Here is a 142,667-nt window from a genome sequence, read left to right as displayed (position 1 = left end):
CTTTCGATCGCTGCTGCATTAATGAACCGAGCCACACATTTAATTCACGCGAATACTACAAAATCCTTTTGACCCCTCTGACTTCGTTCAATCTTGATGAATTCTCCGCATATTACAAAGCTTAAGTAGGTAAACATGCTGCTCCACACAAGGCTATGCCAAGAAATGCTGTGTGGGACAATACAAGGGCACACTTTTGACAAAGCTAATCATTTTCGTTAGGTAAAACGAGCCCCACAAACCGCTCATATTTTGTCACATAACCTATTAGCCGGCATCGCAGACAAGTTCTCGTGTTTAACAGCTGCGGCCAATTTCTTGCGACGGTCCTCGTTAAAAAAAAATAAAGTGGACAGAAGGTTATCCGCCTCTGTTGTGCATTCCTGCGTAACTAGCCGCAACGCAGCTCATCGGCACACAGTTTTTTCTTCGTTACACTACGGCAAGCAGCGCACGCACTAGCGAAAACACGGCAGCAACTGCGGCAGGCACAGCGGCTTTTGCCTACCGCGCGAAACTAAACGCCCGACGACAGCGCCACCGCATTTTCGTGACGTATGTCCGGTGGAATTCGTCTATACAGGCTTCATGTCGGGAAGGAACCACATCAGCATATGCATTATAGCGTGGTAGAAGAATAAAATAAGCACCAAGCGTCGCACAACACGAATTCTGTAACGAGGCGTCACACAATGCGAATTGCGCAACGAGTATGTTGTGAAATGCTTCCAACCCATTACAAAGATCTCTGCCATAATTCTTCGTCGTCATTAGGCACAGCATCGACAAAGTGCGCATAATGCCTTACATGCGTTTAGCAGGTACCACGGATCTCCGTAAAATGAAGAAAAATGGCACAGTGCCTGCTGCCCTACTTCTCAAAAATTAGAATGATTTAGAGCGTAGTGGGTTCCTCGCAAGTGCACTTGTATTGGTTGCCAAGGAAGCCTATAAGCGCAGATCCATTTCCTCGGGGTCTCAGTAAAATTACAATGCTTTATAGCGTAGTGGGTTCCTCGCAAGTGCACTTGGATTGGTTTCCAAGGAAGCCCATGAGCGCATGATCCATTTCCTCGGGGTCTCAGTAAGTTCTTCCTCCCCCCCCCCCCCCCCGTCTCTCTCCCACGTCAACGTATGTTATACAGCATGACGGGAGAGGGAAATGGCGAGCGGGCGTCACCCAATGCAAATTACATAACTGGTGGGCCGTTTAAAGCTTCCAACCCATTACAAAGGGCTGAGCCATAATTCTTCATCGTCATCAGTCGTCGCGTCAACAAAGTGCACATAATGCCCTACAGACGTGTAGCTGGTGCCTCGCTTCTCCGCAGAATGACGAATAATGGCTTAGTATGTGCTTCCCAACTTCACAAAAATTGTGATTTATGGCGTAGTGGGTACCTTTCTAGTCTACTTGTATTGTAGCCCCAAGAGAGCTTACAACGGGCTCTAGAAACGCCGCTCTTCCAGCTTTCGCTGTGACTATGCTGCGGTTTCATCGCAGGCCTGGCGTTTTTTTGTGCCGTGTTGCTCAGATTGAGGAAATTGCGATGCTGAAGAAAGGTTTGCAGGAAACTAACCTTCATATTATTAGATTTCCTCACGGCCGACGAGAATCAGCAGATCGTTTCGTTGCTCCGGCTACTGCTTATGACAACGCCATGTTTACGTTCGCCGTTCTTAATATATGCGGTATGGGACAACATCGGCACTCATTAGAGAACACTCCTTCATGTCATGCCGGAACGAGACAGTTTTAGCGCCGTGTGCTTACAGGCACAGACAAACCCGCTTCGTGTACGAGCTTCAAAGCTGCATCGCGGCTACTCGCGCATGCCTGCGCTGCTGTTGACATTACCTCATTTACTGCATTGCGATAACAATTACATGCTAGACAGGTAGCTCGTGCGCGTCATTGATTCTCAGCGAACGGACCGATTGTGCTGCAGCGTGTTGTTTGTAGTTTGTTTTCGATTGTGGGGTTTAACAAGGTAGCGTTTGGTGGGATGCCTCGCGCGTATTGCTTCACTATGCGTATTTTTCAAGCATTTCATGTGGTATCACTGCCAGATTCAGACGGGTGGCCCGGATATCCTGACAGCCTCCCACCTCTTACTTTTTTTTTGTTTATTTATACCCCCAGAAGAGGAATCAGTTGCTCCCAAAAGCTGATCACCCTTCGGAAAGGTATGGTATCCACCCCTGTGGGCTAGGAAATGTTAACAGGTGCTTCAAGTGCGTGGCACTTTTCTTATGAAACTAAAAAAAAATGCTATTCCGGGAAATGTGCTGCATTCGACAGTGGGTGCGCTACCGCTCGTGGTTTCGCAGGCGTTCAGTCGGCGACGCAAAACTGCCTTGCCACTACGGCTTGACATTGTAAGGCACCAGTAGGCCCCGAAAGCGACGATGTGCACGTGAATATTCTTGGCGTATCGTGTTATATAGGAACACATGTCGGAAGGATATTCAATAAAACACCAGCTGCTGCTGCTGCTGCTACTGCTCTACTGCTCTACTGCTTGGAGACAACACTTTTCATGTTCACTTTTCACGTGCGTGAGATGCGCAAATATCTTACATCTTAATCGTGCAGTAATTCTATACATAACATACGTCGGTGAGTAAAGCTGCGAAATATTTTCCATTAAAAAAATAAAAACGAGGACAACACCTTTAATTTAAAATCAGATGCACAATACATCAGCTCGACATAGGCTGTCCCTTATGAAATACGCTTTGAAGTGGGTCTACAGCCCTTTCTTTTCGTCATCCCTGTGCCTAGCCGTGTCGCGCGTTAACGCTTCTTCCCATCCATCCTATACTACACGCATTATATTCAGATAGCTAACAACGCTTTATTCGCTACATTGAAAACAGACAGACCAAATTTGTAACCTAGCGCAAAGTTTCATTCTCGACGACGGCAGGTCTACATGTGACTCGCGGTGTCAAACTTGAATTCCCGCTATGAGGCAGTTCTTTACACGTAATAACCGTCAACGTAATAACTAGGAAATGCCGGTAACGTGTACAGGCACACTCGTCTGACGTTTTTATGCCCTGCATGCCCACTATCAAAGCAGATACGAGCAAGAAGTTATAGCAGCGACAGCAATACGATTCGGCCACAAGCCTCCAACATGGCGCCGAATGGGTAGCTTCGTCAAACCTCCGAGAGATGGCAGCAATTTTGCATAAGGTCTATAGACAATGGACGGGACAGGTCGGACTTAGTAAAGATATTGGCGTCCTCCATAAATACCTAGGGGGGGGGGGGGCATACCTGTATGTGTAAAAATTGAGCGTTGGTACTCTGCCGTAGCGTTTACCGAATGAAACGTCAAGTTTCCTTGTGCAGCACCATGTGCTTTGCCAACGAAACATATATTGCTCTGCAAATATATACTCTTCAGAATGCAAGATATCGCATGTTCCCTGTGAGTACCAAATTTTCGAAATGATGTATAGCATTTTATGAAGAAGGTCATCGAACAATTCAGGAACGGGCCTATAATTGACGCTGCAGCCAGTGTGCCCGCCACGTCGTTCAAAGCTAACATAACACTGGCCTTGCATCCAAGCCAAAGGCTACCAAGCATAATCTACCTCTACTCGCCTTCAACTTAGCCATTCTGTTCATATATATATATATATATATATATATATATATATATGTAATGAGATAATGAGTATCTCCCCGAGCTACACAGACGTCACTGGTCTCAAACATTTTTTCTTTTCTTCAGGCACCCCATGAGGTCACCAACTGTTGAAGCATTACTGTGGGACAAAAACTCTGTATTTCAGTATTGGCGTCTTGAATTCGGCAATTCTGGACCTCAGTATCAATGTTTCTCGAAACACGACATCAAATACCCTTCGTTCAAACTCCCCTCACCCACTCCAATCCCCACCTCCTTCGCAGCCCCGACCCATGCGGGGGACAATTCCGTGGCTGCGCCCCGCTAGCTCAGGTGAGTTTCCCCTGCTCTAGAACATTTCACGCCACTGTTTTTTATGCAAACAAATATTTTTAGAACTGCTATTGGCCGCGAGATCGAGCGGAGTCGCCGCCTAGCGGCTTCTGACTGAACCGCGCCTGGTGTGGATTGCTCCAAGCGTCGTCTGCTAGCCCCGTTGTGTTTGCGTGTGCGCGTACGTCATGCAGATCCTCAAAAGGCAGTTTGTTCCGTTGCGTTAGTGCAACTTTAACCGCTCGTACGAATGCCTAACACGATGTAAAGAAGCATTTGGCCTTGATCGGCTGTATATGTATTGTAATAAGATCATGAGAGTGCACTTGTCGAGAGTGCTGTGTGTGATCGTCGTACCCTCCGTTCACGAGAGCCATATCAGTGGAGGTGCCGCTCTGTGGTTCAAGCGCATTGTAAAGTGCACTTGGCGTTGCCCTAAAGATGAGAAGTACGTATTAAATCTCATGTGAATATAGCCTTTTCTCGGTGGTAAAAAAAGGCTCTCATGCACTTGCGCGTTGTGGTTAGGTGTATAACTTCGGGACTGTCGTTTATAGGTTACGCTACGAGCTTTAGTTGTGTACGGTCCTGGGCCCACTACAGAGAAATATTTCTGTCAATTCACGTCTCACGCTTCGGTACTTAAATTGTCCCCTAAAAAGAACAGAAAATGAAATGACACGGCAATCGCAAAACTGAGTTGCCTTGCGCAATTTTAACTTGTGGCGAAGTAATTTCACGCGAAACCACACCTTTTTTTCTTTACATTATCTTGCGCGTTTGTGTTGCGTTGTTTAGATTGACGGAAGGCAGCGGACATTATTCGTAGGAAAAAACGTACTTTGGTCCCGTAAAATAACCAGACCTTTGTTCCATTACTGTCGTGCAAGTAATCAATACAAGAAATTTCCGTGCTGTACAGTTACCTTTGTGTACTGTTACTGGAATAAAAACAAGCGTGTGCGTGTTAAACGTCTCCATAGCGCTAAAGCGCTATCAGCCACGTAGCTTTCCTCAGTAAATCTATCAACTGTCATACATTTCATTTCATGGAGAACTGAATAAGAAATGCGAATGAATATTTGAGCACGCAGTGCACAAAGTGCTATTTCAACTCAGCGTGCAGGAATACGGGCTTTCTTTTTGTTGAGGCGCATCCAAAGGAACAGAAAGTAAATAGTTAATTCAGTCGCGCTATACAGCAGTGCGTAGTAGGTGGAACACAAGCTAAACGTGTACAAATACAACAACAAGAAAACGTCACCCATTGCGAAAACGCCGACTTTCGCCAAAGGCGAGCAACTCGTTCGTTGGCATAATGCGCTTCTCTCACAAGTAATTGTAACGTTCGGCGGGCTTCGTGCATTAATTCGGGAATGAAGAGCACACATATTACCACAAAGCTGCAGTCAACGCATTTTGTTTGCCGGAAATCGGGTCACATCGCTCACAACGAAGCGCTGTTGCGCACGTTTGTATACGCGCCGACAACCGCCTATCCACACTAGCGCGGCGACGGTCCTGCCACCTGTAGCCCGATCTCGCGGCGAATACCCTCTCGAAACCTCTTCCTGCGATACTCACCATTATTGCTGCAAACGTGGGTTTGAGTCGTGAAAGCTGCCCTTTTTTTGCGTGCGAGACAAAATGAATTGCCTTTTCCCTTCCGGCTTCATCACTATTTATAGTTTTTGCTGTAACTTGTAATACTACCTAATGCTAGTTATCTTCATGGTTTTATTTCCTTCATATACTGTATGTACCAGATAAAACTGTCACGCTCACTATACTTAGCCTCTGACGTGGCTTCAGTGATTTCTTTTCTCAAAATTTCTTGTTTTGAACCCTCCTGCCACCCGACCGTGTGGCCTTTCCAGCAGCATCTGGAGTACTATTTCACTGGACAACCAATCAAACTCCACCGCCAAACCAAAAAAAAAAAAAATATCTCACTTCCTCGAGTGCTGTTCTGTCAATCGGGGCTTCAAATTGACGATCGGCATGAAGACATTCCCAATGACGTTATTAAGTACACCACTTAGTCAATTCGATTACCAAAAAATTGGGCACATTCCACGTAGCGTGGGAATCGATGTTACGCGAGGCATGCGCGGGGTGGTGACTCAGGCGTAATTTTTCGCATTGAGCGAAACGTTACGGAATGACGCTAGAGAAATGTGGAAGTGGCATACGCACACTCATATGTTGAAGAGTCGCGTATGTATTACATAACCAGTTGTTTGCACGCAGTTGCGTAACGATGCCAACAGCAACATGGGTGTTACCAACACCAGACGCGATAAGCTGATATGTAGTGCTTATATTCTTCAATACTGGATAGCGCGAATCCGAACGAGGCAGAGAAGGAACACAGATGCACAGGACAGGCGTTACTCGCAACTAAGCTTCATTCAGAAAAGTTTCCCTAGATACACAGCCGAGTGGCGCGTGCAGGCACACTGCACGTACGTTACAGTCGCAGTTGCAGTTGTTACAGTTGTTATGCTGGTACTTGTCCGTTATGACGGAGAACGCGCGCATGTTTCATGAACTCATGTGCATGTGTAAAAGGGGTTCTTGACAGTTCTTGAACAAGGTCATCATCGACGTGATCAGTGAGCCCCAGCAGCTGGACCGGGCTTGTTAATCGGATGCGTTCGTGATCGCGGCTACGACGGGTCTAAGTGCAGTGAAGTGCGATGTATAGTACAGCTGGTGGAAATCCTGGATGCCTCTTACGATGAAATGATCTATGATGTCTCCTGTTCTGGATGTGGCAGCGTGGTCTTTTGATACCCTGTCCACATCCAAGCCGTCTTTCACGCAGTATAAGGACCAGGCTTTGCTGGGTCATGATAAATCGATGTTGAAGTCACTGGTAATGACGAAAGGCCTGGTTCTCTCGGCAGATTTATTATAGGAAGCATTGATCCCGGTTTTTATGTAAACCACGTGGTCCACTTTGTGGACCACGTGGATGAGTGGATGGTAGTTGAGTGTCTTCCAGGGGTGTTCCGTCTTCAGCTTCCTCGCTTTCCTTGCGTCCGCCGCGGTGGTGTAGCGGTTACGGTGCGCGGCTGCTGACCCGAAGGTCGCGGGTTCGATCCCGGCCGTGGCGGTCGAATTTCGATGGAGGCAAAATGCTAGATGTCCCTGTACTGTGCGATCTCGGTACACGTTAAAGAATACGAGATGGTCAAAATTTCAGGAGCCCTTCGCTACGGCGTCTCTCGTACTCATATCGTAGTTTTGGGACATAAAGCCCAACAATTATTATTATTATCACTTTCCTTGCGTGTCAATGTGTGTGTCTTCGTGGTTACTGTGTTGTTTGAGACTCTGTATCACCTGTGGCACATACCCGCATACCAGGTGACTGAGAGAAAGGGTTTCATGATGTACGCGACAGCTATTTGGCGTTATTCATGTCATGACCACTGAATCGTGTTCGTCATACGCTGATCTCCTGCTATGCCAGTTTTGGTATATTACAAGTTACGGACACGACCAGGAGAGCGCCCAGACGTAGGCGGCTAGATAGAAAGATACGTAGATAGAAACGGCTAATGTGCCTGAGGTTCGCTAAGAAATGCTTCGCATTTAATAACGATTTCCTCTTTAAGCACGTGTCACGTAGAATCTTTTTCTTTGCATACTCTGTATTTTACGTATATCCTCGGTCGATCCACCATTGCATGCTCGTTCCCTTAAACGAAGAAGAAGATCCTCACGATCCAGCAAGGCTCGATCATCGCATCGACTTCGCAACTTGGCGGTGGGTTGAGCCAAAGTTGGGTTGAACCAACCAACCAACCAACCGACCGACCGACCGACCGACCGACCGACCGACCGACCGACCGACCGACCTGACGAATCTCTTTGTAGAAGGCCATTCCTTCGACGAAAGCACAACACTCATGGACAAGGAGGTAATTACTCAACCAAAACGGGCCAAGCAGCCTCAAGAAGAATCTCCCGTAGGACAGAGCCCGGAAATGTCCACGACAGACGCGCTTCCAAGTTCCCGACGCCACCACGGCGGCCGACCAGACGTCCTAGTCTCTTCCACAAAGGGAAAACTCAGTGGACGGCATAAGTGGCTAGGACTACTAGACGCGGAACACTCGCAGTCAAGCCCCGAAGCATCGGCCGAAGCCGCCGAGGTCGCACCTCGCGAGCCGCTTGGTCGTGCCAAGGTCACATCAGGCAACTACGGTGACACTTCGACAACCCTGTCATCCCGCAAGGACCGGCGTTTGACGAGACAAGCCTCGACCTCTCCTGCCGCGCCCGTTCCCAGTCCGCCACGCAGTGGCGTACAAAGCCCGTCGAATAGCCCGGCTTACGGTTCGGGCAGGATCACCGCCGTAGCAACACCTCCAGGAGTACAGTCGCCCCAGTGGTTCACGTCACAGGACAGCAGGCCACTGAGCCCGGAGCTAACCGGAAGCCCTCCGAAAATCACAGTCCTGGTCGCTTCAACCGCTAGGTCGCCTAAGGCGCAGCCGTACGATGGCTTTCCGGGGGTGCCGTTGTACATCGGTGCTCCGGAAGTTATCGTCTTCACGCCTAGGGGCTCGCTCTCTGGCGCTGCGACACCGATGTCCAGACAGGACGATGTGACGGATGATGCTCGTCAACACACTTCGGCTGAGCGGTCGAGCCCGATAGAAGGTAGAGGGGTCGACGAAGCCACTCTGATCAACAGACGGGGCCCCTTACTTTACTTCAAATGTGGGCGCTCTGTGTGGTGGCCACTTCGACCCTGAGCCTTCCGCTCGGACTATTCATACTCACCTACTTTTCCACTGGCAGCGGTTTTAGGCCCTCAACCTCTCCTACAGCAGGAAGGCCGACAGCAGGAAGGCCGACAGCTGGTAGGTCGACAGCGTCGTTTTCCGGATTTCCATCGTCTTCTGTCATCACCCCGGACCCTTTCTCGGTACTCCCAGCAAGGTGCATTAGACCAGTAAGCTTGAACGACCCAAACGTTTCACTGTCCACCAGCTACAGCCCCACGGGATTACGACGCACTCAGCACAATATCTTCTGCGTCTTCAACGTCTCTCGCCTGGGACGCAGCAACTCCATGACGCCCATGGACATGCCACTCGACTACTGCACCTCGACTGTGTACTGGTCGCTCGCAGTCCTCGCCTCAGATGCCGTGGAGAGCCGCGTCGATAATTTCGACAAGGAATGACGTCGGTCTATACAAATAGAGGGTCATGCTGGACCATCTTGGTCTTCACGACACCAAGATCATGTTGGCCGTCGGCGGATACCCTCACGAAAGCGTGTTCTTCTCAAGGCTGGGTCGAGACTCCGGTGCCATGGCGCGCTTCGTCACCAGCCTCATGAAGATGGTCATGAAGACTTCCGCGAACGGCGTTCTCATCGACTGGGCCGAGCCGGAGCCCGGATGTGGACGTCCCGAGGACAGGACCACACTGTCTCTCTTGGTCGACGCCATTCGGCGCGCGTATCGCGTCTCCGGCGCTGTCGTGGGCTCCGGTGATATTGCCGTTGTAATTTCGGAAAACGTCACTGTTGCAAAGGAAGTGATGGATGTGGTTGTCGACCGTGTGGAGTGGCTGTTCGTGCAGACGCACCTCGTAGCACCTAATTTAGGATACGGTTCTGACTATTGCGATGGTTGGGGACGAGAGTACGATGATTTGATTCGGCGATTGCGCGGCAGTGGCACTTATGTCGACAAGATGTGCGCCAGCTTCAGCATGGCCCCGTTTCTTGCCTATGGATGGACTGACAATTACAGAGTTTTTCACATCAGTGCGCTTTCCACAGCCACTAGTAACGTTACTGGACGAGCCTCAACGAGGTCCATGGTGTACGTTTGCGGAAAATCGACGGATCAGCTTTGCAAGGTGCATCGAGATGGGAAGTGCCTCTCTTTCCGCAATATCCGTTATGCCGGCAACGCGTCGGTGCTGGCGCCGCTCGTCATATTCCAAGATCAAGACTTGATGTATTCCTTGCTGTCCAAAGGCAGCGCCACTAGGAGTCTTTGCGCTGTCGTCTACGATTTGGATGCTGACAACTTCAAGACGCCGTGCCCGAGCCTACACGCTGATATATTCACCGGCCTGACGCACCTCGCCAACGTCACGGAGAACCCACACAATGACAGTGATCTTGGGCAGCGACCATTTTGTCCGTAGACGACGTTCTCGCGTGATTTTTTATTATGTCCAGGGCGATGATACACATATCTTTATGTAGTATTTATGCAAAGTGAGTATTAACTTCCGTTTGCACGTCGCATTAGATGACATGCGATTGTTTTATAACATTATTGCTATTTCAACAATCCCGTGCTTATATACGTATGACTGCTTTGTTAATCTACATGAACAGCCAAATGCTCCTTGCTTTGTTTAGGATGTGTTGAAACAAGACATGAGTAAGAACTCAGTCAAAGCGTCTACTGAAAGAGGAACAGTACTCGCGACGTTTGGTAACCGTCGTTCTTATTGGGATCCGATCGTTGTATGGAAATCCGAGATTGGCGCGTGTGAGATCTTATTCTGGGCCCTTCATGTGGTGTCCGATTAATTGCTCGTGTAGAGGTATGTCTAGCTAAATGCCAACCATGTAGCGCACTTCTCTGGCTGTTCACCGCGCAGATCAGGTTAAAGACTGCATTGCCACAGAGCTCTTCTAGTGGTATTTGTGCAACGTGTGTCTTTTTCCTCCTTTCCTTTAAATGCATGTCGCACTTCTTGCCCTGTTGAAAACGCCGCCGTGTAGACGCTGGGGAAAGCATGCTATGTACCTTGCGAGTCCTCCAATCGGAATAGTCCGTGTTACGTTTATGGCTCTTCAAAACGAACCAGTCTAAGTTGACTGACTGGTCCTTCCTATATTGGAGAACATACGAGCGTCGTTGACTCGACTCCGTCTTGTGTTGCACGTACGTACAGGCCGTTGAAATTGTTCAGCGTTTGTTGTTGGGGAAGACACTCGGATCCGACTTCCCGTAGAGCAGCAGGTTCGTCGTTAGCGTGGCTATTTTTTTTTAAGGAACGTGGGTGAAAGGCGGAACTTGACAAACTTCGTAGTAAGATGGTCAAGTGCGGTGTCAGTTGTGCAGGAATTAAAATAAAGGTTCGATAAGGTGAGGGGCGGATATACACAATTTTTCTGACCGAAGGAGGGGGGGGGGGTTAGTGAGTGTACGGGAAAGGGGTTCAGGACATCTGGACCCACCCTCTTTCTACGCCCGTAGATGGCTATAGGGTCATGACGCTTACAGTTATGGTTCCCACGGCACCATGGTTCGTAGTCACCTAACCGGGTCCAGATAAGTTCGGCTTGTGTGCCAACAAGTCTACGAACTCCCACCACCTCCTGGCCTCATCAAGGACACAAAGTTTGACACCTCTGCCGATGACACAATGCTATATGAGAGGTGACAATGAACATAAGTGTAGTAGGGTATTCGTACCACGTGAAGCTATACATTTCAATGGAAAATTCATCAGCCATTCCTATTTGTGAAGGCGGGTGACCAGCGAAGCTGTGTAGTAGAACGGTTTCATTAGTTTTTCTATAGATTTCGACTGCTGACCCGAAGGTCGCGGGATCGAATCCCGGCCGCGGCGGCCGCACTTCCGATGGAGGAGAAAATGCTTCAGGCCCGTCAACTTCGGTTTAGGTGCACGTTGAAGAAACCGGGGTGGTCTAAATTTGCGGAGTCCTCCACTGTGTACGGCGTCCCTCATAACCATATCGTGGTTTCGGGACGTTAAACCCCAACAATTATTTATTTATATATTTATAATTCCTTGAATATAGCGTATATATGCTCCATTAAAGCGAATCCACTTCGATTTGCTTGTGCCTGAAGTGCAGCGCTCGGGTTATTCATGTGTTTATTTGTTTGCGCTTATTTTTATTTATTTATTTATTTATCTATTTATTTATTATTTTTCAGTTTACTTTTAGTGGATTGGTGGCGAGTAGCACGTGGTCAGGGGCGTAGCCAGGGGGGGGGTTGGGGGCGGTTCAAACCACCCCCCCCCCCGAAATGTTTCAGTTTTGCTTGCGTATATATACACTCGCACATACAAACGCACGCACGAACATACCTAAGGTATGGTTGAACCCCCCCCCCCCCGAAAAAATTTCTGGCTACGCCCCTGCACGTGATGCTTGCCCCCGCCCCCCTCCCCCTCACATGATTCTTTCATGAATCAATAAAATTGTTTACCTACCTACCCAATTTCTGTGGCACTTACCTGCTAGGGGTTTTCTGGTATCCGTAACTTAGAGCCTCGATACGTTCTGTTTATTGGTGTTTTGCTTCCGTTTTGCGTCATATTTTCCCATTTTATCTGTGGTGTTTGTGCTTTCATCCTGACTCTTGTACTCGTCCTGCTTACACCGATTCTTGGTCTGCAGTATGCAATAAATAAAGTATGAAAAATTCGGCAGATCCCACGTACCGTGGGAAACAATGTTACGCGAAGCATGCGCGCGGTGGTGACTGTGGCGTAATTTTTCACATTGAGCGAAACGTTACGGAATGACGCTAGAGAAACATGGAAGTGGCATACGCACACGCATATGTTGAAGAGTCGCATATGTATTATATAACCAGTTGTTTGCACTCAGTTACGTAACGATGCCAACAACAACATGGGTGTTACCAACACCAGACGCAATAAGCTGATATGTAGTGCTTACATTCTTGAATACTGGATAGCGCGAATCCGAACAAGACAAAGAAGGAACACAGAGGCACAGGACAGGCGTTACTCGCAACTAAGCTTCATTCAGGAAAGTTTCCCTAGATATATACACAGCCGAGTGGCGTGCGCAGGCGCACTGCACGTTACAGTCACAGTTGCAGTTGTTACAGTTGTTATGCTTGTATACTTGTCCGTTATGACGGAGTATAATAATAATAATATCTGGGGTTTAACGTCCCAAAACCACGATATGATTATGAGCGACGCCGTAGTGGAGGGCTCCGGAAATTTCGACCACCTTGGGTTCTTTAACGTGCACCTAGTACACGGGCCTCAAACATTTTCGCCTCCATAGAAAATGCAGCCGCCGCGGCCGGGATTGTTATGACGGAGAACGCGCGTATGTTTCGCGAACCCATGTGCATGTGTAAAAGGGGTTCTTGACAGTTCTTGAACAAGGTCATCATCACCGTGATCAGTGAGCCCCAGCACCTGGACCGGACTTGTGAATCGGATGCGTTCGTGATCGCGGCTACGACGGGTCTAAGTGCAGTGAAGTGCGAGGTATAGTACAGCTGGTGGAAATCCTGGATGCCTCTTACGATGAAATGATCTATGATGTCTCCTGTCCAGGATGTGGCAGCGTGGTCTTTTGATACCCTGTCCACACCCAAGCCGTCTTTCACGCAGTATAAGGACCAGGCGTTGCTGGGTCATGATAAATCAATGTTGAAGTCACTGGTAATGATGAGAGACGTGGTTCTCTCGTTTGCGTAATCCACGTGGTCCACGTTGCGTTCCCCGTGGATGAGTGGATGGTAGTTGAGCGTCTTCCAGGGGTGTTCTGTCTTCAGCTTCCTCGCTTTCCTTGCGTCCGCCCCGCGGTGGTGTAGCTGTTACGGTGCGCGGTTGCTGACCCGAAGGTCGATGGTTCGATCCCGGCCGTGGCGGTCGAATTTCGATGGAGGGAAAATGCTAGATGCCCGTGTACTGCGCGATGTCTCTCGTAATGATATCGTAGTTTTGGGACATAAACCCCAACAATTATTATTATTATCACTTTCTTTGCGTGTCAATTGTGTGTCTTCGTGGTTACTGTGTTGGTTGAGACTCTGTATCACCTGTGGCACATACCCGCATAACATGAACTCTGTGGTATGCGGGTATGTGCCCTCATGTGACTGAGAGAAAGGGTTTCATCACGTACGCGACAGGTATTAAATGCGAAGCATTTCTCAGCGAACCTCAGGCACTTTGGCCGTTTCTATCTACGTATCTATCTATCTATCTATCTATCTAGCCGCCTATGTCTGGGCGCTCTCCTGGTCGTCTCCATAATTTTTGATATACCAAAATTGGCATAGCAGGGGATCAGAGTATGACGAACACGATTCAGTGGTCATGACATGAATAACGCCAAATAGCTGTCGCGTACGTCATTAAATCCTTTCTCTCAGTCACGTGTGGCACATACCCACATACCAGAGTTCATGCTATGCGGGTATGTGCCACAGGTGATACACAGTCTCAACCAACACAGTAACCGGAAACACACGCACATTGACAGGCAAGGAAAGTGATAATAATAATTGTAGGGGTTTTATGTCCCAACATCACGATATGATTATGAGAGACGCCGTAGCGAAGGGCTCCAGAAATTTTGACCACCTGGTAGTCTTTAACATGTACCGAGGTCGCACAGTACACGGGCATCTAGCATTTTGCCTCTATCGAAATTCGACCGCCGCGGCCGGGATCGAACCCGCGACCTCCTGGTCAGCAGCCGGGCACCGTAGCCGCTACACCACCGCGGCGGACGCAAGAAAAGTGACGAAGCTAAACACAGAACACCCCTGGAAGACGCTCAACTACCATCCACTCGTCCACGTGGTCCGCAATGTGGACCACGTTGTTTACGCAAAAGCCGGGGTCAATGTTCGCTGCAATAAATCTGCCGAGAAAACCAGGCCTCTCATCATTACCGGTGACTTCAACATTCATTTACCAAGACCCAAGAATGCCTGGTCCTTATACCGTGTGAAAGACGGCTGGGATGTGGACAGGGTATCAATAGACCTCGCTGTCACGTCCAGGACAGCAGGCATCATGCATCATTTGATCGTAAGAGGCATCCAGGATTTCCACCAGCTGTACCATACCTCGCACTTCACTACACTTAGACCCCTCGTAACGGCGATCACGAACGGATCCGATTAACAAGTCCGGTGCAGCTGCTGGTGCTCACTGATCACGGTGATGATGGCCTTGTTCAAGAACTGTCAAGAACCACTTCCACATAAGCACATGGGTTCGTGAAATGTCCGTGCGTTCAGCGCCATAACAGAGATGTGCAAGCATAACAACTTTAACTGCAACTGTGACTGTAACGTATGTGCAGTGCGCCTGTGCGTGACACTCGGCTGTGTAATGTTTAGGAAAACTTTTCTGAATGAAGGTTAGTTGCAAGTAACGCCTGTCCTGTGCATCTGTGTTCTTTCTTTGTCCTGTTCGGATTCGCGGTATCCAGTATTCAAGAATATAAGCACTATATCAGCTTACCGCGTCTCGTGTTAGTAACACCCATGTTGCTATTAGCATCGTTACGCAACTGTAAACAACTCGTTACATAATACATATGCGACTCTTCAACATATGAGTGTGCGTCTACCACTTCCACATTTCTCTAGCGTCATTCCGTAACGTTTCGCTCAATGTGAAAAATTACGCCACAGTCACCATCCCGCGCATGCTTCGCATAACATCGATTCCCACGGTAAGTGGGATCTGCAGAATTTTTTTGCGTTATTCATGTCATGACCAGTGAATCGTGATCGTCATACGCTGATTCCCTGCTATGCCAATTTTGATATATTACAAGTTATGGACACGACCAGGAGAGCGCCCAGACGTAGGCGGCTAGATAGATAGATAGATAGATAGATAGATAGATAGATAGATAGATAGATAGATAGATAGATAGATAGATAGATAGATAGATAGATAGATAGATAGATAGATAGATAGATAGATAGATAGATAGATAGATAGAAACGGCCAATGTGCCTGAGGTTCGATAAGAAATGCTTCGCATTTAATAATTGTTGACTAGCTGACTACGATAGTAGTGGCAATAGGCTTTTATTTCAGCCAAATTCGGAGAGCGAGCATTTCGACCACCTGCGCGACCGGTCGACGCTGCTCTTCCTCCCCTTCGGCGCCGATCCAGTCGAGCCAGGTGGTGAGGGAGAGGGTTGGTGGAGCTCGATAAGAGCCGGATTGCTGAGCAGTTGGGCAGCAGGAAAGGCAGTGTGACAGGTCTGCTTGTGCAAGGGTTAGATCTATATCTATAAACAGGCGAGGGGGGGGGGGGGTCAGGCAATTGATTTGGATGTGCCGCATGGTGAGGGATGATTAAGAAGGTGGAGATGCTTGTCGAGTCGGACCTGGAGATATACCCATTGTTCTTCACGGAGCTCCCACTGTCTTCCTAAGCAACGTTACTAGAACAAACTCAGTTTAAAAGCTCCGCCGGAGAGGCGGTCCGCGTGGCGGTCGTGAGAACTAGTGGCTAGCTTAGCTCCCGCGGCTTGCTGTGATCGGCGCTGCCGATGTACGAGCGCACGTGGGTTACAGCGATGTCTGCGCTTTGTTAGCTCGTCATTTTTGCGACTGTTCTTGACCAGGCTTAGCGTCTTGTACGAAGACACGTGCATGACGTACGAAGCGTAACGAGGGCGAACAGATTCACAGTGCGGTATGCGGACTTGCTTTGCGCCGGGCTGCAAGAGCGGCTACCGCAACGGCGACTCCGCTACACGACACTTCCGCTTCACGACACTTCTTCGGACCTCCAAAAAACCCTACGCCATTCAAGCATTGCATCGCAAAGATAGAAAGCATACTGCGAAATGCAAGGTCTGTGACTTTACTTTTGAGAGTGACGACATTGTAAAGCACTATCCTCGTGTCGTTAGGGACAAGAAGTTTTGATCTCACGTGGAAAGTGGGAACTGGCGCCCGCTGCCGTGCCGCGCTTGTTCCCAGCACTTCCACCCCACATTTCAAAGCCAAAATGTTCGGGACCAAGACGCAAATCACCTCCCCCCCCCAAAAAAAAGTACAGCATATCCACGGGGTGAATGATGATGAGTGGGGCGACGCTCCGGTGGGCATCATCGGTAAACCGTGAATACGAGTAATTCGCCCCACTAAAGTAAACACGTGAGAAATGTTAAACATCAAACTTTTATTGTTGGTTTCCGTGGTCCCTTCATTATCACCGCTTTGTGATCGGTGAAATGCAGGGAAAGCGGTTCTTGTATGGGTGTGACATCATTCATATTTTCATAACATCGCATCTTTTCATCATATTTCATCATACTACAAGTATAGTTTTATAACATCTCGCATCGGCTGCTCAACAGTCAGTGAAGCGCCGGCGGTGGCCATTTCTCCTGATGTAGGGCTTGGCTGGAGAAGTTCCAGAGGGATGGCCTCGGGACTAAGGCCTCGCGCAGGGGCGGCGCCAGGATTTTTTTACTGGGGGGGCACCCACGACAAGTGGGTTCCTTCAGGGGGGGCAGAGAGGCTGGGAACATATGCATTGTATTTTGACTATGCTTGTTCTTGGGGGGGCAAAGGGGGGGCAGGCGGAAATTTGGGGGGGGGGGGGCTGGAGCCCCCCCAAACCCCCCACTGGCGCCGCCCCTGGCCTCGCGGTCGGCGACTGTTGCACTGCAGGAACGGGTTGCGGGATCGGACTGGCAGAATCGCTTTGTGAAGGGGTGGTGAGCATCAGGCGTTGAAGTCCGAAGAACCGAGGACCCGAACGTCGTATTCCTCACAGAAATCGTGGTTGCTGCTCGAGCTTCCCACTTCGTCGTCCTCAGTTATCTAGCCGGCCTTGAACACGTCCGAAGAACCGAAGACCCGAGCGTCGTCTTCCTCAGAGAAATCGTGGTTGCTGCTCGGAACTTCCCACTTCTTCGTCCTCAGTTATCTAGCCGGCCTTGAGCCGTGCTTTCATCATTAGAGTCATTGTATATGCTACCTTTAGGTAGCAGAGTTGCGCATAGGTCCGGCTAGCAACCACAGCTATGCGGTGAAGTCGCACTTCGTTTTTGCCGGCGGCATGCCTACCGTGTCGCCGATTAACCTGTCTGGCGTGTCGAAGACCGGCGATAAACATTGGCTGTTGATGGCTAGTGTTAATTCAGTTCGCTGCAGCGGCGCCCAATGGACCACAAACAATCCCCAGTACATCCGATGGATGTTCAGTGCCGGATGTTCGTGAGTCCAGTGGACATCCGTACACATCCCGATGACGTACGGCGGATATCTGACGGACCGTCCCGCGCAAACAAAAAGGCGTTAAACTGGACGTCCTGGACACGTCTTTCACGGATATTCAGACGTCCGCCGGACTCAATAATTTGGATATGAACGTCCACGGGACACCTGTCGGATTTTAAATGCGGACATCCGTGATAAATCCGGAATTTTCGAAGCCTTAATTAACCCATATATGCCCAGTGTCCTACATATAGGACGCTTCTTTGATGCACTCTAACATCGCTATTTATTTAGCTGATGACTAGCGCCGCCTACCGCACATCAAGCAGGCCTCATTGAGGCCTCCTTGATGTGCTGTAGGTGGCGCTACTCATCAGCTAAAGAAATAGCGATGTACTGGGGAGTGCATCAAAGAAGCGTCCTATATGTAGGACACTGGGCACATACGGGTTAATAAGACTTACATGCATCATTCAGTTCCACATTAACAAGCCTAATATCTAAATTAACAGTTATGACTATTCAAGTTAATATACAGTGCCTTTATCATGCATATTTTGGCTAATTTGGTGAACATGGAAGCAGTTCTCATACATTTATGATGACTGCACACCAATGTAACATTAAATATGTTGAATGGGCTCTTGCTGAGGATGTTGTTTCTTGAGGTAATATGTTGTCACCCATGGAAACTTTACCAGTAAGAAGGTCTTTTAGTTGCTTTGAGGGCACATATTTGTGAACGCAACAGCACAGTAAAGAAAGTAAAGCATGGTGCATAGGTTGTTAGGAGTACAGCTTCTGAAGCATTGAAAATGGAGAAGTATAAGTTGGTTTTTGTTGGTGTATCGCTTGTCATACTTCAACTTTTTCCATGTTTTAGAGGTTGTGCTCTATTCAAGAATCAGAGCACCAATTATATGCACCATTCTTCACTTGCTTTACTGTGCTGTTGCGTTCACTAATAAGTACCCCAAGGCAAATATAGGAGCTCTCACTGGTAACAGTTGGATGAGTGACAACATATTAGCACAGGGCACAAGATCCACAGCAGCAGCCCATTCAACAACACTCATAGCATCCCCAGCAAGTTCAACATCTTTAATGTTGACTGCATTGGTACACAGTCATCAGAAATAATGCATACAAGCCTTTTAATAAGACTTGTGCAGCTTTTCGTGACGATCTGACTGAGGAATAGACTTGCACATAAAGCAGATCAACAGAATTTTTATTAAAAAACATGCTGCAAACACATCACTTGTATGTATAACAACACCTGGCACAGCAGACCCTAGCATATGAACACATTAACTAAAAGCCGATAAGGACCCACAAGAATTGAAAATAACAAGATAAAGTGTACATGTTAATTTCAGCATCAGTAAAGTAGCACAGAAGAGATATAATAAATGCACGTTGAAGTCACTTAACACAAGATAAAGTCTACTGTTCCTTTACTAAGCAATTACTAGAATAAATTGACTATGCTTACACCTGAACTACAATACTGCAACCTAAAGGAACAGAATGGAAGTGAACAAATATCGGGCACAAGGAATACACACGCATTTTGTACAGACATGAAATGGCATGTTTCCAACTATAAACAGTAATCCATATTATGCAAAGAACAGATGGGCTCTTTCATTGGATGTCATGAATATAAACTGATAAAACGGGAAACAGCGCGGTAAACGACGACAAAGAAGGAACACACACACCACACCACACGAAGCGCGGTGTGTGTGTTCCTTCTTTGTCGTCGTTTACCGCGCTGTTTCCCGTTTCATCATGCTTTACCAACTAGCCAACAAGTTGACCTTAATAAACTGATAGCAATGACACATTATCTGTAGGCATATCCAGAGCAAGGACTGCACAGAAAAGTTAATCTATATAAAGTAGAACAACGGCATGCAACATACAGCAATGTATACACTATGTAGAAAACTGATTGGGATACTTCGCTAAGGCACACCTTTCCTGTAGCAGGAAAATGTTCTTGGTGCAGCAAATATACCGGGTGTCCCAGCTATCTTTAGCCAAGGGTTGAAAAATACAATATCAGAGGCAGGCGAGTGAAATCAGTTGCGAATTGCCGACAGCCGCCTTGCGCGCCACAGACAATTTTCTGTTCCGTAATTGATTAATTTGTTAATTAGGATTAATGAATTAAATTGCTAAATATTGACTAGGTAAGAAATGCGACTTGCAAAGTTCGAGAGTGTCTTCAGAAACCCCCATTGCATAATTTGCGATAAAGAAAGTCTCACATATACGATTTTTCCAAGCTGCAAAAAGAACCACGTGATGCTGCTCTCAGCTGTGGCTTAACCACGTGGTTCTTTTTGCAGCTTGGAAAAAATTGTACATGTGAGACTTTCTTTATCGCAAATTATGCAATCGGGGTTTCTGAAGACGCTCTCGAACTTTGCAAGTTGCATTTCTTGCCTAAAGCCAATATTAGCAACTTAATTAAATAATCCTAATTAATAAATTAATCAATTACGTAACAGAAAATTGTCTGGTGCGCAAGGTGGCTGTCAGCAATTTGCAACTGATTTCACTCACCTGCCTCTAATATTGTATTTTACAGTGAAAGCTGTTATGAGATCATTCCACCGGCCGTTTCTGGCGCCGTAGTTGTCCGCCGCCGCCGGTGTCCGTAACCAGTATCGATCGAAATAAGAAAAAAAAAAAACGAAATGCCATGCCAGTGCTTGAAACTGCTTTGCAAAAAGGTCCTATACAGGCTTCATGTCGGGAAGAAACCACATTAGCATATGCAATATAGCGTGGTAGAAGAGTAAAATAAGCACCAAGCGTCGCACAACGCGAATTCTGTAACCAGGCGTCACACAATGCGAATTGCGCAACGAGTAGGTTGTGAAATGCTTCCAACCCATTACAAAGATCTCTGCCATAATTCTTCGTCGTCATCAGGCACAGCATCAACAAAGTGCGCATAATGCCTTACATGCGTTTAGCAGGTACCACGGATCTCCGTAAAATGACGAAAAATGGCACAGTGCCTGCTGCCCTACTTCTCAAAAATTAGAATGATTTAGAGCGTAGTGGGTTCCTCGCAACTGCACTTGTATTGGTTGCCAAGGAAGCCTATAAGCGCAGATCCATTTCTTCGGGGTCTCAGTAAAATTACAATGCTTTATAGCGTAGTGGGTTCCTCGCAAGTGCACTTGTATTGGTTGCGAAGGAAGCCCATAAGCGCATGCTCCATTATCCTCGGGGTCTCAGTAAAGTTCTTCGCCCCCCCCCCCCCTCGTCTCTCTCCCACGTCAACGTATGTTATACAGCATGACGGGAGAGGGAAATAGCGAGCGGGCGTCACCCAATGCAAATTACATAACTGGTGGGCCGTTTAAAGCTTCCAACCCATTACAAAGGGCTGAGCCATAATTCTTCATCGTCATCAGTCGTCGCGTCAACAAAGTGCACATAATGCCTTACAGACGTGTAGCTGGTGCCTCGCTTCTCCGCAAAATGACAAATAATGGCTGAGTAGGTGCTTCCCAACTACACAAAAGTTGTGATTTATGGCGTAGTGGGTACCTTTATAGTCTACTTGTATTGTAGCCCCAAGAAAGCTTACAACGGGCTCTAGAAACGCCGCTCTTCCAGCTTTCGCTGTGACTGTGCTGCGGTTTCAGCGCAGGCCTGGCGTTTTCTTTAACCCTTGGCTAAAGATAGCTGGCACACCCGGTATATGTGACAAACACAAACACGAAAAAAATAAGACGTGGTGAAGGTATCTCGCACTAAATTATACGCATAACACTGTGGTCTCACAGAAGTATGGCTATGCAATAACAGCAACGTATATTATGTAGAAGATAACAGAATCCTTCGTGACGTAAAATTATGTATATTAACAGGCTCTTGCAGCTTATTTTACAAGAGGGCTGAATGCTGGTCTCACAAAATTGCGGCTTCGCAGTGACGTCAAGATAGTGCTACGTGATGCAATGCAGATGACAAATGAAAGTTAAAAAAACTGCTTGCACTCTACACAGTGTATGAACCATGCACTGGCATCTTCAATGCTAACAGGGGGTCAACAAATAGATACACATATAGGACAAACAGAAATTTAGGAAAAATATATCTCGTACTTAATGTTGTGGTTTTCATGCACATATTTTGTACAGAGGCACAATAAAAAGAAGCAACGCATGGCTTGCAGTGACCTCACTGTAATTGCCATGTCACGTTAATGTTATCAGTACACCGCATCAGGTTCTTTCTTATGCATGCACAGAGCCCAGAACAATCCAGTGGCATTGTGATCACATCAAAGCCGGTTAACTGTGACCTAATTATGCTACCTAGATGTCATCAAAGCGATCGTGTTGGAATACAGCATGTTAAGAACCTGAATCCATGAAACCACATGCAAGCTATCAATAGGAATGTGAAAATATCTCCGAAAATAAAAAAAAAATACCATGGGGTAGCTGCCTTCAGTCTACAGAACATGCCTTGTTGTTGCACAGTCCACAGAAGATTCCCAAAGTTGCACAAGGTTCAGTCACACAGGCACACACAACCAAGCAGGAACTTTTCTCAGATGCACCTACAGTCCCTTGATCATGGCTTCAATCATTTGCAACCCAATGGTAATGACAATGGCCTCCACTTGTTCTGCAGAAACATAAAGGTGCACAGTGATTATAAACGTGTGAGGTACGGGAAAACAAAACAGTGCAAGCTTACTTTGTAGATAATCATCAAGACATCGCACTATAGCCTATTTGAATGACCACCTCAAGGGACGAGTCGTGATCTAGACAGCAAATTTTAATAGTCGAAGGACACTTGTGCAGTAAAATCGGATGCACGCATGAAGGTTGGGCGAGTTGGTAAGGATCCATTACGAAGGTATTAACAGTGCATAGACATTAAAAGGTCGGGATAGGCACCAGCAAATCAGCGCTCTTTGCCTCCACTTATCCTATTGTTCGTTATCTGTGCCTTGTTACTACCTTGTTAATGCACCACACTGGTATGGCTATTCTTCCTTACTCATTTTATGCGCCTACCTTTGTTCTACTGGTTTATGACAATGCTGTTGCGCGGAAGTGACACCCATGTCTATGGAAGGAACACCTCGGCGACTGCATGCGTTTGCACTTACTATGGGAGTTCGCTTTCGCGCTCTTCATCACTGTCACTACTGTACGCACAAACGTGAGCAGTTCTCAAGCGACATCTCTACATTGTTCTCCGTCATCGGTGTCTACGGGTGCTAGGTATTCGCGGCAGTCCTCTTATTCAGAGCTCACGTATGAGATTTAAGCTTTCTGAGCTGTCCTGACCGCTTGACCATGATGCTTCGGTACGCTTAACAAGGAATCCTCGGAACAAAGACAGTTGTGTTTACAACAATTCGCAAAAACTTCAATCAATTTCTTAGTCTCCTTGCTTGTCTTCTCGCAAGCACGCCCGTCAGGTGGTCGCGACGTGCGTAGGAAGCCAGAACAAAAGTTTGACCTGCAGTACGCGAGTTGTGACGGTAGGCCTAACCGCAGTTTTGTTAACGGCGTCAGCACTCCCCGTGCAATTAATGGCCCTCTAACCACATGCACAGAATAAAAATTCGCTCACCGTGTTCCCAATGCGCACAGTTGATGTGGTGCGACACTTGTAGCGTCTCGAAAGGCGCGCGAGAAAGCCCAGCTGCTGTTCCGTCGACTCGACGATTGTTCCGTCGGTTCTCACTGTTGATGGCCATGACGATTGGAGGTGAACGGGCAACGCGAAACCGAAACGCCACACTAACGTACGGCGACAAGACTGACCAAAACACCGGTTCAGCGAGTAGAGGTTTTCTTTAGCCGTTTTGTTTCGGTTTTCGAAAAACAATTAAAAATAAGTGGTTAGAAGATTTTATCTTTTCTTGAGCACTACGCCAGGAGGTGGTTTTGCAGTATGACTTACAGTGGCAGTCACTTTCAATGTAAAAATCAAACGACTTTTGCTGATGTTTTACATATTACTGAAATCATCGTGATCATAGCATTTAGCTCCACGTACGAGCGTAAACCAATTATTGTCCGTGGGAGGACATCCGCGGGACGCTCGCTGCTGGCAAATCCGCAATCAAACATCCACTGGACTTCCACCGTATTTTAGGGTGCGGACGTTTCTTTACATCCGAAAATGTACGTCCTCCGTTTGTACGACGGATGTTATTTCCCGGACGTGGACGTTCGGCTCTAAACCGGACATCCAGTGGATAAGTGTGGTCCATTGGGCGGCGTCGAGAAATAAAAAAATTGGCCCAAGCGGCAGCTTCTCCGCAATCACGGTGCTCCGCAATGCATGGTTGCTAGCGGTGTTGGAAGACAGATGCGCAACTCTGCTACCTAAAGTACAGTTAGAGTGTACTAGAACTGTCGAGTGGCGCGAACGCGCCTCGCCGCCTGATGCCTTCCGCGTCGACCGTAGCGGCGGCGCTGCAGTCGCTCGGTACTGAAGGCGCGCGGCGCCGCGCGCAAGAACTGCTGGGCGCGTCGGCGGCACCCGGCTAATCGGCACTATTACTGATGCGGCTTTCGTTGCGTGTCTATCATTATTAAGTGTAGGACTTGTCGTCGTAAGCCATGATGGACGAAACTTCAAAGGTTTTAATGAATGCTTGCTTCATAAATGCCTTTGAGAGATACTGCAAATCAGTTCTTGTAGCCGAAGTGACTGCTGGAAGGTACGAAAAATATAAAAATGAAAATGGGCTGATACCGACTGTGAAGATTTACGATCTCGGTGTAATAGAGCCGAACTCATTGCTGGGCTAGTTACGTTACTGTCAATTAACTAGATGCCGAACGACCGCCAGAAGAAAGAGACAGAGGAAACAGAAAGGGCGTGCCTTATTCCGATTTCTTTGTTTTAATGCTTTCTTCTGGTGGTGATTCGGCGTCTAGTTTATTCAGAGTAACTGAGCTGCTCTATTGGAATTTAACTGTGCTCAGAAAGGTCTGTGCTGATATTCTGCCGAAAGCACGCCGAACATTTACCGCGCGTTGGCGGAGCTGTGTGTACGGTGCGTATCTTTACAAATGCCCTGTGTAAATGTGACTTTTTCGACATTACGAGGGCGCAAAGTTATGGGAAGTCAATGGTAACTCGACCGGTAGAAATAACGGTCGTCCTCAGGGGCGTTGCATGGATGTTGTTATTGGCGCCGGGTGGGGAGGTGAGACTTTACTGCCCGTATTTGTGCGTGTAAATATATATATGCACATATATATATAAAACATAATATCGCAAAGGGTAGAGCACCACCGCCCCTCCTGGCTTGACTTTTGACACTTTACAGATAAAGCAACGAAATTATAATATAATACAAAACATTCATTGTGAAAAACAAGTTTTTGCAATGGCATCGATAGGTCAGGAAAAGTGCAATATAAGCTGTCCATTGAAAAGGAGAACTGGTTGTAGTGAATTTAGGCAGCATAACCGACGGGCTATATTTACATCTGCGCATTTTAAGATGCTTGAGATAGGCCCTGATGCATGAAGTTTGCGCCTCGGAGCGCGCCTTCGGCTCGGCTCCTGCAGCTGGCTCGGCTTCCTAACCGATGCGTAGTAACCGCGGAAGCGTAGGCGTGCGCAAGGAAGGGGGGGGGGGGGCGCCCCCCCCCTATTCACCTAAGAGGGGGGGCGCAACGTCTGCTCCATACATTGACTTAGTAGGGATGGGGGGGGGGGGGGCGCTGCGACGAACATTCGCCCGACTTCGACCCCTTCCCCTGAAGGCGGACCCTGCGCACGCCTATTCGCGGAAGCACGCTGTTAAAACAAGATAGCCTTTCGGCATTAAAGAAACAGAGCAAAACTGGCAGAACTCAGCCGTCACTAATATAAATATTGTGATAGAGTTATTTGTACTCAGGTTACTCGTGAAACAGTCGAGCGCATTGGAGCTCATATAAGGATCAATGCTCTGGACAGGGGCGTAGCTAGGGAGGTGTTGGGGGGGTCCACCCTCCCCCCCCCCCCCCGAAATTTTTCAATTTTGCTTGCGTATATATACACTCACACATACAAACGCACACACGAACATACATAAAGCATGTTTGAACCCCCCCCCCCCCCCCCCCGAAAAAATTTCTGGCTACGTCTCTGGCTCTGGATATCGTAGAGACTGCCGGCAGAAGAATGGTAGGCTTTCGTCGCTGGTTTTTTATTTCTTCGTAGTCACTTATAGTGTAGCGCGGCTCGAAGTGTTGCTTGCAAACCGCACAGCAATCAGTGAGCAGCTAGGTGCAAAATCCGATTGTCGCCTTCTTTGGGGGGCGGCAGGCTCCAAAAACAGGGAATATCTCGGCGCAATTTCGGCACGCCTGCATATTCGCTCGTGCACCATGGCGCGTGCAGGCGTTGACACCGATTAAAGCTCAGTAATGTATTAAACGCGCTCAAAACGCGCAAATACACGCTTTCGTAGGCTGCGACGCGCGCGCGCCAAATGCAGACGCTCTCCACAGCTTCAGTACAAAGTGACTACAGCGCCGCCGCTACGATCGCCCGTCGGAGCATCACCCGAGATGCGGCGCGGCCGCTTCGTTCGTTCCACTGCCCCCTTCTAGTACACTGTAGTACAGTGGTTAGAATACTAGAAGTGTGATCACCGCCAAGCGGCTGCAATGGGAGGCAGTGAAGCCGCCTTACGATGTTTCCGCTAGGTGGCGCGCGCTGTCGTATACACGTCAGGCTCTCAGGCTGAACACGTTGTTCAACGCTGCAACTCGCCGGTCAAACGTGATTCTTTTGCATATTTACGCTGTTCTTTCGTGCTGCATTTGCTGGTCGGACAGCCTTGTCATGTTTACGTTGTCTTTTGCGGGGTGTGTGCCACGAGCAGACGTCAGAGCCACTGTTTTGTGCCCGGATGCTCAACTGGGTAGAAATCGTGCAAGCAAAAGCATTCATTGCTTGGAGTCCCGAAAGACGACCATTTGTTCCAGCAGTGACAGCATAATATACCAAGAGCAGACAAGCCTTTGGAAAAGAATGCTGTCGTTCCAATCGCCAAGATCCAATCGAAAAGCTATTCGGCATAATTCGTCAGTTATCCGGGTGCAATGATCATCCCACATCGACCCAGTTCCTTACTGCCGTGAATTCCCTTAGCTTTTACAATTTGGTAAAAGCAGCAGGCACGGGCAACTGTGCAAGTGGCATACCTATGTCATTAGTTGGAACTGATGAAGTGGCCATCCATGTCTACAATTTACTGGACACTGGAAACCTGGACGAATGTTCAAGTCTACTACAGGCATCGACTCTCCTTTCTGACCATGTGTATCCTGTGCAAGTCAGTGACGGAAGACTGGTGTACTATTTGGCCGGCTATGTGGCACGGAGGAAAGTTATGGCAACGAAATGCCGGGACTGTTTTGAGCAGCTGCTCACATACCTTGAGAACGCAGATAATTCATTCTTGCGTCATTCACAGCATTCTGTGATGTTGGAGGGCTTTTGTACCTGTCACCGGAACTATTTTCATTTGTGGAGGCACTGGAGCACACATTCACATTGTGGTTCAGTTATAATAAGCTCCAAAGGGACACTATAGTTGACCTTCCTAACTCAATGCAGACCGTACCATCCGTAGGGTGCGACGTGCACAAGCAAGATCTGACGAGCAACATATAATCAAGTTTTTTGTTCTCACGCGGCTTCACTTCTTCACGAAACCTCTAAACAAACAGAAAAGTTCTGCAAGAGGAAGATAAAAGCACCTCGAGCTTCGAAGAGCGATGTTATGTGCATCACCCTGTAGTGCGCTAGCTTTCTTCCCTACTTTGATGCGTCCCGCTTTAAATAAAATGTGTGAGAAGAGTGAAATGCTCTCCGATTTTCTGTGCAGTTGTTAATTGAAATATATTTCCAGTGTGAATACGCAAGAATAATTAAATCCTTAAGAACTATCTCATGCAAAATAAGTATACTGTATAACAACATGAAGAAAATGAATATCAATGAGCATTTTTTCGTGCTTCTTGAGGTAGCGTATAACCTTGTGAAATGGCAATCCCCTCAAAATGTTAATCGGTTACATTTCTCAGCATCAAGGAATGATCACAAGCAGTGGCAAGCTTAGCTGGCCGCGATGTTTGCGAATGTAAAGCTTCACTTATCATACTGTGCGTACGGTCATACCATACGGTGATAATGTTTGATAATATGTGCCACGAATTTCATTTATTTATGAGACACTTACGCCCAGCAATATAGTATAGTAAATTTACGGCGCAAACAAAACCATATCCGCCACAAATCAGCCTTGACATGGCAGCTTCGCTGCAGCGAGCCGAGCGAGCGACGTGTAAGCTACAACCAGCGCCACCTAGACAGCGCCGGTCGATGCATCGGTGGAGAGCGTCAGCGCAGGCGGCGCGGTCTTCACACTTCCCCATTCTAGCCACTGTACCTAAAGCTAGCATATACAGTAACTCTATTCATAATATACAAGTACCGCCATCTAGCGGACACTCCACGAACTAAACGAGAGGTGGCTACTACATACATCGGGGACGCACGACCCCCGGCTTAAGGAGCTTCGCCCCTAAAACACACGGCGTCCCGCGAAAGCCCAGTGCCCAGGTTGGAGGAGCCGCCAGAAATAGAACAGCAAAACGAAAGGCAGGCGATATACGCTACCGAGACTGAGAGTTGCATCACACTGATATTCGCATAGGCGTGCGCAGGGTTCCCCATCAGGGGGGGGGGGGGGCGAAGGTTCATCGCGGCGCCCCCCCCACCCTACTAAGTCAAAGTACGGGGCAGATTCTGCGCCTCCCCTCTTAGGTGATTAGGGGGGGGGCGCCCCCCCCTGCCCCCCCCCCCCCCCTGTGCGCACGCCTATGGACATTCGATCAGTTGTCAACTGTCGCTATGCCTTCAAAGCAGTGGATTTTCTACAGATTTTACGACAAGGTATCGAACAAGATGTGCGGAATATTTTACACTCGCCGGCTCGAGAACGGACTGCTCAGCGCAAAAATTTGAGCGCTGGTCCTCGTCTTTTCCATGTGTACCGTGTCAATTTTTTCGCGCTGAGTAGTTTAATAATGGAATACTAACTAGCCCAATCCCACACTTTGCTTCGAGAACGGAGACTTACTTGTGCAAAAGATCACTGTAGTTGACGAGTAGTTTAACTGCGCAGTGAACGGCTACAGCACGAAACGCAAACGGCTGTCGTAGAGTGTAAGAAGTGCTGCGGGCGTGGAACATCCGCTCGGTAAAGTTGAAAAACTGAAGTTGTGCGAAGGATCGAGTCAATAATGACGACTCTTCTAGCGACAGAGTACGCGCGAATAACTGCTCGGTGCTCACATCACGGCCGATCTGTTCGAATTGTTTAAGGCACCATAGAAGGATGCGACGCAGAAAGATGAAACATTAAAAATACAACTATCCGCTGAAAAAATTGCTCAGAGACGGCATCTATTCGATGTAATCGCACACTGAGATTTCAGTTACAGAGTTCTCGTAAAATTTTCCGATTTTGGGTCATTATTCCTTTAACCGTCGCGAAAACGTGTCTTGTAAACATTGCAAAGCATTGGTGATGTTCTTCGAAAAAGTTTTTGTCAATAAATTGTAGACAAGATGAGTACTGTTCTTCTAGAACGTTTTTGTATCTCGAGTAAGTACGCTTCTTTGTACACGATAAAGGCTTTTACAAACGTGCTGGGTTGTTCATGGTCTAGATAAAACCGCAGCGGCTAAAATTGCGGTGGTAGTTATAAACATTACGCTGAAAACCCTCATTCGCTTAGAAACTCCTATGCTTGGAAGTTAAGCGCAATGTAGGCAGCTCAAATATAGACCGAACATCGATTCTTAGCCAATCAATGAAGAACGCACGCGGGCCAATGCATACATACGACCTTATGCATATCCACCTAAGTAGTCCGCAAATGAGATGCGCGAGCGTCGAATGAAAGAATGATAATTATTTGAGTTTGCCACTAGTACAATAAGAAGTAAGAGTGGTAGGGTAGGGATGAGGATTGAGGAGAGAGGTAGAGGGCGGGGACAAGATTCTCCTTCCCGTTTTGTAGCCGTACAGTAGCCGAAGCAACTTGATAAAGGAGGTGGGCGACAGGCATTGCAGGCAGGGGGGGGGGGGGGGGGAGTGACACAGGCTTAGGGGGGGGGGGCGATCGCTCCTACCGCCCCCCGCCCCCCTCTGGATCCGCCACTGTTAGGGCATGGACAGTGGAAAGGACCTCGAGCGACAGTACTTCTAGCGGGTGCAGGTAAAGGGGTATTCAGACGGGGGAGGAATGCTCGGGGGAGACGGGCGGATTGCGTATCACGTGACCGCGACGTCACGGATTAGCGAGTGGGCGTGACCCCCCCGCGCCTCCTCGGAGGAGACGGGGACGTTTTCCCCGAAAGGACAAACGATCCCCCTGCGGTGGGGGATGTGGCGGAATTTCGGGCTCTTGTTTGGCCACATTGTTGCACTTGCTCCTGCAGAGAGCGGCAGTGGGTGTCCAGTCTGCAGCTGGATGGTCGTCTGCAGCTCGTCGTCAGCAGCTCGTCAAACGGGTGGTGCAAGTCACCAGAGTAGTCTAGTAACACTGGTCTCTCCCTCCGTTTGCCTCGCCCGTGTGAGTGGAGGGCATCTGTGGAGACTTCTCATCGCGAGCTGACGTCACTAGGCTCCGCCTTTACCCCCCGAGCATTTCTCCTCCGTCTGAATACCCCTTAAGACCCGACGGTGTGGGTTTCAGATGCCGAAAGGTGCGGATGGTAGATAGCGTAACCGCAGTAACCCTGAGGAGCCATGAATGAAGCATCCGTGGGCGACCCCAGTAGGAAAAAGAGGGGAATGGTTCTGCGTCGCCGCGTGACGACGGTCGGCGTGCAGAACGGGAGGTACGGGACGGAAAGGACACGAAGGTTGGGAGCAGGGGTGCATGTGTGAGAAGGCAAGGTGGCAACGGGAATGTGAGGGATGCCCGCTTGGGCCAATAGCCATTGACTTCGACGGGTAAGAGAAAGACGGGCAATATGAGAGTCATGGTGGAGAGAAAGAAGAGAACGTAGTGGATGGAAAATGCCTGCGGCAAAGAGCTTAGTGGTCGTGGTAGTGATAGGGAGGTTGAGAGCTGCCTTGTCGAGGCCTAACATTGCTGTTTCGAGAGTGTTAAGTGTGGTTGGGGTGAATTGACCGTAAAGGAACTTGTTGAGAGCGAGAGCATGGGCAACTCGGCACGCATGAACCTCGTGGAGACCCGACTGCCCGAGTGACAATGCGTCGCCGGAGGTGAGTTACCGAGGGGCAGGTCCTGACAGCGTGGTGGAGGGCTTGCGCTGCTCCGCACGTGGCGGGGCACCTGCCGCCCGCAAACGGAGGAGGAAAAACCGGTCCCCATGTGCGACGATTGGCGTCGTTCCGGTTTTTCCTCCTCCGTTTGCGGGCGGCAGGTGTCCCGCCACGTGCGGAGCGGGTGTGCGGATAGCGCGTGTATAGTCCCTAAGCCAATGACTTTGCATTGTTGAGCGGTAGGAATGGGAGAGCCAGAAAGATGTAGGGAGGTGAGGGCATTGTAGAAGCGTTTGTAAGCGAAACGATTTAGCAAATGCAGCTTGGATTGCTCCGGACCAGGAGACAGGCCGTCAGTGGCATGAAATGAAGCGATATGATTTAGGCTACGTTGTAAAGTATCCTGCACATGATCGGGAGCTCCAGACGATATTTTCATATTTCGTATTATTCTCAGGGCTGCAGTCACGCCAAACGAGAAAATTATTTACTAGATTTAGAACCCAGAAACATCATTGAGGTACCACGTACAATAAAATATTTTCATGCATACCCATTACATGATCTAAATATAATATTGACTTGTTCGCTTATTTGTTCTATTATAGGAACAGTAAACAGTTTTTTTTAGTTGTGTAACTGGCAGCCCAAATGACTGAAATAAGAACTGGTATATGCATCTTCTGGTGGCCTTCTACTTCATTTAAAAACCCTGCACAACATTACTCAAGACCTGTGAAAATGTGACCGCCTTACCTTTACACACTATGCCTGTGCTCTTCTGGTCTATAATTAGGATACAAAATTTAATTTGTATAGTTGAATTAAGATCCAAGTGGCTGCTGCTGTTTCGGGCTTAATTACGTGCAACTCTAGAGGCCACAGTGGAGCCTTTTGCTGTCACTTCTGCAGCTCCCAGTCATGCTGTGGTGTGGGTAGACCCATCGCGACATGCGCAAGCCAAGCAACTCTTCAACTCAAAGGATTCGTTGTGTGAATAGCCTCTCACCACAAAGACAAAGAACGGCGAGAGACAGTACATGTGTACAAATAGTTTGTTACCTGTACCGATACACGATAAGCTACTTTCTTTTGAGTAATATATTTTATGTGAAAAGTTTTGCATTTTATTTATCTGTAAATATATATAACTTACTTGCCTGAGTGCACTTGGGTATCAATTGCGTTCCTTGGTGAGTGGCTCTGGGCCCACACCCTTATGCTTTCCATCCCACTTAGGCATTGTCCAGCGCTCACAGGTTGAAACTCTGCAATTTAAAGCTAAGTTATGAATGCGTCGTATTGGTGTAAATTCAACTTTAACCCTCATATCAGAGGCAATATTACTTTTGGCAGCTGCATTTGTAGCAACATAACGCACTTAACTCGAGCAATTGGGCATACCAGTCGTTACTCTGACCAACGCCTCCTCTATAGTCGGGTACAACTTTAGAAAAAAGGAGAGGCCCCGCCCATATGACCGAAGCGCGGCAGCCGATTGCCTCCGCGGCAAAGAAATAGTCCCGCTTCTTCTCCTTGAGCGGAGTCACCGGCCGTCCGGCTCGTGACGTCAGTCTAGAGCGCGCGCCCATTGGTGGAAGCGCGTGTGCATCCGCCTTTGAGGTGCAAATGCCGCTTTTTTCTAAAGTTGTACGCGACTATAGAAACATGCCTGCGGCGTCGCTGGCTATACCATTGTAGCCGTCCTGCCTTGAGTTGTAGTCGCTTGTCGAGAGATGGCGCCACGTTCTCCCCTATTGTTTTCAATGGGGCTGACGTTGTGTGACGTCGAGGGGTGTAATGTGGGCATGCGCAAATGTGTGTTGCAAGCGGCCACCGCCAGGATCGCCAGCTACTGCCCTCATTAGAAACGGTGAAGGAGGGAAAGGGTAGGGCAGGAGGTTTTTGGCAGGGTTGCCACTGACTTTCGAGTAAATGTCGCCAAACGACGAGCAAAAAGTCGCCAAAAGTCGCCATTTATTTACAACTTTCGCCAAAAAAGTCGCCATTCTAGATATGTGTGGCAAACCTAGTAATAAAAATTTCCACTCACGTATAGCCTCGTAGAATACAGTACCATCCAAGACCCTGAAATTATATTGACTTTTCTCGATGCCAGTCGTATCGTCCGCTTCACCACGTGAGTGCATAGTGCTACTTTTCCGACTAGCCGCAAGATGTGCGTGGTGGCGCGAGGGTGAATGAATGAAACGCTCATGATATCATGCCATCCCTGTCCGCTCGTTTCAAAGGTAAAAGTGTGGTAAACCCTGGGCGAAAACCATGAAAGCGTTCTTTGTAGATACCTTTACGTACCCTTATATAAATAAAAGGATTAAAAGGTTTATCGAAGGTAACACGAAAAAATTCTTACAGCAGTCTTACACCTTTTCATTGTGAACTAATATGATACGGGACGCCACCGACCCTTTCTTATAGTCGCCTGTATCTGCACGCGTCAATCCGACGCGTTATTAATGATCAGGTTGACAATGTAAAATGTTATATAGCAATTGTTTTCATTGCACACGCTCACCGAGAACAGTGGAAAATGCCTCAATAAATATTCTTTATTGCACAAATAGCCGTGTATCCGCCTGTCTTCGCTATTCCAAAGCAGTCTTTGCGAGCTGAATTGGGGGTACCGCAACAGTGAATAAGTCGCCAAGCGATTCAGAACATTTGGAGCTTTGGCGGAACAATTGGTCGGAACACGTGGCCAACCCATCGTCTAGCCCCTTCAGAAGCGAAACTTTAGAGAAGCTTAAAACACCTAAAGCCATAAACTTATATATACACTGCCGCCTCGCGGTTTTCAAGGCAGTCCGCTGACTTACATTTTGCTGAAATGTCGCCGGGGGACATTCCAGTACCTCCTGCATCTAGACGAATTGAGGGGATGCACAGGAGTTACAGGACGGACAAACCGAATGACGCGTAATGTGCACATTCTACTCGTGGGTTTAAAACCAAGAAAAATACAGAGAATGTTGCCGCTCATTCATTGCGAAGACACTAATCTTTGGATGCATAACTCAGTGGAGACCTAAGCCGAAAATCGCCAAAATTCGCCAAGTCGCCATTCATAATTTTAGGTCGCCACGGGTCTCTCAAATTCGCCAATTTGGCGAAAAGTAGCCACCATTCCCAGGTGAAAATGTGTAACTGGGAATCCAACTGGTTTCAACTGGTTCCACTTCAACTGGTTTAAGGAACACATTTCCAGTTGGTAACTGGGACCAGCTGGGAATGCATTCCCAGTTGGCGACTGGGACCAGTTGGGAATACATTCCCAGTTGGCGACTGGTACCAACTGGGAATGCATTCCCAGTTGGAAATGCTTTCCCAGTTGTGAACAGGTCCCATTCCCCGTTGGTGCCCAAATGGGCATGCTTGTACTCCAGCTAGCTCAAACAATCTTCAATGTGCAAATAATGTTCATTCTGAGCACATCAAACACTCCAATGGAACACTTGACACTCCATGTTAAGTGTAGAAGATGATCATGATTTATTGCTATTACACAAAAAATTACACAGCTCTAGGCATTCCCTGCTGTGGCTGGTTTGGACCAGCACTGTGGTTGCACATTCAGTGCAAAGATATCCTCCGCTCGGCTTTCATGCAGTGCTGTATTTTCTCAACCAATATACTGGTGAAGTTTCGGGCTGCGCAGCTGATGAATCTGTGCCATTCACCCGTGACCAATGAAACAGCGTTGCTGCAAAATAAGAGGTAACATGTTTCATGCATGTCTCAGAACAGTCATATAAATTTATAGATATACACAGCAGACCTGCCTTCTAACAATTCACACGACAAACAGTGTCTACAGAGATCATGCGCTGCATCTATTCCGAATTTTTAGAAGTCGAGTTTATATATCAGCAGCAAAAAATAATAAAAAACACCATTATTTTCACTCGAATTCATACGCCTACACATGCAACAGGTTCAGGAATATTCATTTAGAGTGCAAATACGGGCCCTTAGCGCTTTCTTTGAAAGTCGCGGACAGAGTTACGAGTACATAGTTATTTAGCACGCCGTTCAAAGCACAAGTATTGCACGGCACTCGTTTTCTGTGATGCTCCCAAACATATGGCAGCAAGTTTGCGAGCACTCCGCACAAACCCATAAACAAACTTAGCTAGAGCAGTATAGAAAGCATTTGTTTACAATGCAACGTTCCATCGTCTCAACACTCAAAGCACTCTGCCTGCATTATACCTACATCTTCTCTAGGATACTGAACAACTAGCACTCGAAGCATAAATGGTATAATTACCTTCAAACGGCTGCATCGCTGACAATTGGCAGGCAGCATTCCGCACACAATGGGTCCATATGTCCGTCTTGTCACAGGCGTAAACACTTGTCCGGCGTTCGCCTGAAGTCAAGTCTTCCAGAGATGAAGCTGCCGAACACTAATTCGACAAAGTCTAATTTACGCACGCCATGACTGCACGTTCCTTTTGAAAAACAGCACAACTAAGCAGCGCGACCACGGACCACCGAGCGCTCGGTAGCTAGCCCTCGTCCCATGTGGTGTACGAAACTAGCATCGCTGTTTTTCTAAATTTTATGTCTTTGTTATCCAGTTTCTTTCTTCCATTAAATATTGCCGAATTGGCACGAAATAATTCATTTCAGTTTATTTTATATGTAATCTTTATGCTTGATTACTTTACTGCTTCGTTCAATGTTTGAGCCTATGAGATACGGCACTAATGTGACGGCAGTCGATGTAGAGAGGCTGCGTTTGTGCAACGGTTTGTGGGTTTGTGTCGGCAGGATGTCAGCAGTCTGTGGCAGTCTCAGCTGTGGTAGCTCTCGGCACTGGCACTACTCCATTTTTCGTTCTCGTACGGAAGTAACCGCTGTGCTGCACACAAGACTATTAAGCATGGCATGCTCCCAGCGAGACGACGGCAATATTAACACCCCAACGTCAATTGGGCCCGCCTCGGTTGCGCGTATTGTCACCGTGATGGACGTAAAAAGATTGACAACAGCTTTTTAATGTTAGTTGAATGTACTGATGCTAAAACAAGCGTACGCTTGTGTGCACTGTGTTGCACATTTGCGCAACGGAATAATCCACGATAATATGATTTTGAAAAATATATATCAGGTGAGGTAAGACTGTATATATTAATGTAATGGGGTCTAAACAACACGAAGAGGATGACGTCTAAACAAGAAAAGATAATTCATTCGCAAACCATGAGATGCTATTTTCTTACTCTCTCATTGTCCTAGGAATATTACTAGGCCAGTGATGGTACCCTTCTGCGAATAGGACACAAAAAGCTCTTAGATAAAACCCATTCGCTCAAGTGCAGTAATGCTGCGTATGCGTTAGAGTTCAATTATCTTTCTTCTTTCACTTTGAAGAACCGTACAACCAGGACAACTGGTCGCACTTCCAGTTAGGGCGCAACTGGGACCACTTGCTTCCAATTTAACTGGTTATGGTTTCCAACTGGGATCAGCTTCCAGTTCAACTGGTCATGGTTCCCGTTGGTGGCCAGTTGAGCTGTAACTGGAACCAGCTGCTAACTGGGACCAGTTCCAACTGGAATCAACTGGGACCAGTTGAGTTGTAACTGGGACCAGCTGCTAACTGGGACCAGTTGCAACTGGAATCGACTGGGACCAGTTGTTTCCCAACTGGAACCATTTGATCCCAGTTGATACCAGTTGAAACCAGTTGGATTCCCAGTTACTCATTTTCACCTGGGTTGGCAGCCCTGGTTTTTGGCTCACGCGGCAGGCATCTTTCTAGAGGAGGCGTTGCTCTGACGCATACACTTGGTCTAGTTGGTGATAACTTGGACATCTGAACAAATGTAATGCTCGAGTAAGGAACAGACACGTAGACGCCCTTCCTGTGTACGAGTCTCTTCCTTATTTGAGTGTTGCCTTGTGCTTGTTGTTTCAATCTGTGAGCACTGTACATCCAGACACAACATACGTATAAGGTCCACAATATATGTCCACGACAGGATCCCGTACTGTATATCCGGTGAATCTGCAAAAATGTTTTTTTCAACATCTGTTGGACCTCCGATTGAACTCCAGCGGATATTTACGGATCTCCAATTGATACCCATTACAGCCGAAGCGGATATATATAGGATGCCTGAGGGATATCTGTGGTTGCTTGGGTATTCTTTCATCCATGCATTGTCCTGTACGTCACTGCCGGTGAGTGTTCCGTTACTTTCTGTACAGTTGCGGTGGAACACAAGCCGAGGAAACCTCAGCTGTGATCGACTTGCGCTCAACTATTTGAAATGAGGGTACAATACACAATTTATAATTCCAGTGAGTGAACTATATATTGAGACGTGCGCCTTATGGCCGATGAACAATGAATCGGTTTAGATAGATAAATAATGCTCTGAGCACTCTAATGTCGTTAATCTCACCATCATATAGGTTTATTAATACAAGAAACAAATAAAGGTCCAAGTTTTGTTTTCGAATTTCGCACTGAAATCCGCGCGGGTTACGTCACGGATTTTAAGCGTATTTTTCGTATTTTGGCGACATTGGCTCAACTAAATTTCCTGAAACTTGGTATGTTAAGTCTATGGCGCTCTCAAAGGACAATGCACTTCATTTTTACCGATTACAAACTACGTAGGCCCCAGTAGACGCTGTCAAAACTTATGACGTTACCGCGTTTGGCGCGGAAATTTCAAGGTGATGTCGCCACCCGCATTTTCTTTTTGCGCATTTTCTCGCTTGTGAAGCGTCTTCTCGCGGCAAGCGTGGCGATTCGAGAATGGCGAAAGAGTTCATTTGCTCATATAAAAAAAAATCGTTTTTCTCTTTAGTGTCCCTACGTCCCTACTATCCTTGGCATCCAAACTAACCATTCTTCGAACAGTTTAAAGCGAAACCAGAACATGAAACGACCGTTTACACTGCGCACGTGACAGGGTCATGTGGCGTAAAATATGTCCCGCCGTTTCGTCGTTTCGTTGGTTTCGTGGTTTCGTCTTGGGACCGTTCGGACGGCGCGTTTGAGTCGTTATTGCCGTGTGTTTCTACTGTTCTTGTATTTTCGTGAATTTCGCGCAGTGTTCGACCAGTTGACTTGCTTCATCCGAACGTGCTGTGCTTTATTACGCAATCGTGAAGATTTGCCTCCACTGCTGACGTAGTGAGGGACAATCGGCTGGGAGCCTCGGTGAGGAAACATTCACCTATTTTGCACCATAATAATGCGCGTTCACCATTGCGCAGGCCTTTCTTCAGCTTATGCCTTGGGCTATATTCGCGTGTTAATAATTCCTCTCAAGGGCGTCCGCAGAAATTTTTCCAGGGGGGGTGCATCCATGGGGGGGGGGGGGGGTGGAGGGGGAGGAGGGGGGGTTCACTACCGTGACTTGACCGGCATGGTTAGTCAGATGCCGGTTAGTCAGTAATATGTAATAACGTGCAAAGTTGGCTGGCAATCCTGAATGCCGTTTCACACGGATTGCGGACCTTTTGTGTGCTAACGAACGTGTGCAGCTTATTGCTACTGCATAGAAAGATATCCGAAATTCCAGGGGGGGGGGGGGGGGGGGGCAGCCGCCCTCCCTTGCACCCCCCTCCGGACGCCCATGAATTCCTGTCAACCGTGGCCTCAAGGTACATATATTAATGTCATCTGAGAGTGCGTGAGAGTGGAGTTGTTGCACACCGCTGAACAATCTACAAAGCGCGTTTTCGGAGCTGCAATCGTATATGAACATTTCAGAAAACATGCACATGAAGAAAAAAAAAAAAAAAAAAGTAAAAAAAAAATGGGCTCGTCCGGGATTTGAACCCGGGACCTCTCGCACCCGAAGCGAGAATCATACCCCTAGACCAACGAGCCAGCTCGGGAAGGGCGGGCTGAGAATCGTATTTTGCAGCTAGAGAGGCCGCGCGACGTGAAAAAGATTGGGGGAAATGGCGCCAAAAATCGGGACAAAAGAGGGGTGTTTTCCCCAGCAGGTACGAACCAACCGGCCCATTGGGCAGTGAGAAAAAAAAAAAAAAAAATGGTACAAGTTTGCTTTATGCAAAGAGATGTGCTTATTGCAGTTACTGCACTTTATTCAGGATGTCGAAAAAAGAGAAAAATTCAATAAAATTAGAAGTTAAAAAAAAAAAAAAAACATTGGGCTCGTCCGGGATTTGAACCCGGGACCTCTCGCACCCTAAGCGAGAATCATACCCCTAGACCAACGAGCCGACGTATGTTTGGGGCAAATATGCAAAACTTTGGCGTATTGTGCCAGTATTTTCAGTTACGAGAGTAAGTTTGCTGGTTTGCTTGTTCGTCAGCAGGCGCAGTCCTGAACCGCGGCAGCTTTTAACCGGAATTTTTTTCTTGGCGTGCAACTGTTGAAGCATTTGATGTTCACACCATCTGCGGCGACTACACCGGGGATTCGGTGTTAGGATCGAGAAGCCCTGCAGGCGCGGCCGAGTGAAGGGCGCGTTTTTAAGCGCAGTACGAGTCAAAACTTGCGTGAGTGCCGAATCCATTGTTCTTGCGCTACTTTGACGAATGGAGAGATTACATCAGTATGCTAGCATCTGCAGCTGTTCAGACTTTGAAGAGGAGTATGTCTGTCACGATATGCACCGTTCATCATTCGTTGGGCATGTAAATAGGTATTGTGGACAATATGTCAGGAAACTTCCCCGAACATCTGCCGATAATGTCAGTGGCTGTCTTTTTGTTCAACTGAAACGCTGAGATGGTCATGATTAGATATGGCATTCTTCACCTATCAGTCGATAGACGCTTTGAAAATTTCATGTCATTAGTTGCTAGTGTGGTTAGGCGAAGTGTGCCACCGCAATTGCACTTCACGCGGTCCCAATCGTATATTTTAATTAATGTATGAGAAGTCTAACGTAGGAATGTTTCATTTATATCTTTTTTGTGTGTGGCACGATGGTTGTGAAAATAGCAATATTTTTCTGTATTAACCCATTCGACTCTTAGAACTTGATTTATTTGGATCACCACTGTGAACTGATTGTGAACTTCACTCATGCTTGCTGCTCTCCAGTCATCTCGTTGATAATTAGGTATTTGGTAACACTGACATTTGCATCAGGCACTAATTAACGAGCTCTGGTATCCAATGTCTTCATTTAATAATAATAATAATTTTTATTTGCACAACAATGTGAGCCCTCCGGTGGCGTGCGAGGCTAGACAGAAAGGAAAGACCCTTACGCGCGTGCGTCTGCCAGCTTAATCATGACTTTGAGACACTCACAAAATTTGATGAGGCAGATTGGTGTGGCACGGATGAGGGTGCAATTGCTTGGTTTAAGCGAGGCCTGCATCCCTCCCCCAACACATGTGTAACACATTCAATCATAAATTTTATGTTGTCGGTACAAGTACACGTTTGCAAAAATTTTTGTTATGAGACGTATGATTGGTCCACGTATCACCTTGAAACCTTCAATGTAGATTTAGGTGCACTTGTTTAACCCCAGCTGACTGAAATTTTCGGAACCCTCGGATCCACAGTGTGCCACATAATCATGTCGTGGTTTTGGCACAGAGAACCCCAGCAATTATTATATGAAACCTCGAACATAGAGAACTCGGGGGTCAGGGAGAGTTTCAGTGCAGACTGGTGCCAATCACAAAGCACATTTCCTTCAACATTATGTCTACTATATTGTGATTCGTTGAATGTTGTGCAAATTGGTGCCAATCATGAAGGAAATTTCGTTCAAACATTAAACCTACTATTTCTTCATTTACCAAATGTTGTGCAAATTGGTGCCACCCCCTTGTGAAGAACATTTCCTTCAACATTACACCCAGCTACTATATCTTGATCTGTAATACATTGTGCAAATTGGTGCCAATCACAAAGAACATTTCTTTCAACATTACACTTACTATTTCTTGATCTGTTGATTGTTGTGTAGTCCTTGGCATTGTCTCGAGTTTCTTGGTTAACCTCCCAGCTTCATTGCCTTCCCCCAAAATATGTCTTCAAGACTTGAAAGTGCTTGCCGAGCGTGCTCCTATATACACCCTTTATATCTGTATGCAAATTTTGTTCACACATTCTTCTATGACATGGAGCTGAAGTGCAAACGGTGATCTACGTGAGCAGGCTGACGATGCGAGATGACGGGGATCATTCAAACTGCCATACCCCGGTTGAAATCCATTAGACTGTGTTAGCTTTACCCATATACAGTAAGGCACCAGACTACAGTATAATATAATCTTGATAAACAGAAATTGCTGAAACAGAACTGCCATTGATGTGGTTGTTCTTGTACTTGACTGCTGCACCACTGTACGCCTTTCTCATTAGATGAAACTGCTGTTACAGGGAGCATATTTTCCCGCCACCTCCAGGTTCCGTGTATTGGGATTCTACAGTGTACTGCACTTGACGACTACGACTCAGCACATGTGTTAGGGAATGCACAAGATTCCGCTACAGTTCAACAGCTAGCTGCACCAGGAAGTTATTAGTAAAGGTGGCAGTTTATAATTGAGGCACGTGGAAAAGCTCAAGACGGGAGGAAGCTTTATGCGCTGCCGACTTTGTTACGAACAATTACCAACCCGCCTACTCAAATGACCTTTCAGGCTCTAACTGATGTTCTTATACCTGGTGCTAACTGTACAAATTAAAAGGTGCATGAGGTCTATACCTTAATTTACAGCTGGTGCTTAGTTGTGCGTTTCAAGAAACGCACCAGGGTGTAATGACTGGTTCAGAATTATTGTATTTGGAAATGAACCAGACTCTACACTTGATGTTGGCATAATTGATAACGTCCAGTCGTTTTACGGTCTTTCTGAGGTGAAAACGCTCGCATGACAATACGTATGAAATTTTTGTAACTTGGCATTCTGCCACCAACTGTCGCAGCTGGCGTCAATACTGCCGCCCACGTCTCCGGTAAGCCGGTGGTATGTAAGCTGTAAAAATATTAATGAACAAGCATGCAACTTTCATTAACATGTTCACAACAGCCAAAGACAGAGGTGCATTCAGGCAATTTATTTTCAGCAGGACAGCAGTTTAGTAATGCAGGTGTTGCTCAGTACAGAGAGTCTACAGCTTGCATCATTTCTTGCAAACAGCATAACCGTCGAAGTTGCTAAACGCAGAGCAACTAAAGAACCTCGGATGTTGCACAACGAAACCATGACCTGCTGAGAATTCACGTAAACAGTTCAAAGCAGTGCTGGCGTAATGTGTTCATCGGGAACAATAAGCCATAATAAATGCAGTTGCGTAAAAAAAAAATCAACAGGTGAAACTGAGAACCGCCCAGGTGTCACTGTATTCTACAATACGCTTTCACAGAAAGCTCCACATCTGCGTCTTAGTCGTTCCACTAATCGGCGAGCCGGATGTAAAAGATCCGTAGCGAACAGTGAAAAGATCACATTTAAACAGGAACTCGAGAAGAAGAAAAAAGGAAACGTTGGAAAGAAAAAAAACAGATCGTCAATGTGACGATCCTATCTGTCTAGTGATGCAACTTCGTTGGGCGAAAGGTTTACGTTTACCAATGCGGCGAGCAGCTTGTCAAACACGCAAGGGAGAAAGTTTACCTACTGCGGATGTCTACTTGAGCACCCTCAGGAGACTTTCACGGAAGTGAAGCACTCCGTCAGGTCAACTGTTCTTGTCGCATAATGTTGGATCGGATTGCTGGGAGCATGTCGTCCTTTTAGCATGAAATGGCACGAAGAGCCGTCTTTCTTTGCTTTTTCTTATAGACATACAATTTGGCCATTAGTTTCTTGTCTATCTTCATGCTTCTATCTTCTATCTTCATGGCCTTACTGATATAGAATGCAGTTACCCGTCCATTCAGGAAAATACAATTACACTTACAAGTTCATTGTTAAGTATATCCAATTGTTGTGCCACGAATGTTGCAGACATTTCACGTCATTCGTGTACCAACATGTTTCCTTTGCATTGTTATTGAACTTTCTACGTCCCCTGCAGCCTTTGCGACAATTCATGCTTACAGGACTTGGTCATTCCTAAACACAAGCCTACTTGATGTCAAATAAATTCGTTAAAAACATTGGATTAGGCAAAGGACGGTGTTGTTGTGACATCTTTCGACGTTGCAGGAATGAAACATTCCTTTACGCTAGCAATGTTTTGGCCAGCGGTTAAACTATTACAACAATTTATTTAAAACAGGTGCTGCTAGAAATCGCAAAGCCCCTGTTGTTTCACCGTGAAGTTTCCATGAAGCTGTGGAAGAAATGCGGCAATCATTTCCACGCAAACCAAAACAAATAATTGACCCATTCAAATCACTTATAGACTAACGCGGGCACGGAAACCAAGACAATGTTAGCAGCCCGTGTCATCAAATGAACAGCCGCATCATTCGTGCGCAATCTTGGGCATGTCGTCGGAAACCGGTAACACTGAAAAACGTGCAGTTTCATACATTTTAAACATACCACTACGGAAAACACTGAAACAATGACAGTGACGAAAGGGTGACATATAAGAGGTAAATAAATAAGGAGCTCAGCACGCGTGATGCTGCGTGCATGTTCACATCAAAAACTGCATATCATCATTGGTCGAAGAACAAACGAGACTCCCTTTCCTTTCAATCAGCTTGTAGAGAACAGAGATGTGCTCATGAGGAGGTGCACACACCTGTCATTTGTTCATGTCGCATGAACAGCTGTACGTAGAGCGACATGTACTGTCGCAGGCATCATCCCTACTGTCTGCAACAAAACTTCCATGAGGAAGAAGATCGGCACGCTTGGAAGTCTCGTCTAATTTGCCGAATATACACTACTACCTAATCTTTCTGCCAGATCGTACACTGTGCATTGGCAGCCGCTTGGGATATGTCGAGTCACGCAGGACGATAGTGCATCCCCACATCTCACAAGAGCTGCATCAGTCCATCGTCCCACACACGTGAGGCCTCGCAGCTTCGGGCATACTCCGCAGCACTGAAGCTGCCAGCCTAGTTGGCGCCATGTTTCTTCTCGGCCACTGGCCGCAGCGACATGGGTAGCGAATCGAGCCAGAGAAGTGCACCCGAGACCCTGTAAATGGGGGCAAAAGTGCCGACACTCGCTCCAGAATAAACTAACATCCTTCGACATCGCAACCGCCAAGTGTGGGTTGCCAACCGCGAGAAGTTTTCAGCATCCGGAACCTAGCAAGTTACGATAGGAGCTACTGTTCAGCACAGACAGCTTCACCACTCCTGACAGTGGGAGCATCACTGTCCTGTATTCTACATGATAACTGCCTTGTTGCAATGGTTCCTCTGACTACCTCTTTGCCTTAAAGGGGTGGTGCCACCATGTTTGTGGCTTGCGCGTTCTTTGCTGTAAGCGTTTCCTATAGCTCCAGGAAGAACGATGCACGCACCAAGATTCATGTATTCTGCTAAATAATTTAACATCGCCTTTTGATGTAGACAACTTTCGGTTTCGGTTTCTGGGCGCCGAGGTTGGGCAGTGACGTAGAAGTGTAGGAGGCGTGGTCACGTGACCACACAAGGCTGTGACGCACTTAGCCAGAAAACGATCGAAACTCGGCGAGTGATGTAGCAACCGATGCTTTGCCGGTACTATAGTGAACTAGAATATTCTAGTTCACTACAGCCGGTACGTACGTTGCGGAGGTGGCGGAGGTCCGCAGGCCGCTCACGTCACTACAGCAGATCTGGTGTGACGTCACTACAACTTTCGTTGTCCATCCTACAGATCTACGTCAGTGTTGACGCGCTAGCGATGGGTTTTGATCGGGAGAATGGGCATTTAAGTACACTTTGGAAGTGAATTAAAATATATTCTAAACGTTTGCTGTGTCCGACCCTTCGTGTGGAGTGTCCTTGCATACAGAGGAAACCCACAACAGGCTTGTTATAGCCTCGAAATTTGATGGCACCACCCCTTTAAGGAGACCAAAGATGTGCTGTTGACCTGCAGAGGCTTTGATTACCGGATGCTTCGAGTCAATGCAGGTCTGTTTAAGCTAAAACTCGCTCTGACAACTGAATCACCATCACACCTGCATGCAAACAAGCAGTCTCGCAGCACTCTCTTGCAGGTTCTCAGGTCAACGCCAATTATTACACATCTTTCAAGAGCATTTTGATGGCAAAGCTGACGCAAATGGTCACTTGCTTCTTCGTGCTTACCATATCAGGTCAATTTCACTGGTCATTTCACCGGTTGCAGGAGTGGCACAGCGGTTGAATTATAGTACATTTTTCTTGAAAAAATAGTGCGACAAAATGTTTGGGTTGTTTGCGAGAGTCCACAGTTGGTTTACGAAACTGCATCACAGTTCACCGGAACCCTTGTGTAAGCATGGATCAGGTGCACACAACATCAGTTCGGCATGAGACGTGTCCCCACAGGCATTACAACAACCGAGACATTTCTCGGCACATTCAGTGGAAATGAAATGTGCCACTGAGGGAGAACGAAAGAAAAAGAAAAAAATTTTCACTGTTTCTGAGAACTGAGTCATGAGTGCACATCACAACACGTCCATTACAGTCGCCACGCAGTTTAAATAATCACAAACAGCTGCACACACACTTTCACATGCACAAAAATATCACTGGTGAGCATCTCGCGTCAGAGATCTGTTCCTCGAAGTCGACAAACAATTAGCACATTGTCTATATCCACTGATCAGGTTTGCCTGTGGCAACGTGCCCATGGCTGATTGCCATTTCGGTGGGATAAGTCTTTAAGTGCGGCCCTTAAATGTGACCCTTCATGAAGGAGTGGCGTAACAGTTTTCATGTAAATTGCCTCCTTTTTCCTTGCTTACTGAGAATGCTTGCGATTGAGTCGATACGCAAAAGCACTTGCAGATTACTGCTGAGGATGCCTTCAAATGAGTTGTTTCGACTTGTAACATGTTTGCTGTGCTTCATTTTCAGACTTGTAGGCGTACAATAACACCATGTCTCTCTTAATGTGCAAGCTTTTCTTCGTTGCTAGCGATTCAGTGTGCATAAGATAAGCCTTTCTGAGCAGGCTTTGCTCAACTTGCCACGCTGAAAGCCTCCACCATATGGACAGCGTGAAAGTTGCGTGCAGTATAATGTTGCTTGCCGCCCTTGCTTTGTTCCGTACCATTGCGAAGGGCTGTAGGCACGAGTGGAACAGCATTTGCCTTTATGGTTGCTCTGTTCTCGACAGTTTGTCTGCATATAACTATACATAAGATGACACATGGCTGACAGTGCTGTTCCCTTTCTGCACTCAGCCTGGACTCCTCTGAGGGTGGATGACATCGATTTTTTCACATCACAACGATTCAGTGCCTGGCTTTGAACATCGCAAATGTGACCTCTCTTGACCACAGTTGCAGCCGAAGAGTCAAGACGAAAATGCAGCTGCAGTACGTTGTGCACATTATGAGACGGTGTCTTGAAATCTTATGTCGGGTGTTTAATGTCTGGCCAGTGCAGAAATCGTTCGAATTGGCAGGCCATGTGCAGGCTTGTGTCATAATGGTTGTCAGCTTTGGAAAGCAGTGACTTGGGCCACTGTGTTGGTGAAGAACTTGCAGCACTCAATTCATTTGAGTGCTGCCCGTTTGGCACTTGCGTTGTTGTGCTTCTCTCAAAGCTGACCACCAGTCGAAAGGCCTGCCAGCCAGATAAGCTGACTAATTTCACTGCCGCTGCATTATGGTGGCAGCAACTGAGTGTAGCTGTCGGTGCTGCACTGACTGTTTTCGACTAGGCTCTCGGTTGAGCTATTTGGCTCGTACGGCGACGGCTCTGGCTGCTCTTCCATTCTCTTGTCATGTTGTGATTCGTCGGTCTGCTTAGCTTGCTCAATGGTCGTCGGAGGTGCGGCCAAGTCGACAATTACCGACGTCGGCACCGACTCCTTGATGGTCGGCCGGTCATCTCCGCGCAGCAGAGACCGGCGTTCCTCGACCGTGAATTCGTGGCTGCGATGGTCAAGGCCCTCGCAGAGAGACACGGTCCGCGCGGTGCGACGGCTTAATTGCGGCCGCGACACAAAGTGTGGCACGAGCGGGTGATCCTTGATCTTGGGTGACTGCGGCAGGTTGTCGTTGCTGCTGCCGATGATGAGGTTGAGGAGCCGACTGCCCGTACTCAAGATCCGCAGTCCCGTTTGGGTGGTGTTGTCAGAGGTGTTCCGAGTCCTGCAAGCCGCCGAAGTAGAACAGGTCAAAATTAAAATGGTGCACCACACATTAATAGAAGAAAAAGAGATATGATGTGGGCCTAGTATATATCAGCTTTCTGATGTTTGTAAAAATATATGAATCATTACAAGATGTGGACATCTCAGAGAAGCACACAAATTGCTGTTGTCATATGCTGTAATAGCTGGAACATTTTATTATGGACCACGAACCCATGTGAGTTGTAACATACGTGAGAATGAGCGTAAGCATGGAAGTGTACAGTTTAGAAGTACCTCAGAAATCTGTTCTACAGATTGACTCCTTCCCCCATTATGCGTTATGCTGTAAAGTTTGGAGTGCCACATTCGTTTAATGTGATCAAATCTAAGGAATACCTAAAAGCTTTCTTCCAACAACCAAAACTTGACACATTATTGATTGTAGCCATCTCCCACAGCTGGAAATTCCTGTGGCTTTGGTTCTCAACGGCTCTCGCTTTCTATTAGTGCACAGGGTAATAGAATAGGGAAGCATCTAGAATTTGGAAACAGTGTAGCTTCAAATGTGTCAACACCACTGGCATGTTCCGATATAATCACAGGGGCCACCACCATACTGCTTGTGCATATTGTTGGAAATAACAAGCTGCATGGCTGCCGCACAGAAACGTGTCAGCAGTCGATTAGGTAAGCAGACAATATTTAGCAGTGAACTGGGTGTTCAGAAAATGCTGATGCATTGCTGTGCATGAACCCATGTCTTCTCCATGCCATCTGCTGCACATTGCAGGTAATTGCACCTCTCCTTTTTGTCATGTACACTATGTACATTGCTAATTGTCTGCATTGGCAAGGGCAGTACGATTCTTCAAAGTGTAATGTGCCAGAGTGGACAAAGAGCGGACACTACTCACGTGATGAGTGGGCTGTCAAGGAGGTGATTTGAGATAGTGGACGGCGGTGCGCACTCTGATGGCTGAAGGTGCAGTGGCACGTGGTAGAAATGGGAGCCCAGTGGCCCGGGCACCTGCGGCACGTCTGCTGCATTGGGCGGTGACGTCGGTGGGCTCGAGTACTTGTGCTCGTCATGGTCCTCCTCCAGGATGGTCTCCATGGGAACGAACTCGGATTCCTCTGGGTCCACACTGTGACAGGAAAAAGGGAATTCCGAATGCTTCATCATGTCCTTGCTTTCTATGTATCTATGCTGTGTAGGAAGATCGACATCATCACACGAATCTAATATTTATCTAGCTTGCTCTGATGATTGCATGCTTATAGTGATTTGATACAAGTAACATATTTTCGTGTCTGACATGACTTCACCTAGCACACAAATAATACATGCATGTTGTTCAGCGCAATATATGAGACAATGGTCTTTGCAACAAGTGTGGATGACATTACAGTGAAAATGAAACGTCAGGTATCAATGCAACATTTCACTTAGTGTAAGGGAAGCCATAGAAGCACCTAGCATGAAGAGATGGGCATTAATATGGTCTTATATGAGTAGCAAAGAACACCAAATGTCACATGATGCGCCGTGAGCATGTGGTTTCTTTCTGTCTATGTTTTTATACTGGTGTATCGCTACTCAAGCAATAGCATAGTATTTACTTGATATTTCTAATACCAGTCAAGTCCTAGAAACTGTGGTGAAGTCCAATGTCCAGTGTGAAATTCAGTGTACAGACACTGGAGAAGCCCATTTCGTTCTCTGTGGCCGTGAAGTAGCCTTCATCAAAGTCGTCAATTGCACGTTTCATAAGGTAAGAGAGCAGCTAAGCTGTTCCCGGAGTCTGTTATGCTGTCCGTGGAGTCATGCAAATGTAACTTAAGAACCCACGAAAGCCAGAAAGCTTTCAATGAGGACAGTGCAAAGCTTGGCTGTGGACATAGCAACTCACTCGAGAGTCATTGCTGAACCCAGGTGTGGCTGAGTGCGGAGGTTCACCGAGGACTTGGTGTAAGGAAGCTGTGGTTCTGCCTCATCCCAGTAGATGTCGCGTACCAACCGGGGGTGTCGCTGGTGCATGTCGTCCACAATTTGGAATGATACCTGCGGGCATCCAAAGAAAACGATGCCACTTACAATTACAAGGGGAAAGCACTATTGACGTTTGTATAGCATATACAAATGGTTGTTGTATAGCAGCATACGTAATATACTGTTTTCAAGGAAGTGAACTGTATTACGTAATATGTAATACTGCTCACTTCCTTACGTGACATTATAACTGTGGCATCACCTGTCGCTGAGGTCAGTTGCTGTTCACTTTGATGAGGAATTACTCGTTAGCAATCAACCTCTTGAAGCACTTTGAAATGAAAGCCTGCAGGATAATCATTCGTTGACAGATACTAGTTCCCTCTTGGATATCTATATCGGAAATTATGTTGCACTGTCTTCCCAAAGCAGAAGGAAATTTCACTTACACCATGTGCTTCAAGTGGGAATAGGCAAAAGTTTTGTACGCAATGCTTCAGAGACGCTAACAACTGCTTTTTGGAAATGCATTACTGTCAACAATGGATGTCAGTAAACATTCGATAATCACTGATAACTAAGTCATAACTAGGAGCTGCTCATCACCTTTTAGAATAAACTACCTCTAGGACACATGTTGAAATTGAAGAGTTGGAAGCTGGTCAGCGTTAAACCATGTCCAATTAGTCGGGGTCCTGAAACTTCAGTAGTTCAGAGGTACCCTTCCCCGAAGTTCCATATGTTACATCAGGCCCGTAACTAGGGGGGGGTTGAGGGGGTTCTGACCCCCCCCGAAATTTTTTTGATGCTTTAACTTTTCGGGTGATACTAAAATATTTACACGCCTTCACAGCGACCACCAGCTGCCAAAGTTACACTGCAACTTTCCTGGCATTGCTTCCCTCTTCTTCCTTTCTTCAAACCTACCCTTTTACCAGAACACCTCAGCGCTCCCTCCCCCGCACGCGCACCTGCCCTATTTGTACAGCTTTGCACTTCGCCCTCGCGTTCCTTCGAGTCTTTTTTTTTTTTTTTCGTCTTTCACCCCGTAGCAGCTCCTTTATTGATTCCAGATGCTTTCCTTGTGCATTGCCGCTGGAGAAGTTATCCGTCTGTGTGGACCGCACGTGTCGGCTTTGGGTTCCTACGAAAAGCGCGTCTCCTTCTGTGAAGGTAAACAGTTCGACAGCAACGGCAACACCAACACGACGTGCGCAAATTTGCCAGGGAACGAAACCCCTAAGCGGAAAAACTCAGCGGCGCATTCCGAGGACGCAGGCTGCAGGGTAAACTTTTCTCAAACTGTAGTCCTCGCCACCGAACGAATCATCGAAGATGACATCTACTAAAAGACTGGCATATCCGAGCAACTTCGAACAACCTTAACCACACGCAAGGACATCTACCTCTTCTGTACACAGAAGGTATATGCGCCTCCCTACAAAGCGCACAAAGCGAGGATACAGCCGGCACACAATCCGGCACCAGCGGTCAACTTTCACAGGAGAGAAAAAACGCCGCCAAGCTGGGCTGCGCGCGGGAGTACAGAGGCTGACGTCACAGCCTACAAGGTGCATTTTTGGGGGGTCACGGCTATTTAATTAGCGCAGCCCAGAGAGAATTATGCAGGCGCCCAGGGAGCCGTCTGTGAAAAGGTGACTTTTTCACAGGAACGGAGCAACACCTCCTTTCTGGACTGTACCAGGGGAGTGCAAATGTTTCGGCAGTGCATTCTTGGGGGTTCACGTATATTAAGGGGAGTATGCAGTGCCCGTGGAGTCTTCTGTGAAAGGTCTTTAAGTAGCGTTAACCCAGCTTGCTGCAGCTGGAGTACAATAATGGGCCTGCATGCACACCAGCTGTAGCGGCGTTCAGAAAACACATGCGCCACGCGGGAGCCGGCGCGTTCATCACACTTCTACATTCTAGCCACTGTAAAGTGGATAAGAGAGGAAGAAAACATCGCCCGCCGTTCACGCCAGGCAGTCGAAGCAGTCGCAAACGTCTTTTTGGAGCCACTGGCCACTTCTGTGTGCGTGCACAGGAAAATGAAAAGACACTCTGCAACAACGAAGCAAAGGAGTCTTGCGTCTTACTTCAAGAAAGTTCGAACCGATGAAGCGGACGGAGAAGAACCGCCTCCTTCGAAGGATAAAACTTCGCCCTCCTCAGCACTGGTGGAAAGCCAAGCGCGTCCGAACTTCTGTAGCGACTCAGGAGAATGCACCGGTTTATATGAATCACCTGAGAACGAACACAAGCAGGACACCCATGCGCCGCCGGGAAATGATGGTGGCCGCAGTGCAACTCCAAGTGACCTTTGTTCTACGTTCAACGCTGGGCAAAGTGACGCCTTTACCACTGGGCAATGCCCAAGGAAGGTGAGTGGCATGGCACCTACACATTCTGGTTCGCCTCCCCTCACACGTCTCTGATCTCTTTACTGTCTCTGCTTACGTACGGAACGACCTAACCTGCTGCCATTCCCGCCGCCGACTTTGCGCTGGCGACGCTAGAGTGGCAGCTTGTAACACATACATACCGTTTTTGTACCGCGGTTACATTGTGTTACTTCATCAGGAGCCGTTGGTCGCGGTGTCCCCAGCTTTGGTGGTGCTATTGTCCAAACTTATTTCTTGCTTTAACCAGAATTTGAGGTTGACATACCAATTTCTTTATTTGGGTACAAATAATTGAAAAGTACCATCGAATTATTACAAGTAAGCGATGTACTTGTTTTATTCACGAAAATAAGCCAGTATAAATCTTAAAAAATGGCAGCCGTTCTACACGCAAACCCCCCCCGAAAAAAATTCCTGGGTACGGCCCTGTGTTACATCGATGTCGCAGTTAACATTTCCAACAAAAGCTTACCTCACACTGCACAAGACAAGCTGATGTAGAGTGCCAATATATATCGTCACAAAATGACAGAAAAGCCTCGCTAATGCCATATGCCACAAAGGAGAAGGAGCCACCACACCTGCAGGTTTCTGTCTAGGCACCAGTTCAGTTCGAAATCGTCATCGTCTTCACCAAAGGGGTTTATAAGTTGTTCAGCCACCTGCGATACATAAAGGGTTGTGCTGTTGATGTGAAATGGCATCGATAGAACAACACCCATATGAGACATAGGGCTAAAATACACGAAGGTATGGTTATGGGACTATACTGTGGCGGTGCACTGGGATGATATTGTTATACATATTTGGTACGTTTCATTCATTATGTTACTTTCTATTAAGGCCTTACATGGCCTATAAGTTATTACAGTACGCTTTTCGGTGATTCTAGAGCCAGTTGGTACAGCAATGATGCTGATACAACAAGGAACTGTTCATACAAGTCATAGGCGTACTTACAAATGAGTCCAGTGCCATTTTATACGTTTGCGTCAACAGGTATGACCACACAGTGTGCTATTTCGACCGTGACTCCTCTGTTGTAGAAAAGTCTATTAATGGTGTCATCACCTACTGGGGTTAAGTGCTCTTATCATCAACTAGTCTGATCAAACATGAAGATTCAGCATTTTAGGATAATTATACGAATGAAAGAATAATGGTACAATAAAAATGCCTTGAAGTTGTGACACCACCACATCTGACGAAACAAGCAATGATGAACATTAACACGGACAAAAACACTTTGTGCAATACGTTGTCTCAACCTTTTTTTGCACTCTACCAACACTTACTGGTCCTAGTAACAGCTATGTAAACCAGTGGAGCACGAAATAAGAGGACGATTAAAAGGCGGCTGCTAGTCAAACTTCCTTCTTAGGAATGAAGAGATAAGGTTGAGTCTTGTTAGTAATTGCTCATATATTGCTGACTGAAACACAATGCTGAGTAGCAAAAATCAGTGAAAGGACACAGACGACACGTCAAGACAAGAACAAACTGAGAAGTTTGCTTGCACTTCTTCGTTATATTTGTGTTGCCTAGTAGCACATTGTCATTGACAAATCCCAAGGTGTGACGTGCGAGCGCACTCACTTTTAACCAGCCCATGTAGAAGAAGAATTGCAGGATGGTGAAGACGGGGATGTACAGGTCAATCTCATCGCCCGAGGACGAACTGAGATACTGCCGGCCCATGACTGTGGCCAGGAAGTAGGTGTAGATGGCCAGCGTCACCACTTGCGTATAAACCAGGGGGATGCTGATCCAGTCGTAGCTGTACAGCATGCCGCAGCAGCCACGAAACTCGTGCATCTCCTATGGGGGCGGGAGAGAGAAGAGGAAAGGGGCGGTCAGCGACTGGCGCGCCACTGGGAAGGTGGACGGTCACTTCAGAGGGCAAAGAGACCGCCCGCCACCGAGAGCGGCGTGGCCGGGACAGTGCGGTCCGGGCAGCTGGAGGAAGCTCCCTGGAAAGAACACTGCTGGCTATTTTGTCTATCGATTGATGGATGCTATTCACAGCGTAATGACCCTGCGTGAGTCCCTGCCTGCATTACCCTGCCTTAGAATGCAGAAAACTCGGCCCATTCTCTATGCATAGCAAGAATTGAGATGGCGCAGAGCGGTAATGTCTGCAAATCAAATGTGCAAATTTCCAGTAAGCGTGTGCAGATCACATAATGAATGTACTTCATACCTATGAACCATTTTTTGGACAACAATGGTTTCAAGCTTGACATCAAAGTCATGCTGTATTGTTCCCCTTCATTTGAGAAAGTAACAGAACTTTGTGATAAGGCGTCTGGGTATTTCATTCCTAACTTTATAAATAAGGACTTACTATAGAGAATAGTGACGAAATGTGAAATTACCATTCCAAATAAAATGCTCATTCTTCTAGTGATGTGGAGAACTATACGTTGGACATACTTACTGATCTGCTTGAAGCACTGCTTTAGGCTAACTGCACTTGTCGAAGGCCAGGTGATCAACCAAGCCCGCGGTGCCATAATTAACATTAGGAAAGAAATTGAGGCATAGTGCACACTAGAATCAGTAGTGCATGATATATGAATGGGTAAATGCTATGGCTTGTCGGCCCTTAGTGTTTACTTCCATCTACATTTAAACACAGCATTCATATTTAGACTGTAGCAACCACGTGCCCCAAAGAGCCTGACGTTCTGTGATGTAGCGCAATGCTGACTAAAGCTTGTGGTGGCTATGCCTCTCTTGCTTGTCCTTTTCGTCACTCCTCACACTGATCCTAGCACCAGTCCGTTCTCCCCTTTGTCTTTGATCCCATCTTTCCTCTCTTTTGTCTTTGATCCCCTTTGTCCTTGACCCCTTCTCCTTTTCCTTGATCCCCTTTGTCTTTCCTCCCCTTTGTCTTTGATCCCCTTTGTCCTTTGTTCCCTTTGTCTCTCAGAGTACCAGGCCAGAGAAGTTTTACTTGAGTCAAATAATTCCCGTAAGTAAATTTTCTTTCTACCTGTCTTATAGCCTCCACGTCAACGATAACAACAGCCAGCAGAGTTCCTGCCAGGAAGCCCAGCAGTGCCGCGGACCCATCACCAGCCACCATCTTCCCATCGGCATGATGCCCTGTTGGGAAGCAGCCGGCCCAGAACCACAGAGTTCCATTTACCAGGGACATCACCGCTCAAGAGATCCCTGGTAACCGGCTGAGCAGTTGTTGCTTACACCACTCTCTCTCTTTCTCTCGCCCTCTTGCTTTCACAGCCTCTGCAGAGCAACATCTTCAGTCAGATGATCATCGGGAGGGGAGGCATCATGATGGCAAGCTGTGGTGGACAAAGAGGCAGGTAGGACACGTGAAACCAACGCTGACCCTGGGTTGGGGGAAGAGGATGAGGGGTGCCCCCTGCCACGGCTGGGGGGGAAGTGGTGTTCGGAGGGGGGAGATGAGTGGCCCCCCCCAAGAAGGCAGCGTTAGGGGTTTGGCACGGCAAAAAGTTTCTCTCGCTCGACCATTCACAGCCAGTCTCTGTTTATCTTTCTTAAGTCATTGTCCACACCTGGAGCAGATGCTTGAGCAGGATGTCGTCCTTGATGCGTCCTTCCTTGCGGGCGCGGACGGCCAGCGCGACGAACCACTGTGCCGGCACCCACCACTTGCCGTGGGACACCGGGATTGAGTCGTACACGCGCCGCTCCTCCTTGGTCATCAGGCCTGCCGGAAAGCAAAATTCAGCCATTGTGAGTCATCTGTCACATGATTTGGTAAGGATCTGTAACCTCAACCCACCAACAAGCATGTGCCTTTACCAGTAAGAGACATATACCCTAGACATATGCCTGCTATTGCTTTACTTTAGCTGTGTCTGTGGTACTCGCTCGTTATGCAAAGAAGTGCAATCAACATTTGTGCGTTGTGTGCAAGCACATTCAACGACTCACCTGTTCATAGAGAAAACTGAGCGTGCAGTTTGCAACAGTCATGGCATCATTAAGCTTAAGGCCTGACAATAGGTATTAATAAGACAAATTTTTACCTGTTGTAATTCACTAGAATCTTTTAACATCCTTCTGTAATTCTTGAAAGGGACAAACCTGGTGTGAAAGTTGCGTGAGCTTCACTGCCCTGACTTTGATTAGTTGTGCGAGGCACAGGCATCGATGTGCGTGCTTGTGAAGGTACACCTAGCTGGTGGTACCCTTGTTGCATAAAAGTGGATGTCACCTGAGCTCAACACAACTATATGTGATCCACTACCAGTCATAGGATGCACATCAAAAAAGAAGTTTTAACCCGAGCTCACTTGCAGTTTTCCCAATGCAGTAGCATGGGAAATGAAATGCAGTTGTTAGGAGATGTGTAATCATAGCGAACGAAATGTACTTGTGCGTAGGTGATGTCACAGAGCAGTCAAACTGCAATCACAAACGTCTGTATGCCTTGGTGTAATGTTTTTGCGAGTAAAGTTATTGAGTTGGTTAGATTGATTGAGATTGATATCTAGAAGATTGAGATTATGTTATTTTTGCACCAATGACCATGCCATTGATGTTGGAATGTGCATATGGCAACATTGAGGATAACACGCATTTGCTACCTATCATGGGTGAGTTAAGCGTTATCTTGAAAATAAATTTGCACACTCGTAGATACACTGTGTCTATTTTAACTTGTTAAAACTGTCAAGTTTTGTTTCGTAGAAGTGCAATATCTGCCTGCATTGCAACAAGAGAAGTCATAAACTTCATGCTTCAGTCTCCTTTAAAAGGGTGATGGGCTTATCTTTTGTGTAAAGTTCTTAGATGCCATTACCCACTGGAAATTGACAGGATTCCTGAAATACCAGCTTGAGTTAAACTGTCTTGCTTGATAACAGTTTCTCGTTTCTGCTCATTGTGTGCAGTTGGGTAGGAGAGTTAAATGTGCATACATAACGCTACAGAGCCTGCTGTTAATGATTTTGATGCCAGATTGACCACTCATTGTGAGTGCGCATCATTGTGCATTGAAAGATTCAGATAAACCAAGGAAATGGATGTACAAATTCCTGCTTAGGATGCTGACAGCATGTGCAAGATAGCATACAGCAGAGGATGGAGCTACTCTGTATTGGTGTACATCTTATCTGTTTACACATAGGAATAACCATGTTCTGCCTACATAAATTTTCGCAACTAGCAATTGTTAAGTGCTCCTGCTAATGCCACCACCTGAAAATTGCACGACTAAATGGGCTTGCATACCTATCATTAGATAAATACAAATGCAGGTAGACTCTCGTAGACAAACAAGCCTCATGATAGGTATGCTATAGTGAAAGTGAGACAATGTATTTTCCGGTTGGGTGGCTCGTATAAGACAATGCTTCGCATAAATTTCATGCATCAAATGGCACGTCACGAGGCACGGCAAGAGTACTCATGTGTCACGTCACAAACACGAGCTCATTAGCCAATGCTAACATTTAGAGATTCTAAGCTAATAAGGAAAATTGTAGTGTGCCAACTGTCACATAAGGTATGTACCTATTCCTGCAATTTCTTTGAGGCACTGGCACCTAAAAACAGCTAACTGCCAAAGTAAAACAGCATTCCATGACTTGATGCTACATCGAGTGCTGACTGCATGACATCAGTCCCAGTAGGGTGCGCTTCAGCCGTCAGCGTGACTTGTGCCTTGGGTTCGTTTTCTTAATGTGTCTTCAAGGAAAAAGAGCATTCATCTGGATTACTCCTCTGCATCTCTACATGTAGTAGACCAAAAGTGTTCAAGTAAAATAAAATAACATTGTAGCAAATTCCTTGGACTGCTATAGCATGCATGGCATTCAATCATGTAAAGAACACACATGGTAGTACACATTTTATTTTGTTGCATCGTTACAAGAACAGATAGCCAACATAATCCAGATGCTGGTGTTATGTGAATGAATACAGTAGGTGTTGTTACACAACCTGTACATGTTTTTCAAAATTAGCTAATGTTCTAGTGTATATGTTATCTTCGTTAAAGGTTTACATAGCCTTCTCTTACTACTCTAGCTTGGAAAATGTTTATGTTAATGCTGACCAAGAAACTGCATCTGATACTCCAGTTTACTTCCACATTAGAAGATTGGGCAAGTCGGTACATGTTGACTGTTTTGAAACATTAGCCCTTTGCGACAGGCATTATGATTGACTGTCTATAAATGCGTGAAATACGCATAATTTCATGCCAAGGTTCTGTAGATCAAATTTAAAGCAAGTGGAAGCGTTAAAATAAATTGCAAGGCTGAGTGTGCACGCGTTGTACAGCAACTGTGGACAACGTAAATAATGATCTAATTACTGTACAGTCAGTCATGCTATGTTTCTTCATAAACCAAATTTGACGACCCACTCATATTACATGCAATAGTTATCTTCCGGCCGCAAGCATTCCTAAAAAGGTAAAAAAAAAAAAGATACTTTGAAATTCCTACCGAAATAGCCCACGTCCATCGTATCGTTAAAACACGGTACTGCCTTCACCAAAGTGATCGTGTGTAGCAAAATATTCCAACCAGAAGTGTTATAAAGGAACTTCAGGCGCCAGGAATGCTCAGTGTTTGCGATCACTTCTTTGCCAATAGTGCACAGAAATGGCAAAACTAAGTCGCGTCTCCCAATGAGAATGCTCTGTCGCGAAGGGTTAGAATAAGAAAGACGTATGTTGTGCAAGAAAATACCAGGAGTGCTCACCGGCTTCCTCCATGTGGTCGAGTGTTGGGAAGCGTTTCTTGACCGCCGTGCTGATGGCTTGGAAAGTGAGCGCCGACAGGAGAGACAGGTAGCGGGCCATCGTGCGCCGGATTACGCGGCCACGCTCGTCAGTGCCGTTCACGTACGCTGCTATGGCCATCACCGCTCTGTAACACAAAGGGATTAATGTCGTGTGAAAACTAGTACACATTTGATAACATCATTCCAGTGAAGACAGAGCAAGCACAACCTGTTGTTGGGCTAGTTGGTACATGCTTACTGAAATACAAAAAAGACGCGTACCATCGAGGAAGAATTTAAGACATAATTTAGACACCCTTTTCTATTTCGTCTTTAATTCTTCCTCGATGGTAGCCGTCTTTTTTGCATTTTAGTAATAGTACAGAGCAAGGAGGTTGTCAACTAAGGTGTCAGTTTCATATAGCTAAAGTGTTCTTTTAGCCAGGCACGTTCTAGGGGGCACCTTTCTGAATAAGCTTTGTATGCTTGTATGTATTTGTTCACGAATAACCAAAGATTGATTGACTGATTTAAACATTTCTGTTGCGGCTGCCCTGGTATCGACAGTGCAAAGGTTATGGTGCACGTACAAGTACAAGAAACTTGCAAAAGTTTGGCATGGCAGCGTAGATGCATCAAAACAGTAGAGGGCAGCACACAACATTTGTAAGCCACTGGCTGACAAATGTTGTTGCGCTAGTGTGCTAACATTAGCACTGCTTTTATGCCTGGAACACATCCGCAGTCATCCATCACTGATCTGCTATGGACAATGTGATGATAACGATGTTGATATGGTACGTTAATGTGGTGTTGGTGGTGTCATGCCTTCACAGAATAGTTCTAAAATGTCAACAGTCTACAGCAAATATCCTGTAGTAACAGATATGATCTGCATAAAAGCTGTGAATGCCTGCTTCAAAACATGTTTTAATTATGGAGTCATGATTCGTTCATCTTTGCTGTAATCTTACTTGGACCTCTTAAAGTCATTGTACTAACAAGTAAAGTTGTGATTTTATTTTGGTGTTTGCAACTTGACGTCAGGTCTTCAAGTTTAAAAAAAATGTTGTGGACATCCAATTACATTGATTGAGGTAGTATTGGTTTGAGGATAAGAAGTTTTTAATCTGCACGGAATGACTGGGACACAAGTAAGAAAACACAGAGAACATCACGAGCGCAGCAGCCAACTAGCCTGCCAGAACGCATTACTGAGGATAAGATAGACACTGATTTCTGCAACCCATAACGGGGCTTGGCTCAGCATCGTTGAGGGAGGGGAAAGTGGAGTGAAAGAACACAAAGGAAAGGAGAGGCCACCTTCTTGAGAAATGAGTACTCACAGCACCGAGCACCAGACTAGGGTACCTCTGTCTCCATTACAAAAACTAGTGGGGGCCCAATGGCACTGGGAATCCAACTTAGTACCTCTCACATTGTAGGTGGGCTTTGTAACCACTCGGCCACCACTGCTGTCAGTTTGAGGTACTCAATTCGCCACTAGCATTTTACATGAGCATATACAACTAGGATGTGTTAACTCATTACTTGGTTAATAATTACTCGTGGTTCAAAGCCATTTTGAATACGAGTTAGTGGCGCAAGAGTTTTCTCATTGAAAAGGAGCGTTAACAGCTGCTTACAAACACACCTGCCCATTCACATCAGAAATGGCCCAGTGATAGGCAGACAGAATTAGATGCTGCTCTCAGCTGCCTCCTGGCATTTTTAGCATGTCTCCCCCACTGTTTGATTTCTTGGAACAGGGCACTAGACTCCTCCGTGACCTGTCTCAGTTGGCACGATAACTGCGCGTAGAAGTTCCTCAGAATCACTGACTTTGCTGTTTACTTCGCAGGGCACGTGAGCTGAGAAACAGCTGTTGATCACGCCACTGGACCCTGTATGCATGGCACGCAGTGTTGGCAGTGTTCCCATGATTTAAGAGTTGTTTCTCAACCAGAAAGTACTGATTCGCAAACTAGTAAGCTTGGCAGGCACATTGTCACTTGTAATGCTAACAAAAGGTCAGTGATGAGCTGTACTTCTATTTCTTGCGCCAACTAGACATGTCTTTGATGGTACATGGACAAGGGCAGTGTGGAGATCTGTTATTGATTGTTATGGTAATGGGTGCTCAAATGAAGTTTAGTTGTAGATTAGTTTAGTTTGTGCACAGTCGTTCAGATGATGCACAGATGATTATTAATGTCTTCTATACTGCATGTATTTCTATATATAAAACATGGTGGAAAGAATAAAGCAAGCGTATAAGAAAATAAGCAAGCTAATAAAGCAGGCTTATAGTACATAAACAAAGCACACATTATGTAATCTGTGTGTAACTCATTTGCACCATACCTGTGAACAATCTAGACTCATGTCCTTTCTTTCTCCCTCCCCCATCCACCTCTCCAAATGTAGGGTAGCGAACTGGACAAGCCCTAGTTAACCTCGCTGCGTTTCCTTCCATCTTTCTGGCTCTCTTCAGATGAGTGCACGTCATGGTTTGTAGCAGACGCATTGTGGTCCATGGCAAACCCATCAATATTACTAACGCAAAGAGCGCAAAAATGGGATTGAGACTGAAGGAATGCCTGACATATGTGCACAGTCCTGTTTTTATGCTACAGCAGACTTCTTAAATGGAACCTGGAGGGATCAGGAAACCATGTTCCGTTTAACAGGAGTTCTATTTATTGAGAGATGAACAGTGGTGCATAATTCAAGTTTGAAACCAATCACATTTGAGGCGGTTGTTCAATTTAAGCAGCAATTCCACTTAAGAGGTTTCCATGCTCCGAAAGTTTACTGTATTTACTCTGGTGTGTCTTTTGTATCGACGAGACTGACTAACCACCATTTTGAAGTCCATGGGTATCAATGACTGTGGTTCAGGGCACCATAGAATATTTATAATTAGCCTGCCATAGCAAGTGTTGCACTCACTTGTCGGGCCAGGGCACATTCATGTACTGCTGCCACCAGCGGCCAACAACGATGGATACGTAGAAGCCGAGCACGAATGAGAGCGGGATCAGGTCCGTGAACTTTTCGCAGTACTTGGCCAGGCTTTCAAAGACACTGTCAGAAAAAAACAAAAGGAAGATGCCAAATTTTGTTAAAGCTGGTAATCGCCTCTTTACATCTTCAGCACAGTCGATGTATCTGTTTCTGTGTCGGTGCTTATCCGAGTACACTTTTACCATTGGCAGTCGAAATAACAAGCATGCTTTATAATGCATCTAAGAATGGACATTTAGGGTGGCCTAATCTGCCAGCAACTGGCATTGGTTCTGAAATTAGAAAAGCTACAAGACAAGCTACACAGTATCTTCTGAGAAAGTAATGTCGACATTTGGACAAAAGGAAAGAAAATGAGTGAAATTTCAGCCATGAGGTTTTGTTTATAGCTAACAAACGTGGGTTTTGCAGCATGGCTTTGGACAACGTACCAACTCCATTATTGGTGTGTGCTAATTATTGGCATGCTTATAATGAATACATAATTGAAGCAGCTGGCGGACCTTACTTGTAAGCCTTCTTACAGTGCAATAAATCTTCAGTAATATTACTAATAGCAAATCTGCATGTAGATTTGCCCAATGGATTTGCCATAATCGAACATTTCAAGGAATTCAATGGAAAATAAATTTAATACTATTTGGATTTTTAACAAGAGTAAAGGTACTTATTCATATATTCAAGACGTAAGATTTTTGCACCCCCTTCTTGCAATTTTCCTAAGAAAAGTTTGAATGGTAAAAGCTACTGCTACAGAAACCTCGTGTGCCTACAGAATCACTAAGACCACTCACGCTTTTTGGTGATCGTTGAGTATGTGCCGGTAGAGGGCGCTCAGGCCAAAGTACAGGGTGCAGAAGATGATCATCTCCCGGTAGAGGAGCTTGTAGATGCTGCCACGCCATCGCAGCAGCAGCTTGGCGAAGCCGCACAGCCTGGCCTCCGAGACGTTCAGCGAGTACGTGATCGTCATGGTGGAGGGCTAGAGCTACTCTTAGGAGTCTTGAAGGAGTCTTCCAAGAGTTCTACACCGACACAGCCTGGGTCAGTTTAAGCTCGGGAAAGGAGGCCGTGGCACGACACGTAGTTTAAGAGGAGTGAGTGCCTCAGATGCACTTCCCCGAGACTGTTTCTGTGGGGTCCACCGTATTCCCGACGAATTAGGAGGAGCCGGGAATCCCCAACAGAAGGGCAGCACTGGTTGCCGACGGCTCTTGCTCCGAGCCGGCCGGCACTCGCTGCAGCACAAACAGGAGTCGGGCAACCTTGGTGCCTCTAACGTTGCACGGCAGCTGTGGGTCTGCCGCTTCTGTTTGTGAAGGCTGGATGAGGAGGCGAAGCGTCGCTTCTAAATGGCCTAGCTGCTCTTATCAACTAGGTGCCGCACGGCCCTAGCTCACCCTGCAACCAGGACAAAAATAAAACGACAACCACGAATAAGTGCGAGCACATGGCAGCTGAGGGTGGCTACAATGTAGTTATGCGGATGATATACTGATAGACTTATGGCTAGAAAAACACGAACACTACGATGTGAGAATGCGTTGTTAGACAGCCACATGTGCCGAGTGTCACATTTTGTTGCTGCAGTCACACTACACAGGTGTAACACTGGTGTAACAGAATGGGTATTAGGTAACACTGGTGTAACAGAGTAGGTAGTAGGTAACACTGGTGTAACAGGCACATGTGCCGAGCGTCACATTTTGTTGCTGCAGTCACACCTACACAGGTGTAACACTGGTGTGACAGAGTCAGTATCATGTGCAACAAGGAGCATAGCATGTGTAAATGTTGCATGAGACGAAGATAAGATACTCATTCATTTACCTTCGTCAGTTACAAACTCTTCAAAGGCAGCACCATGCTTCAAAGAAATCTCCAGAGACAGGCTTGTTAATGACTAGAACTAGAAAGGCTCATGTTGTCGTTCCTTGTCTAATAGAATGCAAATAGATGGAGCTGCACCTGAAGCCACGTTAATAGTCGCTTTATAAATAAAGCAGCTTCCTTGTGGCTTTTTAATGAATTTATAATGCAGGAAAGCTGAGAGAGTACGAAACTAACACACGAGTGCACATGCTTGTTAATCTCTTCGTGTGTCATATTTTTCGCACTCAATTTCTTACAATATATGCAGTACCAACTAGCTCACCTAAGTATCCATGCTATCGCGATGCAATTCTTCATAGTGGCGGCCAGCTCTAGTGATATTCTCAGCCCTCAAAAATGAAGCAGTGTGGTGCCTAATGCAGTTGCTCCTCCCATTTTAAAGAAAGCCAAATTGTATATCCTGAAGCAAGGTGTCGGAGTGGGCTAGTTGGTATTCCATAATGCCTATAGTCATATAGGCATTACGTATAGTCATGAACAGACACGGTTCCATGGTGACCTTCAAAGGAAAAAAAAAAGCTCTGCTGTTCACTCCAACACCAGCTACTTCCTAAGAGAAATGTAGTGATCAATAAATATCTCGAGCAGTGAGAATACACTTCTATAATTTATCTTAGAGCCACTTGGTGTTCTTTTTATTTTCTTTGAAGAGCCACTTAGTGTTGTTTTTATTTTCTTTGAAACTGCACAATATGATAACACACAAACACAGCAGCAGTGTTTGTGTGGTGCAGATGTATGCGCTGCCTCCCTCTTCCCTCTCCTTGCCGTCTAAAAGCTTTTAATATCCCCATTTACTGGCTGAACTCTTTCTGGACATGGGACCTGGATAGTCCCCTCCCCCCCCCCCTCTCAATCTGCCTTTCAAGCTGCGTTTCTGCGCACGCTGGTCATGGTGCGATGCAGCACGCAAGCCAATTCGTGCTGTGTAGAGGAGATGTAGCTTGCCATGGCGTCTCGGAACGCTGGCAACATGAATCCCACCAGCTTGACGCTGGTGGGATTCATGGTGCCTCTAGCTTGACGCTTACGTAATACTCAGATCAGGGCATATACATACACACAGAAGCTGCCCTTTCATCCGGCCCACCGAAGCGACTGGGCGCGAAGTCGGCGGTGCGTCCACTTCGTTATCTGATCTCTAATCCACCGCACTCATTCTACGCAGGCGACAACGCCGGTGGCAACAACGAAGGCGCGAACGCAGCAGGCAGGACTAGAACAGGGTACGCAAATATGGCGTCCGTTGGGTACGATGCGCTATTTCCCTAACCTAACGTGGGTATACCCAAGAGGATAGCATACGGCGCATGCGCAGGGGCAGCGAACGCTAACGCTTTGCGCACCCTATTCTAAACCTGCCTGTTGTGAGCACTTGTACGTACAGTGGGCCTTTCCCAAAGACAGTCGTGTGGTTGGGGGGGGGGGGGATGTTCCGCATCTTGAGACCTCGATACAGGCACGTGTACTGGCCATAATGATCGGTTGTAGAGAGCAATCAACGAACCGCTTCACGATAGATTGCTTCGTGTAGATGCTAATCTGTGCGCCGTCGTATCTCTCTGCTGGAGCGTGCCCAGAGCCGAGTTGACGTTTTGCGTGTGTAATAACGGGGTAACCCTGCGCACGTGCCACACTCGACTGCTTCGCGGAAGATGTTGCGATCGCATTTACGTCTCGGTGTCGACGCATGCTTCCAAGGACTCTGAATGCACAATTTTAAGGCGTCAAGCGTTAAAATAATTACTGCAAATCTTTCGGGCATGCTATTCCCCGAAAGAGTTGCAGTTGTTATGATACGTACACTCATAGGCGTGCGCAGGGTTCCCCGTCACGGGGGGCGAAGGTTCGTCTCAGCGCCCCCCCTCCCAATTACGTCAATGTATGGCGCTGACATTGCGTCCCCCCTCCCCGAGTTGCAGCGCCCCCCTCCCTATTATGTCAATGTGTGGGGCTGACTTTGCGCCTCCCCCCTCTTAGGTGAATAGGAGGGGCGCCCCCCCCCTGCCCCCCCAGTGCGCACGCCTATGCGTACACTGACTAAATAGTGTAAAAAATGTTTCATCTAGTGAGTTTCGAATCCTGTGCAAAAAATGCATAGAAGGAGAAAGTAAAAAGCAAACAGAAGCACGGAGTTACAAAAAAATAATGACTTTGTACCACAGCACAGATGCCAGACTTTTATACACCGCATCTGTCGCAGCCAGGGGCGTAGCCAAGGGGGGGTTGGGGGGGGTTCAAACCCCCCCCCGAAATTTTTCAGTTTTGCTTGCGTATATAGGCATGCACACATACAAACGCACGCACGAACATACATAAGGTATCGTTGAACCCCCCCCCCCCCCCCCGAAAAAGATTTCTGGCTACGCCCCTCGTCGCAGCATCTATAGCGCTCGAGCCAATCAGATAACGCTCAGTTCATACATATTCGAGGGCTTTGCAGAAGGCACGAATTACCGTCGTAAACAAACTAGCTTTGTTATATATGCACAAACTAGAGTTAATTTACATTTCCGGACGGCGTGTAAGGTGCATCAAAGTTTACATAAGTGCGGCATCATTTTCACTTGGAATGTAGAAAGATGTGAACTTGCTTCTTAAAAGATTTGCCATTTTCATAAATTTTATCGACAGCTGATAGCCTTCAAATACATGGTTTTCACGTGACGTCACAGACAGGTTCTCTGCGCTTGGTACCTCAACATGGCGGCCACTGTGACTTTTTATCTCATTAGAGAGTGTCAGTGCGGGGTAGGAAACAAACAGTCATTCGGTCCTCGCGTTCTTTTGTGCTCTCCTCGCTTTCTTCCGTTCCCCAGCCGCGCCAAGGGGGAACACAAAGGAACGCGAGGGGGCACCGACACTAACCTGATGTCACCGTTTCTTTCTCCGCGCGTTCGAGTAAGAGTTTACGCAGCACCTCAACCAGCTAGTACTCCAAGATGGCGACCACGGTGACGTCAATGACATTTGAAAACTATGTATAAGAAACTGTTCCCTTCAGTTCGTTGACAATATTTTTTTACATTTAGATGCAGCAGTCCTGATCGAAACCACTGCAGTGGTTGCCGGGAACAACGATTTCTCCGCGCCGATGTAATTTCTTATTCGCCAAAGCTCATTGTTATCTAATAGCAGCAGTTACAAAACACGGAAAGCTCTGCCACTACCCGTCACACACCGTACGAGTACTGCGATTGGCCCAACGCGCCACGGGAACCAGCCAATCGGGAACGCCGCTCCCCGCGCAGGCTCGCGATTAGCCACCCTATCGCGATCGCAGATATCGGCCGCCGATTGGCTGAGACACAACTGTGTTATCGGCGCGACTCTGCACGGTAGCTCTCGCGAAATCTCGCCGCGTATGCTCAGTTATTCAGCACACGCAACGTGAACGCAATCTAGCGGAGCAATTTTGTTTTCTGGGCACCACGCTAGCAACTCGGTTTGCCCGGCGCCACACGTTAAGCAGCACAAATTTAAAAACGAAGTCACCGCCTATGCGCGGCTCCGGTGTTTTTCACGAGCTGGGATCTATCGAAGTGTCTTCTGATATGGTTTTTGATTTCTTTATTACCACATTTAAGAGAAGCGTGCTTCAAACTTTGCGTTTGGTGACGTTCGCTTAAAGAATATTAAGAACACCTAAAGGATTTCATGGGTAGCGATTCATGCTGCGGCGGGTATCATCCCGAAGTATATATGCCGTGAAAACCTGAATAGAAACCGATGCAAGCGCGTAGACTCTTCGAGGCTAGTATTGCTTCCTCATTAGAGTTTTTTTAGCATAAAATGCATTTTTTCCCACCTTTCTCGCTTGTTGTGCTTTTGCCGCTCTTCATTCCAAGGAAGGCACCCCAACACCACGAATGCTTTTTTTTTTATTTTTCAAAAATCACTATGGGGTTGTCACGCCTTATTATTGTCTCTCAGATTGTTAACGAGGAACCTGTCGTTCGGGGGACGATGTCACTGGAACTGGGAGCGGATAATTCACAACGAGCGAGAAAGGAGAAGCGGTGCGGTAATTCCGTGCCGTGTTTCCGTAACTTGCTGAAATATACTGTTATAGTTTCCGCGCACTCACGGACCTCCACGTTTTCACACCTCCTAGCAGGGGCTCCGGAACCGGGGTGCTTGAGGCTCCTTGTGCTCCCTTCCTTCAACAGACGAAACACAATTTTCTGGAAGCCTGTGACTTTTCTGACACTCTATTTGTCGGTGCTTTGTCTGCGTAAACAGCACTGCCTGCTTTCGTCTGGCTCAACGTATCTTCGGTCCTGAAGTGGTTCTCCAGTAGGTAAAGGCTGACGCTCTATTAGCCCTTGCAGGAGCACGTCTCAGCGCCACGAATTTAGGATGCCTCTCGGTCTCTGCATTTTCCTTGCTCCTATTCAAGCCGATGAAAAGCAATCAGATAAAAAAAGTCGGTGTCAGCCAAGGAGGTTGTAACCTCCTTGGTGTAGGCCTAATCCCACATAAGCAAGATTTTAACCATGAACCTACCCAGAGGCGTAGCCAGAAACTTATTTATGAGGGTTCCTTTATCTATCTTCTTGCGCGTGTTTGTATGGGTCCACGTATATATAAACATATAAACTGTAATAAATTCAGGGCGGTGGGGGATAAACCCCCAAACCTCCTACTGGCTTCGCCACTGAACTTGTCCCTTAAAATGTTCGTTTTCTTCCGGTTCTGCCCAGACCATCTTGGTTCTTCCACACGTAATGACCGTAGTGAAAATCGGACAGGAAAAACGTGGCCCACAGTCTTGCTGCTCAAGGGTTGCGATCGAGAACTTTACCATCTTGAACTCATCAGGCATGTCAGCCTCCAAGTATACGGCGAGCTTACGTGGGCAGACGCCGGGACGAATTGGCGATTTAAAAAAAAAAGAACTAATTATAGGTTTTCCTGCAAGCTTTCTTTCTCATTTCTTTTTCAAGCCAGAAACTCGTTCACAGACTACTTTTTTCTATCAAAGTGCGTTCCCTCTCCTCATTTTTTCTCTATGTATCGGTACTTTCCCAACGACATGTTCCCCGATCAGCGCGCGTAGGATGGGGGTTGACTATATGGAGTAATTTTTAAAAAGACTTCAAGGTGTGGACGTCTGCACTGAAAGGGTTAAGTCTGACGTGTGAACCCATTGTTGCTTACCAAATCAACATTCGCGCTCCTAGTAGGCAGAGAAAGTCGCCTTCGCAGTAGTGCTTGCTGCAAACATGTGCGCCGGACTTCGGTTCATTGCCTTTTCTAAGCTTTTTGAGCCATGTATAGTGATGGCCGTTATTATTGAGATAAAACTGTATGAAATTACACCCTGCTCATTTGCGTGCGTGGTGCATTCATTGTGAACACAGCACCAGAGCACCATGTCGCCGAAAACATTGGCCATGCTTTCCAAGCTCTTGTTTCTAGATGTCAGTGCACATGACCTGGTTGTGAAATGAGGCTGATTGAAGGGGGAAACTCAAAGAAAATAAAAACGCCCTCGGGCCGTTGGCTTCCCATCGTCTGAGCAAGGTTCCGTGAAGCAGAAGAGCCAGGATGGGGGCAGTTGGTGGTATATCGTGTAAACTTTGCGCGCTACAAGGATAAGAGTGGACGAGGAAAGAACGAATAATAAGCGATAATAATGTTTGTGCTGCCCGTATCGTTCTTCCCTCGTCTACTCTTATCCTTGTAGCGCGCAATGAAAGTTTATTCCGTGACGGTGAAGCAAGGTGGCATCATGTGGTCCAACGTAACACGTCACAACGACTGCAGCGCCCGTGGCCCCAGTGGTGGGCCTTGGGCACAATAATTCTAAACAGATACACGAAGTAGAAGTGTAACGGCAAATTATCTTATTACGATCCCATTCATGTCATTCTTACTGTGAACTGAGATTTAGCAAGAGAGAAAATAGCGAAATTTAACTGAAGGATATAACGCGCCTTCAACTTTCTCGTAGTGTTCACAATCGCAGTCCGCCCGCGATTCATCGAACAAGAACTATTCATCGTGGTATCCTCCTCACTCATTTTGATTTTGCTTCTGCCGCTGAGCGCGGAGATAATGGCGGCAGCCAGGTGTAGTTTGACCCCAGCGATGTCGACGTCGTTTATACGAGCGAGCTTCGCAGTGATTCTGCGTCAGATTTCACACGGGGCTTCGATGGTTTTGATCACATGGTACATTTCTCTTCACTGGCACCCTTCTGCCTGCTCTTCGGATGCGTGCCGCATTCCATGGGCGGATTGAGCGGCCCTGCATGGCCAGTGCTCTGCCTCGCATCTCCTCACTGCCACTTCTCCCAAAGGAAATCGCCATTCATAAAAACAAAAAAAAAATGAAATACGTGTGTACACAGACAGTATTCGGCAACTGGACGCCTCGCTTGCCGGCGACGAAAACGAGGCTTCGCCTTCCGTCGGTTGCTGCCAGAAGGAGCTGCCGCGAGAGCACGGGGATCATTTCAGACTCGCTGAAATGCAATCCTGCTTCCATGGCGAGATCTTCGCTGCGAGGTTCAAAGTCTGCAAGCACATCCATCGCGGCAATCACGAAAGCCACGGCTATGCAGCAGTCATCCGCACACGTGGTGACGTATCATCGCACCTTCTAATTCGCTGAGAGCAATGAGATTCGTGACGACATCGCTTCAGCACAGAATATGGGGCGAGAGAAATTGAGTAAGAGATATTCGGATTTGCTTACAAATATTTCCACTAATAAGTCATCTTTTCACACCCAACCAAACTGCACGCATTCTTCAATGCCCCTGTTCGTTTACGGGAAAGTTACACAAGAAAACATCTATATGCACATGTTCACTACCTCGGGAGAGAAGGCGGACAAAGAACATTGACTTCACTGTCGGCTTCAATGAAGCGGTAAGCTACAACGATACTTCTTTTTCTGCTAATACAGCTCAAGATTTCGTGTTTGATGTTTCACGTAAACATGTTATGGTGGCTTCATAAGATGGCATATCAGCGTCATCGATCTGGCCGTTACAGGCTCCGGGTGAGGCACAAAACACAACAAAAAATGACCGAGGGTACTGTGAGCGAACTAGATAGGGAGTGTCTACTCTCCCGGCAGCCGAGAAATACTTCAGAAAGTAATTTCACTTGGCAGTCTCGTCATATTGGTAATCGTAAACCTCGTCCTCATTCGTGATAAATACAACTCCACTATCACACACACGCGCGCGCACACACATACACACACACACATTATATATATATATATATATATATATATATATATATATATATATATATATATATATATATATATATATATCAGCCCACAGACGTCGTCGCCCCCACACATCAGATATACTTCCGGAGCCCCTGCCTCCTAGCCAAAACTTCGGTGTAAAAAAAAAAATGTGTCGGCTTCGCCGCTGCGCCTTGAGATGCAAGGAGAAGCGCAGCTCCCAGGTATGAAACGAAGGTGACATTCTGCCATGGCGCTCTTCCTCTTACGAATAACCGGCCAATAAAAAACAAGAACGTACTAAGTAATGCGTAGCGATCTGGATTTGAACCCGGCACAACAGATACAAGCAACGTGACGTACGACGCACAACGTGGCTCCGTCTGCGTCATGCTTCCGCCCTGCCACCTCAGAGTCCGCCTGACATTTCTTTTTTTTTTTTTTTTTTTCCATTCTTGTCCCCAGCAAACGTCGACTGCGCGAAAACGAAACTGTCACTGCGAGCCTCGCGCACAGCACTGCTGTGCGGCGGCGGAAACTGGTTCCGACCGGATAGGCGCGACTGCGAGAGTGAGTGGTGATGGTGGTCGAATAAAACAAAACAGAACAAAAAAAATGGGAGGGAGAAATCTGACGATCCCGTTTTGACTCTGCTGCACGCTGCTTTTGTACGGCCGCTCGCAGTCGTAGTACAACTGCATAGCCCGGAGAGCCGGCTTAGGCTTAGAACTGGGTTACTGCAGTTCTTGACGCAGTGGCAACACCCCTGCATGCAGAGAGGCAGCCGTCACCGAAGACGCTTGTAACGCTTACGCGGAGACAACGTTATTTAAGCCGCGATTTTCAGCGTGACATTTCGAAGCACATCAACACCTGCGAAAATGTCAAGCGCGGCAGAACAGTAGCAGGCGTGTCGCGCTATAAAATATCGATTTGGGAGAGGGGCCGCCACTGATGTCACGCAGCGATCGACGTATCAGAACGCGCCGGTCGGGCACTACGTCAGCGCCCTTACGGTATTTGTACGTGTGTACTTTGTAACAGAAGCGCACGCTGAAAAAATCGAAATTCAACGCTCGGTACGGAGGCGATGTCGCAATGTATATCCGCAGATATCCACCGCTACGTTTTCCGGAAAAAGAAAAAAAATATATACATATATCGTCCCGTAGTGTGAGACAACAGTATCGCGATGCACTGCCGCGCACTGCTAGCATGGCGGTACATATGCGATGCTGATGATCGAGCTGCCATTGCTGTGCTGTGTACTGTATCACGAAGCGCTGCGGTACAGTTGGCTAGTATGGTGGTTAACCACAAGAAAGTCTGCCACAGAAGCCTCTGCTGTTTCTGGCAGCTGAGTCAATTTCTTGTGCACGTCCCCGTCAATAATCTTCGGCCGCGATTGGACCAAGTAACGGGTCGATTTCCGTTTCAAATCGGATGCGGCGTCTCTCTTATGCAACGTTGTAAGCGCACCTAAGATGTAAAAGTTGATAGAGATTTGCCCATCTCGCGGCGTCGATGCAAACGAGGATCTCTGGTACATAGCGATACATCTTTCTATAGCTTAAGAAAAAAATAAAAGAAGAGAGATTTAAGCCAGCCCGGCATATCGCCACGCAGTCGCTCAATGCATGAAACAAGAAATCGCGAAGGAGATTACAAAGATGAGATCGACTCACCGGGCAAAGTTGTTCCAGCGTTGCAGGCAGCTCGTCGCTGTTGAGGGCACCATTTGCCCCGGTGAGGTGCGGTTTTTTCCGATTCGAAAATCGGAAAACACCGAACCTACGGCGGCGCGGCGGGGTTGGCGGACTTTTCGAGAATGGTGGGCCCTGTCAATGGACCCTGGGTCTCCTTTTTTTTTTGTCAGCCTTGTATGTCTAAAGAACTAGCCTGCGAGCCACTCGCTTCGATAAAAAGCTCAGTGCTGTGTTTTAAAAGATCGGCCGCCGGCGTTAACGGTGGAGCGCCTTTCAACGCTACGCGAAGGAAAAACCGCCGAGTCCTTGCGTCAGCCCTGAACGGCGGAGAGGCGCGATTGCGAGCCAGCTGCCGAGGAGGGGTGGTTTTTATGCGGGCCTGTTGCCAAGTCTACCGCTTGGTGCGTTTGGTAGCCGAGATCGCGACAGATGGCGCTAGGCGTCTTTCAAGGCCGAGGACGGCCAACGGTCGCTCGCATGTGGGCACGTGGCTACGACTCCGAGAGAGGAGAAAAAAGTGAGGGAGAGGAGGTTGAGGTCAGCGTTAATCGGAATTGATCCGGGCAACGTGTCGCTCGTACTGCACGCTTCACGAAATGCGCGCACACTGCGGATCAAAAAAGGAAAAGGGGCGCTCAGGCACAGCAGCGCGCACTCAGTATGGGGTGGCCTAAAATGAAGCCTTTTGGACTTCCCTATATATGTGTCACGGATGTGGATGTGAATTTCATATTTCGCCTTGCAGAAATGAGGAAACAGCATTTCTGTAGGTACTACATTAACCACATTGCCACATTTTTTTTTTCGTATGCCCGTATTAACAGATTTTTTTTTTCGTTATGGTGAAAGGCAGTGCTAGAACGAATACAAAATTAACGAGAAGAAGAGTACAGAGCATGTCCTGTCTTCACATTCCTTTTGTATACGTTCTAACGCTGCCATTCCATCATTATGAACCCAAACCATCTTGCCCATCTATCTGTTATCCCGCAATACATTTTTTTTTTCGCCTTGCACCCTTTATTTTTTCAAGCAGCAAACGCAAGCTCATTATTATCAATCAGTTAAAATCATGATGAAGAGCCCTGAATAATTTTTACATGTTAGAACTGCACGTGGTATATCGAGAGTTGAGCAGAAAAAGTCTCGTTACAGCGAGTTTGAAACACGGTCTCCTAATTGCGCTTCGCTCAAACTGTAAATGAATTCGAGCATTTACCGAATGCATAAATGAGAGTGCCCTTATGACAGGCGTTTTTGTCGATTGCGTGCACTTTGTGTGTTCCTGCTACTGCGAGGGAGGCATATCGGAGATCCCTCGCAATTGGCCGTTCCATGCTTATTTTCTTTACTTGTTGTCTCTTTCGTTTATAACCCATCTTACTGGCTAGACGCGGGGACATATGAGGTCACAAACCCGTAACCAAGGCTCTCTGGATGCCAGAAGAAGTACTAGGACCGTTCCTCGTGGCCTCATGAGGATTATCAATGTGGAAGTGAGTGCAACGGACGTGACGTAACACCGAGCGACAGCGAGAAGCGGAGTATCGGATGAACCGCGCGTGGGCATCACCCAACTTAGCGGGCACAGATAATTTCCCCGTACATGCAGCGGGCTGTCATCATCGGAGCGTTGTCGGGTCTACTATAGGGGTCGTAGGCCTTCTCCAAGGTCCCCACGCTCCGCTGACCGCCCGACTGCATCCGGATTGCCTGCTCTCATTAACTCAGGTCTTATCAAACTCGGTCTCTATACCGATCGCGCTTCCCTCTGCATAGAGGATCAATTTTATGCACCGTGACCTTTTTCACGACTGTAGGGTTTGTGCCTTACTCCTCCGTGATACCTCGTCGCCACAAAATACGCAGTTGAAATTGTTTCTACGCTTCAGTGACGTCTGCAGATCCGCCAGTCTTCTTGCATGCACGTAAGTTATACAAAGAAGTCTGCTTGCCGTTTGCAGAATCTGCAGCCAATCTGTAGACTATAGGTTTACGGGAAGGTCGAGACTGGGGTGGTTGGTCGGTGACTCATGGGCGACTGAAATGTCAAACCAAGTTTTGTAAGGCTCATCATACCGTATAGGTGAAGTAACGCACTTTTGACAAGAACAAAGGGTACAAAAAAAGCACGACACTTGCTAGACTCGCAGCTAATTTTATTTCAGGAAGAAATTGTAATTGTAAACAAATTATTGTAAGGCTATCCGGCCTCTCACGTTTACGCCTACGACGTATCCGGTATAACGCTAACGCAATGAAGTTTGCGGACAAACTGAACATTGTAATTGTAAAGAAATTATTGTAAGCCTATCCGACCTCTCACGTTTACGCCTACGGTATCCGGTATAACGCTAACGCAAAGAGTTTGCGGACAAACTGAAAATTGTAATTGTAAACAAATTATTATAAGCCTATCCGGCCTCTCACGTTTACGCATCCGGTATAACGCTAACGCAATGAAGTTTGCGGAACAACTGACAATTGTAATTGTAAACAAATAATTGTAAGGCTATCCGGCCTCTCACGTTTACGCCTACGGTATCCAGTATAACGCTAACGCAAAGAAGTTTGCGGACAAACTGAAACTCCCTGTTTTGTCTGGACTAACTGTCAGAAAGCGACCCCTAGCTCCTCTCAGCAAATTTACGATACAGTTACTGACCTTTTCATTCCGTCGGCCAAGGGAGTCAAATATATTCCGTCCACTTAAAGAGATGGAACACCAATTAGCTAAGTAATATACCATATTTCTCTGAAAGGACTCCGATAATATTTTGCTGTAGAAATCGCAGGATCTCGGACTCGGGGATGGTATGGTGCCGACTCACCGTCGTCTCAGTGAATTGTGCATGACACGGAGTGGATGTTCTCGCGGATAATGGATAATTAAGGTAATTTCCTCTTCGCCGCCGCTCGTGCACGAAGGTTGCGAATGCAGTATGCATTGCGAGTGACCAGGTATGTTCCACATACCCGCAGACAAATAATGTCAGGCTGTAGACTGTAGCGCGGTAGCGAAGAACACGAGGAACTGCCGTGCATTTATTTGTTTTCTTGTTGTACTTTTTTTCAGGACGCAAAGCTGGGTTCCGAGTATGTGGACAACGGCGGCTAATGCGAACTCCGCGACAAGGCTTACGCGCGAGAATGGTGCTTGGGCTCAGTTCTTGGAAATCATCCGGACGGAAGAGACATCGCCCGTATTCTGCGGGACCTCGTGGTCGTCCAATTAAAATTGCACGCGCTCATGAAGCTGTTCGGAGAAAGCTCGCGCTGGGCTCACAAAACACTCCATTTCCCGCTACTGCACGCTAACGTAGAAAATTGAAAGTTACGAAGAAAAAAATAATTCACAGCATATCCACGGGTGAATGATGAACAGCTTGGGCGAAGCTCCTGAAGCAATCATGGTTACACCGTGAAATCTTCAGTGGTTTCGCCCAGCAGTAATCAAAGCGATAGCCCAGTACATCAAAGACGTGACAAACACTGTATATATTTATACAAGAAATTTTATTAATCGTAAGTGGTAGCTAGACGTGGCTTCCGTTCCCCCTTCATTATAACGGCTTTATGGTCGGTGAAGTGATGGATCGGTGATGGGTCGTAGTGGGATGTTTGCAAAGGTGGCTTCCGTTCCCCCTTCATTATAACGGCTTTATGGTCGGTGAAGTAATGGATCGGTGATGGATCGTAGTGGGATGTTTACAAAGAGAAAGTAGTGGACAGTTTGCATAGGTGGTTACGCCTGACAAGGGAGACGTGACAAGGTTAGACTAAGAGGAGCTTCGCCCCTAAAAATTTGCAGTGGCTTAGCTCGGCTATGCCACGGTACCAGGATATATACGTAGCGTTAGCAAAGTTCAGCTGATTATTCTTAGCTTTCCATATTGTCTAGGATTATTAGCCTCCTTCTGTTCATTCTTCGTACGCTGAACCGCTAATTGCCAGCCAACTACTTCGGGATCCGATGAGATAAGCTTCTCGGCTCTTCTGCGCCGTCGAGCAGCATTTGCACTCTCCACCATGACGTTACCCACCTGCAAACGCCAGCCAGAGGCGCTATCAAGCCGCTCCCGCGCAGTGTCAGATGGCGACTGCACAGCGAAGGCGAATAGTTGCGCGCGCGCCGGCGCCAGTGTGTCTGCCATGGCTACGATGTCACTCCTCTCGGATGCGCAGACCAGCAGCGCCGAGTGTCTGCCGCGGCTACGACGCCACTCCTCCCGAACGCGCAGACCAGCAGTGGCGAGCCGCGCGCGGCGGTGGCGGCGAGCGCGTGAGATGCCGGCTCCGCTGATCCAGCTGTGTGACATCACTGATCCTCGCGCATGCGCAGCACGGCTCATGAGGATCGACGCGAAATCGGCTCCGGCTAGGCAAGTGTAGCTAACGCTACAAAAAATTCAAGCAGCTTCACTGCGTCGCGAAGCGTATAGGGTACCCAAGTAGTGTAGCGCATCCAAATGCAGGCTTTTAAGCGTGTACTGTGGACGCTCAGAGTGAGCGACAATTCGCGAATGCTTAGTAAATGCAGTCTCGCTCTGAGGGTGTGCAGAGTGACACATGTCAGGGCAGCAACAGCCCAAGTACTCTTAGGAAATATTGGTTCCTGTGGCATTCCCTGTTCGCCGTGTTTTAATCCCCTCAAGCAGCCCCTTTGTTCCATCGACGATTTTTCAGGCGAGATCCCTAGGTCCATGGATCCCAATAAAATTTTCACTATGTTCTCCTTGGTACCCTATGACCTGTGCCGAACTACACGATTGCAAGCCATTTAGTTTTCCTGAAAACAAAATTTTAAAGATGGTTAGCGAGTTCCCGTATTATGCGTTTGACTGCGCGGGCCACCATGTCTTTGTGACGTCGCATCCTGCATCGCTACCTTACCAAGCACGTAGTCAAGAACCAGCGGTGGCCCTCCTGCGTTCAAATCGTCGCCGTCAAGTTTTTCGAAAAGCAGGCACCGCAGCTCGTTGCGTCGTCGAATCACATCGTTTCTCGCGCCATCATCATGTGCACTCTGTGTATATTACGGCGATGTAGGGTGTGACGTCATCGTAGACGTTCAACGAAGCAGTCACGTGTTACGGTTTCCACCTATCGTTTTTCCATTATCGAAATTTACTGACGAGTTACCTTAGCTAATTAAACCATCCCTACCTGTAGCAGGATTCAATAAAATTTGAAAACTGCGATATCGTAAATGGTCAAAAGGGCACCAGACTTCAGCTTTACGGAACAAAATAAATAAATAAATTGAGTTGAGTAGAAGTAATGCCTGGAGCGCCAACTACGTGGTGGAATTTTGGTTCGAGCTAGTTGGTTCGTAACTGAAGAAACCTAGTAATGTTGTCATGCTCGCGCGCTATCACCACGTGTTCTGTCTGTGCTACACAAACTGATCTTTCCACTGTGAAATAAAATTACTTGGATGTTTGCGCCCGTCCTGCTGTGCGTTCTTCGTCCTCATTCAATTCGCGCCGAAACGTTCCTACACTCTTCCTTCCTCACTATGCAACTGCTGCTAACCTGTTGCATGGACCATGGTCGCATTTCAAAGGTCCGTGTTTTTCTCGCCGAGTTCAGAACTTCAGACTCTGTTTTGTGTGGCTTCAATCTCACCCCACATACATGTCCTGGCTAGCGTGTGCGGACAATTACTCTCGGCACTTCCTGTGTTAGAACCGCGTTCGGGCGACTTTGACATCCGCGCCGAGCCCGCATTCATTACAACCTTGAAGGCTCCGGTTGGAGCATCGCGTGGGATATCATTTGCAGAGACAATGTTGACGTCCGGACAATGGGAGGTATAGGCTAGGCCTATAACTCAAAAGCGTAGCTCTGCCAGATGTGAAAGGGTAAACGGGAGACGTCACGAAGAGCAATATCATTAACAGGTGCACAAAAAAACGGCAGTATATATATATATATATATATATATATATATATATATATATATATATATATATATATATATATATATATATATATATATATATATATATAATAGGACTAGAAGGACTGTCATTGGTTGGCGTAAGGCAATAGGTAAAGAGAATATGCTTCTAAGAACTGTTTATTTGTCGAAGTTTCGGTCTGGGTTCTTTAGAAGCATATACTCTTTACCAATATAGATACATCTACATCGCAAACACACACAATGTAGTGTACATCGTTATACCGAGTACATAAGTATAAATGAAAGGGAAGAAGGCTGGATTACACGGATGACATGCCACGACACTAAACAATTGGCTCCCCGACGAAAATGTCAAAAGAAAAGAACATCTACGTGAACTGCAGACGTCATCAAAAAGTGTCAGAAAAGCTCAATGCTTGGTCGTGGAGGATAACTCAGTCCAGTTAGCTCCATTCAGGACTTGCAGCTGTCTTTCTTCATATTCTGCAGATCATATGTAGAGAGAAATAAAGCATTCGTTCGCCACTTTTGCTATCACATAGCGCATAAGTAGCATAAGGGAAAAAAAACTATCAGGATGTCCGCACGGTGTGGCAGTACGGCTGCGCACGGATGTCAGGCTTGAACACATTGTGATACGCTCGGCTAGAGAGCATTTCATCGAGAGTATTTTTTGCGAGAGGCCTTCAAAGTAAAAAAGGAGAAACCTGAGTCGGCAGCTCTCTTAGATGAACTCGTCTCCATGAAAGGTTTTTAATGACTACGCCAGCGAAGCAATGGCGGGCGGGCGCATAAAAATAGCATTTATACCCAGGACACAACTAAACATAAAAGGGTGGGAGGCAGCTCTGTCCAGCTCGGATCCGAAGTCCCAAGAGGCCCTCGTGAAACGTGCGAGGACAGCGGCCCGCGCCAATGGGATCCCGGACTAAGGATCCCAGTCACCGATCTTCTCAAGAACATGAAATAAACGTTTTATTCTCTCTCTTCATTTCATTTGTTGGATATTGCAGAACGGCAATAAAGAAAAAGAAAGCATGGCCGAGCGGTCCAAGGCATTCAGGTCGCAGTCCGGTCTTCCGGGCGTGGGTTTGAGGAAGAACACTGGGCTCCCACGCAGAGGGCCCGTTCCATCCTGAAAATTTTTTTATTTCGTTTTTTTTTTTTTCGCGCGATAGTGGTTACAGACACCGGCGGCAGCGGCGGCGGCGGAATACTACAGCACCAAAAACGGCCGTTGAAATTATCTCATAACAGCTTTCGCTGCAAAAGCAAATATTTCGCATATCTGAGGCGCAGCATCAATACGTCAGTATTAGGTGGTGTGTTCCTTTACTAGAAAATACACAGGTACGTAATTCTAAAGACACTAGTGTTTCTTAGGCTGCACTGGAAATGCGACGCTATGCACGAAAAAGCCCTCTGCCGACGATATGGTGCTGCCACTCGCAGTGGCACTGAGTTCTACTGCACAAGCTCATATTTGCCGACGCCACTACCAGATGGCGTCCATATCTCACGCAGCGCCTCAAGTAATGCGGTAAAATGAAATCTGTTCAAACAAACCTCCATTGCATTTATCATGCCATGACGGAAGTGGTACGCGAACAGCATCACGGGTGGCCGCGGATGACACCAGGACTTCTGTAGTACGGCCGGCTTAAAACTATCGTCTTTCGACGACATTTGCAGCGAAGCACGCAGATACGCGGCCAATTTCTTTTTAGGTGTCATGCCATGACAAGAGGACCAGTAATTACCGCGCCGAACTTTCTTTTTCCTCTATTAATTCTCATTACCTAGCGAACAAGTACAATTGACTCGGTGCCACAGTGTCGCGCCCTCTAGTCCCGTCAGGATGGCCGAGCGGTCCAAGGCGCTGCGTTCAGGTCGCAGTCCGGTCTTCCGGGCGTGGGTGCGAATCCCACTTCTGACATACTTATTTTGCATTTTTTTTGTGCGTGTCATGTCATGACAAGAGGACCAGTAATTACAGCGCCGAACTTTCTTTTTCCTCTATTAATTGTCATTACCTAGTGGTGCCACAGTGTCGCACTCTCTCGTCCCGTCAGGATGGCCGAGCGGTCCAAGGCGCTGCGTTCAGGTCGCAGTCCGGTCTTCCGGGCGTGGGTTCGAATCCCACTTCTGACATGCTTATCTTGCATTTTTTTTGTGCGTGTCATGTCATGACAAGAGGACCAGTAATTACAGCGCCGAACTTTCTTTTTCCTCTATTAATTGTCATTACCTAGTGGTGCCACAGTGTCGCGCCCTCTAGTCCCGTCAGGATGGCCGAGCGGTCCAAGGCGCTGCGTTCAGGTCGCAGTCCGGTCTTCCGGGCGTGGGTGCGAATCCCACTTCTGACATACTTATTTTGCATTTTTTTTGTGCGTGTCATGTCATGACAAGAGGACCAGTAATTACAGCGCCGAACTTTCTTTTTCCTCTATTAATTGTCATTACCTAGTGGTGCCACAGTGTCGCACTCTCTCGTCCCGTCAGGATGGCCGAGCGGTCCAAGGCGCTGCGTTCAGGTCGCAGTCCGGTCTTCCGGGCGTGGGTTCGAATCCCACTTCTGACATGCTTATCTTGCATTTTTTTTGTGCGTGTCATGTCATGACAAGAGGACCAGTAATTACAGCGCCGAACTTTCTTTTTCCTCTATTAATTGTCATTACCTAGCGGTGCCACAGTGTCGCGCCCTCTAGTCCCGTCAGGATGGCCGAGCGGTCCAAGGCGCTGCGTTCAGGTCGCAGTCCGGTCTTCCGGGCGTGGGTGCGAATCCCACTTCTGACATGCTTATTTTGCATTTTTTTGTGCGTGTCATGTCATGACAAGAGGACCAGTAATTACAGCGCCGAACTTTCTTTTTCCTCTAGTAATTGTCATTACCTAGCGGTGCCACAGTGTCGCGCCCTCTAGTCCCGTCAGGATGGCCGAGCGGTCCAAGGCGCTGCGTTCAGGTCGCAGTCCGGTCTTCCGGGCGTGGGTTCGAATCCCACTTCTGACATGCTTATTTTGCATATTTTTTGTGCGTGTCATGTCATGACAAGAGGACCAGTAATTACAGCGCCGAACTTTCTTTTTCCTCTATTAATTCTCATTACCTAGCGAACGAGTACAATTGACTCGGTGCCACAGTGTCGCGCCCTCTAGTCCCGTCAGGATGGCCGAGCGGTCCAAGGCGCTGCGTTCAGGTCGCAGTCCGGTCTTCCGGGCGTGGGTTCGAATCCCACTTCTGACATGCTTATTTTGCATTTTTTTGTGCGTGTCATGTCATGACAAGAGGACCAGTAATTACAGCGCCGAACTTTCTTTTTCCTCTATTAATTCTCATTACTAGCGAACGAGTACAATTGACTCGGTGCCACAGTGTCGCGCCCTCTAGTCCCGTCAGGATGGCCGAGCGGTCCAAGGCGCTGCGTTCAGGTCGCAGTCCGGTCTTCCTGGCGTGGGTGCGAATCCCACTTCTGACATGCTTATTTTGCATTTTTTTTTGTGCGTGTCATGTCATGACAAGAGGACCAGTAATTACAGCGCCGAACTTTCTTTTTCCTCTATTAATTCTCATTACCTAGCGAACGAGTACAATTGACTCGGTGCCACAGTGGCGCGCCCTCTAGTCCCGTCAGGATGGCCGAGCGGTCCAAGGCGCTGCGTTCAGGTCGCAGTCCGGTCTTCCGGGCGTGGGTTCGAATCCCACTTCTGACATGCTTATTTTGCATTTTTTTTGTGCGTGTCATGTCATGACAAGAGGACCAGTAATTACAGCGCCGAACTTTCTTTTTCCTCTATTAATTCTCATTACCTAGCGAACGAGTACAATTGACTCGGTGCCACAGTGTCGCGCCCTCTAGTCCCGTCAGGATGGCCGAGCGGTCCAAGGCGCTGCGTTCAGGTCGCAGTCCGGTCTTCCGGGCGTGGGTGCGAATCCCACTTCTGACATGCTTATTTTGCATTTTTTTTGTGCGTGTCATGTCATGACAAGAGGACCAGTAATTACAGCGCCGAACTTTCTTTTTCCTCTATTAATTCTCATTACCTAGCGAACAAGTACAATTGACTCGGTGCCACAGTGTCGCACCCTCTGGTCCCGTCAGGATGGCCGAGCGGTCCAAGGCGCTGCGTTCAGGTCGCAGTCCGGTCTTCCGGGCGTGGGTTCGAATCCCACTTCTGACATGCTTATTTTGCATTTTTTTGTGCGTGTCATGTCATGACAAGAAGACCAGTAATTACAGCGCCGAACTTTCTTTTTCCTCTATTAATTGTCATTACCTAGCGAACAAGTACAATTGACTCGGTGCCACAGTGTCGCACCCTCTGGTCCCGTCAGGATGGCCGAGCGGTCCAAGGCGCTGCGTTCAGGTCGCAGTCCGGTCTTCCGGGCGTGGGTTCGAATCCCACTTCTGACATGCTTATTTTGCATTTTTTTGTGCGTGTCATGTCATGACAAGAGGACCAGTAATTACAGCGCCGAACTTTCTTTTTCCTCTATTCTCATTACCTAGCGAACGAGTACAATTGACTCGGTGCCACAGTGTCGCGCCCTCTAGTCCCGTCAGGATGGCCGAGCGGTCCAAGGCGCTGCGTTCAGGTCGCAGTCCGGTCTTCCGGGCGTGGGTTCGAATCCCACTTCTGACATGCTTATTTTGCATTTTTTTGCGCGTGTCATGTCATGACAAGAGGACCAGTAATTACAGCGCCGAACTTTCTTTTTCCTCTATTAATTGTCATTACCTAAGTACTCGGTGCCACAGTGTCGCGCCCTCTAGTCCCGTCAGGATGGCCGAGCGGTCCAAGGCGCTGCGTTCAGGTCGCAGTCCGGTCTTCCGGGCGTGGGTTCGAATCCCACTTCTGACATGCTTATTTTGCATTTTTTTGTGCGTGTCATGTCATGACAAGAGGACCAGTAATTACAGCGCCGAACTTTCTTTTTCCTCTATTAATTCTCATTACCTAGCGAACGAGTACAATTGACTCGGTGCCACAGTGTCGCGCCCTCTAGTCCCGTCAGGATGGCCGAGCGGTCCAAGGCGCTGCGTTCAGGTCGCAGTCCGGTCTTCCGGGCGTGGGTTCGAATCCCACTTCTGACATGCTTATTTTGCATTTTTTTTGTGCGTGTCATGTCATGACAAGAGGACCAGTAATTACAGCGCCGAACTTTCTTTTTCCTCTATTAATTCTCATTACCTAGCGAACGAGTACAATTGACTCGGTGCCACAGTGTCGCGCCCTCTAGTCCCGTCAGGATGGCCGAGCGGTCCAAGGCGCTGCGTTCAGGTCGTAGTCCGGTCTTCCGGGCGTGGGTTCGAATCCCACTTCTGACATGCTTATTTTGCATTTTTTTTGTGCGTGTCATGTCATGACAAGAGGACCAGTAATTACAGCGCCGAACTTTCTTTTTCCTCTATTAATTCTCATTACCTAGCGAACGAGTACAATTGACTCGGTGCCACAGTGTCGCGCCCTCTAGTCCCGTCAGGATGGCCGAGCGGTCCAAGGCGCTGCGTTCAGGTCGCAGTCCGGTCTTCCGGGCGTGGGTTCGAATCCCACTTCTGACATGCTTATTTTGCATTTTTTTGTGCGTGTCATGTCATGACAAGAGGACCAGTAATTACAGCGCCGAACTTTCTTTTTCCTCTATTAATTCTCATTACCTAGCGAACGAGTACAATTGACTCGGTGCCACAGTGTCGCGCCCTCTAGTGCCGTCAGGATGGCCGAGCGGTCCAAGGCGCTGCGTTCAGGTCGCAGTCCGGTCTTCCAGGCGTGGGTTCGAATCCCACTTCTGACATGCTTATTTTGCATTTTTTTTGTGCGTGTCATGTCATGACAAGAGGACCAGTAATTACAGCGCCGAACTTTCTTTTTCCTCTATTAATTGTCATTACCTAGCGGTGCCACAGTGTCGCGCCCTCTAGTCCCGTCAGGATGGCCGAGCGGTCCAAGGCGCTGCGTTCAGGTCGCAGTCCGGTCTTCCGGGCGTGGGTTCGAATCCCACTTCTGACATGCTTATTTTGCTTTTTTTGTGCGTGTCATGTCATGACAAGAGGACCAGTAATTACAGCGCCGAACTTTCTTTTTCCTCTATTAATTGTCATTACCTAGCGGTGCCACAGTGTCGCGCCCTCTAGTCCCGTCAGGATGGCCGAGCGGTCCAAGGCGCTGCGTTCAGGTCGCAGTCCGGTCTTCCGGCGTGGGTTCGAATCCCACTTCTGACATGCTTATTTTGCTTTTTTTTGTGCGTGTCATGTCATGACAAGAGGACCAGTAATTACAGGGCCGAACTTTCTTTTCTAGCGTTAGCTACACTTGCCTAGCCGGAGCCGATTTCGCGTGGATGGTCATGAGCCGTGCTGCGCATGCGCGACGATCAGTGATGTCACACAGGTGGGCCACCGGAGCTGGCATCTCACGCGCTCTCCGACACCGCCGCGCGCGGCTCGTCGCTGCTGGTCTGCGCGTTCGGGAGGAGTGGCGTCGTAGGCGCGGCAGACACGCTGGCGCCGGCGCGCGCGCAGACTCCACCACCGCCGCGCGCGGCTCGCCGCTGCTGGTCTGCGCCGCATTCGAGAGGAGTGACGTCATAGCCATGAACACAGTGGCGCCGGCGCGCGCGCCGCTGTTCGCCTTCGCTGTGCAGTCGCCGTCTGACACTGCGCTGGGGCCGCTTGATAGCGCCTCTGTCTGGCGTTTGCAGGTGGGTAACGCCATGGAGAAGGAGAGCGCAAATTCTTCTCGACGGCGCAGAAAAGCCGAGAAGCTTATCTCATCGGATCCCGAAGTAGTTGCCTAGCAATTAGCGGTTCAGCGTACGAAGAATGAACAGAAGAAGGCTAATAATCCTAGACAATCTGGAAAGCTAAGAATAATCAGCTGAACCTTTGCTAACGCTACGTATATATCCTGGCATAGCCGAGCTAAGCCACTGCAAATTTTTTTCTTCGTAACTTTCAATTTTCTACGTTAGCGTGCAGTAGCGGGAAATGGAGTGTTTTGTGAGTCCAGAGCGAGCTTTCTCCGAACAGCTTCATGAGCGCGTGCAATTTATTTGGACGACAACGAGGTCCCGCGGAATACGGGCTCGAGCGACGCGCTGACAATTCTTTCTGGCCGTTCTTCTCGTTACTTTCCAGTTTGTTGCTATCGCATTCATTGCTGCGCCGTTGCGGCGAAACTGTGACTTTTAAAGACGATAGTCTTTCTTGGGGAACCTAAACGCCTAAATTTTGGTCTGTCTTTCTGTCTTTCTGTTTGTCGGCACGTCCCTCGATTCAGCCACCCGGCCAAAGTTGAACCACTTGCTTACCGCCCACCCATCTTGAACTGGTATGGCTGTTCATACAGTGAACGTTGTCGATCAAAAAGTAAATATTACGCATATCTGAGGCGTAACATCATTAGGTAAGTATTAGGCGGTGTGTTCGTTTAATAGAAAATACATAGATACGCAATTTAAAGACCTTGATGGTATGCGTTTAACGTTGAGACAGTAACGCTGAAGCGATCAGCGGTCCAAGCCGAGCAAGCGCGAGCGCCAACAACAACCGTCTTCGTCTTCTTCTTTCGCAGGCGTTCTTGTCCGCGCCCTACCATGTTACAAATCACTCCCCCGCGGAAAAGGAGCCATCCTGGCGACCTAAGGAACAGGTACAACTGGTGGGTCATAATGCGGCTTCAGTCGATCGACGTGAACAGTCTCGCGGCCGCGACGACGGCGGTCCGTAGATGATTGAACAGGCTCAATCATATAGTTAATTGGGGATGCTTGACGTAGGACGCGGTAGGGGCCTTCGTACTTAGGCAGTAGCTTTGTGGAAAGGCCAGGAGCGGAGGAGGGAACGCGAAGCCACACCAACGTTCCAGGCGAATACGACTGAGGAGGCAGGTTTTCGTCGTGACGGTCCTTCTGGCCCTACTCGCCCTACAATGTTACAACCCTAGTTTCTTAAGGTGCGCTGAAAATGCGACTGGCGCTGAAACTTGTCTTCCTCCGTGCCCTCTGCACAAGCTCATGTTGTGTTTCGGTTTCGGTTCAGTATTGCATTGTACGAATGACAGGGGGCGCCGCTCTGGCATTCCTGTTTTACCCAGGCGACGTGTAAGTAAGAGAGTTTGTGGAGAGTACTCGTTGAGTGCGGACGTTTCTTCTCCTTCGGCGCATCGCGCCAAACAGCCTGTTTGGGCTGGCCGGCGTCCTCACCGGTCGCGTTGGTCACCGCCGGTCTTCGCCTGCCGCTGCGCCGGGACTACCAGCCCGCAACACAGCACTCATGTTTCCCGACGTATTGCCAGATGGCATCCATATCTCACGCAGCGCCTCTTCTATCGTCTTTAGACGACATTTGCAGCGAAGCACGCAGATACACGGCCAATTTTTTTTTATTGGCCGATTTAGTTCAGCACAACACTATACTTCACTTTTCTACATAATCACCGTTAAATTCTAAGCACTTGTCGTACCACTGCACCAGTTTCTTTAGTTCCTCTGCATAGAAGTTCGCCGCCTGGGAATTCTTTGCTGTTTGAGTTGGTCGGTAAGCATTTTTAGTACCCACCTTGCACACACTGTGATATCTGGGATTTTCAGTTACAATCGTGCAAGTTGTAGTGCGGCTGACAAGAGGAAATTCATCCGACAGGCGACCAACTGTCAGTCGTCGATTTAATCGCAATTTCCGGCCCACTTGTTGAACAGTTTCATTGGTCTGGATTCTGTCCCTTCCACTCCGCTCTTCGTCGTGCACATTTGTGCGGCCATTTGTGAAGTCTCGCCACGATTTTATTGCCTTTCCTTGACTCATCACTTTATGTCCATAAACTAGGCACAATTCCGCATAAATTTGAGAAGCTGATGATCCTATTTAGACATGTGCGCCGGAGGCGCCGGCGCGCCGGTGTTTCCACCTCCGGCGGCGGCGTGTGAACGGCGCGGGGTTCATCGGACCGGCGGCGGCGCGGCGCGGGGTGGGGGGGGGGGGGGGGGGGTAAAGCAGTGAATGCGATAAGTGCACGCCGTAATGTTACATGAACGAGGGCTAGCAGCTAACTATTTTTGCTCCCATCTGACTTAACTCTACAAAACGCTGGTGTATGGTAATCAGTGTTGCGGAATTACCACTCCGGAATTGGAATGATTCCGGAATCATTCCACATTTTCGCGACCCCGGAATGGAGTGGGAATAGAACCGGGACAACGTTTGGAGGAATGGAATGGGAATAGAATTAAGCGCCTTTTGCGCGGAATGGAATGGGAATGGAATTACGTATTTTTTCGAAAATAGAGCTCGTTTTCGTCTACGTGCTGTTTATCAAACTTCAAGCATTAGTAAGTCAGAGCCTCGAATTTAACAATAAAGCAGTATTTTTAAAATGGCTTGGCTAATTACAAGCACGGTACTCTTATAAACAACGCGCCTACTACAATTCTGTCCTTATATAGGCTGTGTTGCTGCGAAGTTTGTCTCTATTCTTCGCTTAACCGTGGCTCTATGCAGTTGGTGTCCGTCGTGCGGAACTACAGCGGAGGCATACCCCCCCCCCCCCTTATGCCTTGTGATTTTGGTGAGCTTAAACACTATTAAAGCATCACCATTCGTTAAAACATTCTGACCATGCAAATACTATAGGTAGTGAGAGAACTGCCCCTATGGCAATAGTAGGGTGGTCGTACTGCACGAGATATGTCACCAAACTACTATTCCTCGACCTTGGTAACGTGTTTTGCGTACTTCTGCAGTTCTTAATGCATCTGGTGACATCAGCTTTATGGGGCGTCCATTCTTAACTCAATAAATCTATCAAGATGCCTTTCCTACGTTGAGGAATTACATGAATGGAATTGAACTGCCCGGCCATTCCCGGAGTGGGAATGGGCTAAGTTTTTTTCATTCCGAGGAATTGAAAGGAATGGAATTGTGGCAAGTTGTAATTCCCCGGAATGGAATTCGAATGGAATGGAGGCGCCCATTCCGCAACACTGATGGCAATACGGCCGCTCCCGGGGAGAGACGCGGTTTTCGGTCAGTTTGTCGTATCGGTGGTCCGAGCGCGAAACAGTGAGATCACAGCGCGTAGAGGTATACGAGCCGTTCGCTGGGGGATGTCTGCCGAAATAGCCCGTGTGCCAGCGCACTCGACCGTGCCCTTATAGTCAAAGTTCACAGTTGCTGCTCGAGTTACGCAGTCCCTCTCCCCAGACATCCCTTCATGCTCCTTGGCCCTACAAATGACAGGCGGGGCGTTTCCTTCTGCTTGAGGAGCAATCATGACCAGGATTTGCAGACATGTGCCCGTAGCGCCATCTCTCGTCGGTGAGATTGGTGGCCTGCCGTAACTGAATGGGAAATAAACGAAAAAAATCATATCTGACGAAAAAAAAATAGTTATCAAAAACGACTCCCGGTTCTGTACAGCAGAGACTAATTTGAACATTCTGTTAAAATTACAGTTTCGCACTACAAACCATGTGGCTTCCCAAAGAGTTTAACATTTTACAATGGGGCCCCATGTGTTTCTAATGGGCGGTGTTCAACTGTCCTGGGAAGCCACATGCTTTGTAGTGCGATACTGGGATTTTACCAAAATGTTCCAGTAGGTCTCTGCTGTATAGGTCCCAGAGTCGTTTTTGATAACTAGCTTTATTCAAGAGATATGATTTCTTTCGCCTATTTCCCATTCAGTTATGGCAGGACGCAATTGCTAAAGCCGAAAGATGGCGCCACGTACAGATGTCCCCAAATCCTGGGAATGCGATGGCAAGGCGCGCACGCGGGTTGATGTTATTCCGTGTGATGGAGATGGCCAGCTTGTTTTATCTCTGCTTTAGCCATGTTCCTTGCCAACGCTCGCGAGCTTTTACTCGCGGGTAGAACATACAATGCGCGGAACGATGTTATCGATTTAGAGTTTATACGGAACATGACGGCGACGTTGAAAACCTGTCCTGAGTGTGCATACAATTGCTGACGCAATAAAAAATATACAAAAAATCGTCGAATTGGGCTCGTCTTTTTCCTGGAAAGCTGCATCCTCTCCGCTTTAAAGAGTGCGTCAGTTGGAAGAATAATATAATGCGGCGCCTTTTCCATTGGTTTCGTTCTCGCCTTCAATACCCTTCTTACAGGGGACATCTCCTCGCCACTTATTTCTTCATAAAGCACGCGTACAATGTCAGCGCTAAGCGTTGACCCTATCATGAATTGGCGCTTGTCGGCTACAGTCTGTTATCTCTGTATGCGCGGTCGCAAACGCACAAAATGGAGCGAAATCAGTTAATTGCGCACGATAGTCGTGCGAGAGAAGCAAGAGCGGGTGGGCGGCTGCATAGCAAAGCTGTATGGGAGACAATTCACAAATGTTATTTCTCGTATATGGACCAGTCGAGAGTATGTACCATGATGATGTCACGTGAATCACTGTTCTGGCATCACGAAGTGCACCAAAAGACAAGAAACGCCAAGAGAGAATAACGCGCTCGTTTTTGTTTTTTGTTGTACTTTCAGAGGCTGTTAGGGGCCCTTTATAAAAACAGGGCGTGCAAACACAGACACAGGAGAGTAGTCAAGACACCAGAAACGCCGCTAACAACTGAAAAATCACACAGCGGCGGAACCGAAGGTAGACACAAATATTTATCTGCGCATTCTCACGTAAGAGGTCATACCTATCAATCAAGTGCGAGTAGTGGTCTACGTGAGAGATAGCTGTTCACTCTCTCGACTTTTCTCTTATGTCCGTATTTCCACGTCATGTCTTTTTAACATGAATACCTACCAACTAGCTCAGCTATATTATAAGTTTGTCATTCTCTTTACTTCTGTATTTATTTATCGATTTACTCGAGTTAGAATGAAAGGAAGAAGTGTACTAACCCACCGAGATATATATATATATATATATATATATTACTTATCTATTTTATTTATTTATGCACAGTGTACTAGGTTCAAGACTCCAAGAATGATCAAACTATGATTACACATTCCCAAGTCATTTTTTTTAAAGTGCTTCAGCTTCCCTTTAAAGGGACACTAAAGGCAAATATTAAGTCGACGTTGATTGTTGAAATAGCGGCCCAGAAACCTCGTAGCGCTGCTTTTGTGCCAAGGAAGTGCTTATTTTGAAATAAAATCACGTTTTTAGTGGTCCGCATCGCGTTAGCGCGCTTCAAATCTCCCGCCTGAAAATACGACTCTCATACGTCACTGCTGCCATGCCCAACGTTGCCCGCTTTTACTGCGCGGCCGCCGACACTAGTAGCAGCCGAGCGGAAGTAGCGGGACCCACAGTAGCAACAACGGCGCTGCGGCAAAGACTTGCTCGGATGGGCACATTCAAAGCCGTCACCAAGTTGCGGTTGGTCTCGTAATCCTCAGTACGAAAGTGCAGCGAGCACACACGCAGAGGTTTTGACTGTTTAGCACACTGGCGCAATGGCATGTCACTAAGCCACTTCGAGCATAAGGGTTCATTCCGCGGCACCCAGTGAAAAGACACACCGGTTTCCTTGCTGCAGCACTGGCGTTGTGCACCATTCGGGCATCCGGCAATATCACACGCATGCTGCATTTTGTCGAACTTTCTGTCAGAGCGACCTTCACGAGCGCGCAAAACACGCACGGCAGTACGCGATCCCGAAACTGCCACTGAGACGGGCAAGGCGCAGTTCGGCGAAAACGGAACCTTTGAACCACGCGCGCCGTTCCCCATGGCAACGCCACAGAGGTTTTGTTTTCCATGAATCAAGCGGAAACGAACAAACAGCATTTTATTTCGTCTTTTGATGCTCGGAATGTTCTTTTTTTACTGCTGCTAGTTTGATTACTAGTGATTTATTGCAGGCCGACTTCCCTACGTCATCGGGATCACTTCGAAAATGTCCCACTCGTGGCGCTCGTCATGTGATACATTTAGCTTAATTTCTCGGTAAGTAGGGCACTGCTGGTGATAATATTGCCGTTTTAGAAGTTGTCATACATTGGGTTTTCACTCTGACATAAATTGTTATTTGCCTTTAGTGTCCCTTTAAGGTCAGGCAATACTCGTGATATTTCTGGAGAAGTAAAAGATGCTACAACTTCTGGGGAGCTATTCTCGATGCGTTCATTCAAAGGAGGTGTCCACAATCCATTTCGGCAGAGCGCACTCAGTGATTCGAAAAACGGTGTGCCGTGATGTCACCTCGCTCTTGAACACGTCGCTGCACCGAACCCGCCAGCACATTCCTAGCGTAAGAAGAGAGTGGACGAAATGCACAGAAACAGGAACTTTTCAAGTCTGAATTTGCATGTGAATGTGTCCCAGATGTTAGAGAACGATACAGGGAATGCCAGAGAATGCGTACCGACCTTACAGCTGCGTTAGACGAGTGGCCGCATTAAACCTAAATCGATGGCTAACACGATCAAAAGACATGTGCACCGAAAATAGGATCTCCGAGGGCTGCGTTTGTTGCATTGAAGCGCATTCCGTCCCTGTCATTTGTGTCGAGAGTGTTTGAAAGCTTCGTGATCTCATGATGGCGCTGCAGAACAGGAACCGGAAACAGGGGGCGCGCTTCTCGCCGAGCTCCCGCTATTCAGCGGCCGCTGAAATGGACACTTCATTACATGGACACATCGAGAAGAGCTCCTCCGGTGAAGTGCTGCATTTTATTTCCAGATTCCCCATTCGAATTAAAAGAAAAGACTAACGGCGGCGCGCCGCAATTATTGCGCGGCGGCGGCGGCGGCGCACACCTCTAATCCTATTGCAAGCAAAAATTGAATTACAGCTCGCACTTCACAACAGGCGCGGACAACGATTTTCGCAGACATTGTCATTTGCATTCCCCGACAAACAGACGACTAGTCAGAACAGTAACTTCAGTACCTTCGTGAAGAACAGATGGCGCTGCACAATGACGTCTTCATTCTAATGTGTAAATATTTAAATATTAGCAAACGGTCCTTACTTTTTTAATAGCCCTCGTGTATATATATATATATATATATATATATATATATATATATATATATATATATATATATATATATATATATATATATATATATATATATATATATATATATACTTTTTTGCAGGAAACGAAAGTCTGCGCTTCTTGACTCCATCATCTGAGCCACAATGTCGAGTCGTCTATCGACAACCGCCCCGCCATCATCCCTGGATTAGAGCCCGAAGCCCTTCACGGCTTTCCTGAAACAACCGACTAAATCCTCACGTGGCTTTACGGAGCGTCGCAGTGACCAAGTTGCACCCCTGACGTCAATGCCAATGGCGTAATGTCGTTGCGCAGGGTGCGGCCGCCACCGAAAAGCTTGCGTGGCTCGGACGAGATCTCCCTCACTCACGGTCAAGAAGTTTCTCGCCGCTTTCTTTTTTAACGGCATACGAGGATGTTGCGACTTGTACCAACAACAATGTAGAGTTCCGGCAGAAACGACCTGATATCACTGCTAAAATTTCCGCGATATTTCTCGGACAGAACACCCGGCTCACGCCCGCAGGCCGTGGCTGCAGCATCAGGCCACCTTTGACCAATGGACGATGTCTTGTGAAGACGTCATCGTGATCACTGTGATGACGCCATAGCGGGACGTCATAATGAAGTCACAAGTTTTGGCGATGACTGCATCTGGTAAGCAGTCGTTCAGCGTGTACCGATGTGTGTCAATGTGTATCATAATGAAGTCGCAAGTTTTGACAATTTTTGACGTCATGTGACATTGAGATCGCATGACTTGGTGCGCCGACGGCACACATACATTCGCTTCAGTGTCGCGCGACTTTTAACCGACTGTCATGACCTAGTTCTTTTCTTGACCATTCGTGAGGTCTCGTGAAGTGTCGCCAGATCCCGCCAAATGTCGAAAATTTCTTTACTCTTGAGGCATATCATGCCTTCCCTTTAATACATTATCGTGGCGGGGCTGGGTTTGAAACCGCGGTGACTCACGCTCCGAAGATGAGTGTTTTAAGGCCCGTTCACACCGGCGACTAGCAACGGTCGCGCGACCGTTTGCGACTGGCGGTCAAAAAACGGCTCAAAGCGACCGATGTTCACACCTGCGTGCGACCTACATGCGTCGCCACATAGAATTCACGTCTGCTCGTATACAGCTTGCATTGCCGTTGCCCCGTAAAATAGGCTGACATCCTGTTCCTGCGCATCTGATTGGTTCAGAAGTTTGCGACTGCAGTCGCGCGACTGAAAAATCGAGCAGCGAGCGACTGAGCCAACGCAGTCGCTTTGCGGCCAAGACGGCCATTTGCGACCGTTTGCGACCAGTCGCTTTGCGACTAACTTAGTCGCGCGACCGTAGCTAGTCGCCGGTGTGAATGAGCCTTTAATCACTGCTTTACAAACACACACGCAGACGCACATTTTTTTTTTGTTTATTTACCGCCGGTCTTGGACGATGTACCACGTAAACAGGCCACAGAAATGCAAGAACACACAACATGCTATCAGCCCAACTCAGTACAATCGATCAATACAGTCGATAAACACAAGCATGCCCAACACAATACAATCAATGCAATCCACTGAAAAGAATAGGAAGATGGCTTTCGTGTTCGAACACCACCCTCTAGACTAGCTAAGGCCTCTCCACGCCTCGATGACGTCATCACACTACGACGGGCGCGGTGGACGCGTTTTCAGAAATGCACATTGCTGCGCGCTCGTTCGTGTACTTACGGCGCGTTGCGAATCCATACGTTCGTGCTGTCTCCCGCTTCCCGAAAGCACCGACAAAGCAGCTCCGTCGTAGTGTGGTAAGGCGTTAGGAGAAGAGGATATGGAGAGGCCTTAGCTAGTCTAGAGGATGTTGGTGGTTCGAGTCGTCTTACGCAACTGCATAAGGGACCTGTGACTTACTTTACTTTGTATTTAGTGCAGGAAGCATTCAAAGCCTGACGGTTTGAGTGCCCCCTGCACTGCGCCCGTTCTCAGGCAATGGGTCGACGGCACGGGAGAAGATCGGCTCCCGCCAGCGATCGAGGGAGACCTGGCTCTCGCGTGCGTTTCATCGCACGCGGCGCCTGCTGTCTGCACGAGACGTTACGCAGACAGCAAAAAGAGGTCTCCCCCGGCTGCCGTCATCCCAGTGACCGAAGGCCGGGCGTGGAAGGCCGCCTCAGCGCGAGCCAGTGCCCTAATATGTGCCCATCTTCACGCAACACTTTTGATGGTGTGTTTCAACCCCCCTAATTTTAAATGCTCGCGCATTTCGGCCGACTGCGTGGCCCTGTGGTCTGGAATCAACTGAAGTGTTACGCCTTTAGAAGCACAACTGTTCAATGTCAGGTGGTCCTCTATTAACAGGTCTATATGCTTCCAAATAAACGTGAGAGCCGAATATGTACACGTATTTAACGTGCCGTGTTTCATGGTTTGATGGCGAATAACCAACAAGCCCTCGCTCGGATTATATATATGGTTCAGCAAGCTGTGTTAGTGGGGACGAGTGCTGCTCTCAGTGGTAGGAATGGATGCAGCGGGGTGCGGCTGTTGTATCGAAATTGTCAATAACAGAGTTACGCTCACTTGTGCCCCCATACAGGGTCCTACGAACTACATAAATCCCACTGCCATGTCTTGTGGTGTGATGCGTGCTAAAACATTGACCGTGAAAATGTGAAATATTGTGTGTGACTTTATTGTGGAACCTGCGCCGATGTAACCCAGTGTCAAATCGATTGTGGAACCGTACTTTGTGTGGAACCAGTGCCTTGTACTTATAGAGGAAAAATAAAAATTCCCTTTTCGCACCGACACTGTGCCGAAGCGTTCGTAGCGTCATAAGGTGGAATCGGCTTTTTGTAATCACACACTCACGTCGTGGCGACAGCGCTGCAGGGGAAACCAATCAATAAGAGCTATGTAGGCCGCTACTGCGCAGAATGCGAAAGGTTATTGTGCGAGCAGGCTTCTGCAATTCTTGCGAAAATGGTCGACGCACTTCATGCAGCTTCACAACGGGCGCATTAGTGCGCAGCTGTTCTCGTATTAACTTATCGACTAGCGGCGGGCCGCACCTCCTGCCACACCGTTTCGGCGGGGACCTAGTCCCCAAACCGCTAGACCCAATAAAGTTATCTCTCTCTCGCTCCTGCCACTCCACGGTATGTCACCATATATGTCTACTTTTATTTTATTAAGGCGAAAGCCTTATATGCTTCATCAAGCGCGAAAATTTACCGGCGTCCCGCGTCGGCGTCCCACGTCGGCGGCGTCATGATGACGTCACCATATGACGTCATCATGACGTCACTTGATGTCGTCATCACATGACATATCGTCCCATGGTGAAAGGTGGGCCCATCACGGAGCCAGTGCAAAACCAGCTGACGTGCAGAAAGCTTTCGGAGGCAGAGGGACAGGATCAATACATCTACTGAGAAGAAAAAGAAGAAGTTGGCTTTCGCCTTCGAGTCGTCTTAGGCGAGTGCAGAAGGGACCCTGTGAGTTTTATTTTTTAATGCACTCACGCCGTCGACACGACAGAGCATACTGTTCTGAGCAAGACTTGCTGAAAAAAAGAAAAAGCACATACTTGAATTCGTCATTATGTCACTATGACCCAAATTCCGGCGATCTGTGACGCCATGATGACGTCACGTTACATTGAGCTCACGTGGCTCTTGGTACGCCGACTGCGCACACGTTCATTGAGTAGTATAACATGACTTTTGACCGACGTTTATTACTTTCCTTTCACATTAACCGTGTTGACGCCGAACGCCGGTCTCGCAAAGTATCGCCAGGTCCCACCAAATCTCGAAGACGCCGGCGGTCAATTTTCGCGTTTGATGAGGCATTAAGGCGATACTATAAGCCTTAATAGTGGGTCATGTCATGCACGCACATGCCAAGCTTCGCCTGGGCCTCATTTTCCCGATATGGGAAAGGCTTCTAATATTTGGTCCACCATGTCTACATAATATAACACACCATGACACACTACATAACACACTACATAACACACCATGTCTACATAACATAAGGCCGTAGTCCCCCACTCCCACGAACTCGTGTGCTAGAGGTAAACAGCATCGCTGTAATTAAAAAAAATGGCGATGCTTGCAAGGCCAGACACAGCTAATCTGGACGATTCTGAAGACTAATCTGGATGCTTCTAGGTTGTTTCTAGGCCATGGCTAGGTGATGCACGTTGTTTCTAGGTTGCTTCTCGGTCGTTGCTAGGCTTAAGCTAGGTCTCGCTAGGTTGTTTCTACGTGGATTCTTAGCCCAGAGACGTTCGAATTAAACCACAGACAGTCAGAGACACGAGACGGATGTCCGAACTCTTGGTGTTCTTTAACGTGCACATAAATCTAAGTACACAGGTCTCTAGGATCATTTCGTCTCAATTGAAATGCGGCCGCCGCGTCCGGGATTCGATTCCGCTACCATCGGGTCAGATGTTCCGATGGTAGGACTTCACCTCTGGACATCTAGTACGCAAGCCCGACGTATGAACCACTACGTCACAGGCACATGCTTCATCAGGCTGCGCAGAATAAATGTTGCTCTATTGTTACAGATTGTTAAAGGAGCAAAACGAAACCTCCAGCACCACCTACTCCTTGATTGGCTGTGGGATGACTGCAAAAAAAAAAGAAAGGTGTCAGAAGTGGGATTCGAACCCACGCCCGGAAGACCGGTCTGCGACCTGAACGCAGCGCCTTGGACCGCTCGGCCATCCTGACGGGACGAGAGGGCGCGACACTGTGGCACCGAGTCAATTGTACTTGTTCGCTAGGTAATGACATTTAATAGAGGAAAAAGAAAGTTCGGCGCTGTAATTACTGGTCCTCTTGTCATGACACGACACGCACAAAAAAATGCAAAACAAGCATGTCAGAAGTGGGATTCGAACCCACGCCCGGAAGACCGGACGGCGACCTGAACGCAGCGCCTTGGACCGCTCGGCCATCCTGACGGGACGAGAGGGCGCGACACTGTGGCACCGAGTCAATTGTACTTGTTCGCTAGGTAATGACATTTAATAGAGGAAAAAGAAAGTTCGGCGCTGTAATTATACTGGTCTTCTTGTCATGACACGACACGCACAAAAAAATGCAAAATAAGCATGTCAGAAGTGGGATTCGAACCCACGCCCGGAAGACCGGACGGCGACCTGAACGCAGCGCCTTGGACCGCTCGGCCATCCTGACGGGACGAGAGGGCGCGACACTGTGGCACCGAGTCAATTGTACTTGTTCGCTAGGTAATGACATTTAATAGAGGAAAAAGAAAGTTCGGCGCTGTAATTACTGGTCCTCTTGTCATGACACGACACGCACAAAAAAATGCAAAATAAGCATGTCAGAAGTGGGATTCGAACCCACGCCCGGAAGACCGGACTGCGACCTGAACGCAGCGCCTTGGACCGCTCGGCCATCCTGACGGGACTAGAGGGTGTGTCGTTTGTGTTCACTAAGCGCACCTTTGAAGATGAACATCGCAGCATTGCGGGACAGAGAGAGGCCCCAATTACGTTCCTTCTCTTTCATCATCATCAGCCTGTCTACGCCCACTGCAGGGCAAAGGCCTCTCCTTCTCTTTAGAGTGCAAGAAATACTTGAGGCATACTTTCCATCTCACATTGCCGTCCCTGGAGCCTTTGCCTTACATATGTTGCAAAAAGCAATGTTGCTAACCAGGCACGTAGGCAAGGGCGGCAGGGGACACGGCACCCCCCCCCCCCCGCGGAATTCGTCCAGCCTTCTATTTTCTTTAAATGCGAAGCATTTCTTAGCGAACTTCTGCGACTTTCAGCGTATCTATCTATCTATCTATCTATCTATCTATCTATCTATCTATCTATCTATCTATCTATCTATCTATCTATCTATCTATCTATCTATCTATCTATCTATCTATCTGTCTGTCTGTCTATCTATCTATCTATCTATCTATCTATCTATCTATCTATCTATCTATCTATCTATCTATCTATCTATCTATCTATCTATCTATCTATCTATCTATCTATCTATCTAGCCGCCTGCGACTTTTTGCTCTCCTGGTCGCTTGGTTAATCAAATGCACACCAAAATTGGTATGCTGTAACATGACTGTATGACGAACATAAGTGACAAGTCATAACGTGAAAATCATAAAACGCATGACATGTACAGCATGATTTACATGCCACGCTCATGGTGCGCTGGCGGCCGTTTCGCTAGCTTGATATACACCAAAATTGGTATCTTGCGACGTGACTGTGTGACGAACATAAATGATACGAGTTAACATAAAATTCATGACACGCATGTCATGTACAGCATGACTTGCGTGCCACGCTCATGGTGCGCTGGCGGCCGTTTCGCTAGCTTGATCTACCCCGAAGTTGGTATTGCGCGACGTTACTGTGTGACGAACATAAATAATAGGAGTTAACATGAAAACCATGACACGCATTTTCCTCAATGACATACAAGACGATGAATGCAGCTCTTTGCTGGCTGCTTCGCATTACATCGATTCCCACAATGCGTGGGATCTGCCGGCTTTTTCTTTTTGCCATGGAAATGCTTTCTTTCGAAAATATTAGGACTTGCCCCCCCCCCCCCCAACCCCGAAAAAAATTCCTGGCTACGTGCCTGCTCCTAACTTTCCCTGTACTCAAAGTTTACGGTTCATGCCAACTTTCACTCAGTTTCATAGGCGGTAAATTGACGTCGATGAGAAGTAAGCTTGACAAACTGCCGTATAAGTTCTAATTTCAGTGAAACCTACGCCTTCACTTAAGTCATCGAGGGCTTTCGACGTGATCTCAGCACGACGCGTACTTGCACGGATTGCTTGGCGTTAATGAGATTTATGCAAATCACTGCTTCGTTCTTGTGCACGTCTGCGGCACCTGCTCGCAGGCGCAGGTAATCTGCATTGCATTTGGCCTCGACGAAGTTTGTTCTTTCGTTTCGACTGTAAATCTTTGTTGCCTGGCGGTATTGGGTACATGTCAGAAGTAAGGCAGTAGTGCTACCCTGATTATGCACTCACGCCTGCTATTCTTTTTCTTTAGGTCTTCCTTTGCATAGAGCCCACGTGGTGGGCTGCGGGCAATTATTCTTCACCGTGGTTAAATAAGGAGTGCGCGTCAAAATGAAACTGCGAATTAATCAAGGTTTAACTCCGATCAATAATCGGATACAGCTAAAGTAGTCAGGCAAAGACCCGCCCAGGTGAACCCTAGCGCAGCAGCCGATCGCCTCCGCGACTAAAGAAGTAGTTCCGCTCATGCACTCGGCAATGTTCTCCGAAGGCGGGGCCCTACCGGCCGTCCGGCAGAAGTGCGCGCCCATTGGTGCAGGCTTGTGTGGATCCGCCTTTGAGGAGGAAATGCAGCTGACTTCTAAACCTCTATCCGACTGTAGCTTTCGCGACTTTAATTGAAGAAGAGAGCGTTTGATTTCCGAGTTAAGTCGTGTCATAGGACGTTCTGTGATGTATAGTAGCTTCGTTGCCTCGTTTCCCTCCGCTGCAGTACGTTAGAAGTTTGGCATCACGGCCGGTCAGTGCAACAGTGGCTTGGACAAGGCGTTGTTTCGGGCTAGTTGTTTCGGGCCTTGTTCTTCGTGTAAGAAGTTCCGCGCTATAAAGCTTGTATTTGCGGCTTGCATGTTCGCAATTTCGTCGTTTTCGGAATAATTGCAGCACACCTTAACTCCGTGACGTCGAGTTGTACTTTTTGCCCGCGTTCAGCGGCTTCGGCATACCTTCTGCACCGCTTGCTTTGGCTCCTGCTGCGCTGTAAAGACGCCAGTGTGATTGTTCGTAGTTGTGCCACGTCCAAGGCACTGATTGGACAACGGTCACTTGAATTGAAACCGTTAGTAAAGAGCCTTTTGTGGGCTTTAGTGAAAAGGAACAGTATTATGTTTGTATATATATCTGATGTATACCGCCGGTTTCATGTCTCAAGGCCAACTACGAAATGGAACTGAAGTGTAAGGGTATGCGATAATTCAGAATTCAGATCAAGAAGGGGTGCCACTTACAGCTCCGCTGTAAAATGGAAAGATTTAGTACAAATTATAGTATTTAGTACAAATTTAGTACTATGACAGTACGCTATGCTGGTCGCGGTTGTCGGACCAAGAAATCAGCAACAACATCAACACAGCGTTCAGGTGCGCATGTTGGCTTATGGACGCATAGTTGGCACTTCGCCAATTCGAAAAATTCACAGGGGTCCTTAAATTTTGGCCTCGCGTTTTTCTTTTTTTTTTTGCTGCAATGTGTTGCTGGGGGCCTGTTAGTCATAACACGGCACATCGTTTGCTGCAGCGCGCGACAGATAATTCAGTACAAGCACCTCATTACCGGCCAGTGTCAGTTTCGGTTTCAAAAACGACAAGCCTCCGGGTGCAGCTATCACCACCTAGCGGGTGCAGCGCTCGATGACGACGGCACACAGAACTGTGACGCACTTCCGCGCGGTTCGCGAGCAGCTGCCGAGAAGTAGGCTGCTGGAGCGAACGCGGTAAAAAAAAATGGCGGCTATGACGTCATCATAACTTGTTGCAACATGGTCACGTGAGGGAAGTAGGGGGTCACCGAGGGTCACCTTTGAGGGTGGTAGTAGCGCGAGGGTGTCGATCGCTCACGCAAACTTCAAAATTCATTTAAAATACCTTCCAAGCTATATTCGCTGTTGATATTTTGCAGGTGATATGCGCATGTTCGCAGGAATCGATCCCGCAGGCTATCTCGGTCGCGAAATTTTGTGTCAGTACCCCTTTAAACATTCACTTAGGTGACTCGAAGGCAAAAGCCATCTTCTTTTTCTTCTCAATCAACGTATTGGTGCTGCCCCGCCATGCTTCGAAAACTTGCTGCACGTACTACGTGGTTTTGCACTGCCTCCAACATCTGAGGCACCTCACCTGGTTTTGCATTGCCTCCATGATGGGACCACCTTTGACCAAGGTACGATGTCATATTGATGACGTCGTCATGTGACGCTACGTCACGTCACAGTGGCGTCATGATGACGTCACAAATTTTGGTAATTTGTGACGTCGTCGTGACTTCATATGGTGACGTCATCACGTGATGATTTTTCGCATCACTCGTTCCTCACGCCGCGGGACGCCGACACCGACGATGAGGCATTTTGATGAGGCATTTAAGGCTTTTGCCTTAAAAAGGAATCATTTCGTAGTGGCTACTTCGCGGCAGTACGTGCAGTAGACGTTCTAGGATATTTTGCAAAGACCAATTGTTACTCGCACAGACGCTCCTTTCCTTGCGGAGAGAGAGAAACTTTACTTAAGTGTCCTTGCTGGGGTCAGGGGTGGCAGGGGACCGGTAGGCGAGCCCCTCTGTAACCTCCCTTTCTCAGGCGGCAAAGCCGTGCATCTTGGCGGCGTCTTCGGCAAGCCGGAGGGCCCACAGCTGGTCATCCGGGCGCGTGCTGAGCAGCACAGCCTCCCACTGCTCGGCCGTGGGGATTGTTAACGCAGGGTTTGTGATGTGTTTTACTATGTAAGTAGCTGCGGGACAGGCCCGTAAGATATGGCCGAGCCTGGAAGCGAAGCTAAGCTAGCGATTGAGAAGGCGATGCGCCCGTTTACTCTGTCGCGTTGTAATCTTGAAGCGAAGCTGAGGCGTCGTCCAGCCTTTCCGAAATTAATTTCCAAGTTTCTTCGATGAGACCACCACGGTATCGCCAGCGAGCGCAACCCTAGTGCTGTACAACGAAAGGTACACGTCACATCCCGAACCATGTCTGTGCAGTGTAGGGTAATGAGTATTTCAGGAGCACGTAAGGCCTCTTCATAAAGCTGCGCTTGATGTTCACTGGATTCCTTGATTTCGTTAGAACTCTGGCCCGCCCATTTCGCCACCGTGCCGAAGGCGTCGTAGCGAAAACCGAGCCCCGGCGTCGTTTAGCGAAGAACATCGCCAATGGCGTCGCACTATAATACAGAGGAGGAAGAGGACGAAGCATTTCACGGCGAAGTTGTATATGGCTAGGCGGAACCAATAATCGTCCGTCCTATGCGCGCAAAAAGCTTGCAGGGTCCCTTATTCGTTCCACTCTAAGGCGAAAGCCATGTTCTTTTCTTCTCAATCGATTTATTGCACCGAACGTGGTTTTGCGTTGCCTCCGGGATCGGAGGCATGGTTGAGCACTCTGGTTGAGCACTGCCTCCCTGATCACCACACGTTTGACAAAGCTACGATGTCGTGTGACGTCATAGTGACGTCGTGATGACTTCACAAATTTTTGGTGATCTGTGACGTCATTATGACGTAATCATTTCTGTGCATGTTATGCACAGAAAGCACGCTGTGGTGCTAGAGGCTAAAGCAACTAGATCGAGATTTCTGTACCCACGGGGTCCCAATGCAAGAACAGCCGTGCACGTAGCTTTGGGTGAAAGGTAAAGAACCCCATGCATGCAGGTGGCCAAAGTTCATCCGAAGTTCACCACAAGGGCGCGCATTATCATCGTATCGTGGTTTCGTCACAAGGAACCTTATAACCTAATTGAGACAGACGCATTCTTCCTGCGACTCTGAACGACCAGAGCACCACAGCAGGTTTGTGAGGGTAAATATGATAGCGTAATTCAGTCGCGCACTCCGAGCGAAAGTACCACGGCACTCAATGTCTCGACGCCCAGGAGGCAGATGAGCCGCAACGCCTGCGCCTTCTATAATGTGAGAACTATCTCGTTATTGCCAGCGCATCGGTGTTTATACTCCCTTTCATACATCAGGTGCAACGCTGTGGAAGCCATGCAAGAAGTTCGGTTAGCAAAATGTGCAAGTCCGCGCGTCTCGCGCTGGGATTTCGTCGTTGTAAACTTGGCCTCCGCGCAGGGGCGTAGCCAGAAATTTTTTTCGGGGGGAGGGGGGGTGTTAAACCGTACTTTATGTATGTTCGTGCGTGCGTTTGTATGTGTGCGTGTATATATGCGCAAGCAAAATTGAAAAATTTCTGGGGGGTTTGAACCCCCCCCCCCCCCCCCCACCCCCCCCCCCCCCCTTGGCTACGCCCCTGCCTCCGCTATTGGCCCCGGCTGCGCGCTACCAGGACCAATCGCGGAGGCCATATGATACGAAAAGAACGGCTAAGGCATCGAGAACAACCTTTTGAAAACTGCATTAAAAACGAGTTTTGTTTTATTCTCTAAGACACAAAACATCTTCATGTGTTACTCAGTCTAAAAACGAAAAAAAAATTACGTTACAGGTGTCAAAATTATTGAACTATTTCTTGGTGCGAACGCAGCTACTGCAAGAAGTCTCGCTAGCTTCCATAGCGTTGAACCTAAACGAAGTGTAGTCAAGCCAAGCCGGCCGCGATATCGTACGTGACTTCGCATTTCTCGGCTATCTCTTTTTGCGAGCCCTGTCTCGACGCCACGCGAAATTTGATAGCCGCGATTAAACGACGTCGCTGCCTGCATGGAAGGCCTGGCTTGGAAATACTGAAAGGGCTTACAGAAAGCGATCGGGCTGCGGAAAGATTACGGAACGTACGGAACCGATGCGGCCGTATTGTGGCTATGGAATTCGCGACAGTGCTTCGATTTGTCGATGGCTTTCTGCAGCAGAAAGTGTCGCCGCGTATGCTTGATTGCGGTTTTAGACGCTGTCGCATTTCGTTACGTCGTCAGACCCTTCCATGTCGGCGTTTCAAGCGCAGTTTGAGTGGTCGTATAGCAGCTCAGGCCAGACAGTAGGCGAGTTTTTCAACTTTGATTCGACCAGGTAGCCATCCTATGGTGTTTGACTCAATGTCCAGAATAGCACCCCTGGTAAAGCGTGCCTGTCAACGCTAGTGCGAGATGCACGCACGCGTACTACATTTGGTGGGTGGTCGCTCGACAACTGCCACGGCCGGTATAGAAGAACTGCGTGCATGAATCCTGGAGTTTTCAGCACAGGTGAGTTTATCGAACAAGCGGCAATGTCGCCGCGTATTCTGAGATACTGGTAAGTCGACCACGTGGTGCAACCTTGCGGTTACTTGCTGTTCTGTGTCCTTTTGTGCGCGTTTCATCTCCTGATGGGCTAATCAAGTGAATCAAGCAGGGGCGTAGCCAGAAATTTTTTTTCGGGGGGGGTTCAACCATACTTTATGCATGTTCGTGCGTGCGTTTGTATGTGTGCGTGCCTATATACGCAAGCAAAATTGAAAAATTTCGGGGGGGGGGGGTTGAACCCCCCCAACCTCCCCCTTGGCTACGCCCCTGGAATCAAGGTCAGGAAACGCTAAAAGGTATATAGCTTATCATAAAAGCAGAACACGGCGAAGACCAGGAGATCTCGCGATTTACTGGCGTAACTGCTTAGGCGGACACTTCAAGTATTCGCGTTTGTGGTTACGCCGCCGGGAGGGTAGGGGGGGGGGCGGAGGGGGGGGTGGGGGGTCATATGCACAGTTTAGCATCCATGCTTAGCATGCGGATCTGCAACTATAGTACATCGCTTGTTGAGATGCAGTATAGTTCAAGATTTAGCTCAAGAGCATTCCAAATGGGATCCACTCTTGGTGAGCCCAGTGCTACCCAGGCTCCTTTTCATTACTAAAGTTGTGTTTGCTAATTAAGCTGCAGCGAGACTTACGCGCATGTTGTAACTTTAGAAAATTAGCGCGCTCTTAGTACATTTCATCGTCGTACCACCGGAAAAGATGTTCAACGCCTTTTGAATGTAAACATGGGGGGTACTACGGTAAAATTAAGGTCCCTAGATAAAACAAGTTTTCAAGGTAGCGACACCCTTCCTTTTCCTCCTCGCTTATTTGCCTGGAGCGCCCCCAAGAAGGGTCAAAGCGTGCATAAAAAAGAGAATGTTTGTGTTCAGTTATTATGGCGGATAGAAATATTTATAGCAAATGAAAAGTAAATGAGACGTAGGATAAAAGGTTACTTAGTTGAATATAAGCGGTACAACATAAGAAGAAGCGTGATGTGTGTTACCCAACTGGCAACGTTGTTATAGTTTTATATTTCACACCATTATCCATGGCGTCTCGCATCGTACGTCGTAGTTCGTCCCGGTTCGTCCAGTTCTCCGAATGTGTTTTGCTCGTGCATATGATGTGGCACAGTTAACGTGCTTCTTGCTGGATCCTGTGATCCTGACTGACCACAGGGCAGCACCTTGTTGTGACGTTGTGACGAGTGATCATAGCCGCTTGTGCGCACACAGGCAAAAGCCGTGGCCAGACTAGAACGAACGCTTGACTAGCAGCATTGCGATGACAGTTTTTTCTGGAAAAATACATCCATTTTCGCAATCATGATGCCAGGTAATCGTGGTGCATGTTTTATTATCTGGGTGACTACGGAAGAGACCGCGGCACCGCAATGCGGGTGCACGCAACTTAACGACAAGTGGGGTTCTACCAGTTTGGTGTCCCGAAGTGATGAACATTGCGACGATGTCGTCGCCCTACCATCAGCGGCAAGTACCAGAAACAGACTTAAAAAGCGTTGGCACAGCGTCGCGTTTGAGCCTGTTTACGCCGCGTTCAAGAGCAAGTGACTCGAACTGGTCTGGCATGAAATGTCCCTGAAAGTGCAGCCACTTCAGCTGTATTCAACTGTACGTGCATACGCACAAATATTTGTAACGAATCTCACGTACTAGAAGCGCGTTAGACGCGCGTTCTGTAGCGTTTCAACAAAAGGCGACAAATCAACTCGCCTCGCAAAGCCGCGTCTACGGCGTTGCACGGAAGTCCTCGCGTCAAATGTTTTGTAGCCACACTTCACGGCGTGTCCTATTCCGGATACCAAGAGGTATGTTGTAGAGGGAAAAACCGCCTTCTGTTTTGTTGCTGCAGCCGACAGCACAGTACTTGACATATTCAAAATTCACGGCGAAGCATGTTCGGCCGACTTGGCGTCAACTGGAACGCTCCTCTTCTACAGCTTGTCTTGGATACGATTTCGTCTTTCGTCGCGGCAAGAATCCGACTGGAACCATATGCACATGCGCACTCGTTTTGAACCTTTTGCTTTATAATAAATATCACCACCATCCACTAACAGCATCACGTGCAACGAATTCACCAATCACAGACGCAAATGATGGAGAAAAGGAGGGGTAGGCGCGAGAGTGAGGAGGAAGGCGCAAAGAGCAATGAGTGTCGCTACCTTGAAAACTTTTTTATCTAGGGACCTTAGGTAAAATATGTCCCTCCCCCCCCCCCCCCCCTCCCAATGTAGTACCTTGCGCACGTTTATGTCTGAAGGCACAGGCGTAGTCAGGGAGCGGGCGGTGAGGAATGCTTGGCCTGAAATGTCGACACGACCGCACAGATTAGAGTTACTGTGTGTGTGTATATATATATATATATATATATATATATATATATATATATATATATATATATATATATATATATATATATAGTAACTCTAGCACAGATCGGTGGGGCGGTTGTTTTCTACATTCCACACGCTTGCGAACGGAGAAAAATCTTACGTTGACTCAGAAGATAAACGTTTCGTCTTAACATCGGGGCGCGTTTATGAGCAAGAAGAAGGTAAAGTTTATGAGGCATGAAGCGGAATGGTTCCCCTACCCACGCAGAACTCCACACTCCGATCGATCGATCGTGGTTGTGAACACACGGTCGCTCAGCAATTCTCGTTTTAAGCCAACTCCGGCCACCGACGGTAAGTGGCGCACCCGAAATCGACTGCCCCGGGAAAGCATTTGCCAGCGTTTGCGAAACCCCCGTGCCAAGGGTTTGTTGCTCCGGTGAACCCGGCGTTGTGACCTCGGTTTTCAGTCTCCTCAAGGTCGCGCCGCAGTCAGCGCTGCAGAATGCGCCACTCGTCGTTAGTGTTGGCATTCGCTTCGATCGATCGAATGAAGTGGCGCTAAATTGAGAACGCGCCCGCGGGGTTGTTGTCCTTTCGCATCTTTACCTGCCGCGCGGTGGCTTAGCAGCTAAGGTGTTCCGCCAGCTAAGCTAGAGGGCGTGGGTTCGACTCTGGGTCACGGCGGCCGCGATTCGATGGGGGAGTAAATGACACGAGCGTGTTCTTAGATTTAGGTACGCGCTGAAGGAAACCTAAATGTGCTCAAAACTAAACCATAGTCCACCCCACCCCCGCGGGCCCTTCCACTCTGCTGGATACAGGATTTTGCCGGGCGGGGAGAGGGAGGGGGGTCAGGGTATCCTGAACCCCCCCCTCCCCCTCTGAATCCACCAATGCTCACAATCATACCATGGTTCGGGCTCGCAAAGCCACTGACCTCAGTTCAATTCTCGCGCATATTTTACAGAAAGCGTGGCCTGTCAAAGCGTGCGTTGTACGTCGATGATACACCTGCTCCTGCATTTCCAGGCGTAAGATTTTGTCGTAGCTTTAGCCTTAGAGTCCTCTTGAGCTGTCGCTTCCTTTTTATTTGCTTCCTCCTTGCTGTACGTTTTAGTTTGGGAAACTCTCTTTGGTAAACTAGCGTACTGTACTAAAGCCAAAACCACATAAACCAACAGGCCGCGAACAAGAGAAACCGTTCCGCTCCGTTCCCCTTCTTCTCGTTAGGTGCTACTACCACCATCACCACTACTACTGCTACTGCTGCCATTACTGCCACTACTACCACTGCTACTGCTAATCACAGTTGTACTCTTTTCCACCAGCCTCCGTATTTCAAGTGCGCAACGCCGTATTGTAATGAAGTGATCCAGATGTTTGACTTCAGACGCATCAGCATCACACGGTGACGATGATGAAGCGGAAGCAGCTTAGGAAAATCGGTAGGAGCGACGCACAATAGCCCCATGCTGACCATACGCTATTCACATACAGAATTACAGTTTCAGTACTGGAAACCCAAGCTCTTTCATTCTTCCCCTGCGGACGGCTGTCGAACTGAAGAATGCCGAGAGAGTACAAATAAACTCGAGGACCTTGGCAACACTGGTGCATGGTGGCCCCATCACTAAAACACTGTATTACAGTGAAATCTCACTTGAGTGAACTTCAAGGGACCCAAGGAAATAGTTCACTTAACTGAATATTCTCTATAACATGGAACAGCATTGGGCACAGCAGATATCGAGTCCAAGAGTGTGAAATGCAATTTATTTTGAAAAGAATTCTGTAATTTTTATTTGTACTGACGCCCCTAAAGTGCAATAAGAGACAAAGCTGTCCAGAGAGTCTGCGTTTTTCTGCACTGCCTGTGGCACAGCTAGTTGCTGTGACACGAAGTCTCGCAACTTTCTAATATATCCTAATATGTCCAGACGCTGAAAGATTTTGAGTTTGACAGAGACAACCGCTTCCGCTTCGTCGAACTCACACAAAAGTGGGCGCCCGGCGTACGAACTGCGCTGTTGTCACCCGAAACTAAGATGGCCGAACAATACCGATGAGACAGAAAAAAACAAACAAGGAACTGACGCGCACGCAGCTCAATTTTAGTTCCCCTGCACGTGTGATGCAGCGCTCTCTCCGGCGCTGCATGTACTACAAGCGATGTTGCGCCGACGCCGATGGATGCGCGATTTGGGGGCGACGAGCATCCGCTACGCCAGTGCTGCAGAGCGCAAAACTTCGTTGAATTGATTTCAAAAATGAACCCGGATCCGCGGATCGAATTGGTTCAACTGAGGTATTCGCTATTCCGGAATTCGTTTAGCTGAAAGATTTTTGCATAGAATGCATAGGAAAAGCGCCGGGGATTTTCAAAAAGTTCGTTGTTCCGAAATATTCGTTAAGCCGACGTTCGTACAAGTGAGAGTTCGCTCTACACGAAATGATGTCTTACCTGTTCGCGGCGGCGCGCGTGACGTGCCCGGCCTCCCGTGATCAATATGCGCCGTGGATTGGTGTTCTCTGTGCTCTCCCAGAAACGACTGGGACCCTGCCTCAAGTCCGCCTATCTATTATTCAAAAGACCCGCGCGCTCGACCAATAACGGACACCGGCCAATCGGGCAAGCCGACGCCATCGAGCCAATAGGGGGCAGGAGTTTCTGAGGTCGGTAGAACACCAGGCAGGAAGGAACAAAACTATGAGCGCCGGTTGGTGGATTGCAGGCACGTGCGGTCGAAAAAACCGATGCGACACGTTTCTACGCGCGTTATTTTCCGTTCGTTTCGCTGTCGCTTCAAGGTCGGTCTCATGGAAAAGTTTGTTTGCGGGACGCACCCTTAACCCCTTCTAGCCCGATGGAAAAACAAAACAGAATAGCGCGAATCAGACAGTATAGAAGGCGGAAAAAACTGCATGCGACCACGGACTCATGACTACAAGTCTGTTTACATGTACACTCTAAGAAAAAAAGAGTGTGTTTGACCATAGGTCAGCAAAAAATGAAGAGCTCACTCAAACTCACCGATGAAATATATTTTGCCGTTAGAGCTCGCTCGGACTTAGACTCACCTAAATTTTACTCAGCTGGACTGACTTGGACTCGTACTCACTGAAATTTTTCTCAGCCGGACTCACTCGGACTCAATCTTACCAAAATATTACTCACCCGGACTCACTCAGACTCACGGCTCGATCTGAGTCTGAGTGAGTCGACTCATGAGTGAGTTTGCCGACCTATGTGTGTGACTCCTTTCGGTTAGTCCTGACTTGCCACGTATATGACTCTCTTTAAAGAAACACGTTTACTCCCTTGTGGGTCACAAGACTCCCCGAAGAGAGTATAATGGTCTCCAAAGAGAGTTCACGTGTAAAAAGAGTCAAATGACTCTTTTTAGGGGCGAAGCTCCTTAAGGCGGCACCCGTTCGTCCCTCGTAGTAGTCGTAGTAGTCGTAGTGCGTAACCAGTCTTACGGTTTGACCTCCAAGGTGGTGCCGGTGGGAGATTTTTCCTGTGCGTTGTTGAACAATAAAAAATTCGCAGCGTGCGCGTTAACTAAAAGCCGAATTCTTCTGTCTCTCATTCCCCATTAGCAGCCTTTGGCATGTTCCAGCAGGAAACGTTAGTAGAAGTAGAAGTGTAAGTGTTAGCTAAAAGCCGACTTCTTCTGTCTCTCATTCCCATTAGCAGCCATTGTTTACCTCCAAGGTAGTGCCTGGTGAGATTTCTCCTGTGCGTGATTAAACAATATAAATTTTGTTCAAAACGCCGTTGATTGATGAAATAAACCAACGAAAGACGCCAGATGTTTTGTAAAAGCAAAACGAAAGAACGCCAGATGTTTCTAAAGCAAAACGAAAAGACGCCAGCTGCTTAACGAAAGACGCCAGATGTTTTCTAAAGCAATGGTTTTCTAAACAATGAAAATTCACAGCGTACATGTAAAATTAAAGTGAGCTGCAAGTCGTCATAACTCATCGAACCTTTAGTATAAACGCGCCCGATCTCGCGTCGGTGATGATGTACTGGGCAGAATTCACGGAAGATTCACGGTTTACCGATGAACCTCCGCAGCTTCGCCCACTCATCATCATTCACTCCGTGGATATGCTGTGATTTTTTTTACAGTTCACAACGGTGACATATTGTGACGTGGTTGTGACGGTTGTACCAGCTTGTGCAGAACGCAAGCTGGTACAGATGAAAACTTTTTTTATTGGGCTAACTCGTGCCCACTAAAAGATAACCTCAAAGTACAAGCAATACTCGCCGTAAAGTGATAGCGGCGAGCATGGACGTCGACTTATCTGCTGGTCTGTGAAGTGCGTCGGCTTTTATACATGCCTTGTCGAGCCTCCCAGCGTTATCGCTCGTGCTCGCATTAGCTCTAGAATAAACTAGACTACTCGCGTCCTGCGCCTAAACACAACAGTCTGAAGCACTCGCGAAGTTTTGAAACATTCAACTCCAGCCTGCGACGAGCGGTGCTAAATGTTTTTTGTGGGCGAAGCCCAATCTCATTAAAATTAAAGAAATAAGCACGTCGCAATATAGACACACAATATAGATGCACTTGTATGTATGTATGTATGTATGTATGTATGTATGTATGTATGTATGTATGTATGTATGTATGTATGTATGTATGTATGTATGTATGTATGTATGTATGTATGTATGTATGTATGTATGTATGTATGTATGTATATAGTCTGGGTCTCAAATAATAAGCGCGTAGTCTAATCAAAGTAAAAACTAATCCTATGTAGTGTTTTACTGCCTATACGAGAGCTACGCACCAGCGATTAGTAATAATTGTTGGGGCTTGACATCCCAAAACCACGATATGATTATGAGAGACGCCGTTGTGGAGGGCTCCGGAAATTTCGACCTGCACCTAAATCTAAGCACACGGGCCTCAAGCATTTTCACCTCCATCAAAATGCGGCCGCGGCGCGGCCGGCATTACGCGCCAGCGACGTCACGTCAATGACTTCACGGTGGCAAGTGCGGCTCATCTGCGACCGCTAATTAAACGCGTATGAGAAAGGTAATACGCATATACAAAAGCGGCTAGGCGTCCGCGTGTGATCTCTACAAGTGCGGTACCGCAAGCGCTGCACTTAATTACCCGCCGCTCATGGCCATTACGTGACGATTCATGGCTTTTACGGCGGCTTCCCCGTTGAATGAATTGCGAACTCGGCGCACCTTATTGCATGCATAACACGGTCGTTGCCTGTTAAAGATAACGCTATCGCGCGTAGTCGCGCGCAGCGATCGCAAACACGCAAAGCGAGCCACCTCGTAAAGATTCGGGCACGGATTACGTGAGTGCGTACGATAAGCCGTATCGCCCGCAAAGCTGTGAGAACAGCGCCTATCTGAGCTTGGAGAACAGCGTTAACTTGCGAACGCATTTCGAAGTTAATCGCTCTGCGTTGCATATATTCCCTCGGTTTATGCTGTAGTGCACTTGACGCTTCCTGAGACGGGCATGTTATGCGCGGTTATCTTCAGCATTGTCGTCAGATCGGTGTCACTTGTGCACTCATAAAGTGCAGATGTGAAGGGTCGATGACCTCGTTGTTCTATTACGCTAGTCTGCGTGACTTTTCTTCTAAAGGAATATGTGCAATATACCTAAGATCGGCCGATACGATCTTTATTTTCTCAGAATATTTGTCGTCTGTTAGATTCTTTTTTTGTAGTGAGTAGTATACGGTTACAAGCAAACGAGCTCAGTATAATACTGATGTCTCTCATGTACGGGTAGTTTTTGTTGTTGTTTTTTTCTGTCCTTTTTAGGGGGAAATGAAAATCTGGAAAGTAATTAAGTGCGTATACTTTAAGTATATGCACACCTTTCTAAATTTCTCTGTTGATATTTGTCTCTGTGTATGTGTGTGTGTGTGTGCATGTGCGTGTACTTGTGCTTGTGTGTGGGTTTGTGTGTTCTATTTTATTGCTAATTCTGCTTCCCGCACCTTCTTTTCTTTTGTTTTGTGTTTGTTTTGTACTTCGACATAAGCAGGTCGGCGTGCGCATCCCTTTCATCTAATGCCATTGGACCCTTGAAGCGCCATTAATGAAGTGAAATTCGCTAGGAATGAATGCTTCTGCTTCACACAGATGCAGAATTTTCTTCAATACACGCTTAAACATACAAACAAACAACCAGCTGAAATTTAACTTTCTTAGAAACCGCAGAAGGATATCGTACGCTTTTTCATATATATATATATATATATATATATATATATATTGTCACGTGGTCGTGACGTCGACCAACACCCGGCGTGTTCCAGATCAAACTCTATTTGGCCGAACTTGTGGCCGGAAATTTCGAAAACTCAAACTACAGCAATACACGCTGTACACTGATATCGGCGAACTGGGCGTCGGTCGTCGATAAAAACTGACAAGCGGTGAAGCGCGTCGGCATTTATACATGTGCCGTCGAATATTCCAGCGTTATCGCTGGTTGTCGCGCATGCCCTAGAATAAGCTGGAGTGTTCGCGTCTTGTGCGCAAGCTTAACAAAACGATCTACAATAATCGCGAAGCATCTCGAACAATGGGGCGCGGTTAGCGCTGAGCGTTGCTGACAGTCTTTGTGGGCGAAAACCGAATACAGCAAAAGTGCTAATAAGAAACGCACGTGGCAATACATATATATATATGACGTATGCATGTGGGCTCGGTGCCTCAGGCGTTACGGTGCTCGGGCTGCTGACCCTAAGATCGCAGGTTCGATTTCCATGGAGGTCAAATGCTAGAGGCCCGAGAACTCTGCGATGTCAGTGGACGCTGAAGACCGCCAGATGATCTAAATTTCCGGAGCCCTCCACTACGGCGTGCCTGATTATTATTATTATTATTATTATTATTATTATTATTATTATTATTATTATTATTATTATTATTATTATTATTATTATTATTATTATTATTATGAACGTGAGTTTAACGCAGTTCATTGGAACTTGTCTCCATGTATAAGGGAATATTCTTATATTCGCTTTGTTACTAGCTATAATGCGTTACACTTGGAAGTGAACTACTTTTAGGCTGCAAATTCCGTTAAGAGAATTGAAGAAGATATGGAGAGATATGCTCCTTGTCGCGCGTTATTACGTAAGCCGTTCAAACCTCCAGCACTGCGTACTTTTATAGACGACGGGGTTGCGTAGGCGAGCAATCTTTCCGGACCGCCCCATAATATGCCGCTCGCACCAAGCCGACCGAGCCCAGTAATAAGGATCGCCGAAGCAAGGACGAGGAAAAATTGCTTCGATTAAGATGAATAAGGCTTTGGAAAGAGAAGACAGGCGGGTGTTGACGTCACGGAAAATCTCAACGGCGCCTCGATGCCAGCTGTAGACGCCGGCCGTTTCCATTCTCAATCTGTGCGCGACCTTCATACTTAGACTCCTGCGTCAAATTTGGGTAGCGCCGATGTCAAGGGTCACGTGTTGATATCACAGGTCACGTGGCCGTACAGTTTATTTATTGATTGATACTTCAAAGGACCCAATATGACATTACATGAGGGGTGGGCATCAAAAAATAAAATAAAAAACGAAAGTAAAACAAAAAAAAGGAATAAAAAGACGGCAATTGCGACGAATTTAAGAAAATAGCTTGCAAGGTAAGTCAAGAAAACAGCAGTTACAAAGATTAGTCTAGGCACTCGGTAGCAGATCGAAAGCGCGCTGCATCACTGTGATGGTGTAATGTGGGCCCAGGATCCGAAATAATTCCACCGGCAGTCAGGTGATTTTGTACACACAACACAGACTTTAACACAACCGATAACTGACGATTTACACACAACACACTACATCATTCCTTATGTACATTCTAAACGTCCTACGCGCCTCGGCACACAAACTGTCCTACTCGCCGTTATGCCTGTTGCCGCTGCGGCGAGGTCGGTCGTCATCGGTACGCTGCCTTGACCGTGGCGAGGTGGTGGTGGTGGTGATGGTGGCACTGCAGGCCGGTAGATCACCAGGCCACTGCAGTGCAGGTTAACTGCCCGTCGCCAACATGAGCCGCGGCCACCTCGTGACACCACTCGGGCCCCAAGACCTCAGGCCAGGAACAGGCTAGGCTGCCGGCCTCCGTGTCAGCACCGGGCACAGAGCGGGAATCAGGCTCACCAGGTCCACATGGCTGCCGGACGCCTGGTTGAGTGACGCAGCCCGAAGCAAGAAGCCAGGCTCACCAGGTCCGCAAGGCTGCCGGACGCCTGGTTGCGCGATGTCGCGACCCGAACCGCCGACCAGCGGCTGCCGTTCCAACCGTGTCGCGCTCCAACTCCTCGAGCCGCACGCCCCGCTCGCGCTTTCTTTTCCTCGTCTTCTCTTCCAAGGCGTAACGCAGAGCAGAACTGTCGTTCCCTCTTCGCCCCGTCACGGGCCACACAATCCACATCATCACACCACCCCCCACTTAAGATAGTTGCGAGCAACTATTCCACTCCACGTCAGGCGGTGAGTAGGCAACAGTGCAGGCGTGTTTGTAAAGTGGGAACAAGTTCACTCGAGTACGAATGTTCGTGTTCCACACAACACGTAATGAAAAAAAAAACACACATGACACACACGCGTGAGTTCTGGCACGTGCGGATTGTTCCTGAAAAGTCGACAGTTGTTCACCCATGCAAATCAACCATAGTTTAGCAAGGGTCTATATGTGTAACTACATATACAGCAATAACGGGTCGTAATACAGTTATCACTTATCTGCACAGGTATAGTGCCTAAACTCGTATTAGTACACTCGCGCGCGCGATGCACGAGCATCCGCGCGATGTCCGAGCCTTGCCGTATTGGAGCTGTATATGATGAAGTCATGTTCTTGTTTTTCTCTCCAAGGCATAATGTGATTTGTCTCTTTCTTCTTACTGGTTGCGGTTGGGTGCTTGAAGTTCCTCAAGTGCTGGGCATTCCTATTGAAACATGCTTTTCCATATCGGCACACTTGCTCGTCATCCCAATCCAGCTTCCCGTTGTCTTCATTGTCGTTCTCGTCTTCCAAAGGCTTGGTACGCTTTGCTCGCGGAAGCGCCGGAGAGTCTTTTGCTCGTTGTTTGCCATGATGGCTACTGCTTGCGATGTTTCTGCCATCGGCGCGGTCTTTGGGTTCTTTCTCGTCTCTGGCCTCATCATCTCCTAAGGAACGTTCGTAGAATGTAACCTTGGGGCGACTAAACTGCTTCACATGCTTTGCGTTTCTTCTGAAACACTTCACGCCATACTTGCATTCCTGTCGCTTTTCTGGCTGCCACCTATGTCCTCCTACCATTGCTGAATTGTTTGTGGTCTTGCTGCATGTCGCCGTCGTCGTCACTCTCGTAGCACTGCATAGCAGCCGTTGTGTCGTTGTGCTGCGCGTCGACGACTTGCTCTCGCCATCATCGTTCTTGTTCGCGAGGCCACCAGCACCCTTCTCCACGATGTCTTCTTTGGCCCCACGTTGCTTAGAACACTTGCTAAAGTTGCTTGGAGAGCTTAGGTCTCTGTTCGTTCGCGTAACAGCTGAAACTATTGAAGACCTTTTTCCAGATGAGGGCGCATGGCTTGCGGCATTGGCTTTGGTTGACCAGTCCGGATATTCCCAGTCAGGATCTGGCTCGTGCGGCTCCCTGGCTCCTGGGATGTTGCCTAGCACGAGGTCGTATATTGGGTTGCTCATGCATAGTGCAGTTACTTCTCCTATGAAGTACGGCGTGTGAATCCAGATGCGCGCTTCGGCCAGTTTCTTGCAACTGCCATCCAGCAGCACCATCTTCCTGGTGTTTCCAGTTAGGCATCGACTGGGAACCAAATCACACCGTACAATCGTGGTGTTGCTGCCCGTGTCTCTCAGGACGTGTGCTACCTGTCCCAGTACTCGTCCTTGGACAACTGGCATGCAGTCAACTGCTGACCTTGGCGGCTTCTTTTCCCTCCTGCGGCATTCAATTGCAGCGCAAATCTTCCTCGTGGGCTCAGCGAGAGATCTGGAATCTCGCGTTCCCTCACTCTCTACTATGACGCAAGACACCTGTTGTGCAGTCTGGTTCTTGCAATCAGATGTTCTGTGTCCAAGGCGCCCGCATGACTTGCATTTCTCGGAATCTGTTAATGTTTCTCGACACTCAGATGCCTTGTGGCCTTTGCGGTTGCAAATGAAGCAAATCGATTGATGCTTGTTCTGTGACACAGCACCGGGTTTATTTGCATCCTTTGCATCGTCTGCAACTCTACCAATGTTAGTAACGCCCTGGGCTTCGAGAAAGCGGTCGGTGCACTCTGACAGGGATGCAAGGGTTTTGCATTCTCTCTCTTTCAGGAAGATGGCCAGCTTTGGATTACAGCAGCGCAAGAATTGCTCGGCTATAACATGGTCACGAAGACCCTCAAATGTTTTGGGCACATCAGCCATTTCAATCCAGTTATCAAAATAGCTCGAGATCCTTGCTGCTAGTTGTTTCCCTGTTTCGCCATCTTCAGGCCGGGCTTTCCGAAATTTCTCTTTATATCCCTGTGCCGTGAATCTGAAGCGCTGAAGTAGAGCTTTTTTGACTTTGTCGTAGTCGAGTGCCTCCTCAGCAGTCATACGACCAATGACAGTGAGTGCCTCGCCAGTTAAGCACATGCTTACGGCCATACCCCATTTATCTCTTGGCCAATCTTGCCCCATAGCCACGCGTTCAAACCTCTGCAAATACGCATGCAGGTCATCGCGACCCTCGTCAAATAGCGGTAGCAACTTCTGCGGATTCAGGCATGATGGGTTTGCCGACGGTGCGAGTGCTGTCGCCGCAGATGGCTCACTCTGCGCACCTACCTGAAGCCTGAGCTTAAGTTGGAGGATTTGCAGCTGCCTCTCGTCCGCTAGCCGTTGCCTCTCGTCCGCTAACTGTTGCCTCTCTGCTGCTTCTTTGGCCTCTTCTCTCTCAGCTGCGCGCTCATCTCTCTGCCTAACTTGCTCTCGCTCAATCCATTCGCGAAGTTCCGCGCCAGACAAGCCTAACTGAGCTGCTACAGCCGCTAACTTATCAAGATCCATGTCTCTCGTCTTGTGCTGTGTGCACGCACCCGACTGGCGATTTCCGCGTTCGAGATGTTACTGGCGGATCCTGGCAGGCTCGCCAAGTTTGTGATGGTGTAATGTGGGCCCAGGATCCGAAATAATTCCACCGGCAGTCAGGTGATTTTGTACACACAACACAGACTTTAACACAACCGATAACTGACGATTTACACACAACACACTACATCATTCCTTATGTACATTCTAAACGTCCTACGCGCCTCGGCACACAAACTGTCCTACTCGCCGTTATGCCTGTTGCCGCTGCGGCGAGGTCGGTCGTCATCGGTACGCTGCCTTGACCGTGGCGAGGTGGTGGTGGTGGTGATGGTGGCACTGCAGGCCGGTAGATCACCAGGCCACTGCAGTGCAGGTTAACTGCCCGTCGCCAACATGAGCCGCGGCCACCTCGTGACACCACTCGGGCCCCAAGACCTCAGGCCAGGAACAGGCTAGGCTGCCGGCCTCCGTGTCAGCACCGGGCACAGAGCGGGAATCAGGCTCACCAGGTCCACATGGCTGCCGGACGCCTGGTTGAGTGACGCAGCCCGAAGCAAGAAGCCAGGCTCACCAGGTCCGCAAGGCTGCCGGACGCCTGGTTGCGCGATGTCGCGACCCGAACCGCCGACCAGCGGCTGCCGTTCCAACCGTGTCGCGCTCCAACTCCTCGAGCCGCACGCCCCGCTCGCGCTTTCTTTTCCTCGTCTTCTCTTCCAAGGCGTAACGCAGAGCAGAACTGTCGTTCCCTCTTCGCCCCGTCACGGGCCACACAATCCACATCATCACAATCACGCATATGAATGCAGCTTCTCCGGGAAGGCCATTCCAGTCTCGGGCAGTTCGGACGAGGAACGACTGCAGAAAAGTAGTGGTGCGGGCTCCTGGTGGTATTACTGTGTTCAGATGGCCTGTTCGAGGAGTACGGTGTTCCAGTTGAATCAGATGGCTGTCACGAGGTACGGAGTGAAAAAAAAAAAAAAACCTGTGATAGAGGCATAGCAGAACAGACTGTTGGTCTAGTTGGTTATCCATGAACGCTGAAAGAATAAGCGCTAAAACTGACGAGCACAAAAAGGAGAACAGAAAAAGGACTGGCGCTTTGGATATCGCGAGTCCTTTGTCTAGCGCCAGTCCTTTGTCTGTTCTCCTTTTTGTGCTCGTCAACTTTAGCGCTTATTCTTTCAGTGTTTATAGAGGCAAAGGCCAGAGATGCGACGACGAGAAGCAGCAGGTACTAGCTAGTTCCAGTTTAGATTTTAGTGGCGAAACGCTAGTTTGAGTTTATTAAACCACGTGGCAGGTGCATAAAAGTACAAGTATACACGTGGCTTGGTGTGAAAGAAATAAAGCTGTATTTCACAGCTTGACTTGCCCCCTTAATCCAGGAAAAAAGCAGTTACAAAAATACAAAATTACAGGCAGCGTAAAGCGACAATACCAAAAGAAATGCACGGTTGTGGCCCATGACAGCAAGTAACTCTGAAGTACATACAAAAAATATTCATAACGAAGCAATGAATAAATGAATGACACTAATTAACCGTCGCACAAGTCACCCAACTTTCATGAACAACCCAATCAGCACATTCGATGTAACATACCAGCTTTGGACGGTATACGCAAACGCTCAATTTTTAATTTCCACTTGTTCATTACACCTGGAAGACGGTGATGTAATTTTTCGAGTCCATAATTAGTACGATGGCGGGCCGGAATTCTCGAAGCATGGTGTTGAGCGCTGCATCTGTCTGGGCTTCGGCTGGGCGAAGGAATAAATGGCTGTTCGGGCTGTATCTGGCTGAGGCCGATTCGAGGGTGTACAGCGCCAGGTTAAGAACAGTGACGCACGTCTGTCTTCATTTTTTGTTTCTTTTTGTTATGCTTGCGTTGTAGACGCTTGAGGTAAATCTGCATCATTTAATTTTTTAATAAGAAACCTTCCACGGCGGTCTTATGGGTATGGTGCTCGACTGCTGACCCGAAGGTCGCGGGATCGAATCCCGACGATGGCGGCAGCATTTCAGTGGAGGCGGAATGTTTGAGGCCCGTGTACTTAGATTTAGGTGCAGGTTAAAGAACACCAGAAGGTCAAAATTTCCGGAGCCCTACGGCGTCTCCCATCATCATATCGTGGTTTCGGGACGTAGAACTTCAATAATTAGTATTATCTTTTAATCGGAAGCTCATTATGACTAGCTTTCCAAAACATTTGTCTGCCTCAGAAAAAAACGTGAGCCCATCCGGGTGATTATGCGATTCGGAGCAATATATTGGCTGGCAAATCACTGAGAGCTCCATGCAGCGCTGAGAAATGACTCTCCCAGCCACGGTAATTCACTATACCGAGCGTCAAGAATCTATACAGACGCGCCTACTAGATCTTCACGCTTAAAGAGCTCTAAACCTGATATTTCAAACATAAAGCGTTTCAGGAGGGACCTCACAGATTCTGCAAAAACGCGCGCAACGGTGGCACTGTCATGGGCCGGCCGGCATCCGACGAAGGTTTCCCGCGCGTTTGTCGACCCGTTTACTTTCAACCGGTACAAATCCCGCAACAGTGGTCTGGTCGTCCACGCCCGAAGGGGCGCCTTGCAAGGCTTCATTAGCGCTTTTCCTGATGTCTTCCTCGGAGTGACGTCAGCATGGAGGTGCCGCCTTGCAGGGCATTCAGATGAGTCGGATAATTTGACGCCACCCACGAATACCGTATGTACCTTTCAATAGCGCGGGCTGCTTTAGAGGGGTACTAAAGCGGAATAATGAATAGGTTTAGAATGATCAATCGTACAATAAGAACTCTAACGCAGTTAATTTCACCATCATGGTTTTATTATTAGAGGAGAAATTCAAGGTCAGAGTTTCATTTTTAAATTTCGCGCCCAAATCTCCGCGCGTGACGTCACGGATTTCAAAGTGTATTTTTTCGTGTTTTGGTAGCACTGGCGGAAGGAAATTTCCTGAAACTCGGCATGTCAAGTCCGCGGGCCCCTCAAAGAACAGTGCGCTTCATTTTTACAGGTTATGGAGAAAAAATGCAACAGCTATTCCATAAAATGCAGGGAGTGTTAGTGACTGCGGGCTCCTGTTAAGGTGCACATTAGGTACCAGATGCCGGAGGTGAGGGTTCCGGCCCCGCCACGGTGGTCTAGTGGTTATGGCGCTCGACTGCTGACCCGAAGGTCGCGGGATCGAATCCTGGCCGCGGCGGCTGCATTTTCGATAGAGGCGAAAATGTTTGAGGCCCGTGTACTCAGATTTAGGTGCACGTTAAAGAACCCCAGGTGGTCGAAATTTCCGGAGCCCTCCACTACGGCGTCTCTCATAATCATATCGTGGTTTTGGGACGGTAAACCCCAGATATTATTATTAAAGAACCCCAGGTGGTCGAAATTTGCAGTAACCCTGCAGTTTGGAGAGCCAATGAACAAATATCGGGATTAGGAAAAATTCATTGCTGCAACTGAGATGTTACCGTACTCAAAGAATAAAAGGCGGTGTGAAAGACCATCTTCATCTGAAATGCACGCGGTTATGTCGTCAGCAAACGCTGTGACTTTCACAGCACTGCTGCCAGGAAGCGAAAGACCCCCAACGCGTGAATCCGCCTCTAGAGCACGCAAGAACGGCTCAAGGCTGAAGACAAATAGTACAGGGGCAATGGACATCCCTGGCCCCACGTGTAACGGTAAAGGCAGCACTTTCCCAGCCATCCATATTAACCAGTGTGCTCTTCATATCAGCGTACATGTTTTTGATGAATTCCACGAATGAAGGCGGAAAGCCAAACGCTTTGACCCCTTGAAGATGTACGCGTGCTCCAGTCAGTTAAATGCCTTCTGGTCTAAAGGCGCAAGGAGACCACGCGCAGACCGCGGACGCGTATGGGCTGTGACGTCACGTGTGGAAAGCGACAAGCTGTGTATTTCTCGTCCGGGCAATGACGAAGCCTGGTGATGACCCACCAGAGTGTTCACCAGAGCCCCCAGACGTTGAACTATAACCGTTGCGAAGATCTTACAATCCACGTGTGTTTAGAATAATAGGTCAGCGATTACTCGACTACGTCCGCTGCGGCGGAGCAATGGTTATGTTGCTCGGCTGCTGCCCCGAAGGTCGCGGGTGCGATCCCGCGACCGCGGTGTAATTACACTTGAGGGACACAAAGGAAAGTTTATTGAACCTGTACACGCAAGCGCAAGAGACGCTTATGAACTAAATACTTATAAATTGCGTCAGTCTAACTTACACAAACGCTAGACGCAATCTGATGCAGACTCCAGTAATTGGCCGCGAGATGGACCTATAGGTGGCAGCACCGTCGCCGCGTTAGTGTGGAGAGGCCGTCGGCGGCGCGTATACAAATGCACACAGTGGCGCTTCGTTGTGAGCGGTTTGAGCCGATTGTCGGCGAATAAAATGCGTTGATTGCAGCTTACTGGTAATGTATACGCTCTTCATTGTTGAATCAATGCACAAAGATTATCCAACGTTACCGTTACTAGTAAGAGAAGCGCAATCTGCTGATGAAAGGGATGCTCGCCCTGGATGACAGTCTGCGCTTACGCACTATATGACGTTTTTGGTTGTTTTCTCTGTACGTGTTTAGCTTGTGTTCTGTGTACTACGACTGCTGTAGCACGACTGAACTACTTAAGTGTTTACTTCTTGTTCATTTGTATACCAACCCATATTCCTGTGCAATGAGTTCAATAGCACTGTTCGCGCGAATACGCATACGTACTTTTTTTCTATTGTTCAGTTCTCCATGAAATGTAGGACATTTGATAAGTTTAGTCAGGAAAGCTTCGTGATGGACAGCGCTTTAGCGTCAAGGAGACGTTCAACGCGTACGCACTTGTTCTTGCTCCAGTGACAGAATAATAACAGGTAAGAGTTTAGCACAGAGCTTTCATTGATTGATTACGTGCACGACAGTGATGCAACAAAGGTCCGGTTATTTTATGGAATAAGTGCCTTTTTTTTTCAAACTAATGTCCGCTGCCTTCCATCAATCTATAACAACTCCACACAAACGCTCAAGATAATGTAAAAAAAAGGATGAGGTTTTGCGTGAAATTATACGACAGAACTGTAAGGCACGCCGTCGGGATTGATTTTGAACATTTGGGTTCTTCAAAGCGTATCTAAATCTAAGCACACGGGTGGTTCCGCATAAATTTCGTCCCAAGCTAAAATTGCGCGCGGCAACTCCGTTTTATCACTGCCGTGTCATTCCTTTGTCTGTTTTTTTAGGGGACAGTTCGAGTACCGAAGTGTCAGACTTCACTTGATAGAAATATTTCGCTGTAGAGGGATCACGACCGTACAGTAAAAGGACATCTTAACCACAACTCAAGCTTACTGCATAACCGACGAACTACAGTGTCAGTTATACACCTAACAACAACGCGAAAGTGCATGGCCTAGATCCTCGTTTTTGTTTACCAACGAGTAGCTAAAACGGTGCCTTCATACACTGTTTAATGCTCCCCATGTTTGGGACTATGCCAAGCGCACTTTAGGATGTGCTTGAACCAGAAAGCGGCACCAACACTCAAATGATTCTGGCGAACGAAGGGTACGACACCAATACACAGCCCTCTCGAAAGTCGCACTCACTGATCTTATTATAATGCGCTTGCAGCCGAGCAAGCCCATTTGCTTCTGTACACCATGTTAGGTATACGTACGAGCAGTTAAACTCGCGCTAACATAACAGAACAAACCGCCCTTTGCGAACGTGCAGGACGTACGCGCACATGCAAACACGACACAGCTAGCAGACGACGCAGGGAGCAATCCACACTAGGCGCGCTTCAGCCATTATCCGCCAGGCGGCGACTCCGCTCGATCTCGTGGCCAATATACACTGTACGCTAATAAGAAGCTATACAACAACAAACATATTAACTAAAGCATCTTACTCCTCAAGGAGATGGGGAAAACTAAAGAAAGAAAAGGGGCGGGGGAGGAATGGGGGAGGGGGAAGTGTAGCACGGGAGGTCGGGTAACATGCTTCTTTTTCTGAACTAAGTATGGCGCAACTGGCTAGAAATTCCAGTTTCTCCCCACGTAATGCGAAAAACCGAGTGTGCCAGTGCCTTAAGAAGGCATTAACACCACGCAATTCCAGCTCGTCAACTAGGTATCCGAAAACAATTTGATAAATAAGGTGCATGGCTGGGAACGCTGCACGCTGTGGTTGTTGACGAGCTTCTGTCTGGCACCTACGTCTCCATATCACGTACATTGTCACCAAGAGTATCAACTGGGCAAACTCGCCGTTATTCTTTTGCAACAGTGATGTAGCTCTAACTCCAAAGGTGCGCCAAACAAGGTACCATACACCCTTAGTAGCAACGCATTCGAATAACGCATGCTTAGTGGTCTCGGATTGCCCACAATTTGCGCATCTATCATTTGGTGTCACGTGGAATCTGGCGAGGCGTTGACGCGTCGGCGACACGCTCCATCTTCTCAGCCAGTCAAATTCGCGAACCACTTCAGGGATTTTGCTTTTCTTCCTTGTGCTCCAACGGCTTGGGTTCGTTTTCCTTTTATCTTCGTCTTCTAGTGTCTCTTCCATCAACAAGTAACTTAAATCTATTGGCGCTAGTTCTTCAAACCATTTCCCCTCCGTTTCTTAATCTACTGTGCGCCTAAAGTCGCACACACTCTTGTAAAACTCGAGCGGTTTCTCAGCTTGCGGTCCACTGTATCTCTCCGTTGTAAACGTAGTCTTTAGAGTACTTGTCCAGTACTTGAGAAGGCTCTTTTCTGGGTATACCGGATCAGCAAACAACCTAGATATTGTTTTTGCTGCCAGTGCTCTAGTGAAGATCTTAATATCCGGTAGACCCAGACCGCCGCACTCTCCGGGCAGATTGAGTCGACTAGTCTTCACCTGGGCAGGTTTATGTTCCCATATGAATGATCCGGTAAGGGTCCTGAGGCGCTGTGCCAAACTGCGAGGCAAACAACACAACGTGTGCGATGTAGTAAGCATACTCGCACGCCTGCGTCTTCACCACACCTGCGCTCGCAGCGAGTGACAGCTTGTATTCCAAAGCCCTGTTTATCACGTCCCTCGTTTTGGCTATTGCCTCTTCCCATGTCCTATCTACGATGCTCCCTTCTTCAAAAATCACTCCGAGAACTCTGACCGCGTTCACGAATTGAGCTCCACCTGGGAGATCATCGGCGAAGGCTCCAAAGCGCATCGCCTTGCTTTTGTCGGTATTCAAGTACGAGCCAGAGAGAGCGGAGTACTCCTCAAAGAGTTCCAAAAATATGGCAAAATCAATCTTGTTTCTTACAAATATCGAAATATCGTCGGCGCAATTTAGGTCTGAATGTTTTACAGCGTGTACCAACTGCACAACCCCCAGTGATACCTTGTAATGCGCAATTTTATAGAAATATTTCGCATCTTGCCCCTGCGAAAAACAATTAATGTTCGGCTACTGCATTCACTTTAACTGTCGGCGCGAGGCAATTTTTTTTAATTTGCTATAGTAAGTAACATCGTGTACTTATTTATTTATACACTAATTCAATATTTTTGCATAATGCAACCCAGAGCAGGGCTGTTGCAGCAGCGGATACAATACAACGATAGAACAAGTAGCCCTAGACATGTAGGGTACGGTCAATGAAGCCGTAAAAACAGCTCACAAATACAAAAAAAAAGTGTCACAGCAAAACAAGTGTTTTGTAACAGTATAATAAGGCTTCATTTGACCGCTAGCACTCTGAAAACGGCTGTTACACTCATTGCATTCGTGTTCGGCGAAAATTAATTAATCCTACAGAAATCACGTGTGCTTTCGTTTTTAATTTTTACCAGCACTACAATCGTCATCGCGTCCACCAACCAGTGTTGTGGGCATGTTTCACGTCAACGGAAGAAAACCGAACGCAGATCGAAAAATTCTGTTTTAAAAATTTCTACTCATTTTCCAGAGAAACCACTGCAAGGTGAGACACAGTTCAGATATGCTTTCGATTGCGGTACAAAACAGTAAAGCGATGAAGGACGGTAGACAGTCCCTTTAACTACTACTTTTTGGCGCGGTAGCAGGCGTGCGTTTCGGTTCTGTAGCTTCCACAGTACTGCCAAGAAAAGTTGTGCCCTATTATGTCTTATCCGGTGCTAAGTATGTGGGTAGTGTACCGAATAATCGGGCCTAGCTGGCTGCTGCCCGGAAATCTTGACTCAGAAAAATAAATCGAACAAGAAGAAATAAAGTGATAAAGAAAAATATCCAGATAACTAAATCCTTTGCTTGATATTGAGTCATGACTATTTCGCTGTTATCACAGAGGATAGCTAATGTTATCCGCAATTAACTAAGATCACCATCACGTAGCGGACATCAGCCAACGGGTTATAGTTAAGATGAGCCAACGTATTAGTCGGTGCTGGTTATATGCGAATATATACGGTACAATTCGGTCAGAAATCGTCGTTATAGGATATCGTTCTACCCCGTCGCAGAAAGTGGTAACAAGAAGCATAGAAAGACGTTATCGTCATTAAATTTACCCTAATTGTTGTTATCATCTTCGCTGCCTGCGTTCACAAGATGCTCAGTTTCATTGACTACTCGCGACTTTGTCAGCCAGAGTGTCATTTACCCATACTTCAGTAATGAGCAACAAAAGTCACTGTTAGTGGCCGGTAGGCAAACAAAACAAAACGGTGGTGGGCACATCGCGCAGCACGCTGCTGCTTAGGCCCAACTGTTTAAAGTTTCGCAAATAATATTTTGTTTGCATACAATACAGTGGGAACGAAAGCTACTCAATTGGCCTTTGGGAATCAGAATTTGAAGCGCTCAAAACCAGAATTCGCATTTATCGGAGGTGTGTTCGCCATATTTGCAACTAAAAGTCCCCGTTTGTAGACATCCATTATTACCCTTTAAAAAATGAAATTTTTGTCGAAATATTTTTTTCCGTTTTTACTTGTAGAAGCACGCGAAATAATGTTTGGAAACTGCATTTCTTTTTCTTACAGACATTTTTGTTCTATAGTGAAAAAATTATAGAACAAACGGAATGATAGTTTCCGAATTAATGGTAGATGTCTGTGCTTATCTGTATTAAGGGGCACGTTGATTAGCAACACCGCTTACTACGCTTCTCTCGTTGCGTTGAAGAAGTTTAAAAGTGAGTTTGTTGTTAGGAGCGTGTTATGTACGAGTAAATGCGACATTGTGTGCATGTAGAGAGACACGCGCGTCAGTAACACATTTCGAACACGTTTTTTCCTCGTACAGCGGTGCACAGGACTGCGTCGATGAATGCGCGTCGAGTCAGCGCAAAATAAACTAAAAAAAGGAGGAACTTGAAATGGTAGTTGAATGCATTAAAGTGTCTGCAGAGGGGGGGGGGGGGCGTAAAACTGAAAAGGAGCTGTCGTGGCTGGGACAGCAGCACGGCGATAGGGTGGAGAATTAAACGACGCCCACGCCATGGTTGTCGAGAAACACAACGCCACTTTCACTAGCTCGATCATTAGCAGCAGTGAAGTGACTCCTTCCCTTGATGACATAGGCGACGAAAGAAAGCCTAGGTGTTGGATTTGGCCTCTGCGACTTGCTTTGGAAATACAAAACATTGCGGGCCACACGTGGAATAGGTCATCACATTACGGTTATGGCAGGGGCGTAGCCAGAAATTTTTTTCGGGGGGGGGGGGGGGTTCAACCATACTTTATGTATGTTCGTGCGTGCGTTTGTATGTGTGCGTGCCTATATACGCAAGCAAAATTGAAAAATTTCGGGGGGGGGGGTTGAACCCCCCCCCCCCCCTTGGCTACGCCCCTGGGTTATGGGCTGAATAAACATCTGCGTCTCGGACATTGAAAACCGGAAGAACGAAACTTAAGGGAAGCTTCTTATAACTCGCGCATCTCAGTGACAGCGTCTTGCGCGAAAAACCCGGTGCCGGTGATCGTACAAAAAATGCGCCCCTCAAAGGTAGGCCGGTCACATGCCTATACTTGTATGCGTCGTCTTCCAATAATTGATGATCCCTCGATCGTGGGTTTGTGGGCGACCAGCTGTTTCTGATACGGCACTCAGATCTCTTATCGAGGCGACTTGGCCATTTCAAGTTGCCCCATTTCATTGTTGCCTGATCATCGGTGTTGAACTGAGGTGTGGGGCTGCGAAGCATGTCGATGATGGTTTAATTACCGGCATGGAGGAAGCTAACAATTAGAAGGGAACATTGCGCATTGCAAAGAAAGAAAGAAAGAAAGAAAGAAAGAAAGAAAGAAAGAAAGAAAGAAAGAAAGAAAGAAAGAAAGAAAGAAAGAAAGAAAGGAAGAAAGAAAGAAAGGTGATACGTCAGGTGCGCAGATGCAAAGCTTCGCTTGCCCCCAATTTCCTGGTAGGGCAAGGGATCCTGAATTCTTTTCTTTTACATCTTTAAGACGACTAATTTTTACACTATTTCTCGGCCTCTAACGCTTATATATCTCGCCGAGTTTGGCCAAACTTGTTTCCGCAGTTATAAGGCGCGACGATACACCGTCTGTTGCTCGGGCCTCTTCGCACGCACGCGTTCGCTCGAAGTTTGTTTGTACAGAGCTCGCCTTCTGCCCCGCGGCTTCCTTGACGACCACGTTACTCAACTTAGAACGCGTCTGGGGTTCCTTACGCTGGCGCAGGCAAAATCGCGAAAGGCCTGCTAGCGCTGTTCGCCTCTAGAGTCACTAGAAAATTCGCCTCGTGTATGTATCTTTGTATAGAAATTGAGGCCAGTCAAACACACGCGTGTTTATGCAGGCAACGTTAATTGGGAAACTCGGTGTACGCATATCCCACGAATGAGCCAATGTACATTCTGACGTTACGCAACCCTATGCACACAATAATCCGCTCTAATCGAGGGCTTCTTTAGCTTCTCCTTATGCGCCTGGTGAACCTTGCGGTAAACCGGAATACCGATTGTGTATAGAAACAAGTTGAGATTTGTAGTAGAAGTAGCAAAAACTTCACTATGCACAGAAACCGGACAGGCTCCTACCCCAGTGCTCCGACGGGAATATGGGGATGAAAAACTGAGTTCTTCCGGCAGGGTGGTGTCCCTATTCCAAGGCCCCACTGGCACGGGCCATCCGTTCAGCTCGTTGGATCACTCGTCGCTTATCTTCCATTTGAGATTTGGTTTATTTCACCGCACCGGCACATTTGTAACAAAGAAGAAGAAGGGAAAAAATGTACAACTTATAGGGAGGATAGCAGGGTAAAAGCTACAATATGTTATGTATATGTGCTCATATACGACCGAGAGCCATTTCCTTTTTCTTTTTCTTTTATTCATTTAATACGCTGCAGCGCCTTCAGGATCCGCCAGAATCGTAACCGAAAAGCTTAATTGTAAAGGAAGAAAAAGTATGGGGGCACCTTAAAAAAAAAAAAATTTTTTTTGTAAGACAACTTCTTGGCCAATCCCCCTGAGTGGGTATGAGCCATGCAGTAGAGGCTACTACTACTACTACTAAGCCACTGTTACGATGTGTAAATGCGAGGGCATTAGTGGTTACGTCGTATGGAACATGTGGTGCGATGCGTCCGGACAACGCGATCGGCAGGGCGAGCGACTGCGGAGCGAGGACGTCGAGCTGCAGCTGCAGCGGCTTCAGCGCCATCAACTTGAATCGGCCGCCAGGCATAGCCCAACCACAGGTCTCTCTCGCTTGTAGAAACAGCGGCGCAGTGCAACGGTGGCGATTGGTTGGCGCACTCGGCTACGGAGCGGTAGCAGTGGCGGTGGGTCAGAGGTTCGAATCCTGAATATGGCCGGTTTGTTTTAGTGAAGGTGGCGTAATTCGTGCGCTGTTTTTCTGCGAAGGCTCTCTAATGACGGCGGAGTCACTCAATAAGCTATGTAATGCTCTTGCGTTAATGAATTCTGGTGTTTTAATTTCCAGAACCACCATGTAACCGTGGAACCGTGGTTCTGGAACATGAGGCACGTCGCGGTGTGGCACTTCGGATGAACCTTGACAACGTGGAGTTCTTTTAAGAGCACCTAAATCTAAGTACACGGGCGTTATCGCATTCTATTCCCGCCGTAGTGCGACCGCCGTGTCTGGGTATCGAACCTGTGCGCTCATAGAAATCGAACCGCACCTGCTCCACCTTCGACTCAACAAGGCCACAACGGGATAGATAGATAGATAGATAGATAGATAGATAGATAGATAGATAGATAGATAGATAGATAGATAGATAGATAGATAGATAGATTACAAGGGGCGAAAGTGCAGTTGCTCTCCCTACAGGAACGTATTAGTCGATATTCCAAGCTTTGCGGAACACAGAACAGAGCTTGGAATCCATACAGCTGCAAAAGGCTTCAGACAACATCGATTCTGGCACTGTTTGAGACCTGCACATATTTTCTGCGATACTTCTGGGCGTGCCCGGAGGCTCCCATGAGGGCCGAATTCCCAGACGGGCGTGGGTGGAAGGCCGCGCTCCTCAGCTCCGACTCACAATTACAAGCACGCTTAGTGCGGCAGGCCGAAGACGCTGCCAGGGCCCACGGGATCATGGCCGACGTCTAGGTTGGGTCCCCCCTTCTGAAAGGGGGAGGGGGATCCTTCTGCTAATTAAATAAAGTTCGTTCATCATCACCACTTATAGTGACTTTTGCGGTACTTCCTCATCATCAGTTTCTCCGTGCTGCCGTCGCCGTGCTGTCACACAATCGGCGGCCTATCCGCTACTGACGTGGGCGTGTTTGGTACGTATAGTAACAACGCAACTATGAACGCTCTGCTCCACCGTTTCGGACTTTTGGTGTCTGAGCAAGGGCAGTGTTTTGCCTTTCGTTGTACACACGATGTCACGTGAGCGTTGTACGCATAACGACTTGCGCTGCTGCTGAGCAAACGTGTGCAGTACCACATCGTGGTGCATTCAGTGGTCTTAGCGGTGGTACGTGAGGCTGATGCGCCGTGCGATACCTTCCTCATCAGAGATTCGCACTTCGAGCAAAACTTCCTACCTTTTCTCGTTTTCTTTTACCGACGCTGTATGTACAGCTTATAGGGCGACGTCTCGATCCCTTGTGCTCTAAGCATAACGGCACTGCATGCTAAATGAGGAGGGCTTCGCGAGCCATCTTCATCAGCTGTGGAAGCTCGGCGCCGCGGTTCTCTGTCTCGCCGACCATGAGGAATAATGCAGTACTGCCTTTTCCGTGCCCCTGATACGTTGACCGAGACATCCGGCGCGGATCCACGTGTAGCCGTGTGATCATGATCAATGCAAACCGTCAGAGGAATAACGTTGCGAAAGTGGTCTCGCGTGCCCGGCGCGGCAGAGCAAGTACACTGCGCGTAAACGAAGGCGGGATATGCGATTGCACGTGCTGCCTGTTACTCGTGCACAACGCTCGCTAGTTATTATTCTCCGTCTCACGAGTTCCGCGCAGTGGAGAAAAAGCTATGCGTAGCGTATAACGCAACCAGAAAGGAAAACAAAACCGAACGTGATCAAGCCTCATTGCAATACGTAGTTCTCAATAATTAAACTGACTGGTTAGACTTCTACAACAAAATTTATTGCCATTGCTGCAGATTTGTTCGCAATCCGCGCGAAGAAAAGCCAGTGCGCGTGCGCAAAACGCTCATGCCGGAAGCCGGACATAGAACGCTGCTCTTGCTTCCGCTTCTGAGCGAGCCGATTGAACGGAGCCGTGAGGGTGCGTTTCACTTGCCTGCTTTATCTCTCTGCTGCCAAACTTACCGAACGTCCGTTTTCGTCTCAAAGAGACGCGCTTATCGTGCAGAACTGTAAAATGGACGCAGTCATCGGCAATACATCAAGGGATGAAATGTAAGCGCTCCCGGACTTTCCATTTTAAGCATATATGCAGTTATTTTCAGCGGATGTGAGCGTAAGCACTCAGACGGAACTTACTACTGACACGAGCTTGTTATTGACACTTGACACCGAGTCATTGTCATCATGGTGTCAGCCTATCCGATCAACCCTGCAGGACGAATGTCTCTCCCAATTATCTCCAAACCACCCTGTCCTGCGCTAGCCGATTCTATTTTATGCCCGCAAATTTGTTAATTTCTTCACTCACCAAATTCAATTACCTAACCCTTTGTCGTCCTTGGCCACGCTTCTCTTGGTACCCATTCCGTCGCTCTGACCATCGGTTATCTGTCCTTGTCACAGCGTTACTTTCCAAGGTCCATTTCTTCCTCTTAATATCAACTAGGATATCGGCCACCCCTGTTTGTTCTCTGAGACGGAGTAATTGACATACATGATGCCGCGTGCACACGTGCGCATGTATCAGACGAGCAGGCGACGTCCGAGCGCAATTTCCCCCTAAGGTTGCTGATCTGTCCCGTTAATTTAGCGCTGCTATACAGAAAGCGCCCGTTAGTTGGCAGAGGCAGGGTTGCATTTCATTCGCAGGTCACATCGTATCCTCGGTGTGCTTTAATGAAGGACTCGTTCCCGAGCTGCCGGTATGCTGTTGCCACGCGCGAACTATGCGAACTTGGCAGCCGTTTCGTGATTATTTAATCGGCTTGGGCGAGCGAACGCGCCGCGTCGCAACGCGAGGCCATCCAATCGACCAGAGTCGAGGCCGTCGCAGTTCTATACCGCGGCGTCCTGTGACCATGCATTGTGCATGGCTAGAGAGGGCCCAGCGCCTGCACTGCAGGCCTTGAACGCCAGTCCCTTGCACGTGGAAGCGCTCTTGGAATACGGTAATCGAGCGCGATACATTACACCGAATAGGCCTTTCGATATGAGACTGAACACGAGTATGAATGCGAAGAGTAGAAGAGAAATGCTTACACAGCCCGCCTGACCTGGCGTATGGCTACTGGTATAACGCAGGAAGAAATGGAACACAGGACAGAGTGAGTGAGTGAACTATATGGAATGTCCTGTAATTTGATACATACATACATACATACATACATACATACATACATACACACACACACACATACATACATACATACATACATACATACATACATACATACATACATACATACATACATACATACATACATACATACATACATACATACATACATACATACATACATACATACATACTGTGGGGATCGAGAGCGTCCTCCTACCTGGCGCCTCGTTCCCCAGCTGCCGCGCGTGTGCCGGCCGCGTAGCCCGGGCGCACTTAGGCACCGGCAATCGCCAAGATGGCGGCCAGGGCGCCTCTTTGTCTGGGCGAGCCAAGCGTCGGCTCCGTCCCGCGCTGGCATGTCCGGGCACGCTACGCTGGCGCGCTGCGCGGGCCTACGTCACAACGCAGCGCCATTCCCCATTGGGCCGCTGGTGACATCCCCCTCTCCTACGAGCTAAGATGCGCCCGACGATTCGCTCGTGGCGGATGCTCTCAGGCTAGCACGGGAGGTTGACGCGCTGCTCTAGCAGGCGGCTTCTCGTTCGGGTGCTCGACCGCTGCCCTTTGTGTGGTAGTCTTAGCGCCGCTGGCAAGCGTACTCGATCGGTCTTGCGGAGTTCCCCTTACGGCCTGCAAGCCTGTGACTGTCGTACTGTGCTGCATCTTGGGTTAATAAACCCGTTGTTGTTGTTACCCTTCCTCGTGCGTGGTTTCTGCGCCGTGTCGGAGAAAACGACGAACCCGGCCGCAGCGTCGTCGCACGCAGCGGCAGTGGAGAACGTCGCGTCTACACGGTCGCGCTCGTAGGTAAGCCTAGTGCAAACCTATCTCCACAGTACATACATACATACATACATACATACATACATACATACATACATACATACATACATACATACATACATACGTGAGGCAAAACAAATACAGCGAGTAATAATAAGAACAAGGTAAACAGCCTCTCATTTAAACAGCGTTGATTAATGCTTCGCGAAAACGTTGATGATCGGTTATTGTCGCGATACGAACCAACTAGTCGGCAAGGAAGTTTTGCTGCAGGTAACCACGTCTTGTAAACTTCGATGTCTATAGAGCAGGTAGCTATAACAGGTGGAACGGCCTTCTACCTGGAGCGTCGGACGATGGTGTGCATGGATACGGGGAATGGGAAAGATGGCTGCTCAAGCGTAGCGCGCTCCAATTGGTTGGGAAGAGGCTGAGTGGTAATCTTTGATCACACTACGTGGGCGAGTCGGACGACGCATGGAATGGTTGTTGCACATCAGAGTTCTGCATTTAGTTCTGAATAAATGAGTCAATGAGAAAAGTCTTATTATCTCACAAAGTGATTTACATGTCGGGATATACAGAAGGAGGCGCCATATACACTGGGAAGTCCCGCGTTCAAGTACTGGACTGTGGCCTTCTAGTCGCCAATACGGGCGGTAGTAAATGCTGTTGTTTAAGGAAAAGAGAAGACAGGGAAGAAATAAAGGAAAGCTAAGAATATTTGCTATTTTCGCGCACTTTTATTTCTTATTCTTAGAAGGCCACACATGAATGCTTGAATTGCTCCGATATGAACGCAACCTCAAGTTCTTGCGAACGCTAATCATTTTGACAGGTTAGCTATAGTTTCCAAGTGCAGATGTTTGGGCGATTATCAACATTTATTTGTTTTAAGTAGGTAAGCATTTCTGTGCCGACACAACGAGAAATTATGTCGGCCGGCTGCCCCTCTGTCGCGTAACATGATCATCGTCATTAAAAAAAAAGCTAATGAATAAAACAAATAAGGTTTTTTCGGCAGGGTTTGAACCAGGGCCTCCACGCTCCCAATTCGAGTGCCAATTGACCGCACTTTATTTTAACTGTGGGGCAGTTTAAGGAACCTCACTGTCGGCGTCTCGTGTCATGCGTTGGCGTCACGTAGGTCCCACGCTTGATACGTATAAACCGAGATGGCTGCACGTTTGGAACGCCAGCGCTTGCTTGCCCGTGAGCACCAGTGTCGCCGAAGGGCTACTTCGTCTGTCAGGGTCAGCGAAGCGACAGCGAAACGCCAGCGTCGGGAGATAGACAAGCGTCTACCGAAGAGAGAAGCGACAGCGAAACGCCAGCGTCGGGAGATAGACAAGCGTCTACCGAAGAGAGAAGCGACAGCGAAACGCCAGCGTCGGGAGATAGACAAGCGTCTGCCGAAGAGAGAAGCGACAGCGAAACGCCAGCGTCGGGAGATAGACAAGCGTCTACCGAAGAGAGAAGCGACAGCGAAACGCCAGCGTCGGGAGATAGACAAGCGTCTACCGAAGAGAGAAGCGACAGCGAAACGCCAGCGTCGGGAGATAGACAAGCGTCTACCGAAGAGAGAAGCGACAGCGAAACGCCAGCGTCGGGAGATAGACGAGCGTCTACCGAAGAGAGAAGCGACGGCGAAACGCCAGCGTCGGGAGTCTACCGAAGAGAGAAGCGACAGCGAAACGCCAGCGTCGGGAGATAGACAAACGTCTACCGAAGAGAGAAGCGACAGCGAAACGCCAGCGTCGGGAGATAACAAGCGTCTGCCGAAGCGAGAAGCGACAGCGAAACGCCAGCGTCGGGAGATAGACAAGCGTCTACCGAAGAGAGAAGCGACAGCGAAATGCCAGCGTCGGGAGATAGACAAGCGTCTACCGAAGAGAGAAGCGACAGCGAAACGCCAGCGTCGGGAGATAGACAAGCGTCTACCGAAGAGAGAAGCGACAGCGAAACGCCAGCGTCGGGAGATAGACGAGCGTCTACCGAAGAGAGAAGCGACGGCGAAACGCCAGCGTCGGGAGTCTACCGAAGAGAGAAGCGACAGCGAAACGCCAGCGTCGGGAGATAGACAAACGTCTACCGGAGAAGCGACAGCGAAACGCCAGCGTCGGGAGATAGACAAGCGTCTACCGAAGAGAGAAGCGACAGCGAAACGCCAGCGTCGGGAGATAGACAAGCGTCTACCGAAGAGAGAAGCGACAGCGGAACGCCAGCGTCGGGAGATAGACAAACGTCTACCGAAGAGAGAAGCGACAGCGAAACGCCAGCGTCGGGAGCACGGTGTAAGAAAAATAATTTAGGTGTGGACACTCCGCCCGACGGCGCGTCCACATAATGTTCGCCTCTTTCCTCCTCTCGGCCCCCATGTCGCAGCGCCTCCCACGCAACCGCGGCCGGCGCATGTACTATAGAAGACGAGCTGCGTGCGTAGCGTCCGTAACGGCGTTGCGCACGTGAGAAGTCAGCGAGCAGAAAGACTGCTCACGCGCTCTAAGCAAGACGCCGCGCTTTTACGTACGCAACGCTGTTAGGGACGCTATGTGCGTCGGGTGCGCCGTTTACACCGTGGCCGTATGAAAACTCGCCGTGAAAAAATGCAATGAGGTGAAAAAAAAATGAAGAAAAACGCGCGTTCGCCTCGTCGCAATAGGTTTCTTAAGCCCCCATGTCGCAGCGCCCCCCATGAAACTGCGGCCGGCGCATGTATTAAAGGCGAACATTATCTGGACGCGCTCTCCTTCGCGGCGGGCGGAGAGTGTCCACACCTAAATTATTTTTCTTACACCGTGGTCGGGCGATAGACAAGCGTCTACCGAAGAGAGAAGCGACAGCGAAACGCCAGCGTCGGGAGAGAGACAAACGTCTACCGAAGAGAGAAGCGACAGCGAAACGCCAGCGCCGGGAGTTCGACGCACCGCGCCCGGAGCAGCAAACAGCATAAAAAACAGTAGAAAGGAGACCATAGAACTGAAAATAGATAATCGCGAAACAAATAAGATAATCACAAGAAAAGAAACTGTTCAGGCCTGGAAGGCAGCGCTCGACGAAGTCTAAGCACACCCTCGTTCCTGGCAGATAACGACAGAACTTGCTATCAAAACTTTTAATTAATTTAGTAAAACAGTTACAATACACGGATTACACTTTTTCGTCAGTTACATATTTTGGTTATATAGTTCGATTACATAGTTCTAGCCGTAAAAGGCAGTGGCGTGCGACCAGCCGCTGCGCTCAGCTCCGCTCCAGATCTTCTTGCCACACCCTGCCTCGTGACGTAGCTGCCCAGTGTCCTCAGACAATGATCCGCGTTGGGCCAGATGACGGCGAAGGGCACAGTTTCGTTTTCAGAACCTAGGGCAGCAGATGAGCAGCACACTCCCCGTCTGGCGATTCACATTGTGGGTGCCACCATCATTTCATGGAGTCATCAGATGCACAAGGTCTGATAGGGGACGAACAAACGTCTTAACAGATCCATTCTTTGCCGTCTTCACTTCAGCCTTCCGGACGTTGCCGTCTGCACTAGGTAGGCATTGCACGATCACGCCGACTGGCCACTCAAAACGAACGGCTTGCTTATCTTTGAGCAACACCAAGTCGCCGACTTTGAGGTTTGGTCGGTTGATTTGCCACTTTCTTCGTTGTTGGAGTGTGGTCAAATAGGCGGTGCGCCATCTCTTCCAGAACTGGCTCGCTAGATTCTGAACCTTACGCCATTCGCTTTTGTAGAGGTCGCCAATTGCAACGTCCTCCAAACCTGACGTCGTGCATCCCAACTTCTGTGTCAGGATTGCCGCTGGGGTCAAAATTACGGGCGTTTCCGGATCAGAAGACACCGGAATGAGGGGCCTAGCATTTATGATTGCGGAAACCTCGGCCATGAACGTTGTGAGGATATCGTGGGTCAGTCGATGAGTGTGGGATTGCAGCAGCATCGAGTCGAGGATCCGACGTGCGATTCCTATCATCCTTTCCCATACTCCGCCCATGTGAGAGCTGTGTGGTGGGTTGAAGACCCAAGTACAGCCCCTTTCAGATAGGAACTTCGCCAGCAGCGAACGATCCATGTTTTGTGGGCTGATGTTTAGCTCCCTGCAAGCTCCCACAAAGTTTGTGCCGCGGTCAGAGCGAATTTACTTGATAGGCCCTCGTATCGCGAGAAAACGCCGCAATGCGTTTATGAAACTGGATGTGTCCAAGCCTTCAATGACTTCGATGTGCACTGCACGAATGCTCAGACATGTGAATAACACTCCCCAACGCTTGTTGTTAGACACTCCGCCTCTTGTGCGGCGGGCAGCGGACCATCCATGGACCAAAAACGTCGACTGCAACATTGGTGAATGGGGGATCGGTGGTCAGTCGGTCCTTTGGCAGATCAGCCATCTTCTGTTCCTGTTGTCGACCTCTAAGTTTCTTGCACAAGATGCATTTTCCTATTATGAATGTGATGCGTCCCTTGCCAGCGATAATCCACAACCCGGCTGACCTTACTGCTCCTTCCGTGAAATGTCTGCCCTGATGTTGTACTTGTTCATGGTAGTGACGTATGAGAAGCGTGGTAACGTGGTGCCGGCCTGGAATGATGAAAGGATGCTTTTCGTCTTCCGGCAGATCACTTCTGCGCAAGCGGCCACCAACGCGTAGAAGGCCCTTCTCATCAAGAAATGGATCCAGCTTCCGAAGTGGACTTCTCCTGGAAACAGGTCGTTTGTCTTCAAGAGCGCTTATCTCTTCAGAAAAGGAATCTTGCTGAACGGCGCGAAACACAGTCTCTCTTGCTGTAGAAAGATCTTCGACCGCATTCGTTCGCTCAACGTCACCCTTAACACGATGAACAATTCGCAAAAGAAATGCCAAAGCGTGGACGAGTTTCTCCCAGCTCGAAAACCTGCTGAATCGCTCAGCCCCAAGCCCCTGTTTGTCACAACCGATGTTGTCAAGGTGTTAACCTCTGGGCGCACATCTTTATCTTCATCTGGAGACATCAAGCAGAAAGTCGATGGCTGCAACACAGTTTCTTCACCCTGTCGAAGAAAGTCAGGACCTTTCAACCACGATGTGTGTCCGAGTTTCGTCGCCGAGACCATTCTTGTGCCATGGTCTGCAGGATTCTGATTAGTGTGATGTAGTTCCACTGCTCTGGCGTCGTCGTTTTGCGAATGCGATGCACCCTATTTGCCACATACACGTAGAATTTCCTTTTTCATTGTGTATGTAGCCTAATACGACCTTGCTGTCGATGTAGAACTTCAGCATGTCTGGTTGCAGATCCAGTTCCCGCTGGATAAGTTCAGCCAATTCGACTGCGAGTACCGCCCCACACAGTTCCAATCTCGGAATGGTAAGCTCAGCTAGGGGGGCCAACTTGACTTTTCCCATTAGGAATCCGACGTGGTGTCTTCCTGTATTGTCTGTGACCTTTAGGTACGCCACGGCTGCGACAGCTTGTGTTGATGCATCGCAGAAAATATGGATCTCCTTGCGCTCAGCTTCTGAAACCGATATTGGTGCATACGGTCTGCTGATTTGAAGACTCTCCAGCGCTTGAATAGAGCTTTTCCAGTCTTCCCATTCTTGCTCTCTGTGAAGTGGTAACGGTTTGTCCCAGTCATATCCGTCGGCTGTTATCTCGCGCAGAAAGTGCTTGGCTCGTGCAGTCACCGGAGCCACGAACCCCAATGGGTCATACAAGCCGTTGACCGTTGCGAGAACACCACGACGTGTGCATGGTTTGTCTTCAGGTGGAGTGCGAAAAAGGAACGTGTCGTCGCGCACGTTCCACAGTAGCCCTAGGCTACGTTGCGCAGGCAATGTGTCTTTGGTGAAGTCAATTTCCCGGAGGTCTGCCGCGCGGTCGCGAACGGGAAAAGCCTCAAGTACCTTCTCATTATTTGAGACAATTTTATGTAGCCGTACGTTGGCCGTTTCCAGCAATTTCTGCGTCTTCTGCAGTAGCTCGACCGCCTCTTCCTCCGTGGGAACGGACTTCAGTGCGTCGTCGACATAGAAATCGTTCTCCACAAACTTCGCTGCCCTCTCTCCGAACACACGTGAGCCCTCTCGGGCTGTTCGTCGAAGCCCATACATTGCTACGGCTGGGGATGGGCTATTTCCAAAGACATGCACTTTCATTCGGCATTCCACAATATCTTCCGATATGTCATTGTTCTTGAACCACAAGAACCTGAGGAAATCGCGATGATCTTCTCGGACAAGGAAGTTGTAGTACATTAGCTGTATGTCCGCCATCACCGCTACCTGCTCCTTTCTGAAGCGTATTAGCACTCCGATGAGGCTGTTCGTGAAGTCCGGTCCCGTTAGAAGGACACTGTTCAACGAAGCTCCCTTGTACTCCGCGCTGGAGTCAAACACAACCCTGATCTTCCCAGGCTTCTGCGGGTGGTAGACACCGAAGATGGGCAAATACCAGCATTCCCTCAAGTCAGCGAGCGGTGAAACTACCTCAGCGTAGTCATTCGAGAACAAGTCCTTCATGAAAGCTACGAAATGTTCCCTCATTTCGGGGTTCTTGCACAATGTGCGACGCAGACCCAGGAGGCGAGACCAAGCTTGCTGCCTATTGTTCGGGAGGCGGCACCTTGGCGTGCGGAATGGAAGAGGACCTACCCAGCTATTCGAACGATCTCTAACGAACTCTTTATCCATGATCTCAAGAAACTTTCTATCTTCTATGGACAGTGCAAGTTCGTTGTCTTCTTTGGTTGTTTCGAACAGCGTTTCGGCAAACCTGTCTCTGACTTCCGCTACCGATAAGGCACTCTACCCAGACCATGGTCCACCTTGAGGCTGAAGTGCTCTGCTCTTCGTTACAGTAAAGTGAGATTCACAAGGCTCTAGGATGGATGGTCGACCACTACTCAACACATGAGTCTTTAGAACACTTGCAGTGCTTGGCCTCCGTGCACGGCCGATGCAAATGTTCCCAACGATCACCCAGCCGAGGTCATGTTTCTGAGCGAACGGAGCATTCCGTGGCCCGTTGCGTGTCTCACGCACCTTGTGTGCTGCAATAACGTCCCGACCGAGAAGAAGCCATATCTGTGCTCGAGGATCCACTGGAGGAATATTGTCTGCTATGGGACTCAGGTGTGGGTAACATTTGGCAGCTTGAGGAGTTGGTATTTCAGTTCTGTTGTCAGGAATGTCGTTGCACTCCAGCAATGGCGGAAGCTCAAGGCTGATTTCTTCTCTAACGCCCCGCACTGAGAATCCCTCGGCCTGTCTTGCGGTGACTTCGGTAGTTCCTGAGCACGTTGTCAAGGTGTAGTTGGTCGGAGACCCCTCTACACGGAAGACGTCCAGGAGCTCAGATCTGACCAGTGACCGATTACTTTGGTCGTCCAAAATGGCATAGACATTGACCGTTCTCAGTGGCTGAGACTTGTGAGTTACCGTCACAAGGCAGATCTTTGCGCACGATTTGCTCTCATCACCACTTTTGCATACTTCAGTACGTGTGGTGGTGACGTTCCCTGAAGATTTTTGAGCGTTGGCCTCGTCTTCCGCGGCTCCCGATGGATCACAGGTGCTCGTGTCTGAGGGATGAAGCGCTGTGTGGTGCTTAGCCGAATTACATATCCAGCACCTAAGAGGGATGTCACATTGCCTTGAAATGTGGCTTGTCGACTTGCAACAACGGAAGCAAATTCCTTGCTTCTTGAGGAAATCCTTCCTCTCATCGAAGCTTTCTTGGCGAACGCACGACAACTTTCGAAGGAATGGAGTTTCTTGTGGAATGGACACCACTTGTTTAAGCTCCCTGATTCCTTAGCACTGTTGACGCTCAACGGCCCCGTATCATTCTTTTCTGGAATGACGTCTGCTTCGGTTTTCCTCGCTGACACTGCTCCACCGCAGGAGTTTCTCGGAACTTGTTTCCTTTTTTCGGATGGTGATCCGGCAAGGCATCGTTTGTACGTATAAAGAAACTAGGGTCGTTCCTCACCTCAGCCTCGTTTCTCACGAACTTCGAGAAGAAAGAAAATGGTGGGAACGCCGTTTCGTTCTCTTTCTTGTACCTTGAGCCTGCGGTCATCCATTTCTCCTGGAGGCCCGGTGGGAGCTTTAAGACGATTGCTGTTCACGCCTCGCGCAGTATCAAAGTACTTCAGTCCTGCCAAGTACGGTCCGCCTTCGCTGCCTCCAATTCAAGTAGCAAGTCTCCGAGTTCTCGAAGCTTCACATTATCTTTCCCGATAACCGTGGGAAGCTTCTAAGCGTTTCATCAGCGCATCCTCCACGACTTCAGGGCTTCCGAAGGTGTCGTTCAATCTTTTCCAGACAGCCTTCAGCCCTGCTTCGAAGTCATGTATGTAAACTGACTTTAGCCTATTAGCCTGCATTGATGACTCCGGGCCTAACCAAGCAATGAGTAAGTCAAGCTCTTCCTGAGCAGAAAGTTCAAGGCAACGCGTTGTTGCTCTAAATGACAATTTCCATGCTCGAAAGTTGGCCGGACAGTCATCAAATTTAGTGAGGCTCGTAGAGAGAAGGTCTCTTCGGCTGAGGAACTTCAGTATTCCGGTCAGATCGGAACTTGCGTCCCTTGAGGCCGTAGTGTTCACGGACAGCTGGTTACCCTGCTGGACAGTCTGGTGGTCATGAACATGTGCACCGTCGTTCCGCCTGCTGTTGAGGTCATCACGGGGAGCGTTGCCTTCTGTATGAAGCTCAGAATGTCGATGTGTTGGCGCGTGCGCGGCCTCTTGGCTCTGTACGTAATCCGCAGTGCGCTGATCGGGATGCAGCAGCGGCAGTGCGTGCAAGCCCTCCCCGCCATCCTGGACCACGGCTGCTTCGAGAGCACCAGCATGCGCCTCTGCCGCGGCTGCCTCCTTTTCATGACGAAGGATTTCGAGCTCGGCGTCGACCTTGGCCCTCTATAGCTTCATAGCTGCCTCCTCGCGACCGAAGTGAGCCCTCGTTTTGGCGGCCTCGGCTTCCGCACGAGCTTGTACGGCAGCCAGGCTGATAGTTGACGAACTGGTGAGCCGTGATGACGAAGAGCGTGTGGAGTGCACCGAGAATGAACGTCTCGATGGTGTCTCGTCTCTAACGCCTAAATCTTCACTCCTCTCCCATAGGATCCCCGTGACGAGAACGCGACGCTCCTCCTCAATTTGTTTTCGTTGATCCAGCTCTTGTCGACTTTCGGGGC

At 48.0% G+C, this 142,667-nt stretch overlaps 1 protein-coding gene, 1 long non-coding RNA gene and 26 other non-coding genes across 28 annotated transcripts; 21 read left to right on the top strand and 7 right to left on the bottom strand.

The window, feature by feature from the left end:
• Window positions 1-39,102: 39,102 nt before the first annotated feature.
• Window positions 39,103-39,174, bottom strand: Trnap-cgg (transfer RNA proline (anticodon CGG)). The gene has a single exon. It is a non-coding gene; the product is annotated as a tRNA-Pro (tRNA).
• Window positions 39,175-39,461: 287 nt separating this feature from the next.
• Window positions 39,462-39,533, bottom strand: Trnap-agg (transfer RNA proline (anticodon AGG)). The gene has a single exon. It is a non-coding gene; the product is annotated as a tRNA-Pro (tRNA).
• Window positions 39,534-42,328: 2,795 nt separating this feature from the next.
• LOC119402127 (bestrophin-4) lies at window positions 42,329-72,764 on the bottom strand. The gene is made up of 11 exons (XM_037669249.2): window positions 72,411-72,764; window positions 62,418-63,024; window positions 61,549-61,683; window positions 58,576-58,742; window positions 55,413-55,567; window positions 53,467-53,688; window positions 52,452-52,532; window positions 49,389-49,540; window positions 48,393-48,623; window positions 45,242-47,494; window positions 42,329-44,625 (listed from the first exon to the last, which is right to left on the bottom strand). The coding sequence occupies exons 2-10, from the start codon at window positions 62,594-62,596 to the stop codon at window positions 47,005-47,007; spliced, it is 1,812 nt and encodes a 603-aa protein (XP_037525177.1). The 5' UTR covers window positions 62,597-63,024; window positions 72,411-72,764; the 3' UTR covers window positions 42,329-44,625; window positions 45,242-47,004.
• On the top strand, window positions 55,493-76,042 carry LOC119402128 (uncharacterized). Its single transcript, XR_005185638.2, has 3 exons — window positions 55,493-55,617; window positions 75,227-75,325; window positions 75,508-76,042. It is a non-coding gene; the product is annotated as an uncharacterized LOC119402128 (long non-coding RNA).
• Window positions 76,043-80,209: 4,167 nt separating this feature from the next.
• On the top strand, window positions 80,210-80,293 carry Trnal-cag (transfer RNA leucine (anticodon CAG)). Its single transcript has one exon. It is a non-coding gene; the product is annotated as a tRNA-Leu (tRNA).
• Window positions 80,294-80,424: 131 nt separating this feature from the next.
• On the top strand, window positions 80,425-80,508 carry Trnal-cag (transfer RNA leucine (anticodon CAG)). Its single transcript has one exon. It is a non-coding gene; the product is annotated as a tRNA-Leu (tRNA).
• Window positions 80,509-80,639: 131 nt separating this feature from the next.
• Window positions 80,640-80,723, top strand: Trnal-cag (transfer RNA leucine (anticodon CAG)). Its single transcript has one exon. It is a non-coding gene; the product is annotated as a tRNA-Leu (tRNA).
• A 131-nt stretch (window positions 80,724-80,854) lies between these two features.
• Window positions 80,855-80,938, top strand: Trnal-cag (transfer RNA leucine (anticodon CAG)). Its single transcript has one exon. It is a non-coding gene; the product is annotated as a tRNA-Leu (tRNA).
• A 131-nt stretch (window positions 80,939-81,069) lies between these two features.
• Window positions 81,070-81,153, top strand: Trnal-cag (transfer RNA leucine (anticodon CAG)). Its single transcript has one exon. It is a non-coding gene; the product is annotated as a tRNA-Leu (tRNA).
• A 130-nt stretch (window positions 81,154-81,283) lies between these two features.
• Window positions 81,284-81,367, top strand: Trnal-cag (transfer RNA leucine (anticodon CAG)). Its single transcript has one exon. It is a non-coding gene; the product is annotated as a tRNA-Leu (tRNA).
• Window positions 81,368-81,517: 150 nt separating this feature from the next.
• Trnal-cag (transfer RNA leucine (anticodon CAG)) lies at window positions 81,518-81,601 on the top strand. Its single transcript has one exon. It is a non-coding gene; the product is annotated as a tRNA-Leu (tRNA).
• A 148-nt stretch (window positions 81,602-81,749) lies between these two features.
• Window positions 81,750-81,833, top strand: Trnal-cag (transfer RNA leucine (anticodon CAG)). The gene has a single exon. It is a non-coding gene; the product is annotated as a tRNA-Leu (tRNA).
• Window positions 81,834-81,984: 151 nt separating this feature from the next.
• Window positions 81,985-82,068, top strand: Trnal-cag (transfer RNA leucine (anticodon CAG)). Its single transcript has one exon. It is a non-coding gene; the product is annotated as a tRNA-Leu (tRNA).
• A 150-nt stretch (window positions 82,069-82,218) lies between these two features.
• On the top strand, window positions 82,219-82,302 carry Trnal-cag (transfer RNA leucine (anticodon CAG)). Its single transcript has one exon. It is a non-coding gene; the product is annotated as a tRNA-Leu (tRNA).
• Window positions 82,303-82,452: 150 nt separating this feature from the next.
• On the top strand, window positions 82,453-82,536 carry Trnal-cag (transfer RNA leucine (anticodon CAG)). Its single transcript has one exon. It is a non-coding gene; the product is annotated as a tRNA-Leu (tRNA).
• Window positions 82,537-82,685: 149 nt separating this feature from the next.
• Trnal-cag (transfer RNA leucine (anticodon CAG)) lies at window positions 82,686-82,769 on the top strand. Its single transcript has one exon. It is a non-coding gene; the product is annotated as a tRNA-Leu (tRNA).
• Window positions 82,770-82,914: 145 nt separating this feature from the next.
• On the top strand, window positions 82,915-82,998 carry Trnal-cag (transfer RNA leucine (anticodon CAG)). Its single transcript has one exon. It is a non-coding gene; the product is annotated as a tRNA-Leu (tRNA).
• Window positions 82,999-83,133: 135 nt separating this feature from the next.
• On the top strand, window positions 83,134-83,217 carry Trnal-cag (transfer RNA leucine (anticodon CAG)). Its single transcript has one exon. It is a non-coding gene; the product is annotated as a tRNA-Leu (tRNA).
• Window positions 83,218-83,366: 149 nt separating this feature from the next.
• On the top strand, window positions 83,367-83,450 carry Trnal-cag (transfer RNA leucine (anticodon CAG)). The gene has a single exon. It is a non-coding gene; the product is annotated as a tRNA-Leu (tRNA).
• A 150-nt stretch (window positions 83,451-83,600) lies between these two features.
• Trnal-cag (transfer RNA leucine (anticodon CAG)) lies at window positions 83,601-83,684 on the top strand. Its single transcript has one exon. It is a non-coding gene; the product is annotated as a tRNA-Leu (tRNA).
• Window positions 83,685-83,834: 150 nt separating this feature from the next.
• Window positions 83,835-83,918, top strand: Trnal-cag (transfer RNA leucine (anticodon CAG)). The gene has a single exon. It is a non-coding gene; the product is annotated as a tRNA-Leu (tRNA).
• A 149-nt stretch (window positions 83,919-84,067) lies between these two features.
• Trnal-cag (transfer RNA leucine (anticodon CAG)) lies at window positions 84,068-84,151 on the top strand. The gene has a single exon. It is a non-coding gene; the product is annotated as a tRNA-Leu (tRNA).
• A 131-nt stretch (window positions 84,152-84,282) lies between these two features.
• Trnal-cag (transfer RNA leucine (anticodon CAG)) lies at window positions 84,283-84,366 on the top strand. The gene has a single exon. It is a non-coding gene; the product is annotated as a tRNA-Leu (tRNA).
• A 129-nt stretch (window positions 84,367-84,495) lies between these two features.
• On the top strand, window positions 84,496-84,578 carry Trnal-cag (transfer RNA leucine (anticodon CAG)). Its single transcript has one exon. It is a non-coding gene; the product is annotated as a tRNA-Leu (tRNA).
• A 12,412-nt stretch (window positions 84,579-96,990) lies between these two features.
• On the bottom strand, window positions 96,991-97,074 carry Trnal-cag (transfer RNA leucine (anticodon CAG)). The gene has a single exon. It is a non-coding gene; the product is annotated as a tRNA-Leu (tRNA).
• A 149-nt stretch (window positions 97,075-97,223) lies between these two features.
• Window positions 97,224-97,307, bottom strand: Trnal-cag (transfer RNA leucine (anticodon CAG)). Its single transcript has one exon. It is a non-coding gene; the product is annotated as a tRNA-Leu (tRNA).
• Window positions 97,308-97,458: 151 nt separating this feature from the next.
• On the bottom strand, window positions 97,459-97,542 carry Trnal-cag (transfer RNA leucine (anticodon CAG)). Its single transcript has one exon. It is a non-coding gene; the product is annotated as a tRNA-Leu (tRNA).
• Window positions 97,543-97,691: 149 nt separating this feature from the next.
• Trnal-cag (transfer RNA leucine (anticodon CAG)) lies at window positions 97,692-97,775 on the bottom strand. Its single transcript has one exon. It is a non-coding gene; the product is annotated as a tRNA-Leu (tRNA).
• Between the last annotated feature and the right edge of the window lie 44,892 nt (window positions 97,776-142,667).

Source organism: Rhipicephalus sanguineus, chromosome 8, assembly GCF_013339695.2.
Source record: "Rhipicephalus sanguineus isolate Rsan-2018 chromosome 8, BIME_Rsan_1.4, whole genome shotgun sequence".
NCBI classification, from domain to species: Eukaryota; Metazoa; Arthropoda; class Arachnida; order Ixodida; family Ixodidae; genus Rhipicephalus; species Rhipicephalus sanguineus.
The sequence above is the reverse complement of the archived record's forward strand: the minus strand, read 5'-3'. Positions and strand labels throughout refer to the sequence as shown.

Bases quoted from the DNA above. Each gene is read 5' to 3' on its own strand.
- LOC119402127 (XM_037669249.2), bottom strand. From the start codon at position 62,596: ATGACGATCACGTACTCGCTGAACGTCTCGGAGGCCAGGCTGTGCGGC. The intron at 61,684-62,417 runs GTGAGTGGTCTT...TTTTTCTGACAG, and splicing joins CTCAACGATCACCAAAAAGC to TGTCTTTGAAAGCCTGGCCA. The intron at 55,568-58,575 runs GTGAGCACTCCT...GCTTTCCGGCAG, and splicing joins CGACCACATGGAGGAAGCCG to GCCTGATGACCAAGGAGGAG.